Genomic DNA, 144,179 nt, shown 5'->3' on the forward strand with positions numbered 1-144,179 from the left:
CGTCCACAATATGGCACGTACAGGCACATGGGCGTATAGGTACGTCCCCGCCTTACCTCGGTTCGGGGGTCCGATCGGGACCCCCTCCGGTACATGCGGCGGCCGGGAACGGTGTACGGGAGGTCCGGGAGGAGGGGGCGGCTATTGGTTTCCAGCCGTCCCCTCTCGATCTCCCTCAGCGAATGAGAATGCAGCAGAGCCCTCCCTGCCTGTGTAACTGTAAACACAGGCAGGGAGGAAGTGACGTTTTCTCCCCTCTGGCGGTCTTTTCGTTTGATTCCAGAGGAGAGAAGACGTCAGTACTGTGAGTTGCACCAACAGCACACTGACACAGCACACATAGGCACATAACCCCCCCCGATCACCCCCCCAGCACCCCCAGATCACCCCCTGTCACAGTGTCACTGATTGCAGTGATCATTTATTTTCTGATCACTGCTTTTAGTGTCAGTGTGACAGAAAAAAGTGTCAGGGCAGTTAGGTTTAGGCCCCTTTAGGTCCAGGGTAGCCCCCTACCCCCCCCCAATAAAGGTTTAACCCCTGATTGCCCCTAAAGTTAACCCTTTCACCCCTATTGCCAGTGTCACTAAGCGATCGGTTTCTGATCGCTGCATTAGTGTCACTGTTGCCGCTAGGCAGTTAGTTTTTTTTGAGGTTCGCCGCCAGGTTTATATAGCGTTAGGTACCCCATAAATAAAGGTTTTAACCCCTGATTGCCCCTAGAGTTAACCCTTTCACCCCTATTGCCAGTGTCACTAAGCGATCGGTTTCTGATCGCTGTATTAGTGTCACTGTTGCCGCTAGGCAGTTAGTTTTTTTTGAGGTTCGCCGCCAGGTTTATATAGCGTTAGGTACCCCCATAAATAAAGGTTTTAACCCCTGATTGCCCCTAGAGTTAACCCTTTCACCCCTATTGCCAGTGTCACTAAGCGATCGGTTTCTGATCGCTGTATTAGTGTCACTGTTGCCGCTAGGCAGTTCGTTTTTTTTGAGGTTCGCCGCCAGGTTTATATAGCGTTAGGTACCCCCATAAATAAAGGTTTTAACCCCTGATTGCCCCTAGAGTTAACCCTTTCACCACTGATCACTGTATAAGTGTCACTGGTGACGTGGTTAGCCAGTTAGTTATTTAGTTATTTTAGGTTCGCCACCAGGTTTTTAGAAAGCGTTAGGTACCCCCATATATTACCGAATAAAGGTTTTAACCCCCTGATTGCCCCCTAGTTAACCCTTTCACCAGTGATCACCGTATAAGTGTTACGGTTGACGCTGGTTGGTTAGTTTGCTGTTTATAGCATCAGAGCACCCGCCGTATATAACCCAATAGGTTTAACCCCCTGATCACCCGGCGGGTGATATAAATTTAATTTTAGCGCCAGTCAGGGTCTGCGTCACCCCAGGCAGCGTTAGGTTAGAGCCAGTACCGCTTACACCCACTCGCTAAGCATACACCCCCCTTAGTGGTATAGGATCTGAACGGATCGATACCTGATCTGATCAGATCTATACTAGCGTACCCAGCAGTTTAGGGTACCCAAAAACGCATTGTTAGCGGAATCAGCCCAGATACCCGCTAGCACCTGCGTTTTCCCCCTCTGCCCAGCCCAACCCACCCAAGTGCAGTATCGATCGATCACTGTCACTTACAAAACACAAGACACATAACTGCAGCGTTCGCAGAGACAGGCCTGATCCCTGCGATCGCTTACAGTTTTTTTTGAAGCGTTTTCTACATTTGCTTTTCTATAGTCAGGTGCTTTTTTTACCTGTGAATCCTTACCATTGTACCACTAAATTTAGAGTCCAAAATGGCAAACCGAAGGTACAATGATAAGCAGGCCTTTGAGTTCATGTGCATGTCAGATAGTGAAGAGGAGGAGGTCACGCATCTGACAGATTCTGGCTCAGAATATGAACCCATTTACGACAGCGGCTCCATGTCAGATAGCTCGCACGACGAAGTTGAGGTCCCTGCTAAGGCCAGGCGTACCCGATCCCATTCTGATGTTGTTGAGCAGCAAGAACCGCAGGACCCTCGTATGGAGCAGAGATCCAGTACTTCACGCTATTCCTTCTGGTGAATTGGCAAGCACCAGCGGCCTAGTACACCCTGGTCGTTTATCCAGCACTGCAGTAACACTTGGTGACGTGGCGAGTCCCATAAGTGCAGTTGAAGCTGGCGATGTGGCAAGCACAAGTAGTGTCCCGCTGCCACCAAGAAAAAGACAGAGACAGGCCCGTCGTGCCCATAGTGCCCTTCCTGTAGAATTTGCCTATCCTGATTGGGTCCCCACCACTTCTACAGCACCTGTACTTCCCCCATTCACTGGCCAACCCGGTATTCAGGTGGATACAGCGAACTTTATGTCACTTGATTTTTATTCGCTGTATTTCACGGAAGATCTCTATAGATCTATTGTGGACCAGACCAATTTATATGCTGGTACTTACATCGCCGCTAACCCCCAGTCTCGCCTTGCCAAAGAATGGAAACCTCTCGAGGTTTCCGAATTTAAGACCTTTCTGGGCCTTACCCTCAACATGGGCATACACAAATTTCCGTCATTGCGGATGTATTGGTCCACACATCCCATTGACCATATGTACATTTTCTCTGCTCACATGGCCAGGAGACGATACGAGGCGATCCTGCGGTTCCTGCATTTCAGTGACAATGCACTTTGTCGTCCACGTGGAGACCCTGAATTTGACCGGCTCTACAAAATTCGGCCCCTCGTAAACCATTTCAACGAACGTTTTGCAGCCTTGTTTAATCCCCAGCAGGTTGTATGCGTTGATGAGTCCCTGATTAAATTTGCTGGCCGCTTGTCTTTCAAACAGTACCTTCCCAGCAAGCGTGCCAGATACGGGGTCAAGCTCTATAAGCTCTGTGACAGGGCCACAGGCTACACATGGAGCTTTAGGGTTTACGAGGGAAAAGATAGTCAGGTAGAGCCGGAAGGATGCCCAGATTACATGGGGAGCGCTGGCAAGATTGTTTGGGACTTGGTGTCACCCTTATTCGGAAAGGGGTACCATTTGTATGTGGACAATTTTTACAGCAGCGTGCCACTTTTTAGCCACTTATTTGATCAACAGATTGGAGCATGTGGCACCGTGCGACCTAATCGCCGGGGCTTCCCCCAGCGGCTTGTAGATGCCCGTGTTAGGCCGGGGGCGAGAGCCTGCTGCAGATGTAAAAATTTGCTCGCTGTGAAGTGGCGGGACAATAGGAATGTTTTCGTTCTTACCACCCTTCACGCAGACACGACAGTCCAAATTCGTACGGCGACTGGTGTTGTGGAGAAACCCCTCTGTGTCCACGAATATAACCTTAATATGGGAGGGGTGGACCTCAACGACCAGTTGATGGCGCCGTATCATATTGCCCGTAAGACGAGACGCTGGTACAAAAAAGTGTCTCTACATTTATTTCAATTGGCTCTACTGAATGCTCATGTCTTATACAGAGCTTCAGGACGGAATGAATCCTTCCTTCAATTCCAGAGGGATATCATCACAGAACTCCTGTATCCAGGCGGTATTGTACCTCACCATCTCCTACCAAATGCAGTAAGCCGACTGCATGAGAGGCATTTTTCTTATGTCCTCCCGAGTACCCCTACCCAACGAGCCCCCCAAAGAAAATGTCGTGTCTGTACCAAGCGCGGATTTAGGCGTGACACCCGTTATTTTTGTCCCAAATGTCCTGGCAATCCTGGTCTTTGTATTGGTGAATGTTTTGAACGCTTCCACACACACGTTAATTATTAGTGTAGGGTGAAACATTTCACAGGCTAGGCACACTCACACAGGGTCTCCCAAGATGCCATCGCATTTTGAGAGACCCAAACCTGGAACCGAAAAGTTGAAGTTACAGTTCACAGTTACAAAAAAAAGTGTTAAAAAAAAAAAAAAAAAAAGTAAAAAATAAAAACACACAAAAAAATATAAAATAAAAAAACCAAAAATAGTTGTCGTTTTATTGTTCTCTCCCTCTCTATTCTCTCTCTATTGTTCTGCTCTTTTTTACTGTATTCTATTCTGCAAAGTTTTATTGTTGTTATGTTTTTTCATGCTTGCTTTTCAGGTATGTAATTTATTTTACTGTTTTCAGGTACGCCATTCAGCTGTTGCGCGGACTTATTTATCTTGACAGCAACAGCGTTTGCTCCCACGATATATAAAGCCGCGACTCCAGTGCTGTAGGAGGTGATTTCACCACCACAGTTAAAAAAAAGAGCATATATGCCGAAGCATGCGGGCAGCAGGGGCGGAGGAGCGATTTTGCTCCTAATGCCGCGTACATACGGTTGACATTCCTACGGAGGCTTTCCCGTGGAAAAGTCTGACCATGTGTACACGGCATAGAAAAGTCCGACCGTGTGTACGCGGCATAGAAAAGTCCGACCGTACGCGGCATAACTTTTTTGCGGGAGGATGCCCCCATGCTTTGGCATATATATATATTTTAGGCACAGGTTGCGTTAAAAAATGTTTTATTTTTTACTATGTTTTTTTATAGGTATTTGCTTTGCAGGTATGGTATGATCTTACTGTTATACTGGAATGTTACTTTGTTTTAATGTTAACCATCATTTGCTTAGCAGGTACGCCATTCAGTTGCAGTGCGGATTTATTTAGCGTGACAGCAACAGCGTTTGCTCCCACGATATATAAAGCCGCGACTCCAATGCTGTAGGAGGTGATTTCACCACTACAGTTCAAAAAAGAGCATATATGCCGGAGCATGGGGGCATTAGGGGCGGAGGAGCGATTTTGCTCCTAATGCCGCGTACATACGGTTGACATTCCTACGGAGGCTTTCCTGTGGAAAAGTCTGACCATGTGTACACGGCATAGAAAAGTCCGACCGTGTGTACGCGGCATAGAAAAGTCCGACCGTACGCGGCATAACTTTTTTGCGGGAGGATGCCCCCATGCTTCGGCATATATAAATGGTGCATGTATGCCCATCATTAGAAGTGGGTGGATGAAGGGAGGTATTCTAATGGTGGGCATACCCACCGATCAATCTTTTTTTTGTTCAGCCAACAGACTGCATGAAAAAAAAAAAGATTACAATACATGTCCAACAAGAACCATCAACGTACTGGTATGTTGCAGGACTTTGAATGGTTATACCAGAATGATGCCTGCGGGTTTAGGCATCATCTTGGTATCATTCTTTTCAGCCAGCGGTCGGCTTTCATGTAAAAGCAGTCCTAGCGGCTAATTAGCCTCTAGACTGCTTTTACATTCAGTGGGAGGGAATGTCCCCCCCCCCAGATATAAACGGCGCCATTGAGAATATGGGAAAGCATTTTATCACACCGATCTTGGTGTGGTCAGATGCTTTGAGGGCAGAGGAAAGATCTAGGGTCTAATAGACCCCATTTAAAAAAAAAAAAGAGTACCTGTCACTAACTATTGCTATCATAAGGGATATTTACATTCCCTGAGATAACAATAAAAATGGTAAAAAAATAAATAAATGGAAGGAACAGTTAACAAATAAAATAAAAAAAGCGAAATAAATATATAAAAAAATAAAAAAATAAAAAAAAGCATCCCTGTCCCCCCCTGCTCTTGCGCAAAGACGAACGCAAGCGTCGGTCTGGAGTCATATGTAAACAGCAATTGCACCATGCATGTGAGGTATCACCGCGAAGGGCAGATCGAGGGCAGTCATTTTAGCAGTAGACCTACTCTGTAAATCTAATGTGGTAACCTGTAAAGGCTTTTAAAGGCTTTTAAAAATGTATGTAGTTTGTCGCCACTGCGCGTTTGTGCGCAATTTTAAAGTATGTCGTGTTTGGTATCCATGTACTCGGCCTAAGATCATAATTTTTATTTCATCAATAATTTGGGCAATATAGTGTGTTTTAGTGCTTTAAAATAAAAAAAAGTGTATTTTTTCCCCAAAAAATGCGTTTGAAAAAACGCTGCGCAAATACTGTGTGGAAATTTTTTTTGCAACACCTACCATTTTAATCTGTAGGGCCTTTGCTTTAAAAAAATATATAATGTTTGGGGGTTCAACTTTACTTTCTTGCAAAAAAATAATATGTTTTTATGTAAACAAACAGTGTCAGAAAGGGCTTTTTCTTCAAGTGGTTAGAAGAGTGGGTGATGTGTGACATAAGCTTCTAATTGTTGTGCATAAAATGCCAGGACAATTGAAAACCCCCCCAAATGACCCCATTTTGGAAAGTAGACACCCCAAGCTATTTGCTGAGAGGCATCTTAAGTCCATGGAATATTTTAGATTTTGACCCAAGTTGCGGGAAATATAAATATATATATATATATATATTTTTTTTTGCGCAAAGTTGTCACTAAATGATATATTGCTCAAACATGCCATGGGCATATGTGGAATTACACCCCAAAATGCATTCTGCTGCTTCTCCTGAGTACGGGGATACCACATGTGTGAGACTTTTTGGGAGCCTAGCCGCGTACGGGACCCCAAAAACCAATCACCGCCTTCAGGCTTTCTAAGGGTGTAAATTTTTGATTTCACTCCTCACTACCTATCACAGTTTCGAAGGCCATAAAATGCCAAAATAGCACAAAAAAAACCCAAATGACCCCATTTTGGAAAGAAGACACCCCAAGGAAACTGCTGAGAGGCATGTTGAGTCCATTGATTTTTTTTTTTTTTGTCCAAAGTGATTGAATAATGAGAAAAAAAAAAAAAAAAAGAAAAATGTGTCACTAAATGATATATTGCTCACACATGCCATGGTTATATGTGGAGTTGCACCCTAAAATACATTCTGCTGCTTCTCCTGAGTACGGGGATACCACATGTTTGGGACTTTTTGGGAGCCTAGCCGCGTACGGGACCCCGAAAACCAAGCACCGCCTTCAGCATTTCTAAGGGCGCAAATTTTTGATTTCACTCCTCACTACCTATCACAGTTTCGAAGGCCATAAAATGCCAAAATAGCACAAAAAACCCCCAAATGACCCCATTTTGGAAAGTAGACACCCCAAGCTATTTGCTGAGAGGCATGTTGAGTCCATGGAATATTTAATTTTTTTGCCCCAAGTGATTGAATCATGACCAAAAAAAATTAAAATAAAAAAATGTACAAAACATTGTCACTAAATGATATATTTCTCACACATGCCATGGTTATATGTGGAATTGCACCCCAAAATACATTCTGCTACTTCTCCTGAGTACGGGGATACCACATGTGTGGGACTTTTTGGGAGCCTAGCCGCGTATGAGACCCCGAAAACCAAGCACCGCCTTCAAGATTTCTAAGGACATAAATTGTTGATTTCACTCACACAAATCTTGAAGGCAGTGCTTGGTTTTCGGGGCCCCGTACGCGGCTAGGCTCCCAAAAAGTCCCACACATGTGGTATCCCCGTACTCAGGAGAAGCAGCAGAATGTATTTTGGGGTGCAATTCCACATATAACCGTGGCATGTGTGAGAAATATATCATTTAGTGACAACGTTTTGTATTTTTTTTTTTTTGGTCATTATTCAGTGACTTGGGGCAAAAAAATTAAATATTCCATGGACTCAACATGCCTCTCAGCAAATAGCTTGGGGTGTCTAATTTCCAAAATGGGGTCATTTGGGGGGGTTTTGTGCTGTTTTGGCATTTTATTGCCTTCGAAACTGTGATAGGTAGTGAGGAGTGAAATCAAAAATTTATGCCCTTAGAAATCCTGAAGGCGGTGATTGGTTTTCGGGGTCCCGTACGCGGCTAGGCTCCCAAAAAGTCCCACACATGTGGTATCCCCGTACTCAGGAGAAGCAGCAGAATGTATTTTGGGGTGCAATTCCACATATAACCGTGGCATGTGTGAGAAATATATCATTTAGTGACAACGTTTTGTATTTTTTTTTTTTTGGTCATTATTCAGTGACTTGGGGCAAAAAAATTAAATATTCCATGGACTCAACATGCCTCTCAGCAAATAGCTTGGGGTGTCTACTTTCCAAAATGGGGTCATTTGGGGGGGTTTTGTGCTGTTTTGGCATTTTATTGCCTTCGAAACTGTGATAGGTAGTGAGGAGTGAAATCAAAAATTTATGCCCTTAGAAATCCTGAAGGCGGTGATTGGTTTTCGGGGTCCCGTACGCGGCTAGGCTCCCAAAAAGTCCCACACATGTGGTATCCCCGTACTCAGGAGAAGCAGCAGAATGTATTTTGGGGTGCAATTCCACATATGCCCATGGCATATGTGAGAAATATATCATTTAGTGACAACGTTTTGTAAAAAATTTTTTTTTTTTTTTTTTGGTCATTATTCAATCACTTGGGGCCATAAAATTAAATATTCCATGGACTCAACATGCCTCTCAGCAAATAGCTTGGGGTGTCTTCTTTCCAAAATGGGGTCATTTGGGGGGGTTGTGTGACATCTTGGCATTTTATGGCCTTCAAAACTGTGATAGGTAGTGATAGGTAGTGAGGAGTGAAATCAAAAATGTATGCCCTTAGAAATCTTGAAGGCGGTGCTTTGTTTTCGGGGCCCCGTACGTGGCTAGGCTCACAAAAAGTCCCACATATGTGGTATCCCCGTACTCGGGAGAAGCAGCAGAATGTCTTTTGGGGTGCAATTCCACATATAACTATGGCATGTGTGAGCAATATATCATTTAGTGACAACTTTGTGCAAAAAAAAATCAGTTTGTCATATTCCCGCAACTTGTGTCAAAATATAAAATATTCCATGGACTCGACATGCCTCTCAGCAAATAGCTTAGGGTGTCTACTTTCCAAAATGGGGTCATTTGGTTTTTTTTTTTGCTATTTTGGCATTTTATGGCCTTCGAAACCTTGATAGGTAGTGAGGAGTGAAATCAAAAATTTGTGCCCTTAGAAATGCTGAAGGCGGTGCTTGGGTTTTGGGGCCCCGTATGCGGCTAGGCTCCCAAAAAGTCCCACACATGTGGTATCCCCGTACTCAGGAGAAGCAGCAGAATGTATTTTGGGGTGCAATTCCACATATAACCATGGCATGTGTGAGAAATATATCATTTAGTGACAACTTTTTGTAAACATTTTTTTTTTTTTTTTTTTTTCGTCATTATTCAATCACTTGGGACAAAAAAATTAAATATTCAATGGACTCAACATGCCTCTCAGCAGTTTCCTTGGGGTGTCTACTTTCCAAAATGGGGTCATTTGGGGGGGTTTTGTACTGCCTTGCCATTTTAGCACCTCAAGAAATGAGATAGGCAGTCATAAAATAAAAGCTGTGTAAATTCCAGAAAATGTACCCTAGTTTGTAGACGCTATAACTTTTGCGAAAACCAATAAATATACGCTTATTGCGATTTTTTTTACTAAAGACATGTGGCTGAATACATTTTGGCCTAAATGTTTGACTAAAATTTAGTTTATTCGATTTTTTTTACTTTTTGTTATAAGAAAAATCATTTTTTTTCAAAATTTACGGTCTTTTTGCGTTTATATCGCAAAAAATAAAAATCGCAGAGGCGATCAAATACCATCAAAATAAAGCTCTATTTGTGGGAAGAAAAGGACGCAAGTTTCGTTTCGGTACAACATTGCATGACCGCGCAATTACCAGTTAAAGCAGCGCATTGCCAAATTGTAAAAACACCTCTGGTCTTTAGACAGCGTATTGGTCCGGAGCTTAAGTGGTTAAAAGCCTTTCCAGGTGATCATTGTAGAGTAAATTATGAATAATGGCTGTAGAATTATTGCTCTCACTCTGATGTTCACAGCGATACCTCACATGTGTGGTGCAATTGTTGTTTACATACATGTGTGGGACTAATACAGAGTTTGCACTTTTGTGTATGTGTGGCTGTCCTTTTAATTTTTATTTATTTTAATAAATGTATTGTTTTACATTTTATTTTTTATGTTTTCATTTTTTTTTTTGTTAACCTTTTTGTTATCACAAGGTAACTAGTAAAGCCTTCTATGTGATAGCTTTGCCCAGGTGACAGGTACCCTTTATGGACACATAAGGGGTCTATTATACCCCACTGACCCCCCCTGCCCTCCAATGCAGCTAATCAAGCACAGCATGTTGTTATTATTGTTATTATTACTATACAGGATTTAAATAGTGCCAACAGTTTACACAGCACTTTACAAAGTGACAGACAATTAGCTGTTTCCCTGGATGTAGCAGCCAGGTAATGACAATTCTGAAACAGGAAGCAATGTAACCATCATTGCTTCAGGGTTCATCAGTTACTGTACAGAGGAGATTGGGGAACAGGTGTTCCTCGATCTTCTCTGTAGCTTGCATCCAGTGTATACATTTTGATGGACAACAAGTGATTAATATAGCTGATCTCTGGACTTTTAATTAAAACAATTAAATAAAATAAAGCTCAATTTTAAAGCTAAACTTTAGACAAATCTAAAAAGTCTATTAATTTAAAATGATTGAATGCATTTTACTTACAGATAGCATATGTACCTAAATCTTTCCTTATATCAACCTCCTGCTATAACCCGCAGAGCTGCTTCACTGCAGTAGATTTGACAGGAATGACTCTATCACAGGGGTAGATGAACAGAAGCTTGTCACTTCCATCTCAATGTTGGGAGAAATGTACCGTAGCACATATGCAGAAAACGAGCAATTGTGCCCATGTTTCTTTATACGTGCTTTTTTTTCACTCTTTTGTCCCAGACTTTCACAATGTAGAGCATTATGTAGGGGATTGATAGTGAAACCCGATTGGTTTGCGTTAGCAAAAAGTAATATAGAAGCGCTTGCAAAGCATTTGCAAGAATCACCAAAATTACGGAAACTTGTGAGAAGCCCCACATTTTTCAGATGGCGAACTGGCGAATCCAGAGTGGATATAGGTGCAACAAATTTGTATTCATCGCTAATGTGTGACAAAGTGTTTTATAGCATTTGGATGCTTGAAAATACATTTAATTCAGTATTATAAATTGTAAAAGTATACACCCAGTAAATGACAAAAAGTCACCCTGGATTATTGAATATTCTCTCTTACCATAAAAACACAGAATAGGTCTGCCGGATAATTATATTCTACTGGCAAATAATGTTATGAGAATAACCTTTCCACTTGGTCCTCATATATAGAGGTGATGCCACTCACTATTAATAATGCCCATGATCCGATACGCTCAGCTCAAGCCAATTAAAATTATCCAGGGAGGCTGTCAGGGTGGCTTCTTCCTTAATGAGGTCATTTGTTTTATAGATGTTTGCATATTCTGCCGCCTTAATATGAAAAAAAGTGTTCAATAATTTAATTTTGTTCACAAACTTTAAATTGCGTTAATAACACTTTGGAAAATCTATCATACACAATAAGACTGACAAGCTCTTGTCAGCCAAAAGCATGCAAAGTCATTTTGCTCTCTTGATGAAGATGCATATTAACAGGCCACCATGATACAATGTAGCACATGGTCTGCTAGGATCTTATTAGAATTCTGAAGAACTTCAGTGTTTATAATGAATAAATAATGATTTAAAGATTGGACAAGGCTCTACCCTTGATAGATTTATACATGTATCATGCTGCCTGTGAAGTGCTGCTACAGGTACATGCATAGTGTATTAGGGCCAGAAATACAATTTGAATAAATATCCTTTCCCAATTTTTAGTGGAATAAATATCAAGTGTATAACTTTAGATGGGATTCAAGAAGGGGGGGGGGGGGGCTGCTGGAACAAAAAAATCCTACAATACAAATCCAGATGAATTTACAGGTTATCTGCAACTACACCGCCGTGACTTAATGAAATCCACAGTTTTGGCCATTATATTTAGATGGATTTGTGTCAATGAGTGAGCTGGAGGGGGGGGGAATTTGGGAGTTGACACTTAACCCTGTTTTATTGGGGGGTCAGTTTTCTCTTTCCACGTACGTCTCTCCCCCTTCTATGCCTGCTATATCCCTTTGCTATGCATCTCTATATGTTATAAGATTTGTTGTGTAATCTATGTTAAATATAACATCTGTTATATATGATTTTGGCATGTTGTAATGATAAATATACAGTTGTATGCAAAAGTTTAAGAACCCCTGACAATTTCCATGATTGTCATTTATAAATAATAGAGACGCATTGGGTGTTTGGATCAGCAATTTCATTTTGATCTATCAAATAACTGAAGGACACAGTAATATTTCAGTAGTGAAATGAGGTTTATTGGATTAACAGAAAATGCGCAATATGCATCAAAACAAAATTAGACGGGTGCATAAATTTGGGCACCCCAACAGAAAAATCACATCAATATTTAGTAGAGCCTCCTTTAGCAGAAATAACAGCCTATAGCCTGCAATGAGTGTTCGGATTCGGGAGTGTATTTTGGACCATTCCTCCTTACAAAAAATCTACAGTTCAGTTAGGTTTGATGGTTGCCAAGCATGGACAGCCGCTTCAAATCACCCCACAGATGTTCAATGATATTCAGGTCTGGGGACTGGGATGGCCATTCCAGAACATTGTACTTGTTCCTCTGCATAAATACCTATGTAGATTTTGAGCAGTGTTTTGGGTCGTTGTCTTGTTGAAATGTCCAGCCCGGCGTAACTTCAACTTTGTGACTGATTCCTCAACAGTATTCTCAAGAATCTGCTGATATTGAGTGGAATCCATGCGACCCTCAACTTTAACCAGATTCCCAGTACCGGCACTGGCCACATAGCCCCACAGCATGATGGAACCTCCACCAAATTTTACTGTGGGTAGAAAGTGTTTTTTCTTGCAATGCTGTGTTCTTTTGCTGCCATGCATAACGCCCCTTGTTATGACCAAATAACTCAATCTTTATTTCATCCGTCCACAGCACCTTATTCCAAAATGAAGCTGATTTGTCCAAATGTGTGTTTGCATACCTCAAGCGACTCAGGCATGTGTGCAGAAAATGCTTCTTTCGCATCACTCTCCCATACAGTACTATTTGCATGAATTGCCTTTGAGTTTTGGTCACTACATCCCTGGTTGAGACCTATTGGCGACAATAGTATCACAGACCCAGGGCTGGTGCAAGGATTTTTGACACCCTAGGCGAAGCCTCATTTTGACCCCCCCCTCGCGCACACGCCATTCGCTCCCCATACGTACCCCCCTGCACATCTGTCCCCCCCACATATACACCAGTTCCCACTCTGTACCTCCCTGCACATATGTTTCCCCCACACATCTGTCCCCCCCACACACACACACACCTGTCTCCCCCCCAGTCTGAACACCCCCACACCAGTTCCCACTCTGTACCCCCCCCCCCCCCACACACACACACCTGTCGGCCCCAAACCAGTTCCCACTCTGTACCCCCACACACACACCTGTCTCCCCCCCACTCTGTACCCCCCCCACACACACCTGTCTCCCCCTCCACACCAGTTCCCACTCTGTACCCCTTGCACATCTGTCCCCCCTCCCCACATACACACCAGTTCCCACTCTGTACCTCCCTGCACATATGTTTCCCCCACACATCTGCCCCCCACACCAGTTCCCACTCTGTACCCCCCCACACACCTGTATCCCCCCACACAAGTTCCCGCTCTGTACCCCGCTGCACATGTCCCCCCCACACCAGTTCCCACTCTGTACCCCCCCACACACCAGCTCCCACTGTACCCCCTGCACATCTCTGCCCCCCCCACCAGTTCCCACTCTGTACAAACCCCCACACCTGTCCCCCCCACACACCAGTTCCCACTGTACCCCCTGCACATCTCCCCCCCACACACACACCTGTCCCCCCACTCACCAGTTCCCACTGTACCCCCCTGCATATCTGCCCCCCCCCCACACCAGTTCCCACTCTGTACCCCCCCACACACACACCTGTCCCCCCACTCACCAGTTCCCACTGTACCCCCCCTGCACATCTGCCCCCCCACACCAGTTCCCACTATGTACCCCCCCCCCACACACACACCTGTCCCCCCACTCACCAGTTCCCACTGTACCCCCCCTGCACATCTGCCCCTCCACACCAGTTCCCACTCTGTCCCCCCCCCCACACACACACACACCTGTCCCCCCACTCACCAGTTCCCACTGTACCCCCTGCACATCTGCCCCCCCACACCAGTTCCCACTCTGTACCCCCCACACACACACACCTGTCCCCCCACTCACCAGTTCACACTGTACCCCCCCTGCACATCTGCCCCCCCACACACCTGTATCCCTCTCACACACCCGTATCCCCCCCACACCAGTTCCCACTCTGTACCCCCCTGTATATGTCCCCCCACACACCAGTTCCCACTGTACCCCCCTGTACATCTCTGCCCCCCCCACCAGTTTCCACTCTGCCCCCCCCCACACATATATATATATATATATATATATGCCCCCCCACACACATACAAACCAGTTCCCCCTCTGTACACAGTGCAATGCACAGTAAACTTAAAAGCAGAGTACATTTTTTTATTTCTTGTGACTGGGTCCAGGATGCTGCAGCACTGAGCATCCTGCCTGTGCTTACACTAATGTACTTAATGAACCGCGCTGCTGCCCGTCTGTCTCCTCTTCTCACATTCTCACTACAGATCCCCAAGCAACCAGGAGGAGGGGGGGGGGAACCAGGAGGAGGAGGAGGAGATCGGAAATCGCATCAAGCACGGACTTGCATGCAGGGCTTCAGACACCATCTCACCCTGGCCGCTTTAACTTCCACTGACCACCATCAATCGAGCAGCACTTCCGGCCAGCTGCTGTCCCGGCTCTCTCCCCTCATCTCACTGCCGCTGCTACGGTCGGTACTGCAGGCTAAGAAAAGTGTTGTGGAGGCGATTTCTCCACAGGCGCAACCGCCCCCTAGCCTGGCGGCTGGCGCCATAAGGCATGTGTTTTAAAAATGCAGGTCCAGGAGGTATTTTAATGATCCGAATCCCCAGCGAGTGGCTGGGGATCCGGATTTTGCCGCTCTCCTTACCCTGGCGCTCTAGGCAGCCGCCTGACTTGCCTATGCCTAGCGCCGGCCCTGCACGGACCTCCGCTTCATATGTCCACATTGGAAGCTGTGTATGCTGACATACTTCTCTCCCCTGGGTGTACTACACCAAAAGCTCTGTTGACTCATTGGGCGTATGCCTAGTTGGGTTCAATGTGTCTGGTAAGCCTCTTTTACTATCGGTGGTGGAATATCTACAGACAAACTGGTTTACAATTACTCACCTTGGAAAGTCACTTTATCCACTGGAATCACTTTATGGACTATACAATTATGCACATGCACCTTTGTTTTATGTAAATGTGTTATTGTTTATCATGTATTAATCACATTGAGTGTCATTATTAGATTAATTTTCTATATGTTTTTTTTGTTTTGCACTTTAGTGAATGTCCGCTATCAGCTTTTGTCTAAACAGCAGGAGCTCTACTCTTTTCAATCACTAGATTTAGCGCTGCACGATACTATTTTTACTTTGTAAATTTCACAGATTGATCTTTTGTTGTGCCAGGTGCTATTGTTTGTTATTTTAAAACAGTGCGTTTGTTTTGTTTTTTCTATACACTGCTTCTTTGGATATGCCTGTATTCTGGCGCAAGTGATTGCTATGGCACCTGCAGGTGGAGCAGTATGCCTAATGGGCATTACTGGGCATTACGGCAAGCTCAGGGTGTTTCTATGGCTTTTTCTCTTCCCCTTATGTTGAAGGGAGGAGGATTAGGGATCATGGCAACAGAAGCAACAGAAGGGCGAAAGTAACCTCACCGGAAGTGATGTCATCTCTCACCTGGAAATGATGGAGGGAGACATAATGAGGTACCAACTTGGATGTTGGCTACAGCATAAGAACATCAGATAAAAGGATGACTCCTTGAGCAATATTTATTATTTATTTATTTATTTAAAATGCTTATTGAGAGCGCAGTCATTACCAGCAGGCCTCGATGCGCTCATAGAACCAACATATGAAAAAATACAGAACACATCTCTCATACTATAAGATAACAATATAAAATACATAATAACATTTAAAAAAGCTAAAATACCATACCAATACTAATATCTTACCCTAATTAGGGCCATACACTTGAACAAATAGGAACGTTTTTAAAAATTTCCTGAATTTTAGTAAATCCTTCTCACGTCTTATATATAGAGGTAGAGAATTCCAGAATATTGAGCCCTGCGCATCCAACGTCCTCCCTCCACATTTAGTTCTTCTAAATTTAGGGACAGTCAGATTTGCCTGATCAGCAGATCTCAGTGATCTGTTGGGAACGTAACAGGTAAATTTTTCTTGCAGATACCCTGGGCCTATCTTATGGATGGCTTTATGGACGATACAACCCACTTTGAACAAGACCCGCTCAGCCACCGGAAGCCAATGCAGGGCTTTCAGAGAAGGTGTAATATGGTCCCGACGACCCACACCCGTTAATAACCTTGCTGCGGCATTTTGAATCAGTTGAAGCTTATGCAGAAGGGTTTTTGGACACCCCATGTATAACGCGTTACAATAGTCCAGCCGACTACCAATAAAAGCATTGATCACTTGGACTTTATCCACCTCGTCAATGAAATGCAATGTAGAGCGCAGGAGTTTCAGTTGGTAGTAACATGCGCTTACCACCTGATTTACCTGCGCCTTCAATGACAATTTGGAATCCACAATGATTCCCAAGTTCCGAACTTGGGTAGCCCGGGTCGGGGATGGCATAAACGAAACCGGCCAAGACGGAAAATCAGTCACACTGATTTTGCTCTGATTACTGATAATAATACATTCTGTTTTGGAGCCATTAAGTTTTAAATAATTGGCTCCCATCCAGGACTGTATTTCCTCCAGGCAGGATGCCAAATCTACCTGAACTTCCTCATTTTTAGGTAGCCTAAAATAGATTTGCGTATATTATAATAGAGAAATTGTTTTGTAGCCACATGAAACCAATAGAGACATTGTGAGATATTTCACCAATGCCGCCACCCCCCCCCCCCCAACAGGGTTGATAGAAATAAATAAATAAACAAATTAATAATTGCAATTGTAAAAAGAAAGCATTGTAAAAAAAAAATATATATATATATATAAATTGTAGAAAAAAAATTAAAAAATAAATTGTAAAAAAAGAAAATAAAAAAATTACTGACACAGTCCACGCCTCATCAGTTCTACCTATTAGTGCCCATTAATGCTGCATATTAGTGTTATTAGTGTCACATGACATGACTGATAAACAGTATCGGTATCGGCGGGTAATTGAAAAAAGTATCGGTACTTGTACTTGGTATCGGTGCAACCCTAATTACACAAATAGAGGGGATGAATATCCCTAATGGGTGCACAGACAGCAATAAAAATCATACAGGTGTTCAGATGCTTCTCTACTATATCCAAAATCTAACATAAAAGTTTTGTATTTAGTTTTACTTTACAGGGTTGGATATTCATTTTAGAGCTAAACAAATGTGATTTACAATTTATGGTGGTTTAGGTAGGCTGTGCTTCTAAAGCTAGACCTATCACAATTGTTTTAGGTCATTTGCAGTCTTATTTAGATTATATTTGGTAATCCCTTTAAAAAAAATGAACCATGGTCTTTTCTAGCCCAATAAACATACTTCTCATCAGTAAGCATGCCTTGAAGGAGCAGGATTGGGCAATCATGCAACACTGTACCCAAATAATGTATGTCCTTTTTCCCACAAATAGAACTGTCTTTTGGTGGTATTTGATCACCTCTGCATTCTGGATTTTTTGCGCTATACACAAAATATTTTGACAGTTTTGACAAGACCGACATTTTTTGAAAAAAAAATAAAAATTACAATCTGCTATAAACATATCAAATGATTTTTTTTTTTTTAAATATAAGTTCTTCATCAATTTAGGCCAATATGTATTCTGCTACATATGTCTGGTAAAAAAAATCCCAATAAGCATATATTGATTGGTTTGCACAAAAGTTATAGCGTCTACAAACTATGGGATATTTTTATCTATTTTTATTTATTTATTTATTTATTTTACTAGTGATGGCAGAAATCAGTGACTTATAGCAGGACTGCAATATTGCGGTGGACATTCTGAAGCTAACTGACACTTTTTGGGAACCAGTTACACTAATACAGAGATCAGCACTGTCACTGTACTAATGACACTGGCAGGGGAGGGGTTAACATCAGGGGCGATCAAATGTTTAACTGTGTGCCTGACCAGTGTTTTTCTAAACCATGGGAGGTACTTATATTAGGGGAAGACATGGATCCTAGTCCCTGCTATGCAGAGACACAGGATTCATGCATTCCCTCCTGTCAGAATGGCAATCTGCCTTGTTTACATAGGCAAATTGCAGTTCTGTCTCTGATGATCGGTGGGTGCCAGCGGATATCGAGTCCATGGTACCCATTGATCGGCTCCTGCTGTGTATAATCACAGCAGGAGCAAGCAACCAGAGGTGCACCTTTTCTTCCCCCTACCCGGAAACTGCAGGATCATGTATATATACATGATTCTGCACACAGCGGCTGCCCTGTAGCTGTAAAACTGCTATAGGGTGGTCGGCAAGTGACTGTGTATGATGAGCTAGAAAGTAGACAACAGTGGTTGCATCTAACTTAAGGTGACCAGATTTTTTAAATGATGTAATGCCGGCAATCAGCGACTCATAGCGAGACTGCAATATTGCGGTGGACAAGTCAGACACTAAGCGACACTTTTGACACTTTGTGGGAACCAGTGACACTAATACATTGATCAGTGCTAAAAATATGCACTGTCACTGTACTAATGACACTGGCTGGGAAAGGCATAATATATAGGGCAATCAAAGGGTTAAATGTGTGCCTAGCAAGTGTTTTCTCACTGTGGGGGAGGTGCTTTTACTAAGGGACAGCATAAATCCCTGTACCTGCTTTGCAGGAACACAGGATCAATGTCTTCCATACTGCTTGAACGGTGAACTGCCTTGTTTACATAGGCAGACCACCGTTCTGCCTGTGTAAATAATGATCAGCAGGTACCGGTGGTCATCGAGTCCGCTATACCCACTGATTGGCTCAGATACCCAGAAATGCAGGAACATGTATATAAGTGATCCTGCGCAGTGCGACCGCCCTGTAGCAGTAAATCTGCTATGGGGCAGTTGGCAACTGGTTAAAATCATCAGCATTATGATAATACACAGGCAGCAGGCACTCCATCATGGCTCTGGCTGGCTCTGTCACAGTGTGTCACATGACATGGCTTCTGGGTGCTGATTTTGTTAACTTATGACCAATAAGTGCCTGCTGCCTGTGAGTTATGATACCATCCATTATGCCAGAGAGACAGACAAAGTGCAATGCTGTGCACCTCACAGCCTCTCAAGTCTCATTTTCTGGGCCCTGGCTACTACTGGGTGGGGAACGGAGGAAGATCCCTCCACCAGGGAAGGCAAGGAGATAAGCAGGCAGGCAGCTGGCCGGGACTTGAGCCAAGGCAGAAGAACATGTGAGCGGAGCTGAATGGGCATGCGCCCAAAACTGAAAAAAAGTCCCTCTGCTCTGACCAGCTCATGATCATCAGAAAGGGACACAGATAATGGACTGTCTTTGTAATTGCCCCAGCTCCTGTTGAAATCCAATCCGTGAACAAAACCGGGGACAAACTTGGTTCGGGGACAGGGTTCTCAATCCGGGGACTGTCCCGAAAACCGGGGTCACCCTAATCTAACTCCACCCTGCTACTGTAATGCCGCGTACACACGATCGTTTTCCGGCATGTAAAAAACAACGTTTTTAAAAAATGTCATTTAAAACGATCATGTGTGGGCTTCACATAATTTTTAGGGTTCTGAAAAACGACAAAAAAAAAATTCGAACATGCTGCATCTTTTAAAGCGGTTTCTGATCGGAACCCGCCCCCCCTCCCCCCTCCGGTGTCACATTTGATACCTTTCAGGGGGAGGGGGGTGCAGATACCTGTCTAAAGACAGGTATTTGCACCCACTTCCGGCCACACGCTACGGGCGAAAGATGGTTTTTTCTGACTTCCCGTCTGTCGCCCGTTGTGTGCTGGGAACACTGGGAATCACTTCCTGGTTCCCTCAGCGTGGATGGCGGGGGGAGCAGCAGAGAGACGAGCAATTGCTCGTGCTCTGCTGCGATCAGCGCTGGACTCCAGGACAGGTAAGTGTCCTAATATTAAAAGTCAGCAGCTGCAGTATTTGTAGCTGCTGGCTTTTAATATTTTTTCCCCATGGCACATCCGCTTTAACAACGTTTGAAACAGTGTCGTTTTTCGGGTTGTAAAAAATTATCGTGTGTGGTCTTAAACGACGTGAAAAACCTGCGCATGCTCAGAAGCAAGTTATGAGATGGGAGCGCTCGTTCTGGTAAAACTAGCGTTCGAAATGGAGATAGCACATTCGTTATGTTGTAAATTATTGCATTGTGTAATGCAGCGCATTATTTTCTTCTTTTTAATGCTACACTAATCACAATCTTTTGCTGTTGATATTGTCACATAGTTATGACAAGCTTGTTACTTTATTATTTCTTGTTATCTCATGAATATTATTGTTTTTTTTAAGCTGCTTTATATCTGTCTAAAAAGTTTTCTGCATATTTAAAATCTTTTACTGTAGCTCTTCTTTTTTGGTTATTAATTTGGTAATATTTTCGACTGCTTCCATTTTTTTTGGAGTGTGTCAAGTTACCACAACAACATTATTATTTAGTATAATTTACCCACAAGGAGGTTAGTGTCCCTTGTTAATTAGAAAATGTTTTTTTTTTTAAATGTCCCTGCCTACTCACTAGCAAACTCTCTATTTTTAATAAAAACACATGGTCAAGTTTTGTCAGCAAACAAAAAATTTATTCTGGTGTAAAAGTAACATAAAATAAAGGCTGATGGCAAACAAAAAGCTCCGTTAATAAAAACAAAGAAGCCAGGAAGGCAGCACTGGAGACCATGCTTGCATTTGTAAAGACGCAGATCCCCACAGCAAACAACCAAGGATGTGATCCAAAAAATTGCGACCATTAGGGGCATCACATCTCTCCTAATTTCCTGGATTTAGTTGTCTTCTTCCCTGCAGTCTTCCCTGCAGTCCGAGTCCTCGGAGGTTGGGTTCCTGGAGGCGAGGTTGTGCCAGGAGCAGGACCAAGAGCAGGTTTAGGAAGAGGAGCAGGAGCAGGACTATGAGCAGGAGGAGCAGCAAGAACAGGAGGTGCGATATATTCCGAAATACCCCGGTCCCTATCCCTGCCTCCTTCTTTCGTAAGCTGGACAGCATAGTCTCCTCATTTATTTGGGGAGGGAAGACTCCTAGAATAGCTCAGCGCAAGCTCCAGCTCCCCCTGTCTTCAGGGGGGTTGGCCTTGCCCTCCTTTAGGAAATACTATTGGGCGGCGGTGCTGGTCACTGTGCGCTGGTGGTTTAAGCAGACTAGGTCCAATCCCGCTGTGAACCCTGAAGCCGCTGCTCTGGGCTCATACGCCGCTCTCACTAATTTGGTCTATAGGGGACCCAGGGCCACCCCACAGGTTACCCTTCCGATGCGTACCACAATCCAGGTGTGGGATAAAGTCACTGTAGCTATGGCGGCCCCTGACTCCATCTCGCCCCATGCTCCACTTTGGGGCAACCCGAGGCTTTCGCATTTCAGGTCTATTCCAGACCCTAGTGTCTGGGCCGGGTATGGAATAGTGAAAGTTCAACATATTATGCCCGCTGGAACGCTGCTCTCATTTCCAGAGTTACGTGCAACCTTCGGACTCCCATCACGGATGTTGTTCAGATATCTGCAGCTGAGACAGGCACAATTCTCCAGGGCAACTTCAGTTTAACCACATAGGATAGAGAGGTTCCTTATCTCCCGGGGGATTGACAGAATAGTTTCCTCCACTTACCTTCGGCTCACGTGTGAAGAATCGGGAGGGGAGTCCCCCCTTCTTAGAGTTTTGAGGGTGGACATCCCGGATCTGTCGGACGAGGACTGGGAGTCTGCATTGACCCACTATATACCAACAGTTATATCTGCTAGGGACAGATTCATCCAGCTAAAGTTCTTGCATAGGGCCTACTACACCCCCCAGCGGCTTGCCCGGATATTCCGCACTCAATCGGACCAGTGTCCGAAATGCCAGGGAGAGACGGGAACGTTCTATCATGTAGTCTGGGACTGCCCTGTTATCCAGGGATACTGGGAAGAGGTGGTGGCAAAAATTACTGCCGCTACTGGACTCCAAATACCACTGGACCCTAAGGTTCTCCTCCTGGGTATTACAGAAAATGTGACACATTCTACACACGCTGGTCTACAACTGTTTTATCTTTGTTTCTACGCCAGGAAAACGCTATTACGCCAGTGGAAGCTGGCGGCCCCCCTACGGTGGCTCAATGGCTTGCATTGGTTGACTCAGTGCTACCTCTCTACAAACTGACATACATGGGGCAGAAGTGCCCTCAGAAATTCGACAAGGTCTGGGGATCGTGGGTGGTGGCCGGGGCGACCTCTGTACAGTGACATGGCTGACGACACTCTTGGGCTCTGAGACGCCCTACATGACTGATTGAGCGGTCTCTGACGCCTTGTTGATGTGACTAGACCTACGCACCATCTCCCATATGCTGGAAAAGCTTGGTCCTTGGATGAGGACTCTGGGGCCATGACCCGCTGAGTACCATCAGTCAATACCATGCTGGTACATGCTGTCTCTTCTGTACCTCTGCGGAGGCCCGTGTCTCCCCCCCCCCGTCCCGGGGAAAACCACTCACTGCCCTGACCAAGAAATAAGTAACCTTCACCTTATCCGGCTTCCCGACCTAGACCCGGCTGGGTCTCAATCCAGTATCCCACTATGTACTTATATCAGTAATCATTCTGTGCTGTACTTTCTGATGTAATGAACCTTGCTGTACCACAGTTTTGTTGATTTGAAACTCTGCATTGTTCTGTTTACTCTGCTCCTTTTTACATTAATAAAAACATTTCTGTTAAAAAAAAAAGAACAGGAGGAGCGATCCGCACAATGTCGGTGTCGTCATCGAACTTCCCCAACATGGCCAGGTTTACTGCCTTGAAGATGAGGGTTTCACAGCGCCCACGCTGGCCCCTCTCCAGATTCTGGAGCTTGCTTGCAATGAGCGCTGAAAAACCCTATTTTGCGCTGGGGGGCTCTCGGAGGGCCGCAGTTGCTTCGCGAATAAGGGCCTGGGTCTCCTCCTCCATTTTGAGAAGCCTCCTGGCCCTTTTCGCAGGAGTGTGGAGAGGAGGAATCTGCGAGATGGTGTCACGCCGTGCCTCCTGTCTCCCACTGGGGCCTGCCTCCCCCTGGCTCCCAGTGGGCTCTGCCGCCTCCTGTCTTGCAGTGGGCCTGGCCTCCTCCTGGCTCCCTTTGGGCCCTGCCTCCTCCTGGCTTTGCTCTGTCTGTGTATAAAAAAAGGTACATAGTTTATTTGTTGTCTTGATAAATCACACACATTTTTCAACTCATGACAGATGCAAATTGAATGCTAATATATATTACAGACAATCATTCTGACCCCAGCATTTTTCATTCTTTTCCCCATCATGTTTGGGCACTACTGTCTATTGATATGTCCAACACTTTTTGTTTAATCCTTTTAAATTTTGAGCACTAGTAACATCAATTTGACATCATTATACTTTTATTCCCAAAAATTGTTAGCAAAATGCAATACCTGGCTCCATGGGTCACAATCAGGCTCCTCCAGGAACTCCGGCATTTCCTTTGAGGATGGCTGCTCTTGGCTGCAGGGAAGGCTGGAGGGTTGACTGCAGGGAATGCTGGAGCTTCTTCTGGGGGGAAGGGTCTAAAGAGATGCCCTGGACTCCAGGTGGTCATCCAGGAACTGTAGCTGACTATAGTACCAGAGGTTCGGCCTATAGACGCTGTCAGCAGAAGCTCCAGACCACATAGAGCTCAGGACTTGGTCGCAATTTCTTTTTTCAGAGTCTTGACTGTTGTTGTGGGGATCCTTGTCTAAACAAATACAAGCAGGGTCTCCAGTGCTTTATTCCTGGCCTCTTTGTTTTTATTAAGTTTGCTTTTTGTTTGCCACGATATAGGGAGATCCCTCCACCTTTAAACAAATTTGGTAAAAAAATCTTTGTCCTTGAAGGCTTCCATGTTTTCTGCAAGTCAAAATCAATACAAAAAAGCTAATGTCAGTCAAGCCTCTACTAATAAGCTTTCTCACCATATATAGGCCACAAACTCATCCACTGATCAATAAAGTCCAAAATCATGTTACGTACCGTCGTTGTACACGGTCTTGCTTTCGCCTTCTTCCACAGACTGAACGTCGTTTTGACTCATGCGGTATCCCTTTATACACTGCGCATGCGTGAAGCTCCACACGTTTCCCCGCCCCTGACGTTCGTTCTAGTACTTTCCCCACCCCTTCTCAGTCGTCTAGTGCAAGACAACATGGAGGACACTCTGCAAGTGGCAACCTCAAGCCAGGAGCGAACCCAGGCGGAAAAACACACCACATCCCGGAGATACAAGGCCACAAATATGGCGTTTGAGGAGATGGTGGAAATTGTGGCAATATTGAGGAGGGAGGATTATGATGGTAAACATGGCCCATACAAATACCCTAATAAGGTGAAGGCCCAAATAATGGACAAAGTGGTGAAAAGTCTCAACGAAAAATTTGGGGTGTGCAGATCCAAGCTACAGCTCCGCAAAAGATGGTCTGACATAAAATTGAGGGAGCCGGAGCAATACCAGAAGATTTAAAGACTCATTAGAAAAAGTAAGTTGCCTGACCTTGCGGATCCCTTCCCTTCCATTCTTCTCTCCTTCCATTTTCTTTACTTTTTCTTTATTTTTTTACTTATTTTTTACTTTCTGGTAATAATTAGAATTTTTCTTTATGATTTGAAGCTCCTGTTTTTTTAATTATATGATAATCTGAATTACTTAAGAACACAAATAAGAAGGTTACTCTTACAATACCTCTAGGCTTGACACCTTTTGAATAACTGTAAATATTAATTAATTAATTAATCAATCTTGTTTCAATATTATTTACCGTATTTATCGGCGTATAACACGCACAGGCGTATAACACGCACCCTAACTTTAAGAGAGAAGTTTCAGGAAAAAAACTTTCCACAGCCCCCTGCGTATAACACGCAGGCACAGTTTACCCTTTATTTTCAGGGTAAAAAAGTGAGTGTTATACGCCAATAAATACAGTAATAGTTATTATTACATTCTCAATTAATTAACATTGAGCTTCTCACCCCTGACTGTATGATATTGTATTTACTTTATGAAATTTGTACACTACTTCTGTACTACTCAATAAAATATTTTGACAAGGAGAAAAAGTAAGTAATTTTCCTGTGTACTCAGATTAGTATTATTAATATCATTGTGCTGCATGTGCTTTTTCTTTCATGTAGTACAGTTCATGATGTCAAGTTTCATGTTTGTGAGTACAATAATTGGTCGTATGAGTCGTCGTTCATTCGCTCACTAATAATTAAATACGATCTTTTTGTCTGATACAGTGTTTTTGAAATTTCATCATGCCTATTTAGGCATGGACAAATGTAGTTAACACTGTATTAGACAAAAAGATTGTATTTTATTATTAGTGAGCGAATGAACGACGACTCATACGACCAATTTTTGGGCCCACAAACATGAAACTTGACATCTTGAACTATTTATGCGAGAATTCTTTTTTTTTTCTTTTTTTTTTTAGTGTAGATGTGTTCTTAACTAATCAAACTGAATTCAATAAACAGTAAGGCCCCATACACACGAGAGGATTTATCCGCAGATACGTTCCAGCGGACCGTATCCGCGGATAAATCCTCTCGAGGATTTCAGCAGATTTCTATGCGATGGCGTGTACACACCATCGCATTGAAATCCGCGCTGAAATCCTCTGGCGATGACGTGTCGCGCCGTCGCCGCTATTATGACGCGGCGACGGGCGCGACGCTGTCATATAAGGAATTCCACGCATGCGTCAAATCATTACGACGCGTGCGGGGAATCCCTTTGGACGGATGGATCCGGTGAGTCTGTACAGACGAGCGGATCCATCCGTTGGGAGGAACTTCAGCAGATGGATTTGTTGAGCATGTCAGCAAATATTCATCTGCTGAAAATCCATCCCAGGGGAGATTTATCCGCGGATAAATATCCGCCGGAGTGTACACACCATAGAATCTATCCGCTAAAACCCATTCGATGGGATTTATCTGCGGATAGATTCTATGGTGTGTACGGGGCCTAAGGAGAGTATGCTCAGCAGTTGGTTACACATGATAGCACAAGTGTTGGCCACAAGAACAACCTATTTAGGGTGTCACACACAGGTGATCCAGTGGATACTAGGTTGGTTTCCATGTAGGAAACTTTACCAATAATAGAGAAATGTAGCAGCTTTGGTAATGGATACAATCATGTGTTCAGCTTAGAAGTATTGAAAAAACAGACAATTGTACCACACTTACAAAATGAATGATTCATATTCCTCTTTCAGGCCTCAAATCTTTTTGACTCAAGTATCCCTTTTGTTACAATCTCATAGGGTGAGAACAAGCTTCCAGACAGGAGCCGAGAAACCCCACACCTCCTACCCAAGCACCACCCCCACGGGATGTGGAGGAAGAACAAGCGGAGGAAGGAGAAAGTGGCACCACAACAGGTCACTGTCATACACCACAGCTTCAGGTAATAGATGTAGGCCTGCATATTTATAATACATGGTGTGTTTCCAAATTTCAGGAGCTTTGATGGCTGCGGATGGCTTGGATACACACAGCGCCCAGCTGCTAATTGGCAAGGTGATGGCCTGCTGTGCTGACATGGAGGACATCAACACAAGTTTGGGGCAGATAAGGGAAAAGCAAAAAAAGGTGAAGCAACGACTAAAATACGTGATTGATGTTCTGGGGAGGGTTTAAAAAAATATATATATATATATTACTTTTAAGTTTGTTTGTTTGTTTGTTTGGAATGTTTTATTTGTTTTTATTTGTATTTTAAAAAATAATGTTTTTTTTATTAATGTTTTATGTGCTAAAAGGCATGAACAATGAAAAACGAAAATAGTTACATTGTTCATGTGTTTTAACCAGAAAACAAAAAAATTGAGATTAGAAAAAAAAAATTGGATTGCAAATCAAAATTTTTTGGAATCTTATCTAAAAAAAATAATAATAATTTTTGCAAAAAACAAAAAAATATATATTTTTAGAATAAAAAAAAAACGTTTTCACCCCAAAAAAAAGATATTTAAAAAACAAAAAAACAAAAAAAATGACCCATTTTATATGTGAAACAATAAAACATGTTTTATACAATGTGTGGCATCTTTTATATCAATGCTGCCTAAAAGAACAAATAAATATTTGTGGTGTTTACAATGATGGGTATTTAGTAAAGGAAAATACACATGGCACTACAATGGCACTAGGATAACCTAGGAGAAAGATAAAATAAACCCAAATTATAAAATAATAAAATTCAGAAAAATAACAGACTTTTTCATTCAAAAATACATTTTTATTTCAGGCAGGATCAGGCATTGCAATGGCCCCCCTACCCATAAAATATTCAACTTAACTTTGGCGCACAGCACGGGCGCTTTGGGGGGCCTCATGGGCCGCCACTGGAAGATGTTCAATGGCCTCATCAGGCACGAGGGTAAGAAAATTTGAGGAATGTCTCTTTACATAGTTATGTAAGATGCAACAGCAAACGATCACGTGGTTCCATTTATATTCCGCCAAGTTGATGGCGGTAAGAAATAATTGGAACCGGCTGGCCATGATTCCAAAGGCGTTTTTGACCACCCTTCTGGCTCTGGCAAGCCGATAGTTAAAAACCCTCCTCTCAGGGGTGAGGGTTCGTTGGGGATAAGGCCTCATGAGGTGGGGACCCAGGCCAAACGCCTCATCAGCAACAAAGACGAACGGTAGTCCATCTTCATTGTCCTCTGCAGGTGGCAATCCCAGGTCATCCAACTGAAGCCGTAGGGTGAACTCGGTCTGGGCAAAGACCCCACCATCAGACATCTGCCCATTTTTCCCCACATCCAGAAATAAAAATTCGTAAGTGGCCGACACCACCGCCATCAGCACAACACTGTTGAACCCTTTATAGTTAAAGTAATATGATCCCGAATGGGGTGGTGGCACGATGCGGACGTGCTTGCCATCAATGGCTCCTCCACAATTTGGAAAGTTCCAACGCTGCGCGAAGTCCGATGCCACAGTCTGCCATTCCTGTGGCGTAGTGGGGAACTGTGGAGAAAAAAAAATATTCAAACAAACATTGCAATCAGATTAGCCAAAAACATTCTTGCCAAAAACAACAGGATATCATTCATTTGAAGGAGGATTTTAAGAGCCAAAAACATAATGGATTCCTCACCACCTCTGATGGCCCAAAAAAATAATGTTTTTGGGGAGGGGGCTTCAAGATGAGTTGGGGACCTCAAAAATAAAGGATCTAGCACTCTGTCTGAATTCAATTTTTTTTTAAATGCACACATTTGGGGGGGGGGGTTGGGCAAGGACTACAATGGAGCAGACAAAATACTTTGTGATATAGGGAGACACCAAATGGAGCACTACAATGGAGCAGACAAAATACTTTGTGATATAGGGAGACACCAAATGGAGCACTACTGGGCTCAGGATAGAATGTTGGAGAGGTTGGCTATTGGAAATATGCATGTAGACCAAAAAAGGAGCATGACAAGCGTACAGCATGCATGGGGACAAAGGGGACATTCACAGCATATTACAAACATGTTAATTAGGGACTGATTAAAAAAAAATTACATTAGCAAGCATTAAATACATAGATTGTGAGGTTAAATGACAAAACTTACCTTAATATAGTCCTCCTGCAGGACCTGTATGATAGCAGAACAGGTGTCCGGGATTATGACCCCCAGAGCCTGGGGGGAGATGCCTGTCGAGAACTTCAAGTCCTGCATGCTTCTCCCTGTTGCCAGGTATCGCAATGGTGCAACTAGCCTTTGCTCAGCAGTGATGGCTTCCCGCATAACGGTGTCCTGCCTGGTGATATACGGAGACACCAAAGCCAAAAGCTTCTGGAATATGGGGTCAGACATCCTCAGAAAATTCCTGAAATCATCAGGGTTATTTTCCTGGATCTCCCACAGCAGAGGCATGTGAGAGAACTGGTTCCTGCGGAGAAACCAATTCTTGGCCCACAAACTCCTCCTCACCCTGTTCATGGACCGGAGTGGGATAAAGCAGAAATCCCTGCACCAAGCACAGCACGACCTCGGCAACGAGAACGTACCCGAACGAAAAGAACGCACTGAAGAACAGCAAGGCCTCTGAAGAACGACCTGAAAAACAGTAATGAGCGGACAAGAACGCACTGCAAAAACAGATACGAACTGACTACAAGCACTGAAAGACAGATACGAAACCCACAAGCACAAACTGAACACCAGAAAACGATCTTTAAAGCACGAAGACTGAAAAGCGCGAATCATCTCTCTCCAAACTTTTACTAACACGTGGTAACACGAAATCAGCAAAAGCAGCCCCAAGGGTGGCGTCATCCGCATGGAACTGCCCCTTTATAGTGCCGTCGTACGTGTTGTACGTCACTGCAGTTTGCTAGAGCATTTTTTTTAACGATCATGTGTGGGCAACGTCATTTAAAGATGAAGTTGGAAAAAACGTTGTTTTTTCTAGAGGCTGAAAAACGTTGTTCTTTACATGCCGAAAAACGATTGTGTGTACGCGGCATCAGAATAATATATTTTTCCACCAGAGTGTCTGTCAGTGAGAAATGTGTTATAGAGTTGCTAGTGTTTGACTGCAGCATAAACACACTAAATATTTTAGTGTATTAGGGGTAACCCCATTAACTTCCAGACAACCTGTTGGTACTATTACTAATGAATTCAAGCTCAAGTGCAAGATTTGTGTTTATGGACCCGTATAGCACATAGGCCTTACCAGATTGTACTATAGATAACAAGGGATCTTAACCAAGAGAAAAGTTGAGCTTTTTGAGCAACTAACTCGATCTAGCATATGAATAGTTGCAGTATTTAATAATGATTTTATGAAATGCAATTCCTCTCAATGTGTGTCAAAAACACCCCACTCTTCCCAAACAAAATGTACACACATTTGCAGCATATGTGAATATTTTTTACATGGAACCAAAAAGGTGATTAAGGCTAGATTTGTAGCTGCTGTATAAAATAATAGAATCAATAAATACAATTGTATTAATAATTAACCATTATTGGAGATTTACCCCTTTTCTACATCCTCTCTGCTAAGAGAATACAAAAGAAACAATTGCATTATTAATATTTTAAAATGAAAATCTGTAGACCCATATTAAATTTAAAAGTCTTTAAAAGTCATTATTTTATATCCACTAATAATGCAATGTAACAGTATGGCATTTCAGGGACTTTATGAAATTGTAAAAATGAATGAATTTTCCAATAACTTTTTTTTATTGAAGGATGTTTTACAATATGAGAAGTACATAGCAAGTGATACATTCGTACAATTTTATAATTTCAGGTACGTATAAATGCAGATAAAGATGTGTCCTTCAGCTTTTTGATTCTTCATTCAGTCATTTTTGTAATTCTTTAAAGAACATATACAGTATTATTACATATACAGTATTATTGCTAACACTGTTTAGGTTAAAAGTGTGAACAAAGTTATAAACAATAGGTTAAGAAAAGCAAATGGGCAGGGACAGCTTACCTAGTGTATGAGCCCCAAATCTCTAAGCGAGGTAGAAGCAAAGTTAGGAATGGGAGGATTTCCTGCATGTAATATTCCCAGAAGTTAGGTGTATAATATGTCTGCAAAGGAAGGGGAAGCTATTGGGACTTTGAATGAGGCTACGACAAGAAAATGAATATGCCTCCATTCCTGTAACACATTTAAAAAGGGACTTTAGATGAAGGACACAGCTAGTCAAATAACAAAACTGGTATATAATAACATATTTATTGATACATATAGATTGTAATACATGACAATTAAACATGTTGTTCTAAATATCTAACTTTAAAATTCACATGTACACAAGTATTCTAACATAAATTCATAGTATATAATATTACGTATACCCAATACACTCTAGCCCGATATAAACATTAGTGTTGAGCAGAATATGCAATATTCGATTTCGCGATATATCTCGAATATATATTCGAATATTCGAGATATATTCGCTAAATTCGAATATTCGTGATATTTTATCGAAATTAATTGATTGCGATTTTTCGCTATTGCGAATGCGAAAATAATTGCGATTTTTTGATAACTGCGGTAGGAGCGCTCTGATTGGCTTAGAATATTCGTGATATTTTATCGAAATATCGCAACATGCGAATGCGATATTTATTGCGGAATTTTGAGATATGCTGGAGGAGCGCTCTGATTGGCTCAGAATATTCGTGATATTTTATCGAAATATCGCAACATGCGAATGCGATATTTATTGCGGAATTTCGAGATATGCTGGAGGAGCGCTCTGATTGGCTCAGAATATTCGTGATATTTTATCGAAATATCGCAACATGCGAATGCGATATTTATTGCGGAATTTCGAGATATGCTGGAGGAGCGCTCTGATTGGCTCAGAATATTCGTGATATTTTATCGAAATATCGCAACATGCGAATGCGATATTTATTTTGCGCAATTTCGAGATATGCTGGAGGAGCGCTCTGATTGGCTCAGAATATTCCTGATATTTTATCGAAATATCGCAACATGCGAATGCGAAATTGATTGCAGATATTTCGAAAACTGCTGTAGCAGCACTCTGAAATCGAATATGTATGATATTTTAACCAAAATACATATTGCGATTGCGATTTTTCGATCGCGCATGCGCAATTGCGCGAACAACACGCGACCATTTCCTGGAGCCTTGCCAGTTTCCAACTTATGATCGCAGCGCAATCACACAGCAACATGGTTGGAAGCAATTTCACTAAGTCTGAGGAAAAGTTGCTGATTTGTGTAAGTATTTCGACCACTGTTATTTCATTATCTTCAACTGCATTTTAGTCTAGTTTAAAAGTTAGTATATATGATCAGATATTAGTATTTCACAAAAAATGTGTCTCCTGCTTTTCCAAAACTACAAGTCCCAGCATGCCTGGACAGCTGCAGACACCCTGGTTGGCAAATGTGTATTTAGGCACTTTTCCTTGTTATTTAGCATAATGAATTTAAAAATTTTTTGGACATAGGACGTATGCGAACGTCCTGACTTCAGTGTCCTCAAGGCCCAAGGACGTTCGAATACATATTGCCCTTTAGATGTTGCAGAACTACAACTTCCAGCATGCCTGGGAATGCTGGCACTTCTAGTATTGTAAGTTCTGCAGGCCCCCATTTTTCAGGCCTTTATGCACGGGTCTCTAAACTGTGGCACCCTAGATGCAGCAAAAGTAAAATTCTTAGCATGCACTGACAGACCGTGGCTGATGGGAGTAGTAGTTTTGCAACAGCTGGAGGTGGACTGGTCTTGAAACCCAGAGTTAGGTAACAAACCCGTAGTGTTTTGCAACCATCCTGCCTCCAGCTGTTTTTTTCCTGTTGAAAAGCCTGTGTCGTGCAAAACACAACCCAAAAACTCCACCCGGTGCAAGGAAAAATTTGCACACACCTAAAGAGTGACATCACAAAAAACTGCGGCGGTTGCATACGTCAGTGGTCCTCCGAAAAGGTCCCGTCTCTGACCCCCCGGGGCGTTAGGCTCCTGACAGGGAAAAGAGTTACTGTGGTCCATACAGCCGAAGCCATATGGACCCATCTCGGTCCAAGCAGCGCAATCAACACGCGAACAACACGCGACCATTTCCTGGACCCTTGCCAGTTTCCAACTTTTTGATCGCAACGCAATCGCAGAGCAAGATGGTTGGAAGTAATTTCACTGTATCTGAGGAAAATTTGCTGATTTGTGTAAGTATTTCGACCACTGTTATTTCATTATCTTCAACTGCATTTTAGTCTAGTTTAAAAGTTAGTATATATGATCAGATATTAGTATTTCACAAAAAATGTGTCTCCTGCTTTTCCAAAACTACAAGTCCCAGCATGCCTGGACAGCTGCAGACACCCTGGTTGGCAAATGTGTATTTAGGCACTTTTCCTTGTTATTTAGCATAATGAATTTAAAAATTTTTTGGACATAGGACGTATGCGAACGTCCTGACTTCAGTGTCCTCAAGGCCCAAGGACGTTCGAATACATATTGCCCTTTAGATGTTGCAGAACTACAACTTCCAGCATGCCTGGGAATGCTGGCACTTCTAGTATTGTAAGTTCTGCAGGCCCCCATTTTTCAGGCCTTTATGCACGGGTCTCTAAACTGTGGCACCCTAGATGCAGCAAAAGTAAAATTCTTAGCATGCACTGACAGACCGTGGCTGATGGGAGTAGTAGTTTTGCAACAGCTGGAGGTGGACTGGTCTTGAAACCCAGAGTTAGGTAACAAACCCGTAGTGTTTTGCAACCATCCTGCCTCCAGCTGTTTTTTTCCTGTTGAAAAGCCTGTGTCGTGCAAAACACAACCCAAAAACTCCACCCGGTGCAAGGAAAAATTTGCACACACCTAAAGAGTGACATCACAAAAAACTGCGGCGGTTGCATACGTCAGTGGTCCTCCGAAAAGGTCCCGTCTCTGACCCCCCGGGGCGTTAGGCTCCTGACAGGGAAAAGAGTTACTGTGGTCCATACAGCCGAAGCCATATGGACCCATCTCGGTCCAAGCAGCGCAATCAACACGCGAACAACACGCGACCATTTCCTGGACCCTTGCCAGTTTCCAACTTTTTGATCGCAACGCAATCGCAGAGCAAGATGGTTGGAAGTAATTTCACTGTATCTGAGGAAAATTTGCTGATTTGTGTAAGTATTTCGACCACTGTTATTTCATTATCTTCAACTGCATTTTAGTCTAGTTTAAAAGTTAGTATATATGATCAGATATTAGTATTTCACAAAAAATGTGTCTCCTGCTTTTCCAAAACTACAAGTCCCAGCATGCCTGGACAGCTGCAGACACCCTGGTTGGCAAATGTGTATTTAGGCACTTTTCCTTGTTATTTAGCATAATGAATTTAAAAATTTTTTGGACATAGGACGTATGCGAACGTCCTGACTTCAGTGTCCTCAAGGCCCAAGGACGTTCGAATACATATTGCCCTTTAGATGTTGCAGAACTACAACTTCCAGCATGCCTGGGAATGCTGGCACTTCTAGTATTGTAAGTTCTGCAGGCCCCCATTTTTCAGGCCTTTATGCACGGGTCTCTAAACTGTGGCACCCTAGATGCAGCAAAAGTAAAATTCTTAGCATGCACTGACAGACCGTGGCTGATGGGAGTAGTAGTTTTGCAACAGCTGGAGGTGGACTGGTCTTGAAACCCAGAGTTAGGTAACAAACCCGTAGTGTTTTGCAACCATTCTGCCTCCAGCTGTTTTTTTCCTGTTGAAAAGCCTGTGGCGTGCAAAACACAACCCAAAAACTCCACCCGGATGCAGTGAAAAATGTGCACACACCTAAAGAGTGACATCACAAAAAACTGCGACGGGTACATACGTCAGTGGCCCTCCAAAAAGGTCCCGTCTCTGACCCCCGGGGCGTTAGGCTCCTGACAGGGAAAAGAGTTAGCAACGCATATCTCCCCTATACGTGTATCCTGTGTTGTTAATAATATATTCATAATTATGCAAATGATAATGGCTGCTATATTTATGCAAAAAAGGTGGCGACCGAAATGGCAGGATATAAAATCTGTCATGTTACCCCTGTCATTGATTAATAAGGCGAGAATGCTTCCAATTGTTGAATAGCATACATTTACGTCATATATCCATAAGGCTGTCAACAGAAGTATTACAATGTACTTTGTTCTTCATCTTGCAGAAGTTCCTGGAAACAGGATACGATAAGCTGCGGAGGCAGCCAGAGAAAAGGGCTGTGGTCAGCGCCCTAATCGCTGACTTTGGCGGCCAACACGACCACAATGCAATTGTGAAGAAGTGGTCTGACCTGAAGAGGCGCCAAATGGATCAGGTCAGACGTCTTCGGGCTAAATATCATCCAGGTAAGTTATTGTTGACAGTTATGTTTTTTTTTTAAAAAGTGTATTTTGTGCGTGAACTCGAAAGAGAGAGGAGCCGGCCTGCAGGAGTTGGGAGGCCTCCCCCAGAGGCAATCTGCCACCTTTCTCCATGCCCCGGTTGGCAATGGCGGGTGTGAGGGGGTCCTCCCAACCCAACCTCGCATAGCACACCCACCAGGGGCGGGGCTGAGACCACCAAACTCAATTCACAGGTAGCCGAGAGCGGGATCCGAACCCCTAGCTGCAGAGGTGAATCACTTGTCAGTGCAGTGGCAATCGCGTGGAGCCACCGCAGCTCCTTTGGTGACAGTTATGTAAGGTCATATGTAATTCATGTAAGGTCAGATGTTGTTAACCAAGATGCCATGTTGTGCTAACATATATCACCACCAGCCAAGGTATTCATAGTACTGTTGAAAAAAGACATGGGACAGCAGACAGGAACACAGAAGTTATGTGGGAACATAATTTTCCCATTGCTTTGCATGGGACTTTAAAGAAAAACCCCGACCATGGCAAGTGGGGGTGGGTAAGGTTTAAACCACCTATCCTATGTTTGTGGCTGACATATAAGTAACCTGTGTGCCAAGTTTCATATAAATATCTTTAGCCGTTTGTACGTGATGCTGGAACATACATACATACATACATACATACATTTATGCACACACACACGTTGAGTTTTATATATATAGATTACCACTAAATTCCTGTGTTAGGAGTGGGGTTGTTATAGTAATCCTGTGTGCTCCATCAGGCCCTTTTTTTAACATGAGATGGTCTGAACAAAACAAAGGAGACAAAAACAGCTCATTTTAACATGGTTGCATCCCAGCTCACGCTCAGTCCCCTGTAGTGCCCACAAGACCCTTTAATATAACATTGTCCCATTGGTTAACTGTCTATATAAATCAATTTGTATTCATATACAATACAGCAGAGTACACAGAATTTGCATACGTCATTAGAAAACATTTTTATAATATATGAACATTGTGTTATTATAGGAGCTCCAATGCCAGTTGTCCGCGCCAAGCGCAGAAGGCGCCAGGCCGATGAGGAGGAGGAGGAGGATGCGGCAGAGGAGGATGCGGCAGAGGAGGAGATGCATGAGGAGGAGCAGCCAGGGCCCTCCCACTCCCCAACCCCAGCTCCTGTTGAGGAGCAAGCTGAGGAGCTTCCCCCCCCACCACCCCAACTTCTCAAGCAGAAGAGCAGGAGGAAGAGAGCGGTCCTGTGAGCCTCATTCAGGAAGGTAAATATGTGCACAATGATTAATAACATTTCAACAACAAAATGTAGATATAAAAATGGACAACATATAAAGCGCACCTGTCAGATTGTAGAACCATAATATGGTATTGATGCTAGAAGTATACAGGTAGTGCATAATTATTAGGCAAGTTGTATTTTTTGAGGATTCATTTTATTATTGAACAACAACCATGTTCTCAATGAACCCCAAAAACTCATTAATATCAAAGCTGAATTTTTTTGGAAGTAGTTTTTAGTTTGTTTTTAGTGTTAGTTATTTTCGGGGGATATCTGTGTGTGCAGGTGACTACTATTACTGTGCAGAATTATTAGGCAACTTAACCAAAAAATAAATAGATAGCCATTTCAATGATTTATTTTTAACAGTGAAACCAATATAACATCTCAACATTCACAAATACACATTTCTGACATTTAAAAACAAAACAAAAACAAATCAGTGACCAATATAGCCACCTTTCTTTGCAAGGACACTCAAAAGCCTGACATCCATGGATTCTGTCAGTGTTTTGATCTGTTCACCATCAACATTGCGTGCAGCAGTAACCACAGCCTCCCAGACACTGTTCAGAGAGGTGTACTGTTTTCCCTCCTTGTAAATCCCACATTTGATGATGGACCACAGGTTCTCAATGGGGTTCAGATCAGGTGAACAAGGAGGCCATGTCATTACTTTTTTTTATTTAATACCCTTTCTTGCCAGCCACGCTGTGGAGTACTTTGACACGTGTGATGGAGCATTGTCCTGCATGAAAATCATGTTTTTCTTGAAGGATGGTGACTTTTTCCTGTACCACTGCTTGAAGAAGGTCTCTTCCATAATCTGGCAGTAGGACTGGGAGTTGAGCTTGACTCCATCCTCAATCCGAAAAGGCCCCACAAGCTCATCTTTGATGATACCAGCCCAAACCAGTACTCCACCACCACCTTGCTGGCGTCTGAGTCGGACTGGAGCTCCCTGCCCTTTACCAATCCAGCCACGGGCTCTTCCATCTGGCCCATCAAGACTCACTCTCATTTCAGCAGTCCATAAAACCTTAGAAAAATCTTTCTTGAGATATTTATTGGCACAGTCTTGACGTTGCAGCTTGTGTGTCTTGTTCAGTGGTCATCGTCTTTCAGCCTTTCTTACCTTGGCCATGTCTCTGGGTATTGCACACCTTGTGCTTTTGGGCACCCCAGTGATGTTGCAGCTCTGAAATATGGCCAATCTTGTGGCAAGTGGCATCTTGGCAGCTGCACGCTTAACTTTTCTCAGTTCATGGGCAGTTATTTTGCACCTTTGTTTTTCCACACGCTTCTTTTGTTTGATGATCACGCTTCAGAAGCTTTGCAACTTTAAGAGTGCTGCATCCCTCTGCTAGATATCTCTCTATTTTGGACTTTTCAGAGTCTGTCAAATCCTTCTTTTGGCCCATTTTGCCAAAGAAAAGGAAATTGACTAATAATTATGCACACCTGATATAGAGTGTTGATGTCATTAGACCACACACCTTCTCATTACAGAGATGTACATTACCTAATATGCCTAATCTGTAGTAGGCTTTCGAGCCTATACAGCTTGGAGTAAGACAACATGCATAAAGAGGATGATGTGGTCCAAATACTCATTTGCCTAATAATTCTGCACTCCCGGGATGTGTTAGACACATAACAAGTGTATACACATGATAATGATTGATTAATAAGCAAAAAAAAATATTTATTTATTTGGTAACGTTATTTGAAATCCAAATGTTTTTTTATTATATCCTAAAAGCATCAAGAGATATGAGGAGGCAGAACAGACTCATCGAAAAGACCCACCAGAGGATCCTGCAAAACCAGCGGAAGATGAGCTACCTCACCCAACAAAATGCTCTGCTAGAGCAGCAGCTATCGGGTCAGATTGCGGAACTGCACCGCATTCAGAAACGCATTGATAGCTATATTTAAATTTATTTTTGTATTAAAAAATCTTATTTTTTGGAAATGTTTCATTTCTTTTTGAGATAGAGTTGTAGGTTTTTCAACACATCTAACTTCACATCAAACAAATCAACATCAACACATTTAACTTCATAATAAGCAAAAACATTTTATACTATTATTTTATTTAACATTAACCTAGGACAAACTAAAGCACACGACACAGACACGACGAACACAAAATAAACTGTTGAAAAATGAACATAACAAAAGCAACAATATATATATATATATATATATACAAAGAGAGAGAGAGGGAGAGCAAGAAAGAGAGAGAATGCAGATGAGCTCTTGCAGACAGCCCAATGGTTGCAGTATAAATGCTGCAAAACAGGGTTTAACATAAGGTTCATTGTTATAGTTACACTTGCTGTTTAGATCCGGTCTGGTAGTCCGGTCTGGTAGCTTGTAGCGGAGGCTGTTGGTGGATCCGCTGTGCCAGAGAGGTCATAAAGCTTTACTCAGCATGGAGGCAGCAGCAGGAGTATTAAAATATAATATAACTAGACAATGCATTTCCTGAGGAAAATGCGAGTGGGAATGCTGAATAGCTTAATTGGTGAGCCCCTTGCCAAAGACATTCACCATAACCACTACACTATCTTTAGGACACACAGCTTCTTTCTCTATCTGCAAAGTATAGAGTATGCTGACTTCCTGGTCGCCCCTCCCCCCTCAATAGGTTTCCCCTCCCCCCCAGGTCAGTGAGGAGGAATATTGCACTGAGGTCAGGAAAGTTATTTATGGAAAGAAATAACATTACAAACGCTTTTAATTCACAGATCTAATACATGATTTAAGCCTCCAAACAAAGCTTAATAAATCCTCAAACGTACATGCAATTGATACAACGACTACACCGTTTGAAATACACGGCCCTTGTAAACGCATCGATATGAAATTTATGTAGATAAACTTAAAAATGTGGCCATGTCTGCGATTTAGAAAAGAGCGTCTTTGTGAGTTCTGCAGCAACATTTTTTAGATAATTTCACATGAGAGTCTATGAGACATAATTTCTGGCTGTTGCTCCAATAACTAAAACTAAAATACGTATCGCAGAATTGGTCACATTGCCATAAACCAGACAAGCATAGCTACGTTTTGATATAAAAATTGTGTATGAAAAGTAGATCTTGTGGGCGTGAGACCAATTTGTTTCCCCTTTTTGTAAAGATATTTTTAATTACAAAGATCTCCAATGTTAAGGTCACATGACAGACTCTAAATCCCCTCCATAGGATTACATTATAACCTATTGCATTTTTGTGAAAAATTCGCAAAACGTAAATTGCGTTTTCACCAAAAAATTGTAAACGATAACGATCTGAAAAGTCATAGCCGGATAGCTAAATATTTTGTGACCGCTTTAAAGTTTTTTCAGTGTCTGTAAGTGAAAGTATGAAGTAGCTGAAACTTTTGGCAGGGCATGTGAATTCAAAGGGGAAAAGGATGTTCTCATTGACTTCAATGTTAAAAAAAAGGGTCTAAAAGCTTAAAATTTATAAAAGTGTAAAAAGTAGAAAAAAACTTGAAGAAGTCCCATCATTAGCTGAACGAGACGAACATTTTTACAGTTGAATGGTCTCAATAGCTGAAAGTATGCCGAAGTTACGCAGAACCAAAAAACGTAAGGAATAATAAGATTACTAAATTTACGGATATCAATACTGGAAATGTTTATTAAAGCATTCACACTAATTAAGATTAATACATTTACGGGTATCCATACTGGGAATGCTTATTAAAGCATTCCCACTAAGTATCACACAGGCATGATTTACAAGCAGTAGTGGTAATAGTAATACATAGCATAAAAACACTTGGGGAATACTTTACAGCATCAGTAGTGGTCATAGTAGTCAATAGTGTACCAAAAAATTGGGACACAGGTGTCTTGACTGAGCTGTAATAGTAGTAGTAGACATTGACAATACAGTGTCAAATCACTCGGGCAAGAGGTGCCATGATGAACAGCAGTCTTAATAAGAGTATATAGGGTGTGAAATAACTGCTGACATAGGTGTCTTGACTGGGCAGCAGAAGCAGCAGTAGTAGTATTAACAGTAGTAGTTGATACAGAGTCATATCACATGGGCAGGAGGTGCCATGATGAACAGCAAGAGGAATAGGAGTATATAGAGTGTCAAATAACTGCTGACATAGGTGTCTTGACTGGGCAGCAGCAGCAGCAGAAGCAGCAGTAGTAGTATTAACAGTAGTAGTTGATACAGAGTCATATCACATGGGCAGGAGGTGCCATGATGAACAGCAGTAGGAATAGGAGTATATAGAGTGTCAAATAACTGCTGACATAGGTGTCTTGACTGGGCAGCAGCAGCAGCAGAAGCAGCAGTAGTAGTATTAACAGTAGTAGTTGATACAGAGTCATATCACATGGGCAGGAGGTGCCATGATGAACAGCAGTAGGAATAGGAGTATATAGAGTGTCAAATAACTGCTGACATAGGTGTCTTGACTGGGCAGCAGCAGCAGCAGAAGCAGCAGTAGTAGTATTAACAGTAGTAGTTGACACAGAGTCATATCACTTGGGCACGAGGTGCCATGATGTACAGCAGTCTTAATAAGAGTATATAGGGTGTGAAATAACTGCTGACATAGGTGTCTTGACTGGGCAGCAGAAGCAGCAGTAGTAGTATTAACAGTAGTAGTTGATACAGAGTCATATCACATGGGCAGGAGGTGCCATGATGAACAGCAGTAGGAATAGGAGTATATAGAGTGTCAAATAACTGCTGACATAGGTGTCTTGACTGGGCAGCAGCAGCAGCAGAAGCAGCAGTAGTAGTATTAACAGTAGTAGTTGATACAGAGTCATATCACATGGGCAGGAGGTGCCATGATGAACAGCAAGAGGAATAGGAGTATATAGAGTGTCAAATAACTGCTGACATAGGTGTCTTGACTGGGCAGCAGCAGCAGCAGAAGCAGCAGTAGTAGTATTAACAGTAGTAGTTGATACAGAGTCATATCACATGGGCAGGAGTTGCCATGATGTACAGCAGTCTTAATAAGAGTATATAGAGTGTGAAATAACTGCTGACATAGGTGTATTGACTGGGCGGCAGCAGCAGCAGAAGCAGCAGTAGTAGTATTAACAGTAGTAGTTGATACAGAGTCATATCACATGGGCAGGAGGTGCCATGATGAACAGCAGTAGGAATAAGAGTATATAGAGTGTGAAACAACTGCTGACATAGGTGTATTGACTGGGCGGCAGCAGCAGCAGCAGAAGCAGCAGTAGTAGTATTAACAGTAGTAGTTGATACAGAGTCATATCACATGGGCAGGAGGTGCCATGATGAACAGCAGTAGGAATAGGAGTATATAGAGTGTCAAATAACTGCTGACATAGGTGTATTGACTGGGCGGCAGCAGCAGCAGCAGAAGCAGCAGTAGTAGTATTAACAGTAGTAGTTGATACAGAGTCATATCACATGGGCAGGAGGTGCCATGATGAACAGCAGTATTAATAAGAGTATATAGGGTGTGAAATAACTGCTGACATAATTGTCTTGACTGATCCAGAGGAGTCATGGGAGAAAATCATGTGGTCAGATGAGACTATAATATAACTTTTTGATCATAATTTCACTAACCGTGTTCGGAGGAAGAATAATGATGAGTACCATGCCAAGAACGCCATCCCTAATGTGAAGCATGGGGGTGGTAGCATCATGCTTTGGTGGTGTTTTTCTGCACATGGGACAGGGTGACTGCACTGTATTAAGGAGAGGATGACCGTGGCCATGTATTGCGAGATTTTGGGCAACAACCTCCTTCCCTGAGTTAGAGCTTTGAAGATGGGTCGAGGCTGGGTCTTCCAACATGACAATGACCCAAAGCACACAGCCAGGATAACCAAGGATTGGCACTGTAAGGAGCATATCAAGGTTCTGGCGTGGCCTAGCCAGTCTCCAGACCTAAACCCAATAGAGAATCTTTGGAGGGAGCTCAAACTCCGTGTTTCTCAGCGAGAGCCCAGAAACATGACTGATGTAGAGAAGATCTGTGTGGAGGAGTGGGCCAAAATCCCTCCTCCAGTGTGTGCAAAGCTGGTGTAAAACTACAAGAAAGGTTTGACCGCTGTAATTGCAAAGAAAGCCTACTGTACCAAATATTAACATTGATTTTCTCTGATGTTAAAATAGTTATATTCAGCACTGTAAATACATTAGGTCCGGGGCTTTATCAGGGAATGCATGACAAGGGACCCTTCAGCGCCCTGAACCGACGACGGGTGCCAGAAAGTCACCGCCGATCCAGGACTCATTCATCTTTATGAATGTGAGTCTGTCCACGGAGTCTGTGGACAGACGGGTCCTCTTGTCCGTGACCACCCCACCTGCCGCGCTGAATGTCCGCTCAGATAGTAGGCTGGAGGGGGGGCAAGACAATAACTCCAGCGCATACTGAGCGAGCTCGCGGCAGGTGTCCAATCTGGCAACCCAGTACTCCATGGGGTCGTCGGTGCTCATACTGTCAGAAGCACCGACGGACGCCATGTAGTCTGCCACCATGTGGGCCAGCCGCTGGTGGTGACTGCTGCTGCTGCTGGTGCTGGTACTGGGTCGCTCGGTTTGGAAGAACATCCTCATCTCTTCCATTAGGTCCCCTGCTCGGCTGCAGCTGGGTGCAGCCACCTGCTGGGTGAGATGAGGGGGGACAACTGGAGGCCGGGGAGTTGCCTGCTCCAACCGTCTGACAATGCCTGCCTGCAGTTCCTCCATCCGGTGCTGCCTCCGGCTGGCTGGGATGAACTGCTCCAGTTTCCCCTTGCACCTGGGATCCAAAAGGGTGGCCATCCAGAAATCATCCCTCGTCTTGATGGTCTTAACCCGGGGGTCCCTCCTGAGGCATCTCAGCATGTGGGCAGCCATGGGGAAGAGCACAGCCCGCTGTGACTCCTCAATGCTGGCCAGGTGAATGAGGTGCGACTCTTCATCCCTGAGGCGCTGCTGGTCAAACTCAGACATGCCCAACCCCCGGACTATCGGTGCCCCCAACACCGGCTCTCCCTCCTGACCAGGCCCTGACTCCGGGACGACACCAGCAACCACCTCCTCCTCCTCTTCATCATCATCCTCCTCCTCCTCCTCCTCGTCCTGGCCCTGGTCTCGGTGGAGCATTGCTGACTCCTCCTGCTCCACCAAGGCACTCTCCCCAGCCTCGAGCAGGCGATCTAGTGTCCTCTCCAGCATGAACACTATTGGCAGCACGCTATTGAGGCCGATTTGCTCACTGCTGACCATCTTGGTCGCCTGCTCGAAGGAGGACAACACTTGGCAGACCTGGTTTATCTGCCCCCACTCCGCACAGGCGATGAAAGGGAGTTGTGGTGAAGTCCTCTCAGTGCCTAGTTCCATCAGGTACTCCCTCACCGCCCTTTGCTGCTCCCACAACCTCTTCAGCATGTGGAGGGTGGAGTTCCACCGCGTCACACTGTCCACAATCAGCCTGTGAAGTTGCAGTTTGTACTCCCGCTGCAACTTGGACAGGGACGCGGTAGCGGTTGGGGAGCGCCTGAAGTGGCTGGCAATCCTACGCGCCTTTGCCACAATGTCACTCAACCCTGGATAAGTGCGCAGGAACTTCTGCACCACCAGGTTGAGGACATGTGCCAGACAGGGCACGTGGGTCAGACTGCCAGCACTAAGGGCGGCGAGTAGGTTGCTGCCGTTATCGCAGACAACCATACCTGCCTGGAGCCTTCGGGGTGTCAGCCACTTCTGGACCTGAGCCTGAAGTGCTTTCAGCACTTCTTCTCCAGTGTGTCTCCGGTCCCCTAAACTAACAAGCTGGAGCACGGCCTGACAGCGCACGTGCCCCACACTTGAGTAGCTACGGGGGCGCTTGCTGGGAGGCTCAGCAGCTGCGGAGACAGTGGCTTGAGGGAGACCAGCAGTTCTCCCCTGGACACCCCGGGGCGGCACCACAAGATCGGTTGCCGCCGATCCCTCACCGACGCCTCGGAGGGAAACCCAATGGGCCGTGAAGCTGATGTAGCGCCCCTGCCCATGCCTGCTGGTCCAGCCATCCATTGTCAGATGAACCCTGTCGCTGACAGCGTGATCCAGCGACAGGGTTACATTCTGCACAATGTGCTGGTGTAGGGCAGGGACACCAGTCCTGGCAAAGAAATGGCGGCTGGGGACACGCCATTGGGGTTGGGCCTGCTCCAACATCTGCCTGAAGGGGTTGCTGTCAACTATGTTGAAGGGCAGCAGATGTTGGGCAATAACCCTTGCCAGGAGCCCATTGAGGGAACGCACACGTCGGTCTCCAGGGGGGAAGGGAGTGGTGCGGTCAAAGGCGTCTGAAATCGACGCCTGGCGCCGGACGGCAGTGCGGGACACAGACGTGGAGGGTGCTGTGGAAGTAGAGGTCTGGCTGTCGGTACCAGTACCTCTACTAGAGGGAGCGGGGGGGCATGACCTGCTGGAAAGAGATGAAGATGTGGCAGGGGCTGCTGTACCCTGCTCACTTGTGGTGGTGGCGCTGCTACCACCACCACGCTTCATCTCGTCATACACCGCCCAGTGGTTTATCCTCAGGTGCTGGTTCAGGGCTGTGGTACCCACCCGAGCCAAACACTTCCCTCTCTTCACCCTCACTTTACAAATCCGGCAGATGGCCACGGTAGGGTTGTCTGCCACCAGGGTAAAGTAATTCCAGACAGGTGACTTCAGCACCGCCCTCCTGTCAGATGGGGTGACGCTTACTTGCACCTGCTGGGACTCGGTGCGCACAGGTGGAGCTGCCTGCTGCTGCTGCTGCTGCTGCTGCTCCTCCTCCTGACACCTCCTGCTGCCATCACCAGTGGAGACCCTGACGATGGTCTCCCTGGTGGTGACCTGGCGCACCGTTTCACCAGGGTGCCTACCTTCCCCGTCGTCACTGACGTAGTGAGCCGACGCGTCAGATGGCAACCATGATGGGTCACCCTCTTCGCCCCCAGAGATGTCAGACCAAGGGCTGAAATGTGTTGGTCTGAGGGAACCACCTGACATGGAGCCTCTAGCCTGGCTCCGCTGTCCCCTCACCCACGCCTGGGTCTGACTAGGTGCTGCTGTTTCCTGCACCAAAACAGCAGCACCAGTTTGAAGGGATGTCTCTGGGATACTGCCAGCAGGTATCCCATCCTCCTCATCCATCCCTTCAAAAAGGTCCTGACCATCAGGACAGAGATGGAGGTCTGCCTGATGCATGGCCTCCCCCAAGATATCCCTATCACTGTCGCTGTCGAACAGTAAGATGCTGGACTCTTGGGGGCTGGGGGGGGGGGTAGTACAGGCACCGGAGTAATGGTGGTACTACTGTGAGTCGGGACCGACGACTCAGTGGCACTGCTGTGCCCCATGTAGTCCACCACTACTTCAGCCTGAGATGGCAATATCGGGCGGCTGCCTGATGGGAAGAACTCCCGGATCAGGCGTACTCCCCTTGCACCCGATCCTCTACCACTAGTAGGGGCACGAGAGGTACCCCGTGCTGGCAGCGATCCAGCACTGGGAGTAACTCCCCTACCCCTGCTGCCACGGCCACGGATGCCGCTCATTATTGCTGATATGTGTGTGGGGGGGTAAACTTTATTGGGGGGGGGAAATGTGAACAAAATGTGTTTTTGTGTATTTTTTACAAGACAGGCACGCAGACAAAGACGTACACAGACAGCTACTAAACTATAAGAAAAGTAGTACACCAGACAAGGACTACAAAATTAAAGAAAAAAAAAAAGCACTAAACAAACACTAACTTTTTTTTTTTTTTTTTTTTAAACACAAAACACAGACACTAAACACACACTAAGCTAAGCTAGATGAAATAAATGTACACTAACAGTGTGTACACTTACTACACAAAATTTAACTAAACTGAACACAAAACTTAGCTTTTATAAAAGCTCTTTAGGAAAAACTAACCAAAATGTGAACTGAGATGCCTAGCAAATATCACTGAACAGCGAACCTGCAAGATCTAACAGTAACACAAGATGAACAAAACTTAGCTTTTAGAAAAGCTCTTTTAGAAAGCTCAGCAAAATGTGTTCTGAAATCTCTAGCAAATATCACTGAACAGCGAGGATTGCAGGATCAAACAGTAACACAAATGAACAAAACAGCACAAAACAGCACAAAACGTAGCTTTGAAAAAAGCTCTTGGGTCTATTGCTTTGAAAAAAGCAGTTGATATACTGGAAAAGATCCACTGGAATCACTAAATAGCAATGCTGGTGATGATCTAAATCAATCAGGAACAAAGACACAGGAAAACAGGAACACAGAAACAGCCTCCACACTCTCTAGCCAGCTTCTGAATCTGCAATGAAATGGTGCTGGGAGTGAGCTTATATAATGTCCATGCAGGCAGGTTCCTATTGGTTGCTAACCTCTGACGAGTGTGGAAGGAGAACTCTGATTGGCTCTGATGCAAAAGGGCGGAGCAAATAATCGCGCAATATTCCTATTGCCGAATATTCGCATTGCGAATATTCGGCAATATAAAATGATCGCTTCAGCTACTCGGCCCAATGGCTCTAATCATACCAGCAATGCTTTTAGACGTCTATGGAGATCACTAGGATGTGATCTGTTTTAAAAATGAAACTGTAAAAATCGCTCTGATGCGGAAGATCGGGGCGAGGAAAATAATCGCGCGATATTGCGTTTGCCGAATAATCGCATTGCGATCTTTCTGGAAAATTCAATGAACGCTTCAGCTACTCGGCCCAGGGTCTCTAATGATACCAGCAATGCTTTTAGACGTCGATGGAGATATCTAGGATGTGATCTGTTTTAAAAAAAAAATTGTAAAAAATCGAATATTCGGAATTGCGAATATTCACCGCGAATTTCGAAATATAGCGCGATTTCTCGAATATGCTATATTCGAGTCGAATATTCGCAATGCGAATATTCGTGAGCAACACTAATAAACATGATCGTACAAAACAATTCATGATTCTGAAAAAAAGATTAAAATATAAAACACATGGTTGCCATGAAACAACATCTGAAGATGGCTTGACCAATCTGAATTATAAATAATTATGTAAAATACATGATAGCCATGACATAGCATCAAAGGAAAGCTTTACACGTTTTCGTGGATTACCTCCACTTATCAGGAGCAGATGCAACAATAGATGTCTCTACAATAAAAATAATCAATGCCAAACTTAGATAATGATAGGTATCAAAGGGGGGGAAGGAGAAAGAGGGGGAACAACAACTTGATCCCAACACTCTTACCTAGAGGACACAAAGGAATTGTCAGTACTCTAATGCCGCGTACACACGGTCGTTTTTCGGCATGAAAAAAAATGAAATTTTTAAAATCATCGGGCCAGATTCAGATAGAGATACGACGGCGTATCTCCTGATACACCGTCGTATCTCTGAGTTCCGTCCGTCGTATCTATGCGACCGATTCATAGAATCAGTTACGCATAGATCTCCCTAAGATCCGCCAGGTGTAAGTGACTTACACCGTCGGATCTTAGGCTGCAATCTCACGCTGGCCGCTAGGTGGCGCTTCCATTTGTATACGCAACGAATATGCAAATGAGGAGTTACGCCGATTCAGAAACGAACGACCGCCCTGCGCTTTTTTTTTACGTCGTTTGCGTTCGGCTTTTTCCGGCGTATCCTATGTTAAGTATGGCTGTCGTTCCCGGGTCGAATTTAGAATTTTATACGTTGTTTGCGTAAGTTGTTCGTGAATACGGATGGACGCAATTTACGTTCACGTCGAAACCAATGACGTCCTATCGACATCATTTGGAGCAATGCACGCTGGGAAATTTAGCGCACGGCGCATGCGCAGTTCGTTCGGCGCGGGGACGAGCCCGATTTCAATTCTACACGCCCCCTAGGCACGGAATTTGAATTCCACCGGGGGATTTACGATACGCCGCCGCAACTTTACAGGCAAGTGCTTTCTGAATAAAGCACTTGCCTCAAAAACTTGCGGCGGCGGATCGTAAATCAGATAACCTAGCTAACCTATCTGAATCTAGCCCACCGTGTCGTTTTTCGGCTTCTGAAAATGTAGTTTTTCGGGTTGTAAAAAATTATCGTGTGTGGGCTAAAACGATGTAAAAAACCTGCGCATGCTCAGAAGCAAGTTCTGAGATGGGAGCGCTCGTTCTGGTAAAACTACCGTTCATAATGGAGTAAGCACATTCATCACGCTGTACCAGACAGAAAATCGCTAAAAGGCGAATAGAACTTCCCCTTTAGAGTGCCGTCGTACGTGTTGTACGTTACCGCGCTTTGCTAGATCATTTTTTTAAAACGATGGTGTATGGGTAACGTCGTTTTTAATAAAGAAGTTGGAAAAACGTCGTTTTTTTCATGATGAAAAATTTCATTTTTTTTCATGCCGAAAAACGGCCGTGTGTACGCGGAATAAGACTCTATGAGAGCCAACTCAGTCCATTGCTACCTCTGGCACTTAGGGCCAGATTCACAGAACAAATACGCCGGAGTATCTACTGATACCCCGGCGTATTTTCAAATTTGCCGCGTCGTATCTTAATTTGTGATTCACAAACAAGATACGACGGCTTTTGGCTAAGATCCGACAGGCTTACAGCTTTGTACGCCTTCGGATCTTAGGCTGCAATACTTCGGCCACCGCTGGGTGGAGTTTGCATCGTTTTCCAGCGTCGGGTATGCAAATTAGCATTTATGGCGATCCACGAACCTACTCGCGTGCGTAACGTCATTTTTCCTGTCGCAAAGTTAAGCAATCTTTTTCATTGCTTAACCACTTCCCTACCGGCCCATAGTAAAATGACGTCCACAAAGAACCTCTGCCGTTCAGAGTGGACGTCATATGACGTCCTGGGCTTTGTGGGGGGGATATCTGAATGATGCCTGCAGCTAGAGGCATCATTCAGATATCCTTCTCTTGTGCCGGCGATTCTGCACAACGTAAGAACGATCATAGCGGCGGTTCCGCCGCTAGATCGTTCTTACAGGCGGCGGGAGGGGACATCCCCCCCCCCTCCCGCCGCCATCCGGTGCTTCTCCGGGCTCTCCCGTGCCATCGGGGGCCCGGAGAACGAATCGTCCGGCGCTCGCAAGAAGCATAGAGATGACTGGTGACCAGATGGTCACCAGTCATCTCTATGACCGTCGGAGGACCCGGGCGCGATGTGATGACGTCACGCACGGGTCCCCGTAAGTAAACAAAGCCGCGATTGCGGCTGCTAAGCAACGGTAAACATGAGATCTGTGAATTTTTTTTCACCGATCTCATGGTTTCCAGCCTGGAGGAGAGATGTGGGGTCTTATTGACCCCGCATCTCTCCATAAAGAGTACCTGTCACACACATTCCTATTACAAGGGATGTTTACATTCCTTGTAATAGGAATAAAAGTGATAATAAAAAAAAAAAAATAAAATAAAAAAGTGTAAAAAAAGAAATAAATATGTAAAAAAAAAAAAAAGAACTAAAAATTTTTTTTTAACGCCCCTGTCCCCAGTAGCTTGCGCGCAGAAGCGAACGCACACGCAAGTCCCGCCGACATAGATAAACGCCGTTTAAACCACATATGTGAGGTATCGCCGCATGCGCTAGAGTGCCAGCAACAATTCTAGCACTAGATCTCCTCTGTAAATCTAAACTGGTAACCTGTAAAAAATTTCAAAGCGTTGCCTATGGAGATTTTTAAGTATCGAAGTTTGGCGCCATTCCATGAGTGTGCGCAATTTTCAAAGCGTGACATGTTAGGTATCGATTTACTCGGTGTAACATAATCTTTCATATTTTACAAAAAAATTGGGCTAACTTTACTGTTTTGTTATTTTTTTAATTCATGAAACTATTTTTTTCCAAAAAAAAGGCGTTTGAAAAATTATTGCGCAAATACCGTGCAGAATAAAAGGTTTCAATGACCGTCGTTTTATTCCCTAGGGTGTCTGCTAAAAAACATATATAATGTTTGGGGGTTCTGCGTAATTTTCTAGCAAAAAAATTATGATTTGTACATGTAAGAGAGAAGTGCCAGAATAGGCCCGGTATGGAGGTGTGTATAAAAGCCCTGTATGGAAGAGGTTAACTTTACACCAGCCATGTTAAAGTATGGCCGTCGTTCCCGCATCGAATTTTATTTTATTTTTTTCGGCGTAAGTACTGTATAAGTACGTTACGCACGTCGCCATTCACAAACACGTCGGGGCGCCGTAATTTCGCGCAAAGCACGTCGGAGCATGCGCAGAACGTTCGGCGCGGGAGCGCCCCTAATTTAAATGGTACACGCCCCATTTGAATTAGGCGGGCTTGCGCCGGACGTCTTTACGATACACCGCCGCAAGTTTACAGGTAAGTGCTTTGTGAATCAGGCACTTACGCTGAAAACTTGCGGCAGTGTAATGTAAACAGGATACGTTATGCCGCGGCACAGGTACCTGAATCTGGCCCTTAAATCCTAAATGTACACAGTCACCAGGGACCACAATTCAGGGTCAGCACTCCCAAGTTCCCAGGACAACTGCATACCTTCCAGCTTCCACCAGACACTTCCCAGTGAGGGAGACAATCCTTCTCCAGATCATATCCCAAGGGTGAATTCACACAGCCAGCTCCTGAAAAGATTGCTTTAGGTTCTCAGCTCTAAAACAGCTGATACATCAAATAACAGTTACACAGTCTACAGGCTGCCTTAGAGGGGCAGCAGCCGCAAAGACCTTGGAACCCTCCCTGACAACAAAAGAACCCATTCTCCAGGGCTCCAAACCATTTATCACCTCCCCAGCCCCATCTGGACACTACCCTCCCGGGATTGACTAGGGCATTAAAAACAATTTGACTTTCCCAGCCATATATGACATAAACTTCTTCAAGAAGCAAGGGGAAGCAAACTCGCAGCTTGTGAAACCCTGGAAAGACAATCACTGCACCCTTGACTACAAAAGGTGGATGCTACAGTTAGATTGTGAGGAATCACCAGGAATTTGTCTGTAAGTATGTGGGAATTTGTTCCTGGTGTGGAGGCAGTGTTGTAATGACGTAATTCTTAAGCCTTGTACAAACGACCAGTTTTGGCCAGGAAAACTGGACGTGTGTATGCTTCCTCACAGTTTTCCCATCAGGAAAACAGCCGGGAATCCCGGCAGGAAAATAGAGAACCTGCCCTCTATATTCCCATCGAGATTCCCAGTGTTTTTTTTTCTGCCTGATCTACTACTTACCTATGAGAAACACTGCGAGGCATCGCCGATGGAGCATACACATGGCCGGGATTCCTGACCAAAGCTCCATGGCATTTTTTCTGTCGGGTTCTTGGCTTTCCCCTCGGTTTTCTCAGTTGACTTTTTACTGCAGAGAAAACCGAGCGTGTGTACAGGGCTTCACACACTGTTTCTTTCTACATTGGACACCAGAACAAGAAGTTCATATCAGTCCAAATTTTATCCAGAATGCACCAAAAAGGTTGAATTAATGCACTTAGAACAAATAACTTCATATTTATTAGCTTTTATCGTCCATCATATCAGAACATTTAATAAGATCGTCATTATTTCTCTCAAAGTAACAAAAGTATAGAGACCAACAAACAAGAAAGATGGTTTTGTTTCCTGAACTATAGTGAATCTTTTGATTCATCCCTACATCACTGGTACACACTTTCCCCAACTGTTCATTTGCTTGAGGAAGAAAAAATATACCATGTTTTGTAAGTTTTACGGGAAGCACTACCATTTTACCCTGCTGTCCACAAGTGTCGCCATGGTAAACAAAGCACTGGTGATTTAAACAATAAAAATCTTGCGAGCTACCATAAACATATACCAACTTTTATCCAGATAGCCGCTTGTACTAATCACGTCCCATTAGACGACGTGAAAGAATATAAAAAGAAAAAGAAAAAGTGTGGCGCTATCCTAATATTGACATGTGATAACCACAATCATTCGTTCTTTCCATGCTAACACAAATCACTGTAAATAAAATACTTTACAGCAGTGGTCATCAACTCTGTCCTCAGGGCCCACTAACAGGCCAAGTTTGCAAGATAACTGAAATACATCACAGGTGATATAATTTGCTGCTCAGTGATTGCAGTATTCTGGCCTGCATCTCCCCAAGGTAATACATCAAATCTGGCCTGTTAATGGGCTCTAAAGACAGGGTTGATAACCACTGCTCTGCAGTGCACCTTAAAAACTATAAAGATAACCAATATATAAAGTGTGCTAGTGACAAACGTATCTCAATAAAGTGACCCTGTGCAACAATTTAATACAATGTGTAAACTCATATCATCATATATAATAAAGAAGTCCTTTTTTTGAATGCTCAAAATTCTGTACAAAAAAGTGTTCAAGTGCACTAAAGTGCTCCGTGCAAAATTCTACACTGAAAAATTAATGTACAAACATGCAAAAAATATATAAAATCCATTCCAAAACACATTGATTAAATCCCAAAAAATGGTGGTGATATCAAGTGTGTTCTTGTTTCCACCCCCCCCTTCAGTATTTGCGCTCACCTTGCAGAGCGTGTGACCTTGCAATCAAGCTTGGTCAAAACACGCATATGAACCTCCTCTGGGTTCAGTGTCTGTACTGGGATCCTGGGCTGATTGCTGACACGTTTTTCACATACAGTATATATAACAAAGGAAACTGGATAATGTGATATTGTTTAAACTACTTTTTATTATTAAACAATAGCCCCTTAACGTTATTGCTTTAACCTGTCAATGGGGTACTCACATTTCGTGGGTGCTTCAGTGCACCACTCTTTAGAGACCCAAAAAACGCTGTGACCACTGAACTGCTGAATTGGTGTGTCCTCTCCGTACTGAGACCTATCCTCTGTCTCCTGCACCGTCCTATCCCCTCCCCAACGCGAGTCAATACCGGGAGTATTACGTATAGTCCTCGGTACTTCTACCGGCACTGAGGATCTACAGCTCATTGAGGGAACCTTGATTACCAACATGTACTGTGACATACTAAAGCAGAGCATGATCCCCTCCCTTCGAAGAATGGGCCACAGGGCAGTATTCCAACATGATAACGACCTCCAACACACCTCCAAAATGACCACTGCCTTGCTAAAGAAGATAAGGGTAAAGATGATGGACTGGTCAAGCATGTCTCCAGATCTAAACCCTATAGAGCATCTGTGGGGCAGCATCAAAGGAGGAGGAGAGCAAGGTCTCTAACTTCCACCAGCCCCCTTGATGTCGTCATGGAGGAGTGGAAGAGGACTCCAGTGGCAATCTGTGAATCTCTGGTGAGCTCCACGCCCAAGAGGGTTAAGGTAGTGCTGGAAAATAATGGTGGTCACACTATTTCATTCTTTTGTACCCTTTGTACCTAAAAAGATAAAAAGAGTATTATTCAGTAATGCTGTGCCATTCAAGGGATCATCCACAAAGTTTTTGTTTTCCTCTTGTTCAGCTTTGTGTTCCTTATGGTAGGTCACAAAATGGAGAAGGAGAGAGAGTACATAATTGCAACATGGGTGATATCCCCCCCCCACACACACACCCCCCTCACAAACATACTACTCTCTATAGATATCTGTTCATCAAATGGGAATCTGAGTTTATAAATTGACCATTAATGAGTGTAAGTGTATGCTTTTGTAGAATACAAATTAATATGTAACGTTTTAAAATAAACCCTGCTGACATGGAGTTACAGACTGAAAGGAGTTTAAATTTTATTGTACATAATAAGAGATACAGAGGTGATCAAAAATTCTATAATTGTGCCTTTTAAAAATCCTTTCTCAGAATATGGGATGATATTATTGGCAACAGTTCAAAAAAAGGCCATTACTGAGCTGGACAAATTCCAGAAAGAGCTAAAGAAAATATGGTAATAAAAAGAAATCCAGGATATGAATCCATAAAGAAGAAAAAGCAAATAACACTTAAAGCCCAACTCCAGCCAAAATGCTTTTTTTGTTTTCAAAAGAGATTAGAAAGGCGAGACACTCTTTTTGGTTTTGATTTTCTGTGTTTTTTCACTTCAGTGAGTGGTTAAGTGGGTGTTAGAGTGGTGGGCACGTTTGGGCTCTTTCACACTAGTGGCACTGCCTACCGCCCCCTGAAAAGCAACCCAAAGTGGTTCATTTTAAGAGAGGAGTACGGCTGGCAGTCATTGACCTCAAAGGGCGAGTTTAAAAGGCAGTGCCATCTGTCAAACTCTGTAGGCCGAGTTATTAAGTATAACATGGTCCACATGTAATGTTAGAATTTAGGTGGACAGCTGGGAAGATGGGGTAAAAGCCCCTGGCTGCCCATATGAAAGAGCTAATAAAGGTAATGGCACTCCTGTTTCATGACTTTTATTTCAAAATAATAAAAAATGGAGCACATGTTCACTTTAAATGGAGAAATGTGTGATATATAAACTTATGCCTTGTACACACAATCGGAATTTCGGATTAAAAAAGTCAGACAGAATTTTTTCATCTGGTATTCCGACTGCTAGAGAGACAACATGTTCTCTTTTTTTCTGAAAGAAAAAAAATTTCTATCAGAAATTCCGTTCGTCTGTATGGAACTCCGACGGAGAAAAAAACAAGCTTGGTCGGAAACAAGTCGACGCATGCGCGGAAGCATTGAACTTCATTTTTCTAGGCTCGTCGTAGTGTTGTACCTCACCGCTTTTTGGACGGTCCGAATTTTGTGTGTCCGTGTGTATGCAAGACAGCTTGAGCGGAACTCCGTCGCAAAAACCCGTCAGAGTTTATGCCGACAGAAAAAATGATTGTGTGTACGGGGCAAAAGTTTAAGGTGTCTCATTAAAACTGCATTCTTGAAAATGTAGTTACTAGTTGACCTTCAGATTATCTAAGGGGTTAAGCAGTCTCTGATGTGGCTTTTGCAACAATGTGAACATATGAATTGCTGGGTCATGCTCTGCGATTCATAATTACTTTAATTTAGGGGGTCTAGTCATATTATGCTATGCCATCAGAACAGTGAAAAGGATATTTGTCGCCCTGTTTTTGTCCCTCTACTTTCAAAAATGCTAAATATTTTTGTCTCTATTGTACCCGTAGAAACATCACCATGTATTTATACTGTAAGTCATAAGGGACATTTGTCATACTGTTACATAGTGTAGTTATATACAGTTGTTGCATAGAAAAAAAGAAGGGGAAAAAAACGCGGTCTACAAATAACAAAAAATAGCAGCCAGCACAACAAAGGATCAATCTAAGTATGAATAAATGAAGTGGTAAAGTGCAGCGCTAAATATGATAAATGTGAACACCTGCTACTAAAACATGTTCTGATAGCAGAGAGTCACTGTGGTGCATACAACAAATATACAATATAAATCAAATATTGTCATTCACTAAAATATATAGTGAACAGTGACACATTTACATATAATGAAAAGTGCTAGTGCATAGTTTTTATATAGTCCATATAAAGTGTTTCCAGTAGATGAAGTGACTCTCCAAGGTGAGTAATAATAAAACAGTTGTCTGTAGGTATTCCACCACTGATAAAAAAGAGAGGCTTACCAGATATGTTGAACCCAACTAAGCATACGTCAACAGAGCTTGTGGTGTAGCACATCCAGGGGAGGAAAGTATATCAGCATACACAGCTTCCAATGTAGACATATGAGGCAGAAGACCGTCACAATATTGTTGCCAGTAGGGTTCAACCAAGGATGCAGTGACGCAAACTCAAAGACAATTCATCCAAATAATAAATCGATAGAAGGAGGGAAAATAGGCCTACTATTTCAACAAGAAACATTTATTGTATAAGTAAAAAATGGACACTCACATTTGAGAAGATATTGAAAGCATGAAGATAAAATCAAATGAAGCAGTGAGTTGAGTTGAGTTGAGAGGTATCTTAATATACCCCGAAGGGTCCCAGTGGCATCATCAAGGCCTGTCCCGATGTTTCGTCCTAAAAAGGCATCCTCTGGGGTGTATACAGTAGTTGCAAAGTCAGTCGGGTTGAGAAAAGAGTCCACCTTGTTCAACCAACAGAAACAATTAAATAAAACCTTCATATGCTGTACATGATCCTATACCCGCAGCTGATTCAGAGGAAGGCAAAAAAAAAAAAAACACAAAGCATGGTCCAATTTGCTCAAGCAGGAGAAACCTTTCCTTTCTGATCTCCCAGGAGCAATTGGATATTTCCCAGATCTAATTGGAATTGAAACTGAAGTGCCACACCACTGCTAAGAGGTTCAGATGCAACTTTATTCCATTAAAAGTCAGAGGTACAATCCAAAAAGTAGCCAACATGTTTCGGGGGTCCAAGAGCACCCGATCCATTAGGGCTTGACTGACTACAATGTGAACAAAGTTGGCTGCCAAACAAGCTGCTGAAAAGACTTGTGCTTATAATTCACACAGGAAAAAACAAACATTGTAGGTCCAGTTCACTTCTGGTTTGTTCACCTTGTTGTCAGGGGGGTACTCTTGGACCCCCAAAGTACGTTGCTTACTTTTTGGATTGTAATCCTGACTTTTAATGAAAAGAAGTTGTATGTGGACCTCTTAAGCAGTGGTGTAGCGCTTCAATTTAAAATCTCGTTATTTTACGCTACAAGCCTAGGAGACTGTGGAGATCCTCTGGGGTGTAAAAGCCGGGCCTGGCTAGGAACCAGATCATGTACACCAACATCAATACCTTAAGATAACAATTACAGCAGGATAACCCTATCGGTCCAGTGCCATCTTTCCAGCTTCCTCAACCATTTCCTTGGTCTAAACTCCCTGCCATTATTACTTATAAATATTAATATCCGGTTATATTTTGTGTATTTACGAATGCATCCAGCTCTTTTTAAAAACAATCTACTGAGATGGTCAGAACTGTTTTTTGAGGGAGTCTATTCCACATTTTCACAGTTCTTACTGTGTCTTAAGTCCCTCTGTTCCTATTTCTTTCTAATTTGTCCCTCATTGTGGTCTGATCTATATAGTTGTTTATAAAATGCACTAAAATGTGTTTAACAGTGCTAAACCTTTCATCCAGTTACTACATTTCTGCATTGGTAAATTTCAAAAGTCAGTATAAAGGAATAGTAGTGTTTAAAAAAAGCACTTGTGGGTTTAACTACTAATTTTTTTTTGTATAATTTTCCTTTAAGGGGACGTGGCAGGGGGTGTATCCTAGGCCTACATACTGCTAATAGGTGTCCTTTGTTCCTATCGCAAAAAGTTGTGTAGCGCTCCCCCCCTGAAGGAGCCACTGGTTGATTTTGGGATCGGCCTGCTAAGTTACCCTGGCAGTGTCTAGGGGTGCAATTGTGAGAACAGTGGTAATGAGTGAAGGTCCAGACAGTCAATAAAAGGGTTTTCAATGCTTTATTGTCCAGGCCAAACACGGCCAACATCAACACGTATTAGAAAGGTCAAGGTTGATGAAGGAAAGAAAAGAGAACCTTGCAGTATCAGGCCTGGATATTGAATGGAGAAATCAATACTGCTCTGTATAGTACCAATTGTAGTAACTCGTCACCACTCTGCTCGGAGTGGGTAAAGTGCCCCCGGACAGACCCCTATAATAGGCCTGGCAGCCGAAGCATCACTCTGAACTAGCTGGGAGGAACGAGTCTCTCTCACAGACCCGGCTCTAGGGCCTCTGCCACAGGCCAGTTTCAATAAAGGACTTAGGTGAATAAAGAGAGCGAATCCTCCCAGTTGACTTTTCCTATATGGGCCCCCCGGATGACAGCAAGCATAACTGTCAGTGGTCCGGATGCCCGATCCCAGATGGGGATCTTCTCAACAAGTTATGGGACCCAGTTGAACAGTGGGATCCCTTTTCTTCTCAGGATGAGTTTCGATGCAGCTGTCAGCTTTGGCCAGGTGTGCCGCGCTGGCGGGGTCCATGGATGCGCGTACCCTGAAGGTGGATACCGCACCTGGAACAGGGACCCCGCGAAGATTTTTCAACACATGACCCCTGTCACAGATATACTCTCCCCCAGCATGCCCCGCAAGGGAAACTCCTCCAATTGGCTGCTGGGGAAAACTTTCTCTGCCAGAACCTCTCTGGCGCCAACTGCCGGCAAGGGGTGACCCAGTGGACATTTCTGGGATGACAGAAGTCCCAAATTTAGACAAATACGAATGGGAGCAAAGTAACTCTCCCATTTCCACTAACTTTAGCGTAACACCCAAGCTGAAAGCAAGGGGGCGCTACAGTTGTATGTGGTATGTGTATGTAGAGATTAAGTACAACTAAAACCAAAAGGTCAGGTCAGGAGAGTTCAGGTAGAATGGTGAGACAAGCCGAGTTCAAAGTTCCAGGGGAAAGCTGAGTCGGGAAGCAATTCCAAAGGTAAGGTTTCCAGGAAACAGGATACAGGTCACAAGCTGACGATAAACCAGCAACCTGTCTTCAGACAGGGGCTGGTTTAAATAGGGCGGTCAAGCCTGTGATTGGTCCCGAGCGGACCCGTGCACGCGCTCGTGCACGTGCTTGTGCACATGCCTGGCCGCCGCGGCGTGCGCGCGCATGCACACACGCCTGAAGTGTCCAGGGAAGTGTTGAGAGGTCAATCTGCCGCGCAGGTGCACTGTATGGGGGTCCACGGAGCTGGGACCCTGACAGTGCCCCCCCCGAGGGGCGGACTCTGGACGCCTAGACTGGTCATCAACTCCGGATGTTCAAGGTGGAAGGCACGAATCAGCCGAGGGGCATGCAGATTTCTTGAAGGCTCCCAGGAGTTATCTTCCGGAGGGTAACCCCTCCATTTGATCAAATATTGAAGCTGCCTCCCCCTTTTTCTACAGCTCAGGATGGACTCGACCTCAAACTCCTCTTCTCCTTCCACCTCCACTGGTGGTGGTGGAAGGTCCGTCCTTCCTTGGAAAGGATCGGGGATGATGGGTTTTAGGAGAGAAGCATGGAAGACCGGGTGGATCCTATAGGAATTGGGTAGTGCAAGTTCAAAGGTCACTGCATTGATCGTTCGTTTGACCCTAAAGGGACCAATGAATCTCGGACCCAACTTCCCGAGAAGGGACTGGCAGTTTTAGGTTAGCAGCAGAGAGCCAAACCTCCTCCCCAATTTCAAAAGAGGGACAATCTTTCCTTCCCTTGTCGTAGAACCTTTTTTAGTCCTCCTGGGCCTGTTGCATCATTCTTTGAAGTTTCAAAAAGTTGGACTGAATGGCCGTAATATGTTCTTGAGCAGCTGGGACGGGTATTTCCGGGAGGGAATCTGGAAGGAAGGCCGGGTGAAAACCGAAATTGGCCCAAAAAGGCATTTGATTGGTGGTAGCATGGACAGAGTTATTGTATGCAAACTCAGCAGAGGGCAGAAGAGATGACCAATCATCCTGAGAGGGGGAACAAAAACATCTGAGATACTGCTCGAGAGTCTGGTTCGTCCTTTCCGTTTGGCCGTTACTTTGTGGATGGTAGGCCGAGGACAGGCAAGTCTTAATTTCCAAGGACTTGCAGAGCTCCCTCCTAAATTTGGAGGTGAATTGAACCCCTCTATCTGAAACGATGGTCTTGGGGACCCCGTGAAGTCTGATGATCTCTTTGAAAAAGATTTTGGATGTTTCGACTGCGGATGGGGTTCCTACCATAGGTAAGAAATTAGCCATCTTCGATAGGCGATCCACAACAACTAATATTGTAGTGAAGCCTTCCGATGGGGGTAAATCCACGATAAAATCTAACGAGATGTCGGCCCATGGGCGTTCTGGGATCGGTAGCGGCTTAAGTAGTCCCCAGGTCTTGGTCTTAGGGCCTTTATTACATTGACATGTAGTACATGAAGAAACGTAAATTTTACAGTCCTGCCTCCATTTTGGCCACCAAAAGTGCCAGGAAATCAATTCAGAAGTCTTCCGTGCCCCGAAATTGCCTGCTAGCTTTCGGTCATGGAAGGTGCTCAGGACCAATTGTCTGGTCTCAATTGAAACATATATCTTATCCTGAAGCCAGAACAAACCGTCACGTTCTTCCAGTGACGATAGCTCTGGGCTGGAAAGTTGTCTGGACGCTGCTTTGATGGAGTCTAACAGGTCAGGTTGAGAAATCAAAAGAAAATTCCGGGGAGGCAGAATGGTGCTTGGTTCAGCTGTACAAGGGGTTTCGGGGAACATCCAGGAAAGTGCATCCGCTTTTCCATTTTTTGAACCGGGCCTATAAGTAATATGAAAATTAAATCGTGAAAAAAAAAGAGCCCACCGAGCTTGCCTAGGTCTTAAACGTTTTGCAGAATGCAAATACTCGAGGTTCTTGTGGTCGGTAAAGATTATTATGGGGTGGATCGCTCCCTCCAGCAAATACCTCCACTCCTCGAGAGAAAACTTAATAGCGAGGAGTTCCTGGTCCCCCACGTCATAGTTCTTTTCGGGAACTGTCAGCTTCCAGGAGGCGAAAGCCACGGGGTATAGCAGAGACTTGACGCCTTGTCTTTGTGATAAGATAGCCCCTAAGGCTGTTTCAGAGGCGTCAACTTCCAAGGTAAAAGGCAACTTTGGGTCTGGGTGACGTAGGACAGGTGCGGAAGAAAAAACCTCTTTTAACTTCTCAAAAGCTTCCTGGGCCTCTTGTGACCAATGAAAGTGAATGCCTTGCCGGGTAAGTTGAGTGATCGGGGCTACGATAGCAGAAAACCCAACAATAAACCTCCGATAGAAATTGGCGAATCCAACAAATCTTTGTACCGCCTTCTTGTCCACTGGAGACGGCCAGTCCTGGATGGCCTTGACCTTCTGAGGATCCATGGCGACCCCACCGGTGGAAACAATGAACCCCAAAAACGGTATCGTCGTTTTTTCAAAGTCGCATTTTTTGGCTTTTAGGTACAATTTATGTTTTCTGAGGATGGTGAGTACTTTTCTGACGTGGTGCCTATGAAGCTCAAGGGAAGTAGAAAAAATAAGGATGTCGTCCAGGTATACGACCAGAAAATCGTCTAAATGTTCACGGAATATGTCGTTAACCAAGTGTTGGAAAGTGGCCGGGGCGTTACAGAGTCCGAATGGCATAACGAGATATTCGAAGTGCCCGAAACGTGACTTGAGGGCAGTTTTCCATTCATCCCCGGCCCTGATTCTTACGAGGTTATAGGCGCCCCTTAAGTCCAATTTAGAAAACACCTGGGCAGATCGGAACCTCTGGAAGAGCTCAGGTATGAGAGGCAAGGGGTACCTGTTCTTGATGGTGACTTTGTTGAGTTCTCTGTAGTCGATGCAGGGCCTCAGAGAGCCATCCTTCTTCTGAACGAAAAAGATTCCGGCCCCTACTGGCGAGGAAGAAGGACGGATGAAGTTTTTCTGTAGATTTTCGTCAATATACGCCTTGAGGGCTACAAGTTCAGTTTCGGAAAGCGGGAAGATACGGCCGAAAGGGATCTCAGAGCCGGGCAGGAGATCGATCGGGCAATCATATGACCGATGGGGCGGAAGACAGTCAGCCTGCTGTTTATCGAAGACATCTTTAAAATCTTGATAAACAGAGGGGACGTGAGACGGGAGTTCAGGTGAGGATGTCAGGGTTGAACAGGTCGCAATGGTGGTTATGAAGCAATGTTGGATACAGTGGGGAGATGAGAACTTAACCTCTTTCCTTGACCAATCTATGCAAGGTTGATGTGTCTGCAACCAGGGAAGTCCCAGAATGATGGTAAACAGTGGAGAGGGGATGAGGTCTAGTTGTAAAAGTTCACGATGGCCCGAATCAGTGGTGGCCTGGAGAGGCACGGTTTCCTGTGTGACTAGTCCTGATTTGGGAAGAGAGCCATCGGCCAAGTGAATCTGTAGATGTTGGTCCTTATTGCGGAGGGGGATGTGTAGTTCTTGGGCCAGGGTGGAGTCCAGAAAGCAACTGCATGCACCCGAATCAACGATTGCCGGCAGGCGGATAGTCTTTTCCGGCAACTGTAATGAAAGAAAAAGGACAAGATGACAAGGAATGTTTGAAACATGGAAATTGCAAGCAGGTTGAATCAGAGGCTTACTCTGCCTTATAGGGCAGGTGCGTAAGAAGAGGCCAGAGGCTCCGCAGTATAGGCATAGGTTGTTCTGGCGTCTGCGTAGTCTCTCCTCGCTAGTAAGGGGTGAGCGGACCAGCCCAAGTTGCATAGGTTCTGGATCGGGAAGGACAACACGTTGAGGGACCACAGGAGGAGGCAGAGCTGAAACGAGCCTAGGAGGAACCCAGGCGGGACTTTAAATCTGAAAGCGCTCAGAGCGCCGTTCCCGTAAGCGTCGGTCCAGTTGAGTGGCGGACTGAATCAGGGCTTCTAGAGAAGCGGGGGCTTCGGTTCTTGCCAATTCATCCTTAAGAGTCTCTGAGAGTCCTAGGCGGAATTGATACTTTAATGCCGCGTCGTTCCAGCCGGTGTCAGCTGACCATTTACTGAACTCGGCGGTGTAATCTTCCACCGGTCTTTTTCCCTGCGCCAAGTTATGGAGAACGGTCTCGGCAGAAGCCATATGCTAAGGATCGTCATATAGTTGAGCCATATGTTCGAAGAAAGAGTCCAGAGAGTCTAGTATCGGGCTCTGTTTTTCCATAAGGCTGTGAGCCCACGCTTGGGGTTCTTCGGTTAGAAGCGATATCACGAGGGGCGTGGCCTGGACATGCAGCGGTAGAGACGTGTTTCTTTGGAGCTCCAGCGCCGACATTGCTAAAAGCTATTACCGTTGCTGCTTCCCAGACCCTTACACCCGGTTACCATGAGGAAGAAGTCGGGTAAGACTTTCTCTAAGCCTGGGACTCCCTTGGGCTCCATTAAAATATTTCTCTCCATGGAGTCGGGAGATGCGGAGGTCGCAGATGGCCTAGGCCGCATTACACGTGGCAGCAGTTCCGGAGTGGGACCCACCCCCCGTCGCAAGACGGAGCACAGGCATCATTCGCCTGCATCGACGGCCTGCTCGGAGGGTGAGGAGAGTTCCCCTGGTCGGTCGGGTATCACAGCCTTGGTGGAAGATTTCCCGACTAAAGCCGAGTTTGCCTCTATGTTCCGGAGCCTGGAGTGCTCGATCAAGAAAGATCTCTCTGCAGTAAGGGGAGACTTGGCACTGGTGTTGGAACGTGTAGAGGAGTCGGAACTCCATTTGGACCGCCACGCGGCCGCCATTAGAGACCTGCAATTCACAACAAGGTCCCTCACAATAGCGCACAGGATGGCTCTATATAAGATCGAGGACCAGGAGAACCACGCCAGAAGGAACAACATTCGTCTCAGGGGGCTCCCTGAGGCGACAGGAGATGATGACCTTTTACACTCGGTCCGCGGCATATTCAATGGCCTACTAGGCCTCCCGGCAGACCACCCACTCAAGTTGGACAGGGTTCACAGGGCCCTACGCCCCCGCAACCTGACCTCTGATACCCCAAGAGACGTGATATGCAGGCTTCACTATTACGAGGAGAAAGAACGCATCATGCGGAAGGCCCGCGAATCTCCTACCATAGACTTTGATGGCGCTATGATATCTCTGTTTCCTGACCTAGCCAGAGAGACTTTGGAACGCCGTAGAGCATTGAAACCCCTGACGGAGAAACTCAGGGCCGCTTCCATCTCATATCGCTGGGGCTTTCCGTCGGCTCTTATTGCCCACCATGGAGGTAAGACCGCTGTGCTGCGTTTTCCCGAAGACCTGGAAAAGTTTTGCTCGGACATTGACATTACTCCTCTGGAGCTACCGGGCTGGCAGGATGTCATCCCCTCTCTGCCCACCGCCCAAACCCCCCAGTGGCGAAATGTAGGCCGCGGACGTCGTTCCGCTACACTGGAGGCCCCTCCGCAGATGGAATAAAGTGTATGAGGTCGACAGAGGCCTCATAGTCCCTCTTTTCCGTACATCCGTCATACCAGTTTGGGGGACCCAGCCTGATTGCTCTACGTTTTCACTGCCTTCCTGACGTTGCAAGGCTCCGAGCGCGGGGTTGTGCTTTTTCCCCAAAGGGATGACAGTAATTAGTTGCACAAGATGGTGTACCCTGCCGGGGGCCTTCTTGGCATTTTTTCTTTATTAGAGAATTGACTATGTTTTTCTTTTCGTACAAATCACCATGCGGTTTGCTGGTCCATATCCCTAAGCTTCGTTGGAGACCCTTCCTCTCTATCTCGCTTAAACGGTTTAAAGTGGTTAAGTTTGTGTTATGTTATCGTTGCAATGTGTTAATTGTCGGCGCTGGGATTCCTCGGCGGCGACCATGACTTTTTCGGTGCTCGTCGCCGGATCCCAGTGTGGTTCCGCCCCCTTCTCGAGGGCGTGCGGCACGTCCCCACACTCCTATGGCATGGTCCCCCCGGGGGCTGTGACCGTGGGGAGGTCGGCTTGCTCGCACTGCCCTCTTTTGCACAGCATTCATTTGCGTGCACTCGCAGGTTGCTCCCCCTCGGGGGCTAGTATTTTTTTTTGTGTTACTACTTTCTGTCTCTCTCTTCTTCCTTCTTCTCTGAATTCTCGGCTTTTCCTTTCTTCCCCCCTCCTCCCCGTGCCCCTTGTTTTTTCCCTCCGCTGCAGGTGCCACCTTGCTCATGATGTTGATTTGCTGCCTCGTCGTGAAACCCAATGGCCACATTGAATTTGATCTCCCTGAACGTCAGAGGTTTGCATTCCCCAGGTAAGAGACATAACTTGTACAGGGAGCTGGGTCGCCTGCATGGGGGTATTGTGCTCTTGCAGGAAACCCACCTTACGTATACTACCTCTGTGAAGCTCACTTCTCCTCAATTTCCACAATGGTATTATAGCCTGTCTGATGTTTCTAAATCTAAAGGTGTGGCCATTGGGTTCCGCAGAGGGACCCCTTTTACGTTAGAATCCATGCTTAGTGATGACCTGGGCCGCTTTCTATTCTTGCGGGGTAGCCTGGGTAACACGCCACTCTATATGCCCCCAACAGAGATCAAGTCACCTTTATAACCTCTACCCTTAAAAAACTCAGTGATTTCGCGCAGGGCTGCATTCTCCTCGCCGGGGACTTTAATGTACCCCTAGAACCCTCTCTTGATACATCCTTGGGCCAGTCATGTATTTCGCAGAGGCGCTTATCGTACCTGCGCAAATGTTTACATACTGCCCAATTGATGGATGTGTGGCGGGTCATGCATCCCCGCACGAAAGACTATACTCATTATTCCCACCTACACCAATCTCACTCCAGGATAGACCTCTTTTTCATAGACCACCACCATCTCCCCCTCCCAACAGCCTCAAAGATAGCCGCCACTGCTATATCGGATCATGCCCCGATCATTCTCACACTAAAGGTGCCCTCTATCCCCTGTAGGTCCACGAATTGGAAGCTCAATGATAATCTTCTCTCGGAAGAGGTTGATAGGAAGGTGCTTCAGAGTGACCTTTCTTGCTACTTCATTGAGAATCAATCCCCAGACATTTCTCCAGGCACTCTATGGGAGGCCCACAAGGCCTTCATGCGTGGTAAATTAATTGAATTGGGCTCGAGAAAGAAAAGGGAACGTACCTTCCACCAGTCAGAACTGATTAAAACCATTGAAGATCTGGAACGTCAACATAAGTCCGGTCGCGCTACAGCGACCTTTCATATTTTGACCCAGAAGCGTGAAGAGTTGAGAGCTTTATATCACTTAGACCAGAAACAAACCTATCGTATAGTGGCTCAACGCATGCATGAATGGGGTAACAGACCAGGTCGCCTGTTGGCTCGTTCATTGCAACAAAAAAAGTCAGCGGCTTTCGTTGCACGGATAAAAACTGCCCAAGGTTCCATGACACATGATACGCCCGCTATAGCACGTGAATTTCGCTCGTTCTATCAGGCTTTGTACCATGTTCACAATACAATCCTAGGCGGAATTGATACTTTAATGCCGCGTCGTTCCAGCCGGTGTCAGCTGACCATTTACGGAACTCGGCGGTGTAATCTTCCACCGGTCTTTTTCCCTGCGCCAAGTTATGGAGAACGGTCTCGGCAGAAGCCATATGCTAAGGATCGTCATATAGTTGAGCCATATGTTCGAAGAAAGAGTCCAGAGAGTCTAGTATCGGGCTCTGTTTTTCCATAAGGCTGTGAGCCCACGCTTGGGGTTCTTCGGTTAGAAGCGATATCACGAGGGGCGTGGCCTGGACATGCAGCGGTAGAGACGTGTTTCTTTGGAGCTCCAGCGCCGACATTGCTAAAAGCTATTACCGTTGCTGCTTCCCAGACCCTTACACCCGGTTACCATGAGGAAGAAGTCGGGTAAGACTTTCTCTAAGCCTGGGACTCCCTTGGGCTCCATTAAAATATTTCTCTCCATGGAGTCGGGAGATGCGGAGGTCGCAGATGGCCTAGGCCGCATTACACGTGGCAGCAGTTCCGGAGTGGGACCCACCCCCCGTCGCAAGACGGAGCACAGGCATCATTCGCCTGCATCGACGGCCTGCTCGGAGGGTGAGGAGAGTTCCCCTGGTCGGTCGGGTATCACAGCCTTGGTGGAAGATTTCCCGACTAAAGCCGAGTTTGCCTCTATGTTCCGGAGCCTGGAGTGCTCGATCAAGAAAGATCTCTCTGCAGTAAGGGGAGACTTGGCACTGGTGTTGGAACGTGTAGAGGAGTCGGAACTCCATTTGGACCGCCACGCGGCCGCCATTAGAGACCTGCAATTCACAACAAGGTCCCTCACAATAGCGCACAGGATGGCTCTATATAAGATCGAGGACCAGGAGAACCACGCCAGAAGGAACAACATTCGTCTCAGGGGGCTCCCTGAGGCGACAGGAGATGATGACCTTTTACACTCGGTCCGCGGCATATTCAATGGCCTACTAGGCCTCCCGGCAGACCACCCACTCAAGTTGGACAGGGTTCACAGGGCCCTACGCCCCCGCAACCTGACCTCTGATACCCCAAGAGACGTGATATGCAGGCTTCACTATTACGAGGAGAAAGAACGCATCATGCGGAAGGCCCGCGAATCTCCTACCATAGACTTTGATGGCGCTATGATATCTCTGTTTCCTGACCTAGCCAGAGAGACTTTGGAACGCCGTAGAGCATTGAAACCCCTGACGGAGAAACTCAGGGCCGCTTCCATCTCATATCGCTGGGGCTTTCCGTCGGCTCTTATTGCCCACCATGGAGGTAAGACCGCTGTGCTGCGTTTTCCCGAAGACCTGGAAAAGTTTTGCTCGGACATTGACATTACTCCTCCGGAGCTACCGGGCTGGCAGGATGTCATCCCCTCTCTGCCCACCGCCCAAACCCCCCAGTGGCGAAATGTAGGCCGCGGACGTCGTTCCGCTACACTGGAGGCCCCTCCGCAGATGGAATAAAGTGTATGAGGTCGACAGAGGCCTCATAGTCCCTCTTTTCCGTACATCCGTCATACCAGTTTGGGGGACCCAGCCTGATTGCTCTACGTTTTCACTGCCTTCCTGACGTTGCAAGGCTCCGAGCGCGGGGTTGTGCTTTTTCCCCAAAGGGATGACAGTAATTAGTTGCACAAGATGGTGTACCCTGCCGGGGGCCTTCTTGGCATTTTTTCTTTATTAGAGAATTGACTATGTTTTTCTTTTCGTACAAATCACCATGCGGTTTGCTGGTCCATATCCCTAAGCTTCGTTGGAGACCCTTCCTCTCTATCTCGCTTAAACGGTTTAAAGTGGTTAAGTTTGTGTTATGTTATCGTTGCAATGTGTTAATTGTCGGCGCTGGGATTCCTCGGCGGCGACCATGACTTTTTCGGTGCTCGTCGCCGGATCCCAGTGTGGTTCCGCCCCCTTCTCGAGGGCGTGCGGCACGTCCCCACACTCCTATGGCATGGTCCCCCCGGGGGCTGTGACCGTGGGGAGGTCGGCTTGCTCGCACTGCCCTCTTTTGCACAGCATTCATTTGCGTGCACTCGCAGGTTGCTCCCCCTCGGGGGCTAGTATTTTTTTTTGTGTTACTACTTTCTGTCTCTCTCTTCTTCCTTCTTCTCTGAATTCTCGGCTTTTCCTTTCTTCCCCCCTCCTCCCCGTGCCCCTTGTTTTTTCCCTCCGCTGCAGGTGCCACCTTGCTCATGATGTTGATTTGCTGCCTCGTCGTGAAACCCAATGGCCACATTGAATTTGATCTCCCTGAACGTCAGAGGTTTGCATTCCCCAGGTAAGAGACATAACTTGTACAGGGAGCTGGGTCGCCTGCATGGGGGTATTGTGCTCTTGCAGGAAACCCACCTTACGTATACTACCTCTGTGAAGCTCACTTCTCCTCAATTTCCACAATGGTATTATAGCCTGTCTGATGTTTCTAAATCTAAAGGTGTGGCCATTGGGTTCCGCAGAGGGACCCCTTTTACGTTAGAATCCATGCTTAGTGATGACCTGGGCCGCTTTCTATTCTTGCGGGGTAGCCTGGGTAACACGCCACTCTATATGCCCCCAACAGAGATCAAGTCACCTTTATAACCTCTACCCTTAAAAAACTCAGTGATTTCGCGCAGGGCTGCATTCTCCTCGCCGGGGACTTTAATGTACCCCTAGAACCCTCTCTTGATACATCCTTGGGCCAGTCATGTATTTCGCAGAGGCGCTTATCGTACCTGCGCAAATGTTTACATACTGCCCAATTGATGGATGTGTGGCGGGTCATGCATCCCCGCACGAAAGACTATACTCATTATTCCCACCTACACCAATCTCACTCCAGGATAGACCTCTTTTTCATAGACCACCACCATCTCCCCCTCCCAACAGCCTCAAAGATAGCCGCCACTGCTATATCGGATCATGCCCCGATCATTCTCACACTAAAGGTGCCCTCTATCCCCTGTAGGTCCACGAATTGGAAGCTCAATGATAATCTTCTCTCGGAAGAGGTTGATAGGAAGGTGCTTCAGAGTGACCTTTCTTGCTACTTCATTGAGAATCAATCCCCAGACATTTCTCCAGGCACTCTATGGGAGGCCCACAAGGCCTTCATGCGTGGTAAATTAATTGAATTGGGCTCGAGAAAGAAAAGGGAACGTACCTTCCACCAGTCAGAACTGATTAAAACCATTGAAGATCTGGAACGTCAACATAAGTCCGGTCGCGCTACAGCGACCTTTCATATTTTGACCCAGAAGCGTGAAGAGTTGAGAGCTTTATATCACTTAGACCAGAAACAAACCTATCGTATAGTGGCTCAACGCATGCATGAATGGGGTAACAGACCAGGTCGCCTGTTGGCTCGTTCATTGCAACAAAAAAAGTCAGCGGCTTTCGTTGCACGGATAAAAACTGCCCAAGGTTCCATGACACATGATACGCCCGCTATAGCACGTGAATTTCGCTCGTTCTATCAGGCTTTGTACCATGTTCACAATACAGCTGGAAACGGAGAGGTTAAGTCCCAACTTATCAACGAATACTTATCCCAGGCTAATCTACCTAGACTGTCGGCGGATAAACTGACTGCTTTGGACGGGGAGATCACTGCCTCGGAGATACGAATGGCATTAAAATCTATGGCTTCTGGTAAAGCCCCGGGACCAGATGGGTTCACCGTGCACTATTACCGATCCTTTGCTGATTTATTGATCCCACGCTTGACCGGTTATGCCAAATTATGTCTCGGAGAACAGTGCCTTCCGGCCTGAAACCCTTCACGCTCATATCACAGTCATTCCCAAACCGGGTAAGGACCCTTGCATTTGCGGGAGCTACAGACCCATCTCTCTGTTGAATATTGACGCCAAACTTTACTCAAAGGTCATTGCGAATAGACTTCTCCCTTTGCTCCCCCATTGGGTCTCCATGGACCAGTCAGGCTTTATTCCTGGTAGGGAGGCACGGGATAACTCCCTCCGCACTCTTTCACTGATGTCCTATGTTCGCCGGTCCTCCCAGCCCACCCTTCTTCTATCTACAGATGCTGAGAAAGCGTTTGACAGGGTGGACTGGGAGTATCTCATGGCGACCCTTTCTTTTCTTGGCATAGGCCCCATCTTGTTGTCCCGTATTTCGGCCCTTTATTCCAACCCCACTGCCCAACTCCGTATTAATGGTACCCTGAGTGAATCCTTCACTTTATACAAGGGCACACGGCAAGGTTGTCCCCTCTCTCCTATTTTATTCGCCCTATCTCTCGAACCCTTCCTCTCTACGATTAGATCAAATCCCAATATTCGCGGAATAACGATTGGCCCCACTGAACATAAATACGCTGCTTACGCGGATGATATCCTCTTCTATATACAACAACCCCTCACTTCCCTCCCCAATCTGATGTCCGCTTTCTCGAAATTCAGTATCATCTCAAATTTTAAAATCAACATGTCCAAATCTGAAATCTTGAACCTTACCGTCCCAAATACGCTCGCCACTCGTCTGAAGGAATCCTTTCCTTTTAATTGGCAGCCTCAATCTCTTAAATACCTAGGCATTTTCCTGACCCCTAATCTTTCCTCATTATTCCGAGCTAACTACATCCCCTTATTGAACACTATTAAAGCTGACCTACAAAAATGGTCCCAACTTGCTCACTTCTGGTTGGGGAGAATCAGCGTGGTGAAGATGAACATATTACCCAGGCTACTATTCCTCTTCCAAATGATCCCTTTTGAGGTCCCGGTGGGTTGCTTTACTTTAATTAGATCCCTCTTATGTAAGTATATTTGGCATGGGAGGCGACCCAGGTTAGCTAGATCCACTCTTATCAGATCTAAGTCTGATGGAGGCCTTGGTTTACCAGATGTTAAGGGTTACTTTTTATCTACTATACTCACCAGGATGCTTGACTGGAAATATCATAAGCACTCTAAACTTTGGGTCTCACTCGAGGAATCCTTGTGTGCTACTGATCTTTCTTCTCAGATGTGGATCCCCAGAAAATGCAGATCTCTGGCTGCCTCCACCTCCCCTCTTACATTCTCAACATTGATGATATGGGACTCAATATGCCGAACCCACAATTGGGTTCATAATTTCCCTTTGATGCCTCTAGCTGGATACAACTACTTCCCCCCAGGGAATACATACACTTCAGGGAAAACTTGGTCCTTGGGCTCCGCGAGGATTCTTCACCAGGTGCTCACCCCCACTGGAATTATACCTTTATCTGTGTTGCTGGGTCCCCCCCCCCGTACCTCTTATGGAACAATGGAAATACCACCAACTATCTGCCTTTGTTAAATCGCTGCCGCGCCCACTCCGAAGCCTTACGGACTTATCTACTATTGAACTCGCTTTTAGTGAGGAACAACCCCCAGAAAGACCTCTCTCGTACTTCTATAAAGCCCTCCTCTCTCTGTCTACCAAGGGTCAGCCCATTTTCCTGCATAACTGGGAACAGGACCTCAATAAAACCTTCACGGAGTCCCAAAAATCCAAGATTTTGTGTCTGGCTCACACCTCTTCAATCTCTTCCAGGACAGCAGAAGTTAACTATAAAGTTCTTACCAGGTGGCACCTTACCCCTGCAACCCTCCATGGGATATTCCCTCAGACCTCCCCCCTGTGCTGGCGGGGCTGTGGGAACCGTGCGACACATGCCCACGTCTGGTGGTATTGCCCATCTATTCGCCTGTTCTGGCGCTCAGTTCTAGAATGTATGAAGGAAATACAGGGTTTTGAGACCCCTAGTGACCCCGGTGTTGTGTTGTTACATTGTACAGGCGGACCAGTTAGCTCATATAAAAAATCCTTAACGTCGCATTTCCTCAATGCGGCAAAGTCTCTAATTCCTAGGTTCTGGAAGTTGCCCACAGTCCCAACCCTACGTCAATGGCTGGAGGAAGTTGATGTTACATATCACATAGAAGATCTTACACTATCTATTAGAAATAAGGCCGACCTGGAGACCAAAATATGGGCTGACTGGTTTGCCTTTAAATTTACTTCTACGTATGCCGACCTGGTATCCTGAACCCTGAAATGTTATTACTCAGTATGCTTTTTCACAGCGTGTCAATTTTATCCAACTGGTTTTGGTGGTTACCTGTTGCGGACTACTCTCATCCCCTCCCCCCCCCTCTTTCCCAACCCCCCATCCCTTCTTGATCTTCTGAATCTTTCTTGTCTTCTATTTATTTCTCTGCCTCTTACTTTTCTCCGTGTCTCTCTCCGTCACTTGGTGCATTTGTATCTTTTGGACCTAGAGGGTACTTGCCCGGGGGGGCGAGGGGAGGGGGGGTTAGTTTGCGGCTGGCTCAGGGAGCATTATTTAACTAACTAAGATTCACATATTATGTATTACCCGATTTATCCTGTCAGCTCTCTGGGCTCGGTTGTGTTCCGCCTCCCCCGACCTTCCCCCCTTCTTTATTATTTTATTATTTTATTATTTTATATTATATTATATTATATTTTACTTTATGGTAATGTCCTTGACCCTGTATGTGTAGCGTTAATTGTATCCATGTGTCTGAGTGACTTTTGTCTTTTTTCTTTTCTTTACTTGTATGTACTTTATACCCTAATAAAAATTTATTGAACAAAAAAAGAAGCGATATCACAAACCCAACCTTTACAGATTCAGCAAAGAAAGTCCTGGGCTGGAGACCAAGTAAAGGGTACAAGCGTTCTTGAAGGCCCGATATTTTGTTCTGGAGTGGGGACCCGTGGTTCCGGGTGAGGCATTGCTGCAACCGGATTGGCGGCAGCCTGTGGAGAAGAGGTCCCAGCAGAAGGTGCAGCCGGAGAAGAGGAGGGCCCAGGAGAACCGGTTATTTGCTGAAGGCGGCCGTCCACCTGTATGTATCCCTCCTGGAGCTTCTGTACTGCCTCGGTAAGCGCGGACACCTGCTGGCAAAGTGTCTCGAAAGGTGAACGCACCCTGTCGGTCTCGGACATCTTTTAGGCTGGTTTATACTGTTAAAAACCAGGTACTTACCGAGACCGATATGCAGAGGGTTAATTCACCTTTACGACCAAGCGCGCCCACCCCCTGAGGTTTGAGACAGGAGGCAGAAGCACGAGGCGGTACCGGTGCCAGCGAAGAAGCGGTGCTTGCAGGGAGTAGCAACAGATGACAGTAGCTTCTGTGGGGCTGCAGCCGGAAACAGGAAACAACCGAAGACCAGTCAGAGATGCAGGTACGGATCTGGGTCAGGAGGCAGACAAAGGAAGTTCCAAGACACGGGCCAAGATTCAAGGGACGGAGACAGCAGCAGATCCGGGTCACAAGCCAAAGTCCAAGGGCAGGAGAAAACACAAGTCCGGGTCACAAGCCAAAAGGTCAGGTCAGGAGAGTTCAGGTAGAATGGTGAGACAAGCCGAGTTCAAAGTTCCAGGGGAGAGCTGAGTCGGGAAGCAATTCCAAAGGTAAGGTTTCCAGGAAACAGGATACAGGTCACAAGCTGACGATAAACCAGCAACCTGTCTTCAGACAGGGGCTGGTTTAAATAGGGCGGTCAAGCCTGTGATTGGTCCCGAGCGGACCCGCGCCCGTGCACACGCTCGTGCACACGCCTGGCCGCCGTGGCGTGCGCGCGCATGCGCACACGCCTGAAGTGTCCAGGGAAGCGTTGGGAGGTCAATCTGCCGCGCAGGCGCACTGTATGGGGGTCCACGGAGCTGGGACCCTGACACCCTAATGGATTCCCTTATCTTTAACCTGCTATAGCAGTCGCTTGCGATAATCAGAAGCGAATCAGGCAGGATGGTTGTACCCAAGTTGATCGATTGATCAACATGGTACATTCAGTCTGCCCATTAATGGTTGGGATCTCCAGATTTGAACTGTGTATGACCTGCATAAGTGTAGCTGCTATACAATGTTGCACTTCAGACTTCTTTGGAGACATGAAGTCTAGTGATGTACGGGACGGTTCACGAACGCTAACCGCAAACTTTTGCAAATGTCCGCGAACCGCAAGTTAGCGGCAGGCCCCATTGACCTTAATGGCAGGCGAATAATAAAAACCTTCAGGTCATATTTGCAGCCACAAAATACTTACTAGCTGTGCACAAATAGTCCCACAACATGGACACTGACCTACCAGAAGTATTAAGTGAAAAACCGGATACATAAGTAAGTGCCGGCCATTACAAGCCCCAAAAATTAGCCGACAGGCATTCACCTGACAGCAAACAACGTTGTATTCTGTGACTGGAGGTACATTAAGCTATTCACCGGATACAGAAGTAAGTGTCGGCCATTACAGGCCCCAAAAAGTAGCCCACAGGCGTTCACCTGACAGCAAACAACTTTGTAATCTGTGGCTGGTGGTACATTAGGCATTTAACATATACAGAAGTAAGTGTCGGCCATTACAGGCCCCAAAAATTAGCCCACGACCACAGGCGTTCACTGGACAGCAAACAACTTTGTATTCTGTAGCTGGTGGTACATTAGGCATTCAACGGATACAGAAGTAAGTGTCGGCCATTACTGATACACTACTGACTAGAGTCACCCCAGGCAACCCAGACTGAGTGAACGTCCAGGGCTTGTCACCACTGTGCCATGCCAAACGCAGCCACTGTGCCATCAAATGCAGCTACTGTGCCATGCCATCAATTGTCACCACTGTGCCCACATCAATTGTCGCCACTGTGCCCACATCAATTGTCCCCACTGTGCCCACATCAATTGTAGCCACTGTGCCCACATCAATTGTAGCCACTGTGCCCACATCAATTGTCCGCACTGTGCCCACATCAATTGTCGCCACTGTGCCCACATCAATTGTCCCCACTGTGCCCACATCAATTGTCCCCACTGTGCCCACATCAATTGTCCCCACTGTGCCCTGTAAAATGCTGCCAGTCAGATTGCCCAGCCCCCCCCCCCCCGGCCTGCACTTACCTTTCTGGGGTCAGCCAACCTCCTTCCACGGTCCCTCGATGAAGCTTCAGCCAATCAGGTTACCGGTAACCAGAAATAATGAACCTGATTGGCTGAGACACCTGTCAGTGTTAGCCAGGGAACCCACCCCCCGTGCGTCCCCTGGCTAACTATTTGGAAGCCGATTACAGCCTGAGGGCTGTAATAGGAAAACCTATCAGAGCCGCTGGCACTGATAGGCACTTCCAACGCCAACCAGCTGCTGTTATTCAGATGGCCGGCGCTCACCAGGGGGCCCGCCATCTGAATAGTGGGCGGCAGCAACAATACATAGATTCATGCAATGCATGAATCTGTGTATTGTATTCAGTGGTGGTGCAGGAGAGAGAGGGGGCGGCGCTTCTGCGCCCTCTATGGACGCACCGCCACTGGATATGATACATGCCAGCAGGGAGCTTGGGTGGAAGATGGAGAAGCAGTGCTGAGGGAGACTGTTGGTGGCCCTTGAGGGACCCATTACCAGGGGGGTTTACCTTGGGCTGGAACTTGGGAGGCTGGCTGAAAAAGATTTAAGCCAGAGGACAGAAAAGGGGATAGGCTGCAAACTGTAGCAGTGCTCTCTTGAAGACACATCTTCATCTAGCCTTGTCCTGGGGAATCTCCAAGTGCGTGTCAGTCTGGAGGACTGGGAAGAGAGAGGCCAGGTGCGGCTGGTTGCAGACAGGTGGGCTAATATTTTTTGCATGCAGTGGAGCTGGAATCAGTGGCCACGGGGAAGCATAAGGAAATGTGATATGCTGTTCACTCCTTAAAGTGGAGTTCCACCCATAAATATAACATTACATCAGTAGTTTTAAAAAAATGTCATTTAGTCCTTTAAGAACATATTTTTTTTTTAGATGCCTTCAAAGTGTTTTTGCTAGGCAGAATAGTTAATCTTCCCACTTCCTGCACCTAGGTGCTTAAGCTTCCTAACCTACACCGCACAGACTGGTAATGTAGTGGGTGTAACTTTCCAGGAGTCTGTGCACTCCCCAGTCTCGAAGAATCATGTGACTTGGACAGTACAGGTGCTGAAACCTGATCTGAAACCTATTACACTGCTTGTGCAGCACTGAGCATGTGCGAGATCTGCAAGGCTGAAATCCAGGAAGTCATACAGTCTGGCTTCATGATGCCCACACTTAAGATGGCCCCAGTCAATTTTTATTTTATAAAGTGTCTAAATGCTGTAATAACCTAACAAAACGGACCTTAGTTTACAGACTAACTTTACTAGAATACATTAAGCTTGTGTATTACAGGGGTATTTATATTTAAAAAGTGAAATTGTGGCCGGAACTCCGCTTTAAGTGTTGTTTTGCCAAGTTACTGAGAGTTCCTGCATGTAATGAACTGTTTCTGAACTGATAAAAGCATGTCAGTTACCTCAGAAGTGATCCAGCAGAAGCTGTGCAAAGAGGAACAACGTTTGTGCAGGGGGAGGAAGAAGAGGAGACTGTAAATAGAGAGGAAGTGTCACAGAAGTTGTATTGTTGTCACACTGGGCATCTAATAGTCCCTTACCCCTTTAAAGTTATCATGCCCTAAAAAAACTACAAAACAAGCCAAAGACTGATTTCTGTGTCTAGACGAAAGAAGGAAATGCTGTGTGACTGGCTGTGCAGCAGTGGGGAACTCTGACTTCAGCAACTCCTACAGGGATAGTGCTACAGTAATTATGGAATTCTATATATATTGCCCACAGTAAACATTTGAGCGATTGCATGACCCAAAAAATCAGATGTGCAACGTTGTATAGTAGTTACACCTAGGAGGATATGCTGTTTGAGTGTCGAATATCCTGAATCTGTGTGCTGTTTTAACCACTTGACCACCGGAAGATTTACCCTCCTTCCTGACCAATACATTTTTTGCTGTACGGCACTGTGTTACTTTAACTGACTATTGCGCGGTCATGCAACGCTGTACCCAAAAAAAAAGTTGCTTTATCAATTTAGACCAACATGTATTCTGCTAAATGTTTTTGGTAGAAAAAATCCCAATAAGAGTATATTGGTTGGTTTGCGCAAAATGTATAGCATCTACAAACTACGGTATATACCGTATTTATCGGGGTAAAGCGTGCACCGCCGTATAGCGCGCACCCCCAACCTAGAAGGGAAATTTGAGGAAAAAAGAAAATACTTACAGTTTGAATGCCCCTCATCGGTGTTTCTGAGCCGATCCCCGCTTCCCGCACTGTGTTTGAGCGCCACCGCCGACATATACCGAGCGCAGTACACTCGGGCACACTTGGCCACGCTCGTCCCCTCTCGCATAGGAGGCCGAACAAGACTTGACCGCGAGGGGAGCCGAGCCTGGCCGAGTGTACCCGAGTGTACTGCACTCGGTATATGTTGGCGGCAAGGTTCAAACACAGCGCGGGAAGCGGGTATCGGCGTATATCGCGCACCCACGATTTTTCCCTTACTTTAAGGGGAAAAAAGTGCGCCGTATACGCTGATAAATAGGGTATATATATTTTTTTTCACTAGTAATGGTAGCGATCAGCAACATACAGTTGTTCTCATAAGTTTACATACCCTGACAGAATTTATGATTTCTTGGCCATTTTTCAAAGAATATGAATGATGACACAAAAATTTTCTTTCACTCATGGTAAGTGTTTGGCTGAAGCCATTTATTATCAATCAATTGTGTTTACTCTTTTTAAATCATAATCACAACAAAAACTACCCAAATGACCCTGTTAAACAGTTTACATACCCCAGTTCTTAATACAGTGTATGACAGCTTGAAGTCTTTTGTGGGATTTGTGGAGGAGGCTCTTTATCTTCTCAGATGGTAAAGCTGCCCATTCCTCTTGGCAAAAAGCCTCCAGTTCCTGTAAATTCTTGGGCTGTCTTGCATGAACTGCACGTTTGAGATCTCCCCAGAGTGGCTCACTGATATTGAGGTCAGGAGACTGAGATGGTCACTCCAGAACCTTCACTTTATTCTGCTGTAGCCAATGACAGGTCGACTTGGCCTTGTGTTTTGGATCATTGTCATGTTGGAATGTCCAAGTATGTCCCATGCGCAGCTTCCTGTCTGATGAATGCAAATGTTCCTCCAGTATTTTTTGATAACTGCATTCCCCTTGCCATCAATTTTGACCAAATTCCCTGTGCCTTTGTAGCTCGCACATCCCCAAAACATCAGCGATCTACCTCCGTGTTTCACAGTAGGAATGGTGTACCTTTCATCCTAGGCCTTGTTGACTCCTCTCCAAATGTAGTGTTTATGGTTGTGGCCAAAAAGCTAAGTCTCATCACTCCAAAGGACTTTGTGCCAGAAGATTTAAAGGGATTGTAAAGATTCATGTTTTTTCACCTTAATGCATCCTATGCATTAAGGTGAAAAAACATTTGCCCCCCTGGCCCCCCCCCCCATTTACTTACCTGAGCCCTCGAAAGTCTCGAGTTAAGAATGCACTAGATGTTGGCCCGGTCTTCTCAGCTGTTCTTGGCTCTTAATTGGATAGATTTATAGCAGCACAGCTATTGGCTCGCGCTGCTGTCAATCAACTCCAATGACGCGAGGGCCAGGGCCGAATTCTGTAGTTGGCGGATTATGGACGCCGGATACAGGACTCATGATTGCGCCCTCAAGCTAACCCCCTTGGGAGAGCGCTTCCCAGAGGGGGTTAGCTGATGCGGGGAGGAGCCGAGACAGCCACCGAGGGACCCCAGAAGACGTGGATCAGGGCCACTCTGTGCAAAACGAGCTGCCAAGTGAAGGTGAGTATGACATGTTTGTTATTTTAAAAAAAGTGAAGCTTTACAACCACTTGAAGGCTTGTCTCTGTGCTTTTTGACGTACTGTAAGCGGGATACTTTGTGGCATTTGCGTAATAATGGCTTTCTTCTGGCGACTCGACCAAGCAGTCCATCTTTCTTCAAGTGCCTCTTTACTGTGCATCTTGAAACACACCACATGTTTTCAGAGAGTCCTGTATTTTACCTGAAGCTATTTGTCGGTTTTTATTTGCATCCCAAACTATTTTCCTGGCAGTTGTGGCTGAAATTTTAGTTGGTCTACCTGGCCGTGGTTTGGCTTCATCAGAACCCCTAATTTTCCACTTCTTGATTAGAGTTTGAACACTGCAGATTGGCATTCTTAATTCCTTGGATATCTTTTTATATCCCTTTCTTGTTTTATACAGTTCAACTACCCTTTCCCGCAGATCCTTTGACAATTCTTTTGCTTTCCCCATGACTCAGAATCCAGAAATGTCAGTGCAGCACTGGATGAAAGATGCAAGGGTCTGTCAGGAGTCCAGAAACTCATTGACATTTTATACACACACACACTAATTACAAGCAAACAGATCACAGGTGAGGATGGTTACCTTTAATAACCATTCAAACCTCTTTGTGTCAACTTGTGTTCATGTTATCAGGCCAAAATCACCAGGGTATGTAAACTTTTGATCACGGTCATTTAGATTATGTTGTCATTATGATTTAAAAAGACTAAACCGAGTTGATTGATAATAAATGGCTTCAGCCAAACACTAATCATGAGTGAAAGAAAACTTTTTGTGTTCATATTCTCTGAAAAATGGACAAGACAGGCAGACAGTCGGACACTAACTGACACTTTTTGGGGACCAGTGACACTAATACATTGATTAGACAAAAAGAAAACGATTACCCCCAGACGGGACTTTTAAGGCCAGACTCCAATAAGTTTGTAAAATTTAATTTATTAGATGTTTTCACCAAAATGGGTAGACACTTGTTTACAGAATAATTCTGGATGTTAAATTACAGAAATCTTCTGGAACAGTCAAAAAGTATATATAATAAGAATAAAAAACATATAAAGGAATAGTGATAAAGTGACACCTGGGGCACACGTCCCGTGTGTGAACCCAGGAGAAACAAAAACCAAAAGATAATGAATAAAATTCAACCTCGTGACAACACAATACAAATAGATTAAAAAACACTCTGTAGAGAGCAGTGGAGAAATGCCCGACGCGTTTCTGGTCTATTGATGGAGCAACAGACCTTCATCAGGGGCCACAGGAGTGTATGGTTACAAACTTTTTTTCTCTCTAAAAATAAAACACACATCATTATATTATGTCATATCATCAGGTGTATATAAATCCATTTTTTTACAATTGTTGTTAGAGAAACCTCTAATGTGGTGTATATGATCAACATACCGTTTGTGGTAAACAAAGGTTTGAAAATTGACCCTCAAGTTTTCGGTTTAGGATGTCCCCAGAGCCGATTTATGGGGTCCCATGAGTAAAAAAAGAAGAGAAAGGGGAGGGATGGCTCCGACTGATCCCAAACACACGGTGTCCTATTGGAGTTTAAGGATACAAGAAACAGAAAAAAGAAAGAAAAGAAAGAAATAAAAGAAAAAAGAAAGAAAAAAGAGAAAAAAGAAGGAAGAAAAGAAAAAAGAAAGAAAAAAGGGGGGAAGAGGAAAAAGGAGAAAGAGAAAAAGAAAAAGCATGATAACTGATCTAGTGCATAAATGCCTGGTCATACTGCTCGTATTCATGATAGAAAATAGAGAAATAATAATTACCCAAGTATGGGGCTTATAAGGGCAAGAGTGCAGCAGGTCAGGGGGTTCACTGAGTCCAATGCGGACGATCCTCTTATCGTTGCTCGGGGGAATCCCGAGCTGGGTATATGAAGAGGAACCTGATGCCAAATGCCTGGAGAGCAGACATATATAGATTAAGGATAAGGTATGCATAGTAGAGGAAAGGTAACATGCTAAAGTGAAGTCAGGTTAATTGCAAAGAGGAATATATGGGTGTGAGGTGAAAATGGCACTCACCGTGGTTGGGGTATTGTAATACCAGCGTTACTCCCTTCAGCTCACAGGGTGCTGAGGGAACTGGTCATGAAGTGGCTCTATTTATAGGGTGGACAGAACTTGGGAGGGCCGTGTAACTCGGCACCTCCCAGGGATATTGATCAGATGGAATGGCCATCTGCTGTGTGCACTCGTTATGCTGGGGGGGAAGGGACAAAGCTAGTGGGCGAGGTAATACGCCCCTAGATGGGGAGGAGTGCCTTCTTCTCGGCATTCTCATATCGCTATGGTGATGACGCTGGCGTCACGGGCCACGTGACCCTGCGCCTCGCGTCACACCATGAACAACGGGGAAACCCTCTGGCGAGCCCGGCCGCGTCACCATGGTGATGACGCTGAAGCCAAGGCCACGTGACCCGGCAAAGCCGCGTCACATCGCATGAAGCAGGGAAACCCTCTGACGAGCGTGGCCACATCCCCCTGTTGGAGACGTCACGCCCAGCGTGTCGCAACAGTTTAGTCACGGCGGAGAAAACAGTGCTAGTGACATTGCCCCGGTTCCTCGCATGGACACACTGTCCACCATTATCATGGTGAACCAAGTGCCAAGTGGCAGAAAGAACGCATGGTGCCCCACAGCGGGAGTAAAGAGTTAGATGTGGGCGGCCGGGGGTGAGATGAAAATGAAATGGAATAAGTTTAAAAATAAAGTGAAGAAAAGGACAAAGAAAAAGAAAAAGAAAAAGGAGAGAAGAAATATATAGGAGGTAATAATAGAGATAAAGATAGATGGAAATATGTATGGAAAAAGAAAAATAAAGAAGAATGATGGATAGACAGAAGGGGAACAGAGGAAATCGAGATGCAGGGTAAGCAGGAGGAGCCACAACACCCAAATCTTAGCCACAATTAGAAGTTAACAAATAAAGGTCTGTTGATCATAGAATTTTTAAAAAAAGGAAGAATTGTAGATAATATACAAGTAAATATAGAAAGGATTACATTTTTCGGGTCTATCGAGGTTGATCAGCTGAACAATAAGCGTAATAATAGATCAATGTAGGAAATATCCTGATGGACCAGTATATATAAAATATCCTTATCCACATTTATATCGATATAGTCAGAGAGCACAACAATGATTAAACTAGGCAGTAATCAGACATTTAGTACATCATGATAAATGGTTCATGCTAGAGTCGAATAAGATAAGATAGTGGGAGCAGAGGAGGGAAACGGGGCAATTGGCGTTTTATATCCCATAGGTTCGGGTAGAGGTAGAGAGGTTAATATGTTGGTTAGCCCTCCCCCTCCCATACACCCGATTTGTATCCCTCAAGGAAAGGTCTGTAGCTGATGTTGTTGTTCAAACCCGGGGGAGAGGTGGCATTTAAGGCCACTATCCAGCGGGTTTCTCGCTGCAGTAGTAATTTATCCCAATCCCCCCCTCTTGGGTTCGGGTGAATTCTATCAAGTGCCAAAAAGGTGATTTTAGGGAAAACCCCCTGGTGCACATCTCTTGTATGTCTTCCGAGAGGGAGGTCAGGATTGGCAATTTTCATACTATGCACATGCCTGCTTATTCTTTTTTTCCATTCCAGTTTCGTTTTTCCCACATAGAAGCACCCGCATGAGCAGGTCATGAGGTATACAATTCCAGCGGTACTACAATTTGCAAAATGTTTTGGTTTGTATGATTGACCGTTTGGGAGGTGTACAGTCTTGCTGATATTTAAGTATTGGCATTGCGGGCATCCGCCACAAGTGAAAGTGCCCCAACGCTTGCAAGGATCCCCCCTAAAGGCCCCTGTATATTCACTCGTGACCAGTATGTCTTTTACAGACCTAGTTCTCCTGTACGTGATAAGTGGACGATCAGAGATAAATTGACCCATAATAGGGTCAATTTGAAGGATATGCCAGTTTTTTTCAATTATTTTCTTAATTGATTTGTGCTGTTTATTATATGTTGTAATTATCCTTATTGGCGTCCTTGAGTTCTTTTGGTCATGTGATACCTCTTTTTTGCGAAAGAGAATGTTCGCTCTGGATTGGCTTTTGGCTCTTTTAAACGCCTTCTTGAGGCATGTTAGAGAATAACCTCGTTGTAGAAGCCTCTCTTTCAGTTTTTTCGCCTCCTCTAGGAAAGCTGTTTCTTCCGAACAATTTCTCCTTAAACGGAGGTATTGCGAATATGGTATTGACCGAATTAGTGGTATTGGGTGGAAACTATCTGCTTGTAGTATGGTGTTTCCAGCAGTTTCTTTGCGGATTGATTAGTGCTAAAAATATGCACTGTCACTGTATTAATGACACTAGCTGGGAAGGGGTTAAACATCAGGAGTAATTAAAGGTTTAACTGTGTTCCTAGCCAGTGTTTTAGTGTAGTGTGGGAGTTGTTTTTTTTCTAGGGGAAGACATGGATCCTAGGCCCTGCTTTGCAGAGACACAGGATCCATTCCTTCCCTCCTGTCAGAATGACGATCTGCTTTGCTTTCATAGACAGATTGGCATTCTACCTCTGTGGTGGATGGTCGGCTGGTGCTGGAGTACAACTAGTCTGCGGTACAGGCAGATTAGCTCCTGCTACCCGGAAGCGCCCCTTACATGGAGAACAAATCAGTTTGGTTTTTTTTGTTTGTTTTTTAATCACAGCAATCTCAACGTACTTATCCTAATAAAAGTTCTGTCAGTTTGCAAAAAAATTGTGTTAGTGATTTAATTACAGTCAACAAGATTTGCATATATTACCAAGGTTGGAATATTTTGTAAAGGGCAATAACAGGAAGCAAGTTCTGCCCACAGCAGCCAGACTTATGGTGGCCAAACACACTTCAGATTTTTGTATCAGATCAATGTTCAAATTGATCAAAACGATCAAATCTGCAAACCATTAAATTGCCTTAGCTTCCCTTCTGTTCAATTTAAATTCAATTTTAATCAGACTGAGTCAGACAGACTGAGTATTGATTATTATTCATCACCTATTCATATATACAATTGTATTTTGATCGATCAGATTATGAGATTACATGGTGGGAACAGAGATGAGATTGATAATTTACAATCATAATTTATGATCATATCTTGGTTATCCATAGAAATCCACCTACCTGTATCTAGTATATTAATCAAGTGGGTTGCCAACAGTTATGGTCACCATACATCTATAATTGTGTGATAGGCTTGAATCTTTAAAGCATATTTCCCTTTTTGCAGCCACACTGGGATAACACCTACTTTAATTTGTTACATTTCCCCATTCACATAGCATAACTTAAAAAAAAAGTAAACTTGCAGCTTACCTTTTTTAGAGGCTCTATTGTGGAGCCTCCAGCAAAGAAAAATCCTAGGTACTTTATAAATGTGTTTATGAGGGCAGCTGTGTTTGCCATAAGTAACTGTGTAGGCAGATCTTCATTATCAATTGTAATTAGATTTGAACACTGTATGTACTTACAAGGGGTTAAAGGTGTAGATACCAGGCTTCTGCTATTGTATGTTAATGAGGACAGACCTGGGACAGACTCATTCTAACATTGTTCAAACAAACCTTGTAGTCAGCCATGACACCTCTCCCTGAGAAACATCTAAAAGATAAGAAATATTTGATTTTTTTTTAGTTATGCTATGTGATTGGGAACACATCCAAATGTAGCACAAATTTACTTGCCAAGAGTAGTTATCTTGGTCGATTGATAGAGATCTATTGATTTCTCCCTAAGTTTGGCCTTGTTGCACTTTTTTTGCACTTTTCTCTTCTACCACTAGGTGGCCGGGTACTTGGTGGTACTAGATATGAGAAGGGCAACTCAAGGTCAGGTTATGAGTACATGGGGTATCTCAGCCAATGGGCAGGGGTTTGCTTGAATCCCTTGGCCTGCTGGGAGAACCTACTGTATATATTTGGGTAAGGTAATCTATGTTCTGTGCCGCCTGGATGGCTGTCTGGGTGGATGTGTGTCGTACGCCTCGGGCTGCTAGGCCGGAGATTGGGCCTATTCTGGGGGCATCAGGCTGCTGGGCCCTGTGAGGGCCTATCCACATGTAGGAGGGCAGCGCGGGGTTGGGACTGCGGCTTGCAGTTTAACCAGAAGTGATGGTTCTGTCAGCAGGAGAACCTGTCAGTGGTTGGAGGTAGAAGGGAAGCTGTCGCCACAAAGGGATCAAGCACCTTTACCAGGGACCACAGTGAGTAACTGAAGCAAGTACCAGAACCATAGTCTCACCGAATGGGCATGGTGGAGAATCTGGAAACTTCAGACGGTGATCAAGTCAGGGACCCAACCCGTGGAGGAGACACTTGCAGAGCAGCCTTGTGAGTCAAGCCAGGGACCTCGCCGGTTAGCAGGGGTGACGCTTGAGAAGTATCTGGAGTGCCAAGCTAGGGACCCAGCAGAAAAAAGCGTGGGTGACTCTTGAGGGAGATACCACCGCAAACCTTGGAGGAGCTCAAGGGATTCTGAGTCAGTAAATCAGAGGGTCTAGTGAAAGACTGGGAGATCAGTGTTGAAGAACTACAAGAGGCAGTTGTAGTGTAGCTAAAGGGACTGCAGGTGTGGCTTCTTGCTGGAGTCTTTCCCTGCGTGGCCGTTCTCTTATTGAAGTCTGGGAGTCTGCCAATTGAAATTACAACTATCTAAGGGTGTCCTGGCCCTAACCCTCTTTTACCCCAAAAATACAAAAAGGACTGTTAAGATAAATAAAGATAAATAAAAACCTCTTTGTCCACCTTGCAGCCACTTATGCCTCACAAACCACCACAAACCACCACATACAGAAGAATGTCGGCTATCTTTGGCTTGGAAGGAGACTTTGCTACACAAACATACAGTAAAGTTTTCTCAAACTTGACCCGAAAAGTGGAAATATGCCTTTAACTGCCTGCCGATCAGCACATGACTATATACGTCGACAGCATGGCACGGACAGGCAGAAGGACGTATATATACATCCCCTTTAAGATCGTGGCATTGTGAACGTGCGCCACAAGCTCCGTGAGCCCGACCGCTCGCTGTGGGGATACCCGCGGTCATCTCACGGTGAGGAAGAACGGGGAGATGATAATGTAAACAAGCATCTCCCTGCTCTGCCTAGTGACAATGACAGAGACCACCACTTCCTGTAATCGGAAGCAGTGATCACTGTCTTGTCACACACAGCCCATCCCCCCTACAGTAAGAATCACTCACTAGGGCACGCTTAACCCCTACAGCGCCAACTAGTGGTTAACCCATTCACTGCGAGTGTCATTTTCACAGTAAGGCCTTGTACACACGACCGGATCTGTCCGCTGGGATTTATCTGCGGACATTTTTCGGCGGACATTTGTCCAGCCGACCGGTTTTCAAGTGGATAAAAATTTCTTAGCATGCTAAGAAATCTATCTGCTGGAAACCTGTCCGTCGGACATGTTCGGTCGTCTGTACAGACTCACCGGACACGTCCGACGGTCCGCCATCCCTCGCATGCGTCGTACTGATTCGCTTTGAACTTCCAGGGCCGCCCACGTCGCCGCGTCATCGTCGCGGCGACGGCGCGGCCACGCCCCGCGTATTGTATACGCGCGGATTGCTGTCTGATGGTGTGTGTACAACCATCAGACAGAAATCTCCGGGCGGACATGTCCGCTGAAAACGGTCCGTCGGACCGTTTTCAGCGGATTATCCGCCCGTGTGTACGGGGCCTAACAGTGCATTTTTATAGCACTGATCGCTGTAAAAATTATAATGGTCCCAAAAATGTGTCAAAAGTGTCCGATGTGTCCGCCATAATGTCACAGTCACGATAATAATCGCTGATCGCCACCATTACTAGTAAAAAAACTAAATATTAATAAAAATACCATAAAACTATCCCCTATTTTGTAGACACTATAACTTTTGCGCAAACAGATCAATAAATGCTTATTGCAATTTTTTTACCAAAAATATGTAGAAGAATACGTAATTCCTCAGCCTAAACTGAGGGAAACATTTTTTTTATTTATATTTTTGAAGAATATTTATTAAAGCAAAAAGTTAAAAATATTGATTTTTTTTCAAAATTGTCGCTCTATTTTTGTTTATAGCGCAAAAAATAAAAACCGCAGAGGTGATCAAATACCACCAAAAGAAAGCTCTATTTGTGGGAAAAAAAGGATGTCAAGTTTGTTTGGGAGCCCCGTCGCACGACCGCACAATTGTCGGTTAAAGCGACGCAGTGCCGAATCGCAAAAAGTAGCCCGGTCATTTAGTAACAAAATGGTCCAGGGCTGAAGTGGTTAAGGAAAAATCTGATTGGACACCTCCAGTTTTTTTAGAATGTGTTCTTTCCAAAATAATAAAGTAAATCTGTAAAGTTCAAAGTCTGTAGGAACAGTGGCAATGTTTTCATGATTATTATCCTGTGATGCTTTTATATCCTGCTGTCCTCTCACAGCAGCAATGGTGGAAGAGAAGCATGCGTACAGACCTTGAATATAAATCAGAGCTATGAAAGCATTTGAAAGCTCGGTCATAATGAGATTTATGCTGCACTGAGAATCAATAGATGCCAAAGGTTTCTAATACTGATTTGCTTCCCAAGTTATGCCTGCAAATCACTATCTGTAATTTATATATAGTTCTCAGTGTGTGCTACTTCATATGAGATGTTTATTTACGTCAATAACCCCTGCTTAGGAATCATAGGACCTGGCTGACTAGGTAGATAATAGCTTGTTTGCAAGTTTGTAATGTACTGTATTTATGAGGGAATACACATACAATGTCAGTGTTACAAGGTGCCATTTACTTTGCTGCAGGGCTTTATATTGAACACATTTGAACATATTGAACAATTTTTTTTTTATTATTATTTTTCTCTTTATTTGAGCAATAACAGAGTTTAAAAAAGGTGAGCTTTGTACAATGGTATGCCTAAATGTAAGTTATACACAGTAAATGTCATGCATACCCTACTTTTTGCAAAAAAAGGTTGTAAATGCAGCAACACGGATCTCATAATCAATGTGCAACTATTTTTTATTTATTTTTTTGTAATGAAGCGTGTGGGGCATTGCATCTGTGATCATTGTGTTGCAGGTGGAATGCACAGGCTTTTGCAAAAATTCCCCTAGCCTCGGATTTAGCCTACATACCTGCTGTTATGGGCCGATGGATATCCTGCTAAACAACAGAGCACTGAAGAGGAGGAAGAGGAGAGGCTGATGCAGCCACAAATTAAATACTGCAATATATTACAATTTTTAAAAAAGTAAATCATAAATAAGAAATGTTTTAAGACAGCATATAATGATATATTGTGCATTTTTTTATTTTTTTTGGTTAGTTTGAGCCATGATTGCCATGGCTAAATAATCAGCACTTTTGCCTAGCAGCACTGAGGCCGTCGGTTTGAATCCCTGTCTGGAGTTTCCATGTTCTCTCTGTGTGGGTTTCCTCCAAAACTCCAAAGACATGCTGGTAGGTTAATTGGCTCCTGTCTAAATTAGCCCTAGAATGTGTATGTATGAATGTGATTAAGGGACCTTTTGATTGTAAGCTCCTTGGAGGCGGGGGGCAAGGACTGAAGTGAATGTACAATATACATGTAAAGCACTGAGTAAATTGATGGTGTTTGTGACAGGAGTGACTTTGGGTCGGGGGTTTGTGCGGCTCCTCTTGCCCTGGGAAGTTCTGGAGGCTCCTTGTCCAGCTTCCCCGGCGCCTCGTATGTGTAAATCACCCTGTGTCTCTAATAGGAAATGAGAAGCCCAGTCTGATCTGTGCTAGTCAGACTCAATGCTGTATACATTATATATATTGTGTATAGTGTGTGTTGGCTGTTGTGTAATATTTGCTCTGATGGTTTGGGGTTATATTGTCTATTGTGGCTGTCTGTCTCAACTATTATAGGATGTGTAAGTGTCTTGCTGTAAAGGTAGAGGGAGGGAGACAGCAAGACTAGGACCTGAAAGGTCATGCCTATGAGTCACCTATGCTTTCTAAAGGATTGCTAGTTAGCTCATGCTAATTAGGTTTCTGGTTCAGTCTTTATTGTCACCCTTGTGTATACATTTGTGTGACATCTCAAATAAAATGTTAGTCCTGATGTACTCCAAGACTGGTGTAGGCTGTTGATTTTTACTCTACATTGAGGTGCTATATGTTGACTGGGGGGCTAAAGAATCTTGGACGGTGCTGGATCTGAACAGAGGAAGCATTGACAGGGGGCCCTCAATCTGTTTGAGGACAGAGGGTTCGTCACAGTGTTATACAAGTACCTGAAATAAATAAAATAAAAATTCTTAAAAGCAGACTTTTTTCAGTTTTGGATAGAGTGCTGAGGGTTTAGAACCAATGTCAGGTTTCTATTGTGTCCCCACTTAGGAGAATCGCTTTCTTAAATTGCCCTGATCGCCAATGTCACTGGGAATAAAAGTGAGGATACATCCAGAATTTTGAGTTGCAACCAGAACAAGAATAGAAGGTAAATCTCCCAATGGGGGTACTTATTCTTGTGACAACTGTTTAAAAAGGAAAGTCCCTCACAATGGTAAGAAATCCTCTGTACTACATGACAAGAAGTGAAATCACCCAAGTAAGAAAAAATAATGTCCTACTCTATCCAAAACAATTTTTTTTATATATGGCTTTAGATATAATTTAACACTTTCCATGTTAGATGAAAATCTTTTGATATACTGTTCATGCGAAGTAAGGGAACACAAGCTCTGCCAATTCAAGGGCAGCAGTGGCATTGCTATGGGGGTGAGGGAGGTTGTGGACCGCTCCCGGGTGACACCCACCATAGGGGTGACACCAGGACCGATGCTACCATAAGCGAGAGCTGGCCGCCAGTGGGCAGACGTGGCTTATCAGAGGTACAGGCGGCAGAAGCAGCCCGTGCCGTATCTCTGCTCTGCCTCGCTCCAACTCCCTCAGTAATTACTAAGGGCAGATAGTAGGACTCTGCCAGGGACTGAGAGAGCCAACTTGCTTGGGAGTTGGGCTGTAAGTGCTAAATATCCTGTCTTTTCACTACTGCCAGCCCATCTGTCAGTCCACCCCTGTCCAATCCCACACTTTGCCTCCCATTTGTGTCCACCCAACGCCACCCACACTCCAACTCCCTGCATGCAATGGTTGCAGTGTGCTATGAAAGGGGTTCTGTGAGAAGCTGGGTGGAAGATCTAAAACACTGGCTGATATAGCTGCCTAAGCCATCTAAGGGAAACCAGCCTGAGTGAGGAAAGGCATGATTGGTGGGTGAGTCTTTTACACACAACAACCCCCCTGTCTCCCCCCCCCCCACACACTACCTTTTGCTCTGCCCCTTTTACCTCCCGATCTCCTTTCTCTCTCCCCTTCTCACCTCCCCACACTCTCTCTCCTCTTTCATCCCCCTTTCTTTCCCCCCACCCTCCTCTTTTCATCTCTCCCCTCTTCTGCTCCACCCTCTCTTTCTCCCCTCCTCCCTCTGTCATCCCTTTTCTCTCTTTCTTTCCCTCACCCTCTTATCTCCTCTCCCTCTCTTTCTTCCCCCGATTCCCCCCTCCCTTTCTTTCTCTCTCACTCCCCTTCCTCTTCTTGCTCTCTCCCCCCATTTCTCCCTTTCTCTCCTCTCACTCTTCCCTTTCTCTCTCTCTCCCTTCACACTCTCCACCCTCTTGCCCCCCTGTCCTATTTCCTACCACCTTTCTGTCTCCCCTCTTAAGCCCCCCTTTCTGCCTCTCAATTTTTTCTCTCCCTCTCCTTTCCTCCTGGGTACGCTACAATCTCTCCCTCTTTCCTCTGTCCCTCTTTTTTTTCCTCCCTCTCATCCTTCTTGCTCGCCTCCTCCTCCCCCTTTTTTCTTAGCTTTTTCTCCTCCGCCAACTCTTTTTTCCCCTTTCTCTCTCTCACCCATATCTCTCTTCTCATTATATACATACACGTGTGTACCCTAATGACAACATACTGTACATTATATACAGACCAGTGTCATGGTACATACTGGTCTGTAATTAATGTGCAGTATAGTGTCATCAGGATACAGACTGGTCTGTATATAATGTACAGTATGGTGTCATCAGGGTACAGACTGGTCTGTATATAATGTACATTATGGTGACATCAGGGTACAGACTGGTCTGTATATATTGTACAGTATGGTGTCATCAGGGTACACACTGGTCTTTATATAATGTACAGTATGGTGTCATCAGGGTACAGACTGGTCTGTATATAATGTACAGTATAGTGTGATCAGGGTACACATTGGTCTGTGTATAATGTACAGTATGGTGTCATCAGTGTACAGACGGTCTTTATATAATGTACGTTATGGTCTCATCAGGGTACATACTGGTCTGTAAATAATGTACAGTGTAGTGTCATCAAGGTACACACTGGTCTGTATATAATGTACAGTATGGTATCATCAGGGTACACACTAGTCTGTATATAATGTACAGTATAGTGTCATCAGGGTACAGACTGGTCTATATATAATGTACAGTATGGTCTCATCAGGGTACATACTGGTCTGTATATAATGTACAGTATGGCGTCATCAGGGTACAGACTGGTCTTTATATCATGTACAGTATGGTGTCATCAGGGTACAGACTGGTCTATATATAATGTACAGTATGGTGTCATCAGGGTACATACTGGTCTGTATATAATGTACAGTATGGTGTCATCAGGGTACAGACTGGTCTATATATAATGTACAGTATGGTGTCATCAGGGTACATACTGGTCTGTATATTATAATGTACAGTATGGTGTCATTGGGGTTCACACTGGTCTGTATATAATGTACAGTATGGTGTCATCAGGGTACATACTGGTCTGTATATAATGTACAGTGTAGTGTCATCAAGGTACACACTGGTCTGTATATAATGTACAGTATGGTATCATCAGGGTACACACTAGTCTGTATATAATGTACAGTATAGTGTCATCAGGGTACACACTGGTCTGTATATAATGTACAGTATGGTGTCATCATGGTACAGACTGGTCTGTATATAATGTACAGTATGGTCTCATCAGGGTACAGACTCGTCTGTATATAAAATACAGCATGGTCTCATCAGGGTACAGACTGGTCTTTATATAATGTACCGTATGGTGTCATCAGGGTAAAGACTGATCTGTATATAATGTACAGTATGGTGTCATCAGGGTACAGACTGGTCTATATATAATGTACAGTATGGTCTCATCAGGGTACATACTGGTCTGTATATAATGTACAGTATGGTGTCATCAGGGTACAGACTGGTCTATATATAATGTACAGTATGGTGTCATCAGGGTACATACTGGTCTGTATATAATGTACAGTATGGTATCATCAGGGTACAGACTGGTCTATATATAATGTACAGTATGGTGTCATCAGGGTACATACTGGTCTGTATATAATGTACAGTATGGTGTCATTGGGGTTCACACTGGTCTGTATATAATGTACAGTATGGTGTCATCAGGGTACATACTGGTCTGTATATAATGTACAGTGTAGTGTCATCAAGGTACACACTGGTCTGTATATAATGTACAGTATGGTATCATCAGGGTACACACTAGTCTGTATATAATGTACAGTATAGTGTCATCAGGGTACACACTGGTCTGTATATAATGTACAGTATGGTGTCATCATGGTACAGACTGGTCTGTATATAATGTACAGTATGGTCTCATCAGGGTACAGACTTGTCTGTATATAAAATACAGCATGGTCTCATCAGGGTACAGACTGGTCTTTATATAATGTACCGTATGGTGTCATCAGGGTAAAGACTGATCTGTATATAATGTACAGTATGGTGTCATCAGGGTACAGACTGGTCTATATATAATGTACAGTATGGTCTCATCAGGGTACATACTGGTCTGTATATAATGTACAGTATGGTGTCATCAGGGTACAGACTGGTCTATATATAATGTACAGTATGGTGTCATCAGGGTACATGATCCAGGGCACGTGTTTAGAAATGTCCCTGCACAACATGAGATTACTCTCAGAAAAAAAGTAATTTAATACTGCTTGCGGCTTTAATGTAATGTTTGGTCCCTGCAATATGGATAAAAATCATTGAGAAAAATAGCATGAGTTTCCCCGCCACCACTCCCAACAGGTCATTACAAGACCCAGTGCCGATCCTGACCTCCCTGGGGCCCTAAGCAAAATTACATGGCACATTAAAAATGAGAAGCGGGGGGGCTTTGACGACAGTGACATGTCACATTAAAGAAAGTTGAGAAGCCGGGGGAGGGGGTGTTCTTCTGCTGTCGGAAATGACTCAGCCAGCGAGTTTAGAAGCGGGGTGAGGGGGCAAAAATGACTTCTCACCAGGCAGGGCCTCTAGTAATTTGGGGGGCCCTTCGCAGCTTTCCAGGGCCCTAAGCGGCTTGCATAGTGAGCCTATAGGGAGGATCGGCCCTGACAAGACCCTTTGGCCCTATATACTTTGATAATATAATTGGAGCTCAGCAAAGAGCCACATGCAAATAATTGCATCCAAAATACAGCACACATGCAGTAAGAGCGACTGCGTTTATGGGCAAAAAAACAGCACACGTGCAGTAAGAACAAATGCGTTTATGTGCAATTAAATAGCCCACGTGCAGTAACAGCAACTGCGTTTATGTGCAATTCAAAAACCCACGTGCAGTAACAGTAACTGCGTTTATGTGCAATTAAATAGCCCACGTGCAGTAACAGCTAATGCGTTTATGGGCAAAAAACAGCACACGTGCAGTAAGAGCGACTGCGTTTATGGGCAAAAAAACAGCAAACGTGCAGTAAGATCGACTGCGTTTATGTGCAATTAAATAGCCCACGTGCAGTAACAGCAACTGCGTTTATGTGCAATTAAATAGCCCACGTGCAGTAACAGCAACTGCGTTTATGTGCAATTAAATAGCCCACGTGCAGTAACAGCTAATGCGTTTATGTGCAATTAAATAGCACACGTGCACTAACAGCAACTGTGTTTATGTGCAATCAAATAGCCCACGTGCAGTAACAACAACTGCGTTTATGTGCAATTAAATAGCACACGTGCAGTAAGAGCGACTGCGTTTATGGGCAAAAAACAGCACACGTGCAGAAAGAGCGACTGCGTTTATGGGCAAAAAAACAGCACACGTGCAGTAAGAGCGAACTGCGTTTATGGGCAAAAAAAAGCACACGTGCAGTAAGAGCGACTGCGTTTATGTGCAATTAAATAGCCCACGTGCAGTAACAGCAACTGCGTTTATGTGCAAATAAATAGCACACGTGCAGTAACAGCTAATGCGTTTATGTGCAATTAAATAGCACACGTGCAGTAACAGCAACTGCGTTTATGTGCAATTAAATAGCACACGTGCAGTAACAGCAAATGCGTTTATGTGCAAATAAATAGCACACATGCAGTAACAGCTAATGCATTTATGTGCAATTAAATAGCCCACGTGCAGTAACAGCAACTGCGTTTATGTGCAAATAAATAGCACATGTGCAGTAACAGCTAATGCATTTATGTGCAATTAAATAGCACACGTGCAGTAACAGCAACTGCGTTTATGTGCAATTAAATAGCACACAAGCAGTAACAGCAACTGCATGTATATGCAATTAAATAGCACATGTGCACTAGCAGCAACTGCGTTTAAGTGCAAATAAATAGCACACATGCAGTAACAGCTAATGCGTTTATGTGCAATTAAATAGCACACGTGCAGTAACAGCAACTGCGTTTATGTGCAATTAAATAGCACACATGCAGTAACAGCAACTGCATGTATATGCAATTAAATAGCACACGTGCACTAACAGCAACTGCGTTTATGTGCAATTAAATAGCACACGTGCAGTAACAGCTAATGCGTTTATGTGCAATTAAATAGCACACGTGCAGTAACAGCAACTGCGTTTATGTGCAATTAAATAGCACACGTCAACTAACACTGAGTACTATGTTTAGGTGTAAACTAAACAGCATGCAGGCAATACAACGCGTTAGAGCACTGCAGCTAGCACAATCTACTGCCTAACAAATAGGAATAGCTGATCTAGCTAAGCTATACAGTGTATAAATATATGTACAACGCCTAGGATGTATATATATCCTCTACACACTGTAAATTTAACTAAACTGACTAGCCTGCCTGGTCTATCTATCTATTTATCTATCTATCTATCTATCTGGTAGAAAAGACACTGGGGCTGATTTACTATGCTCTATGCGCTGCGCTGGTTCATGCCTTAATTAGTGCGCCGGGTGAAGCCTTAATTAGGCGCATGAACCAGCGTAGCAGCCGGCGCATTGAAAGTAATATGTAAAGCCGCGCCGATCTCCCTATAGAAGTCTATGGGAGAATTCAAAAGTGTTATTATTAAAGGCTAATCTGCAAGTTTTGTCCTAAAAAGTGTTTGGGGACCTCAGTCCTGCCCCAGGGGACATGTATCAATGTTTTTTTTTTTTTTAAAACGGACGTTTTTTTGGGAGCAGTGAAATTAATAATTCTTAAAGTGAAACAATAAAAGTGAAATATTCCTTTAAATTTCGTACCTAGGGGGGGTGTAATGTCAGCATGTGAAATAGCGCATTTTTCCCGCACTTAGAACTGCCCCTGCACAAAGTGACATTCAGAAGGAAAAAAAGCCATTTAAAATTCACACGCGGCTATAATGAATTGTCGGCTCTGACAATTCTGACAGGATTAATTCATAAAACAAACACAAAAATGTGTAGGGGTTCCCCCAAATTAAATTACCAGGCCCTTCAGGTCTGGAATGGATATTAAGGGGAACCCCGCCGTAAAAAAAAAAAAAAAAAGACGTGCGGTTCCCGGCAAATATCCATTCCAGGCCCTTCAGGTCTGGTGCGGATTTTAAGGGGAACTCCACCCCAAATTTAAAAAAAAAATGGCGTGGAGTCCCCCTAAAAATCCACACCAGACCCTTATCCGAGCACGTTGACCTGGCCGGCCGCAGAAAAGAGGGGGGGACAGAGTGCGGCCCCCCTCTCCTGAACCGCACCAGGCCACATGCCCTCAACATGGGGAGGATGTCCCCATGTTGATGGGGACAAGGGCCTCATCCCCACAACCCTTGCCCGGTGGTTGTGGGGGTCTGCGGGCGGGGGGCTTATCAGAATCTGGAAGACCCCTTTAACAAAGGGGTCCCCCAGATCCCGGCCCCCCCCCTGTGTGAAATGGTAATGGGGTACATTGTACCTCTACCATTTCACCCCAAAAAAAATGTCAAAGTGTTAAAAATGACAGTAGCCGGTTTTTGACAAATCTTTTAATAAAATCTTCTTTTCTTCTTCCATTCGGGTTTCTTCCGCTGCTTCTTTCTTGGGTCTTCTCGTCCACATCTTGCCCGATGTCTTCTTCTATCTTCTCCGTCCGTCCTTCAGCCTCCTCGTCTGCCCGGTGTCTTCTCCTATCTTCTTCTCCTTCAGCCTCCTCGTCTGCCCGGTGTCTTCTCCGTCCGTCCTTCAGCCTTGTCGTCTGCCCGGTGTCTTCTCCTATCTTCTTCTCCTTCCGTCGGCCTCCTCGTCCGCATCTTGTGTGTTCTCCTGTCTCCTTCTCGGTCCGCCAGCGCTTGAATTTGAATTGGCCGCCGTGTTCCGCTCCTGGGACCCGCCCCCCTCTGACGCCACAAGTAAACTCCTTAGAAGGTCATGTGCGTCAGAGGGGGGTGGGGTCACAGAGCGTCACACGGCGGGGGAATTCGATTTGAAGCGCGACGTCCGGAGAAGAAAAACCCGCCGCAGCTTCCAATTGAAGTTCCCGCCGTGTCACACTCATGTGACCCGCCCCCCTCTGACGCACATATGCCACACGCTGACTTTCAGATGAGTTAACCTGTGGCGTCAGAGGGGGGCGGGTCCCAGGAGCGGGAACACGGCGGGATCTTCAATTTCAAGCGCAGCACCCAGAAGATCAAGAAGATGTGGACGAGAAGGTCGACGGACAGAGAAGAAGATGGGAGAAGACGGCAAGATGTGGACGAGAAGACCCAAGAAAGAAGCAGAGGAAGAATGAAAGAAGAAGAAGGAACCGCGGAAAGAAGATTTTATTAAAGGAATTGTCAAAAACCGGCTACTGTAATTTTTCACACTTTTGTCACTTTTTTTTTGTAAAATGGTAGGGGTACAATGTACCCCATTACCATTTCACACAGGGGGGGCCGGGATCTGGGGGTCCCCTTTGTTAAAGGGGTCTTCCAGATTCTGATAAGCCCCCCGCCCGCAGACCCCCACAACCACCGGGCAAGGGTTGTGGGGATGAGGCCCTTGTCCCCATCAACATGGGGACATCCTCCCCATGTTGAGGGCATGTGGCCTGGTGCGGTTCAGGAGAGGGGGGGGCCGCACTCTGTCCCCCCCTCTTTTCTGCGGCCGGCTAGGTCAACGTGCTCGGATAAGGGTCTGGTGTGGATTTTTAGGGGGACTCCACGCCATTTTTTTTTTAATTTGGGGTGGAGTTCCCCTTAAAATCCACACCAGACCTGAAGGGCCTGGTATGGATATTTGGGGGGACCCCACGCCATTTTTTTGGGGGGGTTTTACGGCGGGGTTCCCCTTAATATCCATTCCAGACCTGAAGGGCCTGGTAATTTAATTTGGGGGGACCCCCATACATTTTTTGTTTTTGTTTTAATGAGCAATGACTATTCTTTATAGCCATGAGTACTTTAAACGTACTTTTTTTTACTTCAGAAATTACATCTTGTACAGGGACAGTTCTAAGCACGGGAAACATGCGTGTAAACCCCCTCCCCCCCTGTATGAAATTTAAAGGAATATTTCACTTTTATTATTTCACTTTAACCACTTGTAAACATCCCTTGTAATAGGACTAGTGTGTGACAGGTCCTCTTTATGGAGAGAGGCGGGGTCAATAAGGCTGGAAAGCATGGTATTGGAGAAAAAAAAAGATCTCATGCTTTCAGCTGCAATCATGTTCGTTCATCACAGTGGTGTAGTGTATAGCACTTTGACCTAGCAGCAAAAGGGTCGCTGGTTCGAATCCCGCCCGTGACACCATCTGCATGGAGTTTGCATGTTCTCCCTGTGCCTGCGTGGGTTTCCTCCCACACTATAAAAACATGCTGTAAATCGGATCCGGTCTAAATAAGCCCTAATATGCAGTAGTATATTTAGGTTTTGTGCTGCCCTAGGCCTGACTACATTTCTGCACCTCCTAATAGAAAAATGACCCACCCCTTCCTGTCAAAGCCACACCCTGTTTTTGTATCACCCGCCCAGGAATTTTCAGGGCACACACTAGTTCTGGGGGGGGGAGGGGGTTACTGGGGGGGGAGGGGGTTACTGCCCCGCCTCTGCACTGCCTCCTGGCATGGTGGCCATCTGTAAGCCAGAGGGGCCCCATAATCTTCTATTGCCCGGGGGCCCCATGAGTTGTCAGTCCGCCCCTGGTTCTAGTTTAAGCACAAATTTCATAGAGTTTTATTGAGAGGTCTAAGAAAATATAACCATGCCAATAGGCCAGGATACAGCGTGGCTAATATGTATGAATGTGTGTGTTAGAGCACCCCCACCCAATGTTAACTAAAAAATTATTAATTTGCAAATAAGTATTATCTACTAATTTTTTTGGGGATGTCTGCACCCCTGATAGTGACAACATTTGTGAGGTGTCTTCACCCTTTCTAATTCATTCACTTCCTGTCACATAGCCAAACAGGAAGTGAGGGTAAAACCTTACTAATATCTTTTCTTGGGGACACAGAGATCAATCTAAATAGTTTCCCATTATGTAAATTGCACTCTAGCATTTTGCTGTGTACACCCCAAATTATTAGGGATCTTGGACTTTGGGGTCCATTTACTAAAGGCAAATCCACTTTGCACTACAAGTGCAAAGCAAGGAAGAAAGAAAACAAAACAACTTTGCTTCTACAGGATTGGATGTTAAAACCATCAGTGCTTCCTCTCTGATTTTCAGCAACTATGCTTGTACTGCAGAGTGGCTTTGCCTTTACTAAACCCCAAACTAAATAATCATTTGGGGCAGGGATCCTCAAACTACGGCCCTCCAGCTGTTGTAGAACTACACATCCCATGAGGCCTTGTAATGCACTGACATTCACAGACATGACTAGGCATGATGGGAATTGTAGTTCCTGAACAACTGGAGGGCCGTAGTTTGAAGACCCATGATTTGGGGTGTACACAGTAGTGCTGGAGTGCAATTTGCTTAATGGGGACACTAGTTAGATTGACCTGTGTCCCCAAGAAATGACACTGGTAGGGTTTTAACCTCACTTCCTGTTCAGCTGTGTGACAGGAAGTGAAGCCAATTTTAAGAAAAGGGACACAAAGCTCAACCCAAAAAAAAAATCACAAAGCAGGGGTTCTAACACTCACTTGGCTTCCCTCAAACACCCACAATTTGAATAGGATTGCCTTGCGCTAGATTTAAGCACAGTGCTGTAAATCAGCACGTCAAGCCTGTCCACCAATAGCGACCCCCCCCCCCCCCCCACACAGGCCATGTTTGCAGGTTTTCCTTCATCTTGCACATGTGCTTTAAAAGACAGTCTGGACAGCAATTCTTGATAAGAGAAATCCACAAAACATGTCCTGTCAGGGGTACTTGAGGGCTGAGGACCACTGCAGAAAAAAGAAAATACTTACCACTTTGTCTTTAAAGTCATGGAGAATAAACATGGCAAACATTTCATGATTACACACCAGGAAAGAAGCTTAGACAAAAATCACACATAATTTGTTAGGCCCAAATCGATTTCAGCTGCAGCTGTCAACATATGTAGCATGAAAAAGTAACAAAAGACAAACTTAAAAATTTTAAAGTAATTTTTATTGGTCAACAAAACAAGGAAAGCAAAAAAAGACATACAAACAAACACAAACAAAAATAAGAAAGGAGACACAAAGCAGCGCCTTCTGAGCGTAGCAAGTGTGTTTAATATTGGAAATGTATTAAAACATATAGATCACCTACTCACATGTCTGATGTAGGTAAAAGCATAGTCAATTTTAAAGGGTTCATCCGCGGGGGTCCCGGAGAAGACGAGATGTCCTCATGCTAGCATGCAGTGTCCTGGTCCGTACTGCAGCGGCGATGGGAACCAAAAGCGCCCTCGGAACTGAAGTGTGCGGTACAGGTCTCCACTGTGTGCTGCTGTTGCTGCCGACTTCACATCCGGGCGCGGGAGGTGCACGCGTTCGAGGCTTTCAAGTCTCTTCTTCAGGCATAGTGGTGGCCATCTTTCCGGAGCACAATATAAATAAAGGAAAGACCGCCCTGAATACTCCAATTGGCCAGATCTTAATTACGGAACATCTAATGCCCCCCACGAGACTTATATACAGAGAGAGAAATACCGTTAAAAATTGGAATAAAATACATTTATATAAAAATATCAATTGATTAAAACCACAAACAGCGGGGGTTTACCTGAATAATCATAAAGATGGAAGCTCTATAGGCATACAGTGATAATGTCTAATAAAATCAACTCAATGGCAAATGAATATTCCCAAAAAAGGGTTATGGGTAGATAATATTAATAAGATGTAATAATAAACATAAGAAAAAACAAAATTGCTGCACCAAAAACTACCGCTGTATTAACCTCCCTCATACACACAGCACATAGAAGTATGACCTATATACTGCCTGAATAAGGACTACATATAGTAATTTATATATATTTAGGAGGAAAAAATTACTAAGAAATATTAAATTTCAATATCAGAAATACATTTCAAAAATCTAAATAACCATAGCTTTAACATCTTCACACATTTTTCATAAAATAAGGCCACATAGACAAATACATCAAAGTGAACATCATTTAAAAATAAACCAAAACCATTGGCAAAATAAAACAAAAACCATGCAACAAACCACATTTGTGTTTAGCAACAGCATTTCTGCCAGCCTGCCCCTTCTGAGGGCAGCTGAGGAATGATCGATCCCTGCTTTTTATAACAGTGCTAGTAATGAAGCAATTGAAATCACATGAACAAATTGCAGTCTCTAGTTTGGGTGAGCTTGTAATTGCGCACACCTGGTATTAACCCAAACCACGCTCTATGAGCATCCAAGTGTTTTTCACCTTTTAAAAAGAAAGGATATTTTTTTTCTAAGTGTTTGAGCATGCTCAGTTCATCACACATGTAGGAACCAAGCTGCAATGGCATGAGAGCTTTTTTTTTTTTTTTTTTTTCCTGATCTGATGCTTTCCAGCCTGAAGGGGAGGTGTTAAAGACAGAAGTAAACATGCACATTTAATAATCTATTTGTGGGAAAAAAAAGGTTGCCAATTTTGTTTGGGAGCCACGTCGCACGACTTCGCAATTGTCAGTTAAAGCGACGCCGTGCCGAATCACAAAAACTGGCCCGGTCATTGACCAGCAATATGGTCCGGGCTCAAGTGGTTAAAAATTCACAAAACACTAAAGTTAGCCCAATTTTTGTTGATAATGTGAAAGATGATGTTACACCGAGTAAATAGATACCTTACATGTCACGCTTTACTATTGCAAACACGCCTGGAATGGGGCCAAAATTCAGTACTTGAAATTCCCCATAGGCGACCTTTTTTTTTCCCACAAAGAGAGCTTTATTTTGGTGGTATTTGATCACCTCTGCGTTTTTTGAATTTTTCGAGCTATAACCAAAAATAGAGCGACAATTTAAAAAACCAAAAAGAGTAATTTTGACTTTTTGCTATAATAAATATCCCCTAAAATATATATTCTAAAAAATAAATAAATCCCTCAGTTTAGGCCAATACATATTCTACATCTTTTTGGTTCCCAAAAACTCGCAATTAGCGTTTATTGATTGGTTTTGGCAAAAGTCTCCAAAATATGGCATTTTTGTTGTATTTTTTATTTAACAAGTTATTGCGGCGATCAGCGATTTTTATCGGTACTGCGACATTATGGCGGACACATCAGACACTTTTTTGGAACCATTGGCATTTTTCTAGCGATCAGTGCTCTAAAAATGCATTGCTTACTCTAAAAATGCCACTGGCAGGGAAGGGGTTAACACTAGGTGCGAGGGAGGGGTTAAATATGTTCCCTGGGTGTGTTCTAACTGAAGGGGGGGGGGACTGACATGGGTAAATGACAGATCGCTGTTCATGAAGGGGAACTCCAGACCAAAAAAAAAAATGTGGGTTCCCCTTCAGGTGCATACCAGGCTCTTAGGCTTGGTCTGGAACATAAGGGGTTAAACCCGCACCGAAAACCAGCGTGGGGTTCCCCCCAAGATCCAAACCAAGCCCTCATCCCAGGCACGCAGTCTGGCCGGACAGGAATGGGGGCGGGGATGAGCGAGCGCCCCCCCTCCTGAGCCGTACCGGACCGCATGCCCTCAACATGGGGGAGTGTGTGCTGTGGGGGAGGGGGGCACTGCCCCCCCACAGCACTCTTGTCCCCATGTCGATAGGGACAAGAGCCTCTTCCCGACAACCCTGGCCGTTGGTTGTCGGGGTATGCGGGCGGGGGGCTTATCAGAATCTGAGAGGCCCCTTTAATAAGGTGGCCCCCAGATTCCGGCCCCCCACCCTATGTGAAGGAGTATGGGGGTACATCGTACCCCTACCCATTCACCTGGGGAAAAAAATGTAAAGAAATAAAACACCACACATGAATAAATTAATTTATTAGTCTGCTGGGGGTCTTCTGCCGGGGCCCCCCACCACCACCCCATTAGGCCCCGGGCTTCGCCGTCTTTCACCGGGACCCCCTTCACCAGTGAGGCTCCTTGCCTTTGGGGGAGGGTCCCGGGCTTCGACGGTTTCTGTGGGGGGGGTGCACTTGCACCCCACCCCCGTCTTCAGGCCGTAATTCACCGGGACCCCCTTCACCAGTGAGGCTCCTGCCTTTGGGGGAGGGTCCCGGGCTTCTACGGTGTTTTCCGCCGGGGGGCGACACCCACGGGCTTCTGCGATGCCTTCCGCTTCTACCTGTCTCCTCCGCGGAGCACGGGGCTTGTCTCCGCTGTCTTCTCCCTTCTCTTCCATTCGATGTTGACATGACGAGGTCCAGCGCTGGAATGCCATCTGAGCAGCGGGCATGGACTTATATAGGGCAATGCCACCATGTGACCTCAACCCATGTGACATCACATTCCCATCATGCCCAGGGAATGTGATGTCACATGGGTTGAGGTCACATGGTGGCATTACCCTATATAAGTCCATGCCCGCCGCTGACACGGCATGTCAGCGCGGAACCTCGTCGTGTCAACATCCTATGGAAGAGAAGGGAGAGGACAGCGCAGACAAGCCCTGTGCTCCCGGAGGAGACAGGCAGAAGAAGGAAGAGAGAAGAAAGAAGACGGAAGAAAGCCCTGGCTCCACGGGGGAGCCAGGCAGAAGAGGGAGCAGAGAAAAGACCTGGGAGTTGGCGCACCCCCGGCAGAAGACCAGGAAGACCGGAACCCTGGCGGAAGGCACCGGAAAGACCGGGGGATAGGCGCCATCCCCCGGCAGAAGACCCCGAAGTCCGGATGCCCCCCCTAATGTAAAAGAGCTTAAATGGGGTGGGGGCATCCGGCAGAAGGCTCCGGAGAGGACCGAGGGATGGCGCCCTCCCCCGGCAGAAATCACCGAAGCCCAGGGTCCCGGCAGAAGATCGGGAAAGAAGAAACCCCCCCTTGTAAGAGAGCTAAAGAAGAAAGGGGGGGCTCCGGAGCAGATTAATAAAATATTTTATTGTGTGGTGTTTTATTTTACTTTACACTTTCCCCCATGTGAATGGGTAGAGGTACGATGTACCCCATACTCATTCACATAGGGTGGGGGGCCGGTATCTGGGGGCCCCCTTATTAAAGGGAGCTCGCAGATTCCGATTAGCCCCGCCCGCATACCCCGACAACCAATGGCAAGGGTTGTCGGGAAGAGGCTCTTGTCCCTATCGACATGGGGACAAGAGTGCTGTGGGGTGGGGGGGCAGTGCCCCCTCCCCCACAGCACACACTCCCTCATGTTGAGGGCATGCGGTCTGGTACGGCTCAGGAGGGGGGGGCGCTCGTCCCCACCCCCATTCCTGTCCGGGCCAGACTGCGTGCTTGGGATGAGGGATTGGTTTGGATCTGGGGGGGGGAACCCCGCGCTGAATCGGCGCGGGTTTAACCCCTCTTGTTCCGGACCAAGCCTAAGAGCCTAATGTAGCCCTGAAGGGGGACCCGCGCCGATTTCAAGTTTGAAATTTGGCGCGGAGTTCCCCTTCATGGCTGAAAACAGCTCGGAGATTCCCGTGCGCCGCGTCACGCAGCGCATTCACGGGTACGCCGCTTGGTATTTACCAAGATTTTCACGGCGTACTGACAAGGCGCACGGGAAGCGCCGAAATTTCTCTCTGCGCATGCCCAGTATGCAAATGAACCTCCCGAGGTTCAGGCGCACTGTGCAAGCGTACGGGGATCTGTTTTAAAAAAACACTTTCCCTTTCAATTCGGCCCGCCAAACACATTCAAACACATGTCACTTCACTTCCCCTGCATCCCCCCACCTCCCCCCTAATAAACTCCCGCCCAAACCCCCACAATTTACATTTCAATGTGCCGTGCGCCAGATCTGTACTGGTGCACAATGCACCCTCTCCTGGGCGCACGGAGCACATTAGTAACTAGGGAAATACACTGCACTAGCAGCGTATTTCTTTAGTAAATGACCAAATGGCTGCTACTCCTGCTTTTACTCCATGAGTCATGGAGTAAAGGCTTGGTAAATCAGCCCCACTGTGTCTCTCTCTATCTCTCTCTCTCTAACTGACTGACTGACTTATTTTCTTTAACAACGCCATAACAAGTGTGTTGTGGCTTTGTTAAAGAAAATAAGTCAGTCAGTCAGTGACACACGGCTGCCTTGCAGGTGGCCTTATATAGTGTGGGGCGTGTACTAAACCCCCTGAGCCATAATTGGCCAAAGCCACCCTGGCTTTGGCCAATTATGGTTCTTTGTTTTTTGCGCGCTGTGATTGGCCAAGCATGCAGGGTCATGGTGCATGCTTGACCAATCATCAGCGCGCAATGCCGCAGTGAATTATGGGCCGTTGCGCGTCATTCGAATTTGGTGCGAACGACCCGTTTTGTTCGAAATTTGTCGAACGTACGAACAGACAATGTTCGAGTCGAACATAAGTTTGAATCGAACACAAAGCTCATCCCTACTGGTCTGTATATAATATACAATATGCTGTCAGGCTACAGACTGGTCTGTATATAATGTACAGTATGGTGTCATCAGGGTACTAGTGTTGCTCACGAATATTCGCATTGCGAATATTCGACTCGAATATAGCATATTCGAGAAATCGCGCTATATTTCGAATTTCGCGGTGAATATTCGCAATTCCGAATATTCGCATTTTTTCAATTTGATTTTTAAAACAGATCACATCCTATCGACGTCTAAAAGCATTGCTGGTATGATTAGAGACCCTGGGCCGAGTAGCTAAGCTGAGGCGATCCTTTTATGTTGCCAAATTGAAAAAAAAAAAATTGCGATTTTTCGCTATTGCGAATGCGAAAATGATTGCGAATTTTCGATAACTGTGGTAGGAGAACTCTGATTGTCTCTGATGCAAAAGAAAAGGGGGGGGCTTTGTGTATGTTTCTGTTATGAATATTTGTATGTTTGATATTATTTTTTTTTGTAAGAAGGAAAAAATTGCGCATACCTTAAAAAAAGGGGAGAATACAGCAGCAACTCAAAAATGTTATACAACATAATTTAATACAAGACAGAAAATGGAGTCGCTCTACAAGAATAAAAAATATGTCTAGTGACAAGACATGTGGGCAAATTATAAAATAAGCAAGCGCAAATAACTTGTGAAATACACAGTGAAACAAATATATAAAGAAATATAGTCCCAATAATAGAAAAATAATCTTTCATAAAAATGTCTTTGATATGTGAAGTGAAAAAAAGTCCAAACGGCTGTGACAGATGGATAGAGTAAAGAATCACCACCAATGCAAAACACTTTTTATTTTCTATTGTAAAATATCAAGAATATTCTGAGCCAATCAGAGTGCTCCTTCCGCATTTGCCGAATATTCGCAATTATTTTGTATTGTAAAATATCACGAATATTCTGAGCCAATCAGAGTGCTCCTACAGCATTTGTCGAAATTGCGCAGTAAATATCGCATTCGCATGTTGCGATATTTCGATAAAATATCACGAATATTCTGAGCCAATCAGAGCGCTCCTCCAGCATTTCTCGAAATTGCGCAATAAATATCACATTCGCATGTTGCGATATTTCGATAAAATATCACGAATATTCTGAGCCAATCAGAGCGCTCCTCCAGCATTTCTCGAAATTGCGCAATAAATATCGCATTCGCATGTTGCGATATTTCGATAAAATATCACGAATATTCTGAGCCAATCAGAGTGCTCCTACCGCAGTTATCAAAAAATCGCAATTATTTTCGCATTCGCAATAGCGAAAAATCGCAATCATTTAATTTCGATAAAATATCACGAATATTCGAATTTAGCGAATATATCTCGAATATTCGAATATATATTCGAGATATATCGCGAAATCGAATATGGCATATTCTGCTCAACACTACAGGGTACATACTGGTCTGTATATAATATACAATATGCTGTCAGGCTACAGACTGGTCTGTATGAAATGTACAGTATGGTGTACATATAATGAACAGTCTGTATCCTGATGGCACCATACTGTGAATTATATACAGACACCGTACTGTACATTATGTACAGACCAGTGTATATATCATACAGAATGGTGTCGGAGGTGACACCATGTTTTACCGCACTAGGTGGCACCAATCCCAGTGACACCACTGAAGGGTACCAGCACATTTTATGAACTATGTACCACCCAATATACTTCCTTTTCTTAGCGGCACTGAGCCTTACAAACTTTTTGCACTGAACCCTGTTTTTTATTGAGTTATTGACTAATTCAGCAGCAATAATGTAAAATACTGATTGAAATAGAATATGCTTAACATTCTTTTCCTAGGATTGGAATCAAAACATCAAAACTAAACAAATTACACACAGTCTGTCAAAAATCAATACCATAATTACATTTCAGTGCCTATTATATACAGCTCTACGTCTACAATAACAACTTCACAAACACGATAAAATGTTTCATAGATCAAAAACAATTCAGTATTCTTAGCACAATTATTGAGATGTACAACATAACATTATTTGTCTAGAAATACACCACAATATATGATAAATTCTATAATAATAGTAACAACAAACACATGAGCGCTACCTATGTGAAACTAAATCTAATTGTGGAGGGGTTGCTAATCCCTATGACTTTTTTTAAGACGATGCATTGAAATTTTACAGACAAAGTACATTTATTACTGATACACCTGAAATATGACAGAAACTCCTTTTAAAATTGATTTTTAATAGATGAATATTGATATTTAAAGCGGGGGTTCACCCTAAAAAAAAATTCTAATACATGCACCGACCTAGGAGACCGACAGTATGCTGTTGTTTGTGGTTTTTTTTCCCAACATACCTGTATAGGGCTATTTTCGGCCCCCTGCTTTCCCTCGGGAGTGGGCGTTCCTAATCACAGGCTGTGATTGACGTGCTTCTGACCGGAGCATACTGCGCGTCACGAGTTGCCGAAAGAATCCAAACGTCGGTGCGCATGCGCCGTATAGAGCCGCACCGACGTTTGGCTTCTTTCGGCAACTCGTGACGCGCAGTATGCGCCGGTCGGAAGCATGTCAATCACAGCCTGTGATTAGGAACGCCTACTCCCGTGGGAAATATTGAGTGACAGGGGAGAAACTGCTGCTGAACTAAGGTAAGGATCGCCGATAAAAAAAAAAAAAACAATGGATTAATTATTGTCTCTGCCTGCTAGTTTAGTTGAGCCAAAGTCCAAATTTAGGGTGAACCTCCGCTTTAAGGAATATAAACAATATATAGACTATAACAATACCCATGCCTGGCTTTGCAATGAAAAAGTAAAAACAGCGTGATAAGGATGAGCATGACTAGGGTTATGAAAGACCTGCGGAAAGACCTGTGTACACCACCAGAAAATTGGTAGCAACTGCACTACGGCTGCACTGTATTGTGTACTGTGTACACCACCAGAAGTGTAGTAGAAGCAGTACACCACGGAATGCACTGTAGATACAGGCTACATTGGATGCAGGGTATATATATATATATATATATATATATATATATATATATATATATATATATATATTACTAGACAGATTGTGTGTGTGTATATATATATATATATATATAAAACAAATACAGGGCACTGGGATTGGCCAAAGCATGCAGTTCAGGTGCATGCTTTGGCCAATCAACATACAGCAATGCACTGAGATCTCGCAGTGCATTAAGGGGCGTTCCGCGGTGCTCGAATTTGCTGCGAATGCCCCATAATGTTCGTTCTTCCGCGAACAGACGAACACCTGATGTTCGGGTTGAACTTATGTTCGAGCCGAACATCAACCTCATCACTAAAACACAGCTTTAATTCAACCCAAGGAGTTCCTCAACTTCTGGAAACATCAGTAATTCCCGAGAGCAACGATCTTCAGATAGGATTTTAGACACATCCTCCATTAATAATGCCCTAGAATAGGGGTCTCCAAACAAAGTATTTTCTATAGGATTGCATTCAGCCCGCAGGTAGGGTCAACTTCCTGCTCTGATGGGGCATAATGTAAATAGGGTTCTAATAGGGACCTGAATGTAAGGGGGGTTCTGATGAAAACTGTTATGGGGACTTTAATGTAAGGGGGACTGTTAAGGCAGACTTTGATTTGGGGGATTTGCTAGTTTCCTTGATTTAAGGGAGGACACTGATGAGCCTTCTGATGTAAAGGGGAGCTCCTAAGGTGGACTTTGATGAAGGGGGTCTGTAGTAGAGTCTGATGTGCATCTGGGATGGCCCCTTCCTGGCCTGTTACACATTTGGAAGTTTTAGTTATTGGATTTTAATTATAAGTTAATTATATTATTTTATCTACTTGAAGGCTTTTGGACAGATTTCATAATTATGTAAGTTTCTAACATCAAGCCGGATGGGCATTTTTTTATTACATTTTTTATACATTTTAACCTCTTATGTGCTTTCTATCTTCAGATATCCCTGTGTGCTTCCCCTGAGGAAGCGAGTTTTTATCTCACGAAATGCGCATAGAATTTAAGCACAGACCATCTTGATTGATGGACAGCATCAGCTCAGTTGATGTCAGGTCTTTTTAAACTTTAAGGTTTTTGAATGACACTTGATGATGTTTTTTCACTGTTGGTATACATGTATAAGGATATGTGTTTTATAATATATGAATTTTTTCATGTAATACATTTTCTTATCTTTTACCTTGATGTTGTGTCTTGATAAAAGTCCCATGGGCTATAGATAGTTGTGGTGTATGTACTAATCAGGACTGAGACACAGCCAATACCCATTTCATACCAGATTCCTTTTATAATATGGAAATGCAATCATTTTAGTAAATATATACTGTTTAGTAAATATATACTGTTAAATACTGACTCCAAAGGCTGTCCAACCAGAAGATGGATTGGGGACAGTGGAAGAAGGGGGGGGGCAGAGAAGACAGAATCAAACAGCCTTTTTACACAATGCGAAGGATTAACCTCCTAGGTTCCACAGTGAGAATAATTAGCACACTTTACTGCATATACAGACTGATTTTACTGTTGTAGATTTAGTAGACATGTGCATTGGTTTTCGTCCGAATGCATTTTCGTCCGAATTTCGGGTATTTTCGTTATAGTTTTAACAAATGAAAACGAATGTGCAGAATCCGAAATCTGAAAGATCTGACATAAAAAAAATGCTTTATTTTCGTTTTCGTTGCTACAACAGTTCAATATAGATAGGAGATTAGACATGACGCTGACAATAGCGATCTGTGTCTATCGAACCTGTGGTCAAATGTGCCTAACCTTACCTCTTTAGTCCAAGATTATTCTACATAGAGAAGAAAGATTCGATATTATAGAGATAGGCCCGGATTCACAAAGCACTTGCGCCGACGTATCTCGAGATACGCCGCGTAAGTGCAAATATGTGCCGTCGTATCAATGCGCCTGACTCAGAAACTAAGATACGCCTGAAAATAGGCTTCATCCGACCGACGTAACTTGCCTACGCCGGCGTAGAGTGGGCGCATATTTACGCTGGACGTATTTGGCGCTCCCGTTGATTTTCTATTCACATATGCAAATGAGGGAGATACGCCGATTCACAAACGTGCGTCCGTCCGACTAATGTGCGCGTAAAGTCATACGTCCGGTGTAAAGTTATGCCCCATAAAGGAGGTGTAACTCAGCAGCATCCATGCAAAGGGCTGCACCAGGGAACACAAGCCAAAGTATTTTACAATGTTTACGTAGGACGTGAATATGACTAGGCGTAGGTTACGTTCACGCCGTAGGCAGTGATCCAACGTATCTTAGGCAGTTGTTCCGACGTGATTGTAAGCATACGCACTGAGATGCACCCACGGGACGGCGCATGCGCAATTGGGGATACGTATCTGTCTGGCGCTCGGCCCATCATTTGCATGGGGTCACGCCTCATTAGCATGGCTCACGCCCACTTCCACTTACGCCGACTTATGCCTTGGAAACCCAGCGCAGATTTGGGAGGAAGTGCTTTGTGAATTCAGTGCTTGCCTCTCTGCGCTGCGGCAGCGTAGCGTAAAGGAGATACGCTACAGTGGCATAAATATACGCCAGTGTCTGTAAATCCGGGCCATAGTGTTGGGGTAGGCATTCGACATAAATTACAAAGATTCGATGAAGCAGCGAAAAACATACTAGCGTTGAATCTGTCATTGAAGGCTTATGGTGTCTAAGAAGATTTGACAAGCAGCTAAACTGTACGACGCTGCAATCTTACATTTCCAGTCAAATGCTCGGCCCATAGGCTATAGAAGAATTTGAATGTTGGTTGACTAGTAATAATAATTTATAAAAATAATTATTATTAATGTCTTACAACATTAGAATTCTTCTATAGCTTGTAGGCGGAACATTCGACCGGAAATGTACAATTGCGGTGTCGTACAGTTTTGCTGTTCTTAGAACATTCGACGGACACCATAAGCCTTCAATGACAGATTACAACCTTAATTAATTTGGATTTTCGGACGAATGCATTTTTTAACTAAACTAAAGAAAAAAGCGAATTTCGGGAGTAACTAAATACATTTATTTTTCGGACGAAAACTAAATTCCAAAACAAAATATTTCAGTGTGCACGTCTAGGATTTGGTAACATTTTACCAATGTGTAATTGTCAACTTGAGATTATAAAAGGTGTACAAAACGAAAAAAAGGGGGGGAAACTATAGGTGAAACAAGTCTGTTTAATACAGTTGGGCTTCCATCAGTACACATTTACAGTTTTAATCAAGGACTGTGCCTCCATGGAGCAAATCAATGTAAACTTATTGGGCTGAAAATGAGATACCCAGTGGATTTAATAGGGCAATCCAGCAGTTATTAAACACAGACTTAGATTAGAATAAGCAAGATGGCATTTTGTGTTTAGAAGAAATTATTCTTATTCACAGAGCTCCATCTAAATGCCGTCACAGATTGTTAATGTCAAGAAAGATGCGCAAGATCTGTGTGTCCCTGTGAAGATTGATAAACATGATGCATGCCTCTGATAGTGGTTGTTACTTAGCATTTTGTCTTGTTTACGTGCTTTATTCGCTTTTAGGCAAATCATTGGGTGATAGCAGATTTGCTCAACTGAGTTAATGAACATTTACTGCTGACATTAAGGGTCAGTTTGTATGAATAGGAGGAAACATTTTAAAGTTTGAGGAAATAGGAATGCATTTTATTCTGAGTTCTATTAAGCTGTCAGCCCTAGATCTGTAAAAGAGTTTGAATTTATGGCCCACCTTAAACTTTGTGCGAAATACCTGCACAAATAAAAACACAAATACTACAGTTTTCTTTTTCATACTTTATTGGAAACTGGAATAGTATATTTAAATAATGATGAGCACAAGGCCCTCGGCTAATTAGGCAATTTGACATTTGTCCAACTACACAAGTATTAGACATTTTATTGCAGCATGGTTAGAAACTGCTTAAAAGAGCTTCTATATCAGATGTAGACTGTGAGGCCCCGTACACACGACCAGTTTCCTCGGCAGAATTCAGCTTCAGACCGAGTTTCTGGCTGAATTCTGCCGAGGAAACTGGTCGTGTGTACACTTTTGGCCGAGGAAGCCGACGAGGACCTCGGCGAGGAAATAGAGAACATGTTCTCTATTTCCTCGTTCTTCTATGGGAGCTCTCGGCCCGCCGAGGTCCTCGGCGGCTTCAGGGCTGAACTGGCCGAGGAACTCGACGTGTTTGGCACGTCGAGTTCCTCGGCCGTGTGTACGAGGCCTGAGGCCCTGTACACACGATCAGTCCAAACTGATGAAAACAGACTGAAGTTCAGTTTCATGAGTCCAAACCTACCGTGTGTATGGCCCATCATTGTTTTGTCCTTCAGACCAAAGTTTTAAAACTTGCTTTAAAATTGGACCGATGGACTGATGAACGATCGGTCAAAACCGATGGATAGTACACAAAAGCATCGGTTCAAAACCCGCGCATGCTCAGAATCAAGTCGACGCATGCTCAGAATCAAGTCGGCGCATGCTTGGAAGCATTGAACTTCGTTTTTTTAGCACGTTGTTGTGTTTTACGTCACCGCGTTGGAATCGGATTTTGAACTGATGATGTGTAGGCGCATCAGACCATCAGACCATCAGTCCATTAGACCATCAGACTTCAGCCTTCAGTCCGTTTTCATCAGTTTGGACTGATTGTGTGTACAAGGCCTAACTCAGAGTATATGAACAGCTTTAATCTATATTGAGATGAGATATCTCTATAGTGAAGTCAGTAGAATAGCCCAAATTAAAGTCTAAAAAGTGATTATTATTCATGAAGATAAAAGTGATCGAATATATCAACACAGCTTTACCTATTTCTTTTATCCCCCCTATTTTAGTATAGTAATTAGGCATCTTAACTTCCATAAGGGGCAGCTCCCCATAATTAGGCCATTAACCACTGATGTCAACGTAGATCACACATTTTACGTACTTATTGGCTTTGGTGCATTGCTGTAGACATTTCAGATACTGCAAACAAACTAGAAAAACACAATGCAGATATTATGTAATAAAAGCTGTATTTCAAATCAAGATTGAATTGACAAAGTGGCGAGCACAGAAACTAAAACCTTGCAGGGTCACAATTCAGGGCTCACTGCCAAAAAAACAGTATTAGCCTCCACTATCTGTTCATTTTTCCGCAGGGATATAGCAGTTTCTTGTGTTACAAAACGACTTTGGCGTCCAGCTGCTTTCATTATTTCTATGAGTAGGGATTAGCTGAAGACACCTATTTTCGCTTTGAGCAGGGTTCAGTGAGCAATACTAAAGTTCATGTTTTCTGGACATTTTTTAGGCTAATAAGCAGTAAATTGTGAAACAATTGACATGAGAGGCTGTGCATTGCTCTAAAGGATATGTGTCAAAGAAAAAAAATGTGTGTGGCTAGGAAAAGTGATTTTAGTAATGTTAAGGTCAAACATTAAAATGTAAAAATGTTGTTAAATATACTACCTTGGGGGTGCCCTTGGCCATGCTGTGAAGTGGTGCACCTGTAAACATCAGTATACAAGCTACTACAGAAACACTGACATTTAGGCCTCATGTACACTACAAGCTTATAAACTTGAGTTTAAGAGCTTTTGGCATTTTTTTGCCAAAGCTCCTGAACTCAACTCCATAAAAGCCTATGTGCCCATGTACACACAGGCTTTTAGGATAGTTTAGGAGCTGCTGCGGTTAGGTGAGGTTCCACCTCACTTAACCTCCCTCTCTTGAACACAGAAGAATCGCATTCAGGATAAGAAAGTTTTGACGGCTGGCCGCAAAACGCAGCAAAACTGCTATAAAATCGCAGCACGATTAAAGTAGTTTAAGTGTACACAAAGCCTTAGGCCCCATACTCACGACCAAACATGTCTGCTGAAACGGGTCCGCGGACCAGTTTCAGCGGACATGTTCGATCGTGTGTAGGCAGTAACGGACAGGATTCCAGCAAACATTCGTCGGCCAGACCGTTTCCCAACGAACAACTGTTTCCTGGTCTTGCTTTAAAACAGTCCGCTGGAATCGTGTCCGTCAGACATGTTCGGTCGTCTGTACACAAAAGCAGCGTACAAAAACCCCGCGCATGCTCAGTCCAAATGAGGAGACGGGAGCGCTCGTTCAGGTAAAACTCGCGTTTGTTTGGGATATGGCACATTCGTCATTTTAAAGCTTTTATTCTAGCAAGAGAACAATGTCTTAAAAAGGCGCACTAAACCACAGTTTCTTGCCTCGTTTTATTAATTCTTCTCTTGCTAGAATAACCCCGTTCTCTTGCTGATGCAATTTCAATTGAGTTGTCCCATACTGAAATGTCACATTTCTTGCTTGTGATGTAATCCTTTAAAAAGGTTTTCTAGGCCAGACGTGTGTTTTTGTTGGTGGTCCTCCATAATTTTTTTAAGTCATTTTTGTAAAGGAATGTGCATTTTTATTTATTTTTTTGGTGTTTCTAGTTATGTCACCATTTTCTTCATTTTTTTCTTACATGTTTTTTTTTTTTTTATATTTTTTTATATTTTTTTGGGGTTTCATTTGAGAATATTGAACCATGTTGGCACACCAAATGTCCCCCCCCCCCCCCAAGGAGTGTGTCCTTTGTAAATGACCCATTGTATATTTATTAAAGGTTTGCTGCCTAATAATCCCCACAGTATAACAAACAATAGACATGTTTTCAAATGAAAGCAAAAAGCCATTTATTTTGGCAAATGTCATCCCAAAAAATAAACAGAACGGCAGCACTAGAACAGATAGCAAACTATATGCAAACTTGCATTTCCAACATGGTGAAGGATAAACTACCAAGCCTCAGGAGGCAAGCCCAAAAATATGAAGCAGCAGCACAGAAACAAAGGAACCCAAACTGTGGTAGTCCAAACAAGATGTCCTTTGTGTGGAAGGAAATGGAAGGCAGAGAATCAACGTTTCCTCCTCTTTCCGGCCTTCCCTCCAGGCAGCCTTCCAGCGGATCTTACACGGGCTCTTGCAGGTGGGGTCGATGTGGCAGCAGGAGGATGGTGTTCAGCAAGCCGGGCCGGGTCACATAGCCCAGTGTCTGGGGTCAGCAGGCCCTTCTGCATCCACCAAAGGACCTGGTTCATCAGGGCCTTTGCCAGTCTTCTCTGGTCCTCCTCCCCTTCATTTAAATCGTGTGCCAAGGAGGCACTGAAGGCCTCTGTGGGGTTGAGGGGGGCCCTCATGATGGCGCTTGCCTCCTGGATCATGCGGAGGCTTGCCTCCTCCACAGGCCTCAACTGCCTCCTTCGGCCTGATGGCCTCACCTGGGGGGGAGAAGACTGCCTGGTGGTGCTTCTCCTGGCCGGGGGGACCTGCTGCAGGCCACTGGGCCCGGCCTCCTCCTGGCTGCCACTGACCCCGGCCTCCTCCTGGCTGCCACTGACCCCGGCCTCCTCCTGGCTGCCACTGACCCCGGCCTCCTCCTGGCTGACAGACACGTGAGGATCTGCCACCTCCTGGCTGATTTCTTCTTCCTGTGTGCAAAAAAAAGGAAATTTTTTACAATTTCGCTAAATAAAACCACACTCATTTTCCTGTTTTTCGTTTAGTATTTTCGGTTCATTATTACTTGAATAGACTCTACTTCTGACCCCTGCAGTTGTCATCCCTGACACCTATTTGTCTGTACACTTTTTTTGTGCTTTTTCCCAGCTTGGCTTTTCTTTTACAATATCAAATCATTAATCCACCAATAATTATTTACGCCAGAAATATCGAGGAAACTACTATACCTCCTCATCGAAGGGTGGCAGATCTGCATCTCTGTCAGCCAGGCCCTCTTCCTCCGACTCTGCAGGGCTGTGATCATCTGGGTAATGTCCGCTGGAAGGTAGCGTGGAGGAAAGGTTGGAAGCAAGACTAGACATCGTTTTCCTGCCCTCCATTTCGTCCCGCAAAAAAGCCATCTGTTTGTAATACCACAGTTTGGGTTCCTTTGCTTGTGTTGCTGCTGCTCCGGATTTTTTGGTTTTATTAGCTTTGTATGCTCTTCTATATGTGCTTCTCAGGTTGGCAAGTTTATCCTTCACCATGTTGGCAGTGCATCCTGGCACCCATGTTTGCATATAGTTTGCTAGCTCCTCTAGTGCTGCCGCTCGTACATCTTTATTGCAATATAACGAGTGTTTTGAATTCCACAGGATGGGCGTGTCCTGAAATTTATCTAGTAAGGCCTCTATAGCTTCCTTAGTTTGTAGGAGGTCCATTTCCCGGTGTGATTTTTGTTATTTTTTTTGAGTCTAGATTCGCAAAACATAAACCAAAGAAAAATAGATATTAAAAAGGATCAGCGTTGACCTTGATATAATATGTGTCTTCAAATTTATGACCTATATCTAATTACAAACACAGTCTCTCTTGTTAAAAAAATGATTGGCAGCTCGGCCGCATTGGTTGTACCAAACATTGATTTGCTAGATGCAGAGCCATTGTTAACATTGCAGTAACTAATTTTAATATAGAAAAATAAGCAATGATTACAAATGAGAGCATTCATCTAGGCACTCTTTCATGTGTAGATCTCATGCCCCTGACAATGGATGACATAAAAGACACTTCCTAATGACCTCTGTACAACCAACAATTGAACAATACTTTGCCTGATCTGAATACACCATTCAAAAACTTGTCAATGAGGTACAGCATTGTTCACATCTCTATTTTGTGAGGTGTCCAAAAGCATTTGGACACCAAAATAACATTGTGGTACCCCATAGACAGAATAGCTTAAAAAGGGTGCAACCAACAGCCCAAACCCCCATCCCATGGGTCTCCATTTTCTAGGCCTCTGCTGATCCCATTTTTAATTTCCTTACCTTCCTGTCTCTCGCTCCTCGTTTCTCACGCTCACCTAATTACCGCGTAAGATGCGTAATCACGGCGTGCACCTTTTAAACACTCCGCGTATTTATTAAACCCCGCCCTCGTCACCTTTGCTAGGCCCCTAATCAATGTGTTTAGGAAATATGGCGTTAACTGTGTATGTTCTGGATGCGCTCGAAGATTCTCCGCGTAACCTACGTAAACACGTTGTTTGCATTCTCTACACTCCGCGTATGTATGAAACGCCGCCCTCGTCTCCGCCCATGGCGTAACAATTCCTCTTTTCCCCGCCCATAATCTCTGTGGGAAAGGAAAGATGGCGATGTCACACGAGCGGGCACGATGCTCTCATGCCACAAGTGAAGGGACAGAGGCAGGGACGTCCCGATCCAGGCAAAGAAGATACAAAGCCACTAATATGCGGTTCCAGGAAATGGTGGAGTTAGTTTCCATCATGCGGAGGAAGGACTATGATGGTGAATTAGGGCCATACAAGACCCCTAACCGCCGAAAGGCACATATTATGGACAAGGTGGCGATGAGAATGCAGAGGATGTTTGGGATCACCAGGTCCAAGGAACAGCTGAGGAAACGCTGGTCAGACTTAAAATTGAGGGAGCCACATCAGATGAAGAAGATACTTAAAATTCTGCGTAAAAGTAAGTAAATATTTTTTGGGGTTGGGGGGGGTTGATAGTCTGCAAGAATGTGTTGCCATGTATATTTCACCATCTGCCTCCTTGGCCTGCTTGTAATTTTGAAGACATGTTGTCATTTATTTTTTATGACATAAATACCTACATATTTACAAATAGTGTTCTTAGTAAACCACGTAACATCACATAGTTTCTCAGAAAGGCTCAGTTATTCCAGGAACAACACACCTGGACATGGCTCACTGGCCAAAAACTTTGTTTGTAAACATTGTGTAAAAGCTAGTTATAAAAAATAGAATTAGGAGAATGGGAAAGGCAAACAGGATTCATTCTAAAAACAGTGGTAATAAAGCAGATGTTTTCACATCTGCAATGCAGAGCACCTGTGTCTCCCCAAATCAAATTTGGGTTTTGGTAGGGTCTCCCAGAAATACAGTTTAGGGGGGACATCCATGTGTGTCACTTTGCTAAAAAGGGGCAGGATCAGAGCTTGCCATAGAAGTCTTTCAAAAATGTAGGTTTGGTGAAAGCTAAAAGTAAATAAATGAAAGCCTCTTCTAAGCAATGTGTGCGATTTATGCTCTCCAATATCTGTGTGCTGATGAGTATACCTTTTGTTTTGTGTTATTTAGGGGAAAGAAGTCGCCAGCATTTGGAGGAGGCAGAGAGGGCCAGACAAGGCCAAAATCTTCCATCTCGCCATGTGGAGGAGGAGGAGGATGTGGAAGGAGAAGAGGATGTGGAAGGAGAAGAGGATGTGGAAGGAGAAGAGGATGTGGAAGGAGAAGAGGATGTGGAAGGAGAGGAGGATGTGGAAGGAGAACAGGATGTGGAAGGAGAGGAGGAAGGAAGAAAGGAGGAAGGAAGAGAGGAGGAAGAAGTAATTTTGGACTTAGAATTTATAGCAGATGAAGGGCAAGTGGCAGAAGAACAATTTGGCGAATTGAATGAAGGTGGATTGATGGATGAAGGAGGAGTCGAAGATGATGGGGAAGTGGTTGAAGAAGGAGGAGTGATAGAAGATGATGGGGAGGTGGTGGAAGAAGGAGGAGTGATAGAAGATGTCGAAGAGGTGGAAAGGAGAAGCCCATCAGGTCAGTGTCACCCTAGCTTGATTTTAAAAAACATATGTAGATAGGCCTCATCAAATCTAAAATTTTTGAATGGCCATTTTTTTTATTTTTAGGGGAGGAGGATGGTGTGGCAATATTTTCACGTGCAAGTGCTGCTATAATTATTCAACAGGTAATGGAGTGCAGCACTGAAATGCACAATATGCGTGAAAGGATGGTTGTCATGGAACAGAATGTAACAAATGTCCTTTTGGAAAGCAGCACGGAAATGGACAATATGCGGCAAAGAATGATGGTAATCGAAGCAAATTTTAAAAATATTATTGACATGATGGGCCGTGTCAAAGACTGAAACACCCCCCGCCCATCCCCCGCCACCACAACCATTTTTACTGTTTTAATAATGAATACGCCAAAATTTGAAGATACACACACAGTGTGCCAACATGTGCTATCTGCCATCACAGAATATCTAGTGTCTGTGCTTTGTGGGTCCAACCCCCTCCTCCATCCTCAAGTAGTTGAGAGGAAGGGTTTGCTCCCACAAAACACAGACATTGATCACCTATGATGTCAGATAGCACATGTGGCCATTTGTCTGTTGAACCAATGACATTTGGCGATTTTTCACGGAATGTGTGTATCTTCAAATTTTGGCGTGTTCCAGTGTGAAAGCACACCATGACTGACTGCTGTTGTGAATTCTTATATTTTTATAAGTTTTAAGTTCTTTTGTTTGTCCATTTTGTAAATTTTTGTATACTATAAAGTTTGGACCATAAACAATCAAAGAATAAACACCCAAAAAAAGGAAATATATCTATATATAGAATTAGAAATCTCTATAATCACTTAATTTAGTGAAGTCGAGATTTGACTCCTAAATCTCCCCAATAAATATTCGTATTTAAAAACACACAAAAAAATAGAAAAAAAAAATACAACTAAAAAAAAATAAAAAATTTAAAAATTATTATATATTTGGAAAACAATCTAAAAAGAAAAAATTGAGATTTCAAAATGTATAAATATTTTTAGAAAATGTTTTGGATTTTCGTGAAACAAAAGTAAAAAACAAGAAATAGAGGTTTTTGGACCTTAAAAATATGCCGAGAAGAAAAAATACAAAGGCGGTAAACACCCCACCAAAAATATTCTATATATATATATATATATGTAAACAATAAATCGAACTATATTTGATAAACAAAACTGTGAACTTGTTAAAAAATGTATATTCTTGATAATATTTTTTGTTTAATTACCTGAAAAAAAAATACACAAAGTACAATAAATATTGTAGACTCCTAAGTACAAAAGCAGGGAGTAATGAAAAAAATCTAAAATAATTGTTGGGGTCATGAACAAGCAGAAATTAAGACCTCAAAAATTTAAAATGGAGTTGCTTCTTATTTCTAGACTCAATACCCTGTTTGTAGATGAGTGAATACTGTGCAAATGTGGTTATTTACTAAAAGTGGAGAAATAAATTATGCACTAAAAATGCAGAAGTTAGTTAGAGAACCAGGAAGACAGATAAAAAGAGAAAAAGCATTAATGACAAACAACTGTATAAAGTCCAATGGTCTAATTATTTATTAGTTGTGAGAATATTCCTTTCTTTGGGGGCCGAATTAGAAAGAAATATGATCTGGCATAGCAATGGCCCCCCGACCCATGAAGTACTCAACATATTTGTCGCGTACCTCATGAGCTGATTGGGGGGCCAAGCCAGCGCGACCAGTGTCCAGCCCGGGAAGGGGATCTGAGGGTAGTCTTGCCTCAGAACTGATGTCGGGTAGGTACGTCTGGGAGTGCCTGCGTAAAAAGTTGTGCAAAATGCAGCAGGCAAATACAACGGTGTTCAATTTATATTCCGCCAGATGTATCGATGTCCTGAACAGGCGGAACCGGTTGGTGAGTATCCCAAAGGCATTCTCGACTACCCTCCGAGCCCTGGCCAACCGAAAATTAAACACACTCCTCTCTGAGGTGAGGGTCCTCTGGGGAAAAGGCCGCATGAGGTGAGGACCAAGCCCGAAAGCCTCGTCCGCTAGGAACACAAACGGAAGTCCTTCCACATTATCTTCATCTGGTGGCAATGCCAGACCACCAGCTTGGAGACGATCATAGAAATCAGTCCGTGCGAACACTCCCCCATCAGACATCCGGCCATTCTTCCCCACGTCCACATATAGAAACTCATACTGTGCCGACACCACCGCCATCAACACAATACTATGATAACCCTTGTAGTTATAATAGTAGGACCCCGAGTGGGGTGGGGGCACAATGCGGACGTGTTTCCCATCTATTGCTCCACCGCAGTTAGGAAAATCCCACCGCTGGGCAAATTGGGAAGCCACAGACTGCCATTCCTGTGGTGTGGAGGGTAGCTGTGGGGACAAACAAATAAAGAGATTTAGTACTTTGGCACATAAACATCCTACAAGCATCCTTGTGAAACTTCACAGTATTAAAATTGCATTTGAAAAATGTGCAGGGAGAATTTGGGTAATGAAATATATAGGGCCACTTAATTAAGAGACTCCACAGCCCTCTGATGGGGACTAAAAAAGTTTGAAGGGGGGGGGGGGACACAAAAACCAAAAAGTCGTGTTTGAAAAAATGGCAAGGTGGGTTTGTCCCTAGGATAGCATGCTGGACAGGTTAATATTGGGTAAGGGACAAATATGCAGGTAGGCCAAGAATAAAACATGTAAAGCTTATATCAACATGCATAGGGAGAAAAGGGAACGTTAGTTAAACACACAGCATATCTGGGAATTTAAAAATAAAGTTAGTTGGCCACATTATTACAGCCAGGAAACTGACCTTAATATACTCCTCATGCAGAACTTTGATGATGGCAGCACACGTGTCCGGTATGATGACCCCAAGCGCCTGCGGAGAGATGCCTGTCGAGAACTTGAGGTCCTGCAGGCTCCTCCCAGTCGCCAGGTACCGCAACGTGGCAATAAGCCTCTGCTCGGCCGTGATGGCTTGGCGCATCACAGTGTCCTGCCTCGTGATATAGGGGGACAGAAGATCCAGCAGACTGTTGAATACGGGGTCCGTCATGCGGAGAAAATTCCTAAAGTCATTAGGATTATTCTCCTGGATTTCCCTAAGCAGAGGCATATGTGAGAACTGGTCACGCTGGCGCAACCAATTCTTGGTCCAGAAACGCCTCCGCCCCCTGTTTCTGGCCAAAGTACTGGAATAATGAACATATCCAGCAGCCATCCCATAAACAGCACCAACTCGCGAAAATTGATGCTGCTGCTCCATCATGGCTTCAAACCGGCCGGCTGGTCAGTCAAGAACACACTCAAACAGAAAGCACTCGCAAATCCAGCACTACCTGCGACGAACGCGTGACAAACAGATACGAGCGCACAGGATGCAACTGCAAAAGCAGAAACAACCTGCTAGCCTATAGCCGAATGACAACTACGTTCCCGCAAGCACACGCACTGAACCCGTGAATACACGCTGTCAAAGCCTGGAGACCGAGAAGCGCGAATCAGCTCTAACCAAACCTTCACTAACACGAGCAAACCCGTAACTAGCAAAAGAGGAACAGAGGGCGGCGCCATTAACTTTGGTCTTCCCCTTTATAGTGACGTCGTACGTGGTTTACGTGCACGCGTTCCGGTACGACGGGAATTTGGTCCGCTGGTGTGTACAAGCCAGCGGAACCAAACAAAAATCAGCCTTGTATGCCGGAAACTGTCCGGCAGACAGTTTTCAGCGCACAGATCCGGTCGTGAGTACAAGGCCTTACAGAAAATAAAGTGTGTTTAAATTGCCAGCAACATGACTTCCAACAGCTTTATTCTGTTTGTATACAAAGCAACCAGGGATTGTATTCATCCCTTATCCTAGATGAGGGTTTGGTACAGATGTTAATGAGGGACTCCATAAAAAAATAGCATGGGGCACCCCTTTAATCCATACCAGGCCCGGGTATGAATTTTGTAACAGTCACCACCGTTTACGATATTCCCATTCCATCGCCCCTCGACAGCTTAATCGACAGTCCGACAGACATCAGACACGATCCATTCCATTCCCCAGAATAAACAAGACATACGCTCTGTCCTCTGGTTTCAAAATGTATGAATGAATACTTTTAATGGTATCTTAGCTTTCTTATATACAGTACAAGCATGTTACAGTTAACCACAGGGACAAAGACACACTCCACCCACACATCACACAATGGGGGGGGGCTTCAATACACCTTCTCTTAGCTTAGACAATGACATTCAGTTGAGTTAATTATTAGTCATTATCCAGACAGCCTGTCTCCGCATACAGCTTGACAAGTCACATTCCACACACAAAACATTTTTATTAGCATACATAATGAAAGGTATTAGGAGCAGACCTAAAAGCTAGACATCTGACCTTTTACAGACTTAATTAGCATCTCACAAAGGAATGTCCAGGAGCAGACGCAATTAACACCTCAAAAGCATCTGTCCCCACATTGAATGAAAACACTCCATTTGGAGTCAGACTTTAACAACTTGTAATATTCCAAGATATCCTGCAAAACATGAATTATCAGTTATCAGTCACCCTATGCCCAAAAGGGGCACAGGGAGACCCTAGACCCAAGAGTCATTAGTGACGCTGGCACAGGAGTACCCCCCATCCTTCAAAAGTCTCTGGGTGTCACGGGTCATTCCGTTACAGATTTTAATTAGGAAACCCAAACAAAATAAAATAAAAATATGGTCAATGATGTAATCTAGGAGATCCTGACGCTTTTTATATAACAGCTGTCATCATCTGGCGCCCTCAGTAGTGGGACAGCAGTCATCTGGTTCAGATGTGTGTCCATGGGTGGCATTTTATTTATTTTGTTGGGTCGGTTGGCATCGGGCACCAGGGTTGACATGGATTCAATTGCTGGACAATGTGAATGATAATGGATGTACATCCTGGGACATTTTTTTTATAATAAAGGACTCTGTGTTGTTATTTACCATTTAATTGTACTTATTTTTCATGAATGAGTAGGAGTATCTCCAGATCCTCTGTTTACCTGACTTTGGATTCTCTTAAAGGGGACCAAACCAAAAAAAAGGACCCTCCCAAATTCTATAGATCTGGTATAAAATTTAAGGGGAGTCCCATGCAAAAATCAAGAAAGAAAAAGCTTGAGATCCTCCCAAAATTCCATGCTCGGAAAGAGGAAATTAGTGTGCACCCCCGACCCATAAAAGGCAACATGCCCTCAATATGGGGGGTACCTTGCCAGGGGGGACTCCCCTGGAAACACCTTGTCATCACCTGGACGAGAGGTTGTGGGAGTTGTGGGGTCAGAATCTGGAAGACCTCTTTAACAATAAGGGGTCACCCAGATACCACCCCCCCCCCCATGTGAATGAGTAGGGGGTAATTTGAACAAATAGACAGTTTTTAAAAATGTCTTTATTAAAAAAAAGTCTCACAATGTAGATTTATGTCAAGCATATGGTGAAAGGAAAAAAAAAACAGCATTTTTGCTTACACATGATTGAATTATGGAAGTGAGCAAAGCTTCACTACATTCACTTAGCTAAAATTCCTCTTCATTGTGCAACTTTTCTTGCAAAGTATATTTTCCTTACCAAATCAATCTCTTTGACTTTGATCCAAAGCAAGAGTGCAGAGAAGGACTGCATTTTCTTGTTGTTTTCCTGATCTTCATTCTTGGTCTGGTTTACTGATTAGAAAAGTGTTGAAGACAGCTGGGCTGATTTGCTTAAGGAGTTGAGAATCTTCACTCAATACACTGTTTGAATATTCACTTAAATAATCATGTGCAGATGTAATAAGTAAACAGGAATTTGCTTTTCATATGGATAATTGACATGATTATTCACATAATTTATTATTCTAAAGTCCTTCAGTAAATGAGCCTCAGTATACCAGGATAATAACCAGGCACCTAACATTCTTAAAAGGAAGTCAGCAAAGGTAGCCTCCCTATCTGAGTAAAGGTTTAATTCAATATAATTTTGGTTGCAAAACTAAACAGAGATTTTCTTAATGCCCATAGGACCCCCTCTCCCCCTTAAGGTCCCCGAAATGTATTTTATGTTTATTTCAGATGTCTTCAGGTTGGTTATCTGCATTAACAAGATCCTCTTTCTGTTTGGATTTTGGCCTAGTAGTAGACAGTCCTCCATGATGCAGAAAGTGGTATTGACATGCTAGAACTAGGGTTGCACCAATACAATTTTTTTTTTCTGAGTACGGGTACCGATACTTTTTTTGGAACTCACCGATACCTACCACAACTGTTTTGTTTACGCTTCAGCTGTCAGCAATGGTAGAACGCATTGAAAAGTTGTGTACACATTAAATACATTTTTTTATTTTGCATTTCGCGCTTTTCTCAATGTGAAACGTATAAATATTTGTTAAAGGTGTAAAAATATTAATGAACAAAGCAAACAAAAAAGTTGTAATTATTATTAGCTTATAAAACAGAAGTGGAAAAAAAATCATCAGGAAAAAAATAATAATGTGCTTTTTTTTCATAAAAATAAAAAACATGTTATATTACCTGCTCTTTACGGTGGTTTTGCACAAAGCTGCCCCGATCCTCCTCCTCTCAGGCCCCTCTTCGGGGCTCCTGGCGAGTGCTCCCACAGCATGCAGCTTGCTATCGGGGCACCCGAGCTGCAGCACCGTGTATCCAGGCTGATTGGAGTCAATTAACCACTTCCCGCCCGGTTAATAGCATATTGATGTCCGGGAAGTGGTTTCGTTATCCTGACAGGGGGGGTTTGCGCTGATTGTTTATCAGCGCAGACCCCCCCTCGGATGCCCACACTGGACCACCAGGATGTTGCCCAGGACCACCAGGAAAGCACCCAACATGTGGATGGCCAGGTAAGTCCCCATTGCCATCCACATGTACAAATGTATAAATAACATATGCCAATCAGTGCCCACAAATGGGCACTGACTGGCACCATCATGGCACAACAAAATTTGTGATGCCCAGCAATGCCACCCAGCAGTGTCATCAGTGCCACCCACCAGTGTGCATCAGTGCCACCTATCAGTGCTCATCCTTGCCCATCTGTGCCCATCAGTGCCCACCTATCAGTGCCCGTCCATGCCACCTATTAGTGCCACCCATAAGTACCCATCAGTGCCAGCTATGAGTGCCCATCAGTGCCGCCTATGAATACCCATCAGTGCCGCCTTTGAATGCCCATCAGTGCCCCATTCCAGTGCCGCCTATCAGTGCCCATCATCGGTGCCCATCAGTGACGCCTTATCGGTGACCGTCAGTGTGGCCTTATAGGTGCCCATCAGTGACGCCTTATCAGTGCCTGTCAGTGACGCCTTATCAGTGCCCATCAGTGCAGCCATATCAGTGCCTGTCATTGAAGAAGAAAAGGTACTTATTTACAAAATAAATTAACAGAAACAAAGAAAATCTTGGATACAGTGTAGCATGATCACGCAATTCTCATTCAAATTGCGACAGCGCTGAAAGCTGAAAATTGGCTTGGGCATGAAGGTGTATAAGTGCCTGGTATGGAAGTGGTTAAGGGTTAATTAGGGGCTAAACAGAGGAACATTTAATAATAAAAAAAATTACATACATTTTTCTGCTTGACAGGTTGTTTTAAACTGACTTCATCTGCGGATCGAGGTTCATGCCTTTGATCTGTAGGTGAAGAAATGGAACGATGTTTCTTTTTATCTTAGTGTTTCAGCGGCTCTATTGCCCGGCTGTTTTTTTTAACCATTTCTTTAACCATTTTAGTGCCAGAAGAATTTACCCCTTTCCTGACCAGAGCATTTTTTGCGATTCGGCACTGCGTCGTTTTAGCTGACAATTGCGTGGTCATGTGATATTAGCTTTCTTTTGGTGGTATTTGATCACCAATGTGGTTTTTATTTTGCGAATAAACAAAAAAAGAGCGACAGTTTTGAAAAAAAGCAATATTGTTTAGTTTTTGCTATAATAAATATCCCCAAAAAATATATAAAAAAACGAATTTGTTCATCAGTTTAGGCTGATATGTATTCTTCTACATATTTTTGCAAAAAAAATCACAAAAGGGGAAAATTGATTGGTTTGCGCAAAAGTTTTAGTGTCTAGAATATAGGGTATAGATTTATGGCATTTTTATAATTATTTTTTTTTTTTTACTAGTAATGGCGGCGATCTTCAATTTTTTATTGGGACTGCGACATTATGGCAGACACATCGGACACTTTTGACACTATTTTGGGACCAGCGATTGGTGCAATAAATAGCCACTGATTACTGTATAAATGACACTGGCAGGGAAGGGGTTAAACACTAGGGGGCGATCAAAGGGTTAAGTGTATCCTAGGGAGTGATTCTAACTGTGGGGGAATGGGCTACAACTGACATGACAGCGATCACTGCTTCCAATGACAGGGAGCAGTAGATCCCTGTCATGTCATTAGGCAGAACAGGGAAATATCTTGTTTACATAAGCATCTCCCTGAATCTGCCTCTCCATCCTCTCCATCTCACAATCGCGGGCCGCCGGCGAACATCGAGTTTGCGGGACCCGCAGGCACGCTCCCACACTGTCGGTGGCACGCAAGGCTGCAAATTCAAAGGGATGTACATGTACGCCCATTAGCCTGTACGAGCCCTTCTGCCAACGTAAATGTGTGTGCGGCGGTCGGCAAGTGGTTAACACTTCAGATGTCCCTTAAAGGGGTTGAAAAAAAAATGTTTTCATAAAAAGCATCCTTTACCTGCAGACATTCCTCTTTTCACTTCCTCATTGTTCGTTTTTGCTCAGAAGTTGATCTATTTCTTCTCTGTTCTGTTCACTTCCTGCTTGTCTGATTTTACTGACCACCGTGATGGAAGGCTTTACTGCGGTGGTCAGTAACGTGCTCGCCCCCTCCTGGGAACTACATCTGTGTGGCAGGACGCTCTCTACGTGTTAGAGACTTCAAGGAGGTGTGATTAACTGGGCGTGCCGCAATTCATACTGGGAAATGTAGTTCTTACATGAACGAGCGATGCAAACCAGAAAGTGAAGAGAACAGAAACTAGAACAGAAACTAGAATGCCGGAGGTGATATAGATGAAGAAATGTAATATGTATTTACTCGTTTTTTAACAGAATCATTACACTATTCTGTCTGTCTACCTTGCAGACATTGGGCCAAATCCTCAAAAGGGATACGCAGGCGGAACTGCTGTTCAGCCTGCGTATCCCTGTGCCTATCTTTGGAACTGATCCTCAGAAGCAGTTTTCCAAAGATAGGCAGAAGATCCGACATCTGTAAGAGACTTACACTGTCGGATCTTAGGATGCAGTACCGCATCCGCCGCTGGGGGCATTTTGTGTCGAAATGCCGCCTAGCGTATGCAAATGAGGACTTACGGAGATCCACAAAGCTTTTCAGCTTTGTGTTTTCTGCGTAAGTTTACGTTTGCATACGTAAAATTAGTTCTGCTTTTACAAAGTGTAAACTAGTAACACCTTGTAAAAACAGACCTTTTTTTCGATCGCCGCGATTTTTTTTAAATTTTGAATTTTTTTTCCGGCGCGTAACTTTTTTTTTACCCGACGCAACTTTATTGTCCCGTCGCAATCCACAAAGTCCGGCGTAACGTAATTTTGCGCACTGCCCGTCGGGAAAATGACGTCACGAGCATGCGCAGTACGGCCGGCGTGGGAGCGAGCCACATTTAAATTGTCATCGCCCACTGCAGAAGAGGACCGCCTTGCGCCGGAGATATTTAAGTTACACGGCCTGAAATTTCTAGGTAAGTGCTTTGTGGATCGGGCACTTAGGTAGAAATTTTAAGTCAGTGTAACTTAAATGGGAAAAGATAAGTTAGGCAGGATCTTTGAGGATTTGGCCCATTAACTTTAGCTTAAAAAAAATGTTCCTTTACAACTCCTCTAACAACCGATAATTGACAGCAAAATCAGGGCAAAATCGTGGGTGCGCGATATACGCCGATACGCGCTTCCCGCCCCGAGTTTGAACTACTGCGCCGGCATATACCGAGCACAGTACACTCGTGTATAGTTGGGCAGGCTCGCCTCCTCTCGCAGTCACGTCCTAGCTTGTAGACTCTATGGGCCAAATCCTCAGCCAGGCGGCGTAACTTAACTTTCAGCAGTTAAGTTACACTGACTTAAAGTTTTTACCTAAGTGCCTGATCCACAAAGCACTTACGTAAAAATTTCAAGCCGTGTAAGTTAAGTGCCGCCGTCGTAAGGCGTTCCTCCTCTCCGGGGGGCGTTTACAATTTAAATGAGGCGCGCTCCCGCGCCGGCCGTACTGCGCATGCGTGTGACGTCATTTTCCCGACGTGCATCGCGCGAACGTAATTGACGCCGGGCGGCTTTGTGGATTGCGACGGGACACTAAAGTTGCGATGGGTGAAAAAAAGACGCGCCGGGAAAACAAATAATTTAAAAAAAAAATGACAGCGTCGCTCAGCATGCATTCCTGAGAGGGAGAACTCCATGCCAATTTTCAAAGAAAAAACCGGCATGGGTTCCCCCCCCCCAGGAGCATACCAGGCCCTTAGGTCTGTTATGGGTTGTAAGGAGACCCCCCCACGCCGAAAAATTGACGTAGGGGGTCCCCCTACAATCTATACCAGACCCGTATCCAAAGCACGCTACCCGGCCGGCCAGGAAGGGAGTGGGGACGAGCGAGCGCCCCCCCCCTCCTGAGCCGTGCCAGGCCGCGTGCCCTCAACATGGGGGGTTGGGTGCTCTGGGGCAGGGGGGCGCACTGCGGGCCCCCCCACCCCAGAGCACCCTGTCCCCATGTTGATGAGGACAGGACCTCTTCCCGACAACCCTTGCCGTTGGTTGTCGGGGTCTGCGGGAGGGGGCTTATCGGAATCTGGGAGTCCCCTTTAATAAGGGGGCCCCCAGATACCGGCCCCCCACCCTAAGTGAATGGATATGGGGTACATCGTACCCCTATCCATTCACCTGTAGGCAAAAAGTAAAAGTTAATAAACACACAACACAAGGGTTTTTAAAATAATTTATTATTCTGCTCCGGATGCCCCCCCTGTCTTCGTTATTAGCTCAATTACCAGGGGGGGCTTCTTCTTCCACTCTCCGGGGGTCTTCTCCGCTCTCCGGGGGGGTTTCTTCTTCCGCTCTCCGGGGGGGGGGGGGCTTCTCCGGACTCCGGGGGGCTTCTTCCATCTTCTCCCCTCTTCCGCTGTTGACTCGGCGAACCCCGGTTCTTCTGGAGATGTCCGGTGCCTTCTTCTTCAGCGCTGGCTGCCTGCTATCTGTGTGTGTTAGCTCAATTAGTAACAGTCAGCCAGCGCGGTCTTCTGTGACGTCATCTTCTTCTCTTCTGTTCTTCCGATCTTGCCTCGTCACCTCTTGTCGCTGTAATGATGGAAGCGCGCCGTGCATCCCATTTATATAGGCATCACCGTCCCATCATGCTCCGGTAGGTACCCACGTGGTGGGTGCACGTGGGTAGGCACCCACCACGTGGGTACCTGCCGGAGCATGATAGGACGGTGATGCCTATATAAATGGGATGCAAGGCGCGCTTCCATCATTACAGCGACAACAGGCGACGAGTCAACATCGGAAGAAGGGAGAAGAGAAGAGAAGAACATGACGTCACAGAAGACCGCGCTGGCTGCCTGTTTGAAATCGAGCTAACACACAAACATAGCAGCCAGCGCTGAAGAAGAAGGCACCGGACATCTGCAGAAGAACCGGGGTTCGCCGAGTCAACAGCGGAAGAGGGGAGAAGATGGAAGAAGCCCCCCGGAGTCCGGAGAAGCCCCCCCCCCTGGAGAGCGGAAGAAGAAACCCCCCCCGGAGAGCGGAGAAGACCCCCGGAGAGCGGAAGAAGAAGCCCCCCTGGTAATTGAGCTAATAACGAAGACAGGGGGGGCATCCGGAGCAGAATAATAAATTATTTTAAAAACCCTTGTGTTGTGTGTTTAATAACTTTTACTTTTTGCCTACAGGTGAATGGATAGGGGTACGATGTACCCCATATCCATTCACTTAGGGTGGGGGGCCGGTATCTGGGGGCCCCCTTATTAAAGGGGACTCCCAGATTCCGATAAGCCCCCGCCCGCATACCCCGACAACCAATGGCAAGGGTTGTCGGGAAGAGGTCCTGTCCTCATCAACATGGGGACAGGGTGCTCTGGGGTGGGGGGGCCCGCAGTGCGCCCCCCTGCCCCAGAGCACCCAACCCCCCCATGTTGAGGGCATGCGGCCTGGCACGGCTCAGGAGGGGGGGGGGGACGCTCGCTCGTCCCCACTCCCATTCCTGACCGGCCGGGTAGCGTGCTTTGGATACGGGTCTGGTATGGATTGTAGGGGGACCCCCTACATCGATTTTTCGGCGGAGGGGGGGTCTCCTTACAACCCATAACAGACCTAAGGGCCTGGTATGCTCCTGGGGGGGAACCCATGCCGGTTTGGAATTTACAAATTGCCGTGGAGTTCTCCCTCGGGAATGCATACCAAATGCCGTCGCTTGAATGGGCCTTTACAAGGTGTGACTAACTTTACACTTTGTAAAAGCAGCCCTAGTTTTACACCAGGCAAACTAACACTTACGGCGAAAAAACTAGGCACAAAAGCTTTGAGGATCGCCCTAAGTGCTAATTTGCATACTAGAAGAGGCATTTCGACTCGAAATGCCCCCAGTGGCGGATGCGGTACTGCATCCTAAGATCCGGCAGTGTAAGTCCCTTACAGATTCGGATCTTCTGCCTAACTTAGGAAAACTGCTTCTGAGGATCAGTTCCAAAGTTAGAACCAGAGATACGACGGCTTACGCCGGAGTATCTCTTTTGTGGATATGGCCCTATAACTTTCACAATAACTAAATAATATACACTGATTAGGGTTATTTTTAACAAAGATATGTAGCTCATGTGAAAAAGGGACACAAATGTCATATGCGTATGGTGATGCATAACTGAGTAATTGTCATTCAAAGTGTGTGAGCACTGAAAGCTGAAAATTGGCATGGGCAGAAAAGGGGTGAAAGTGTCCTGTAGGCAAATGGTTAATGGGGATTTGGAGATACTAATTTTACCTCCCCAAATCTTGTATATTTGTATTCTTTAAAAAATATATATACTGTACTAAAAAGTCTTTGATCAACATATGTTTTATACTTGATTATTAGGTATAGCTAGTGGCCTTAGAAAACTAGGATGGAAGCGGGAGGGGGAATGGTAGGGTTCTTATTTTTCCTTTTTCCCTTACCATCTCTCTAACAATTTGATGATATAGTTTATGTAAGTGGTTGAACCACAAAGTATAATCCTGTTAAGCAATTCTTGAAACAAATAAAGAATAAAAAAAAGAAAACTATTGCAAATAACTATACAAAACGTATACAAATGTGTATATTTATTGTATAGGAGACAAACAATGCTTAGAGAAATTGATTTGCTTAAAATATCTCATGCTTTACACTGCTGCTGCCACAAATTATATTTGCAGACTTTTCATGGTATGAAGTTGTTTATGGTGATAATTGTTTGTCTGGTTCTATGTAAATAATGGAACATAATTGTGTTTAAAGTCATGTTTTTCTAGCAGATAATGGTGCAAACCTAGCTGATGCTGCTAAGTAGCACAAGGTGACAGACAGCAAGACATCATTTATGCTGCTGATTCAATGTTTATTTCATTAGTATATTCAGTAACTATTCCTCAAATAATCAGTGTTCATGCCACACAGGAAGCTAAATGATTATTGTGGCATGACAGCCAGTATAATATATGAAGCAGAAAAAGAAGGGAGAGGATTAATTGTTTTGAGCTGGGAAAAGAGAAAGTAAATAAAAGTCAAGCATGTAAGATGAAGGACAGCCTTTGGATTTGTGCTATATCGCACTTGACCAGCATTGGCGTCATTTACATAATGTGATCTGCTGCATATCCTTCATCATGACATGTTTATTGAATTTGGGATTTTTCATGTTTTTTAAGTGTTATCTAAGTCAAAATGCAACAACAGCTAAAATGCTTCTTTATTTTTGGATAGAGTGGAATAGGAATAAATAGCCAGATTCACGTAGGCGGGCGCAACGTTAGGCAGGCGTTGCGTATGGCATATACGCTACGCCACCGTAAGTTAGAGAGGCAAGTGCTGTATTCACAAAGCACTTGCCTCCTAAGTTACGGCGGCATAGCGTAAATGGGGCCGGCGTAAGCGAGCCTAATTCAAATGAGGATGGGGGCGTGTTTTATGTAAATGATTGGTGACCCGATGTGATTGACGTTTTTACGAACGGCGCATGCGCCGTCCGTGTACATATCCCAGTGTGCATTGCTCCAAAGTACGCCGCAAGGACGTATTGGTTTCGACGTTAACGTAAATTATGTCCAGCCCCATTCACGGACGACTTACGCAAACGACGTAACATTTACAAATTTTGACGCGGGAACGACGGCCATACTTAACATTGACTAGGCCAGCTATTTGTTCGACTAACGACGTAAAAAAATGCACCGGGCGCACGTACGTTCGTGAATCGGCGTATCTAGTCATTTACATATTCTACGCCGAACTCAACGGAAGCACCACCTAGCGGCCAACGGAAAAAATGCACCCTAAGATACAACAGCGTAGGAGACTTACGCCGCTCGTATCTTAGCCTATTTTAAGCGTATCTGGTTTCCAGAATACGCTTAGATTTAGGACGGCGTAGATTCAGAGTTACGTCGGCGTATCTACTGATACGTTGGCGTAAAGCTACCTGAATCTGGCTAAAAATGTCTGTTATCATTTTTGTCTATGACTGCTTTTGAGAGTTTTCCATTTCTACCTGTATTGGTGATATCTGGGACACTGAAGCTGAAAAGATTTTGGATATAGAATACTATGGTTCATCCAGACCAATTAATCTTGTACATAGGATTTTCTTTTGTGTCTACCAACAGAATAGTCATAAACATTTTGATACTGATTTAAAAAAAAAACGAAGGTCCACGTTCAGCCCATTATCATTCTTAGATCAAAGGTTTTCCTTTCCTGAGTATTTAAAAAAAAAAATACAATTTCTTATGGTGAGATGATACTTATTTTAAAAGAAGTGGATTATGATCGAACCCATGATGCTTCTCAAAAACTGAAAGGTCTCATTAACCACTTCCTTACTGGGCACTTAAACCCCCTTCCTGCCCAGAGGACTTTTTGCGATTCGGCACTTTGTCGCTTTAACTGACAATTGCGCTGTCGTGCGACGTGGCTCCCAAACAAAATTGACGTCCTTTTTCCCCCACAAATAGAGCTTTCTTTTGGTGGTATTTGATCACCTTTGCGGTTTTTATTTTTTGCGCTATAAACAAAAATAGAGCGACAATTTTGAAAAAAAAATAAAACATTTTTACTTGTTGCTGTAATAAATGGCTCAATTTTTTTTTAAAAAAAAATTTTTATCCTCAGTCTAGGCCGATACGTATTCTACATATTTTTAGTAAAAAAAAAAATCGAAATAAGCGACTGGTTTGCGCAAAAGTTAGAGCGCCTACAAAATAAGGGACAGAATTATTATTTTTTTATTATTTATTTTTTTACTAGTAATGGCGGCGATCTGCGATTTTTATTGCGACTGCGACATTATGGCGGACACATCGGACACTTTTGACACATTTTTGGCGCCATTCACATTTATACTGCAATCAGTGCTATATATATGCACTAATTACTGTATAAATGTGACTGGCAGGGAAGGGGTTAACACTAGGGGGTGAGGAAGGGGTTAAATGTGCACCCTAATATTACTGTTCTAACTGTGGGGGGAAGGGGGGTGACTGGGGGGGTGACCGATCTGTGTCTCTATGTACAAGAGACACAGATCCGTCTCCTCTCTCCCCTGACAGCACCGCTGTCTGCGAGAGCCGGGAATGAGAGATGATCTCATATGTAAACATATGAGATCATCTCTCATTGGCCGCACAGATCGCCTAGGAAACGGCCGCTCCGATTGGCCGTTCACGGCGATCTGTGACTGGCTGTGTCCAAGGGACACGGGCAGCACAGCAGTTCCCCGCTGCGCGCTCGGGAGCGCGCGCGGGGAACGTGCAAAGGGGCTGCCGTCAATTGACGGCGCCTCAGAGAATTAGAACCACCCCGCGGCCGTCAATAGTCGTACGGCCGTCGGGAAGTGGTTAAAACAACATCAAACTACCTACATTCACAGCTTACCAGTGCAACTACAGGAAAATCCAGAAATTGGAACTTCTGTATACTGCCCAAGATCCACAAGCCATGAAATCCAGGCAAATAACGGTTGTAAATACATTCATAGAACATATTTCAAGCCTTGCAGAAAATATGCTAAAGTCCATAATTAGATTTACTGCTGTTTTCCAGCAAGACACAACTGAGTTTTTTTTTTTTAAACAAGTGTTCCCAATATACAGCATTTTCTAGTAAATACATTTCTAGTGACTATAGATGTAGAATATCTGTATAGCCACATCCATAACAAGGAGGGGATTGCTGCATGTCACAGATTCTTATCATCTTCAACAAACCACAAATACAGTGCTGAGATGTTACACAGCTCATAGAATTAATTTGAACACAACAATTTCATTTTCGATAATTATATCTATCTTCAGTGAATGGGTACTGTTATGGGGATTAAAATGGCACCACAATATGATAACTCATTAATGGCAAAAAAAAAAAAAAAAATTACACAAAACCTTCCAAAGGTTATACACAATACATCACAGACCCTTAGAGGTCTGCTATGCATTTTGCTGACCTTTGGTGTCTGTGTGCAGTTTTTTCCTTTAAGAAAATAAAAAAAGAAGAAAAAGGGAGACATCATTTTATGGCAATTAAAAATTCTCCTTTGAAAATGTCAGTGCCTGAAAAAATTCTCCCAGCTGCTAGGAATTTTTATTTTATTGGGGTTTGGGTTCAGTATATAAACTAATTTGAAGTTCACCAAACCCTTCTTTTTTTTTTTTTATAATTCTTTATTCTATATATCTTTTTCTTGTATCATATACAGAAAATAAAATACAGCCATTTCAATTTCCTCAATGACATATCAACCATGTTTAACATTAACTAAATATCTCACATTCCATGTTTTGAATATCTGCATTTTATGTCATATCAATTTTTCCTTTCCTTAATTGTAGTGCATTCTTTTACCTATTCTTACTACCCTCCACTACAATCTTCGAGAGAGCATCTTTACCATCAAAGAGCAATAGTTTCCCCCCCCCCCCCCCCCCCCCCCCCACAAAGAGAGAAAAAAAAAAAAGGAACAGATTCTCCCCCCTCTCTCCAGCCCCTCCCGCCCCCTCTAGTTATCACAACCCCCATATTCAATATATGGGGTCCAAGTCCTCAAATACTCCTCCTCTCGCTCCCTGAGTCCCATGGTAAGATTTTCCATCAATTGAATCTCATTTATTCTGCTAAACCATTGTGTTTTTGTTGGAGGAGTCGTGCTCTTCCATAAGATTGGTATGCACGCCTTAGCTGCCGTTAGTAAATGTCTTAATAAGGATTGTTTATACTTTTCCAGAGACAGTGAAATATCGAAGAGCAAAAATGCTTCTGGTCTATCACCTAAATTTACCCCAGTAATCTCTCGAATCGTCTCCGAGACCATGTCCCAGAACCAAACCCTTCTTGAATCAGGTTACTGTCCCTGCATCCTTAGCTGATACTCTGTCAGTCTTTTGTCTATAATTTCACAAATATATAACCAGCGTGGGAATCATTTCCATTTTAATAGTGTGCAGCCTCAGCCCTGAATAAGGGAGACCTTCTCTTCCAAAATACATTGGTTTGATGTAGTTGTTGCTACTTCCAATAAACGTCTCTTAATATTCGGATCATACAGCTGGCTGCACCTCCAGTAATGTGGTGTATCTCATTCAACAAGGGATCATGACCATTCTCTCCTCTTGTGGCTCTTCCCCTCCCTCTCATTTCCCCTTCTTTGCTCCTTATGTGACCGGCTGAGGTACGGAAGGCCTAACCCCCTTCATGGCCAGGTGATTTTTTTTCTATTTGGCACATGTGGCTACTTTACCTGGCAGCTGCACTGTCATGCAACACTGTACCCCCCAAAAAAAATTATTTTTTCACACAAATAGAGTTTTATTTTAATTACCACTGTTTTTTGTTTTGCTATATAAACGAAAAACGGCCAACAATTTTGAAAAAAAAAAACAATATTTCTTCATAGATTTAGGCCAAAATGTATTCTGTCACATCTTTGGTAAAAAAAATAATGCCGATAAGTCTATTATTTGGTTTGTGTGAAAGCTATAGCATCTACAAATTATGGTATATATTTTTGAAAATGGATCAATCCTCATTTCTTGAGGTCCTAAAACACCAGGACAGTACAATTACCACCCAAATTACCCCTTTTCGAAAAGTAGACAGTCTGAGGCATTTAGTAAGAGGCATTGAGAGTTTTTAGAAGTTGTAATTATTTGTTAAAATTTTTGGAAAATTAAAAAAATTAAATAAAATGTGTTTTTTTGTTTCACAATTGTTTTGTTATTATTATTATCTTTTTGACATCATGTCACCTCTGCAATACAGCGTTGTCTGAGATGGTCCAATAAAAGGTGGATTAATCATAATCATAGGTACAGTCGACCCCGCAAAGTCACGGTTCAAAGTTTGTGGCCTCAGTCGTTTGCTGATTTTTCCCAGCCCAGCCATCCCACATCATAAGTGTCAGTGACAAGTCACCCTCCATACAGTACAATGGAACTATTCTAAGTCGGAATGCGACTCAAGTCGCCACGACTTAGAAAAGGTTCCTTTATTACTTGGGGGCGACTTCGGAGCAGCTTGCATTGACTTCCATACAGAAGTAATTTTGCAAGCCGTGCTGAAGTTGCACTGTACGGGGCAGCTACAGAATTGGACGGGAGTCGAGAAACTTTGAAGCCATCCCTGTATGAACCGGCATTTACAGTTTATTAACCTCCCTGACGGTATGATTATTTCAGAAAAAAGGTGCTAAAAAGCGTTACCATTATTTGCAAGGACATTTGGTGTTTTATACTGTAGGCCTGTAATTTTTAGGAATAACTCACTTAAATCTGACCAAACAAGAGACTAGTAGGCATCCCGGGTATGACATTTTTTTAAAAACAAAATTATAAATTATAATATAATAAATAATAATAAATAATTATAACAAGTAATAATACAATTATAATAAAAATTATTCAATAATGTAATCAACTCAAAATCACTGAAATTTGCTCAGTTGCAGAATTGTCGCTGTCATTACTTTTATTTTTGTATGATGAATTTCCCCACAAATCGCTATCGCACAATTCTGCAAGTGATTATAATTTATTATCGCTGTTTTCTAGCTGCTCTAAAACCATTTTTTACATAAAGGAACACTTTTGGTTGCTATGGACAATCTACAGGCAGAAAGAACAGTTTTTATTATATAAAAGTACATGTAGGACACTGGTTAGACCACTAGGGACAAGGTGGGTGTGTATTTTTAACATACAGTACTGTAATCTATAAGATTACAGGAAAATGTATGTAATGTGTTTGTTTACGTTTTTGAATTTGGCGCCGTTCTCCGCTCCCGTGCGTCGTAACGTCGCAGGGAACGGAGATCGGCGGCACAGGAGGACACTGTGTGAATCGAGCGAGGATCCAGGGACAAGGTAAGTAACTTTGTCTTCTGCTGCAGCGAGGCAAGCCCGAGTCTGACTCGGGGTTACCGCTTTTGGTATGAAAATCTCACCCCGAGTCAGACTCGGGAATACCGCTAGGAGGGTTAAGGCCTCGTACACATGACCGAGAAACTCTACAGAATCCATCAAGAAATCCATTAAGAAACTTGGTGGGAGAGCTTTTTTGCAGAGGAAACCGGTCGTGTGTACGTTTTTCATCGAGGAAACCGTCGAGGAACCTCAACGGGAGTCTCAATTTCCTTGTCGTGTTCCTCGTCGGGCTGGTTTTCGACGAGAAACTCGAGCGTGTGTATGCTAAGAAACCCTCGCATTCTCAGAATAAAGTATGAGACGGGAGTAAAAGTAGCATTTGTAATGGAGATAACACATTGAAAAGTGCAAATCGTCCCCGACCAAACTTTTACTTAACATGCAGTAACATGAGATTAGCAAAAGCAGCCCCAAGGGTTGTGCCAGTGGAATCGAACTTCCCCAGTCATTGTATGTGTTGTACGTCACGGCGTTTGAGAACGAGGAGATTTTGTCTTGACAGTGTGTACACAAAGCAAGCTTGTCGAGTTCCTCGACAAGCCTAACAAGGAACTCGTCGAGGAAAACGATGTATCTTTTCGGACGAGTTCCTCGGTCGTGTGTACGAGGCCTGGCACATTCAAAATTCATGGATTTTCACAATTCGCGGGTGCTCAAAAAATGTAACCCTTGCGAATTTGGAGGGTCGACTGTACTCCATAATAAATCTAACTAAATTCCAAAATCGATATACAGTGATTAGTGACTAATACAGTCCTTAATATCCACAATAAATTCCAAGCAAAAACTCTGAAGTCTTTCACGTGCTCTTGTGTGTTGCCCTCCACCTGGCATTCACAAATACAGTCACAAAGTGCTATACAACATTGTGTGCTTCTTAAAGGCTCCCAGTATGTAATAATAACCAACAGCTCTGTTTTAAATCCAAGTTTTTGCTTGGACTTTTGTGGATATTAACCACTTCAGCCCCGGAAGTTTTGGCTGCCCAATGACTGGGCCCTTTTTTGCGATACGGCACTGTGTCGTTTTAACTGACAATTGCGTGGTCGTGCAATGTTGTACCCAAACAAAATTTACGTCCTTTTCTTCCCCACAAATAAAGCTTTCTTTTGGTGGGATTTGATTACCTCTACGGTTTTTATTTTTTGCGCTATAAAAAAAGAGCAATCATTTTGAAAAAAACACAATATCTTTTACTTTTTGCTATAGTAAATATACCAATTTTCCTCAGTTTAGGCCTATATGTATTCTTCTACGTATTTTTGTTAAAAAAATCGCAATAAGCGTATATTGATTGGTTTGTTCAAAAGTTATAGCGTCTACAAACTATCTGAAAGATTTATGGCATTTATATGGCTTTTTTTTTTTACTAGTAATGGCGGTGATCTGCAATTTTTTGTGGTATTGCAGCAGACAGGTCAGGGCACTTTTGACACATTTTTGGGAACGTTGACATTTACAGAGCGATCAGTGCTATAAATATGCACTGATTACTATCTAAATGTCACTGGCAGAGAAGGGGTTAACACTAGAGGGTGATTAAGAGGTTAACTGTGTTCCCTATTGTGTGTTCTAACTGTGGGGGGGTGGGACTAACTAGGAGATTTGCCATAGCGTGTGGTTTCTACTTTGAGGAGAGATGACAGAGCCTGTGTTTCTACAGACAGCATGGGGATTTGTGTGTTTACACACACAAACCCCCGTGCTGCCGCTCGTGCACAAGATCGCTCGTGGCCGGAGCCTCTGGTGGCTCTCCTGGGCGAAGCCGTATATATACGGGATTTCGCCCAGGAGAGCCATTCTGCTGCAGTATATCTGCGTGAGGCAGTCAGGAATCGGTTAAAAACTGTAATCATTACTAAACACTGTGTATCGATTTTGGATGAATTTAGTTGGATTTATTATGGAGTATCTATGATGTTGATTAATTCACCTACATATTCTACGCTGAAATCTACGGAAGCGCCCCTAGCGGCCAGCATAAAATTGCACACAATTATACGCCGGCGTATTCAAGTTACGTCGGCAGAGGAAGCCTATTTTTTAAACGTATCTGCCTTTGAGAATCGGCGTAAAGATACAACGGCGCAGATTTAAAATTACGGTGGCGTATCTGGAGATACGCCGCCGTATGTTGTTGCTGAATCTAGCCCATTAAGTTATTAGCATTTTTAATAGTATTGCAGTGCTTTCTACACTATTTATGTTACTATATACATACATTGTAGTTGCAAGTAAGAGAATAGGAAAGGGGATAAGGTAACAGGGATATGGAGTAAGATAGATATGGGGAAAATATATAGATGCAAAAATGGATATATACAGATGAAAATGAAACTGGAAAGAAGATAGGTGTGCAATCATAAGTAAATGTTTCAGTTTATATTCATATTCTGTCATCTGTTTTTATTAGTGGTAAGTATGACGCCCATGTGAAAGTGGCCTAAAAAATGTATTTCAAGCGAAAAATGTATTTCTGGCTTTAAACTTGAAAGGGGGAAATGTTGTTGAGTTTTTATTGATATGCTGGGCACTGTTAGGTTTATCCTCTATTCCCATTCTGCAGACCTCTAGTCCCTTCCTGCAGATAACAATGTCAGTACAGTACATGGGAATTGTAAAAAATAAATAAACAGAAGCATAAACAAAATTTAAAGTATGACAGGCGTTTTATCCTCTCCACAGTCTTCTAAATACTGTATATGCAGTGTTTTCCTATTTTATATTAGGCGGCAAATTAGCTTAATTTTGATACTATTAAAACTCTATCAAGAGACCAGGAAAGACCAGTTTAAATCACTTTACGCTAGCAATTCAAAAATAACCCATCCTTCTACACTCAAGAAAGGAGTCTAACTTAAACAAACTTATAAAGAAATAAATAATGGTTGATATAGTTAATAAAGCATGCCTCTGGACAGCCCAGTGATGCACAAAAAAGAATTGAACCTAACTCTTGGTTGACATGTTCAGGTCCATTCCCATTTTTTCTCTCCTTCTATATCAACACGATCTCAGCATCTCCATCATTACATACGACTCCACAGGAAAACACATTGCTGTGACATAGTGTGGTACCTAACAATAACCTTATAGTCTCTGTTGCATGTAATATAATTTGTTATCATTCAAGACAGCAATCTATGGTTTTATTCCTTTTGCATTGATTATATTCAATATGAATTTATGCTTTAAGGCTATTGAAAAATAATACAAAAAAAAATTATAATGTTGATTATCAAAATACAGAGGACTTTACAGAGGATTTTTAAAAATCAATTTTGCAAAAACATTGAAAAGCTACACCCTGACTATGTGTCATGAGAGATAATTATAAAAAAAATAGTGGGACCTACAGAGAAAGGGAATTTGCACTTAAATGAAGTAATTATGTAAATCACAAATTGGAATTTTAAAGTAATTTAGACCATTGAAGATATTTCTAAACTAATTATCAAGCGTACTGACCTCAGATTTAGAAGTAGCTGAAATCTCCTCATATAATATGTTTGTCTCAGGATCATGTTCTTTAGAGATGTTCTAAGTAAATAAATTAAGATTTTAAATAATCTATTATACAATATTAATATAGACTTATTTGCAATGAAATAATGAGATTAGAAAATAGGACTGCAAGTCAATAGACAATGAAAATGCTGAAGGATGATGTCATTTATTTTCAATTTTCACTAAAAAAAGAAGGTTGTTTTTCTTAGGCCCCGTACACACGGCCGAGGAACTCGACGTGCCAAACACATCGAGTTCCTCGGCGTGTTCAGTCCTGGAGCCGCCGAGGAGCTCGGCGGGCCGAGTTCTCCCATAGAACAACGAGGAAATAGAGAACATGTTCTCTATTTCCTCGCCGAGCTCCTCGTCGGCTTCCTCGGCCGAAAGTGTACACACGGCCGGGTTTCTCGGCAGAATTCAGCTCTGAACCGAGTTTCTGGCTGAATTCTGCCGAGAAACTCGGTCGTGTGTACGGGGCCTGACACTGTTTCCACTTTTACTGGTGACTGTTTCTGTCATCATGGACAGAGCTGTTGTAAAAAAAATCTATATTAATAAGATCCCTAATAAAAAAATTATAGTTATATAGGTTAGAAAGACAATTTAGATCATAAAATATAACATTTTCTATTCTGCTTCTTAAAAAATGGTGTTTAAGTGCTAAACACTAACACCTGGGGGTTGATTTACTAAAGGTAAATAGGCTCTGCAATTTGCAAGTGCAGTTGCTTCACAGCTTAGTAAATGAGGGGAAGCTTGACCTAATTTACTAAGCTCTGGAGCAAATACACTTGAAAGAGTGCATCTACTTTTGCAAAGTGCACAGTCTATTTGCCTTTAGTAAATCAACCCAATGGTGTATAACGTTACAATTTTAGGCAATTACACTCAATCTAAATCACCAGTTTTTTTTATATATATTTTTAATACAGTGGGGGAGACATGAACTACTGTAATGTTTAGTTGTGTCCACCCATGTCTCGATAGGGAAATATAACTTAACTTTGTCCCAAGTGGCAACTTTCCTAAGGCAGGTGTCTTTTCCATGGGCGGTGGACTGAAAGAAAAAAGTCCCCAAATTACGCCCAGCATTACAATGCATGCTTTGCAAAACTGATGGCTTTGCATCTACTCCTATTCCAGCTCCTAAAATCAGCCCCTTGTGGGCAGGGCTTATGCGTCCATGTGGGGACAAGTGGAACTGTGCTCGCTAATGCCTGAACTTCCGGCTGGGAGCTGCGGTCATGTGACAATCAACATTAAAGGGGTTGTAAAGGTAAAAAAAAAATCCCTAAATAGCTTTCTTTACCATAGTGCAGTCCTCCTTCACTTACCTCATCCTTCCATTTTGCTTTTAAATGTCCTTATTTCTGCTGAGAAATCCTCACTTCCTGTTCTTCTGTCTATAACTACACGCAGTAATGCGAGGCTTTCTCCCTGGTGTGGAGAAAGCCTCTTGAGGGGGGATGGGGTGAGCAGTAGGGTCAGGACACTCTCTACTTTGCAGATAGAGAAAGGAGCTATGGGCCCGATTCACAAAAGAGATACGACGGCGTATCTCCTGATACGCCATCGTATCTCTGTTTTAGGGGCTTCCTAACTATGCGACTGATTCATAGAATCAGTTACGCATAGTTTGCCCTAAGATCCGACAGGTGTAATTGAATTACACTGTCGGATCTTAGGATGCAATACCTCGGCCGCCGCTGGGGGGAGTTTGCATCGTAAACCAGCGTTGGGTATGCAAATTAGTACTTACGGCAATCGACAACGGTTTTTCGCGTTCGCTACGTCGCTGCTAGTCTAGTTTCCCGTCGCAAAGTTAGTCGTCGTTTTAGCTGCCCTAACTTTACACAGCCCATGTTAAAGTATGGCCGTCGTTCCCGCGTCGAAATTCAAACTTTTTTTTCTTACATAAGACGTCCGGAAAAACGAAAGTACGCTACGCACGTCGCTGTTCGAAAAAATTACGTCACTTCGCGCAAAGCACGGCGGGAAATTCAAAAGTGAGCATGCACAGTAGGTCTGGTGTGGGAGCGCGCCTAATTTAAATGGCACACGCCCCTTTGAATTACGCGGGCTTACGCCGGAGGCCGCCGGTGTAGGTTTTCATTGCAAGTGCTTTGTGAATCAGGCACTTGCGATGAAAACTTGCGGCGGTGTAATGTATCTACGATACGTTACGCCGCCGCACTTCTACGTGAATCTGGCCCTATGTGTTAGTGGGCGTCCTGACACTCCTGCTCGCCTCCTCGCCCCTCAAGAGGCTTTCTCCACACCAGGGAGAGAGCCTCGCATTACTGTGTGTAGTTACAGACAGAAAAACAGGAAGTGAGGATTT

Source organism: Rana temporaria, chromosome 2, assembly GCF_905171775.1.
Source record: "Rana temporaria chromosome 2, aRanTem1.1, whole genome shotgun sequence".
In the NCBI taxonomy this organism is placed as follows: Eukaryota; Metazoa; Chordata; class Amphibia; order Anura; family Ranidae; genus Rana; species Rana temporaria.